Here is a 143,254-nt window from a genome sequence, read left to right as displayed (position 1 = left end):
CCCTGACTGGCTCTTTGGGTGCTGGGTTGAAGACGGCATAGACTCGTTTACAAGCTGGACCACAGTGTATCTAACTGGCTCCTCATTACCTTTTGTTTTTTTTTTTAACACGTTAGGTTAAAAAAAATGTGTTTTTTTAACGTGTTCTGTGGTCATTTTTTGTTAGTCATTTTTGTTGGTCATTGTTCTAGCCAATTTTAGGCTACCAAGCAGAACCACAAGGAGCAGTTCACTGTGTTTTTCTTTGTGCATGGAGTGTGACCTATTTAAAATGAAGGCCGAGCCCAACGTAATATCATAATGCATATATTAAAGACCTATAGGCAGTGGTGACAGCCCAGTTCCCTCTTCTGTACAACAGTCAGGTGCTGGGTACAGACTTTGCACTGCAGCTCCTGACCCTTGGCAGCCAAGCTTGATCCAGCTGAGCCTTCCTAGCAGCTGCCTGCACAGCAGGCGGGCAACCCCTCCTGCCAGCCAGCCCCGCCTGAACTTGTCAACAGCAAATGTAAGGGGGAGGCTCAAATATTACAGTCTGAGGTGACCTGAACAACCATGAGGTGTGCTCTTCCTTCCGCTGCGGACAGGTTATGAGCCTCCCTGGAGCAGAGGTTGCACGCAGTGCAGCTAGGGCGAGAGACCACCTTGACACTTTTCTACTCTTCCAGCAGTCTTGGGACACAGCCTGTCATTTGCAGAGAGCCCCTGCTTCCCTCGAAGACATCCTGCACCTACACTGATCCCCCACACCCAGTTCTGCCTCAACTTCACCTCAGAGGCAGGAGAGGCCCTTTCTCATGGGCCATCTTTCCTCCTGTGACTGTCAGAGACCTCAGAACACAGCCCAGTTTGCTCTCACCCTTCTCTGAAGAGGCCCCGAAGAGCATGCAGGATGGGCCATGTCACAGTGCTTCTGGGAATGCACATGTCAGTTGCAATGTTTTTTTGCCTTGCTAGTCCTAAGCTTCTCCAGGCCGTGGAAGGGGCAAACAGGGACTTTTTAAATTTGGGATTCTCCCTCTCCACTCTGAGTCCATTGCTCCTTGGTCACTCCCTCTTTTGACACAGAGGCTAAACATGATTAGTAAATGAATCGATCATAACTCTGGTTCTACCACTTTGCTTTGGGACAAGACTCCTGTCTTGATGCAGGAGTCCCTGGGCCTTAACTTTCGTGAGCAGCTGCTGAAACAGAAATAGGGAGGGACACATGGGGACGTAGGTGCTAGATTTTTAGGGCTCTTGTCTGTAAAACCTGTTACCTACCAAGAGTTCTTCTCCATAATTATCAGCTGTATTGAGTATGCCTGTTCTTTTCTCCCTTAGCTTATTTCAAAAGAAAAACCAAAATACCAAAACGTTACCAGAATGTCTGCAGGATCTCCAGGAACATGATGGCTCCTGATCTGTGAAACCTCTTTACACCATGAAAAAACTCATTAAAAAAAAAAAAAGTCATCCAGGATTGTGCCTGGTAAGATGCCCCAGTGGGTAAAAGGGCAAGCCCATGACCCGAGTACTGTGCCTGGAATCACGGGGCAGGGAGAGAACGAGCTTCTAAAAGTTGTTCTCTCGCCTACATGCACACATACATGCTCACACTAAATAAAATATTTTTTTAAATTGCCAACACTTGGGAGCCAGCGGCTGGTGGATTTTTGCACCATATACATATGGTGGTTAGCCACATATACATATTGACTTCGATGCAATCCATAGCTGCATAGTGAGACCCTGTCTCAGCAACAAATAATAAATAAGTAAGTAAAACCACTCTATTTTTGCTAACAGACTCCAAAGCCTTCCAACGGCTGGAACAAACACCTGTTCTTTTCTATCAAAAGAGCTTCTAGTATCACTGCAGGTGTGTGTGTGTGTGTGTGTGTGTGTGTGCATGTGTGTGTGTGTGCATGTGTGTGTACGTGTGCATGTGTGTGTGTATGTGAGTGTGTGGCCCCGAGGCAGCATGGCCTGGCTTTGGGAGTCCTAGGTGCTTCCTAACCTCTTCATCCACAGTTCAACCTAAGGGCACATTGTGTGACCAAATGAGGGTCTGAGATGTAAGATGAGGACACACAAAATAAACCCCTGAGCCCTGGGCTGGCGACTAAACCCTTGTGCATTTAGGCTAGAGTTCTACACTCCCAATGCTTGTTACTTCTTTCTGACTAAAGTCAACACTTTCGCTGTAGAGGGGCTACCCTTGGATGTCACAGGAAGCGCTTGTGTCTTTAGCACGGGACTTTATTTTTACAGCCATGACATTTTCATAAAAACGCCAGAGAGTGAAAGAAATATCCAAGCAACGAGAGGAAGAAGCGAAGCTTAAGAACTTCCTACTAGGAGATGAAGTAGAAGTCTCCTGACCTAACAGGCTCCCAGCCCCACAGGACGTCTCGAGAGACTAAGATGGCTGCCAAGAGCCCAGCAACTCACAAGCTGGCTTCTCCCTGTGAAGATGGGCAGTCTTCTCTGGGAAGACCCAGGGTTGCCCCCAGCTCTTTTCCATGAGGGGTCAAAGAGCCAAAAATGCTGCCTGTTCAAGCAACTTACGAAGATGGTGACTGGAAGGCCACCATCTAAGGTCCAGTCCAAGAAGGGTAAAAGAACCACAGGGGAGCCATGGTGGGAGTTCTTGGTTCTTCGGCACACTTTGTGAGTGACTCTGGGTTCTGGGGTTTTCTCCGGGAGACTCCAGGTGAACAGTCGCGTGGTCCCCATGCATGACTTCCACGGAGGTATTTGCAGCAGTTCAAGGCAGGTGACTTGAGCAAGGCAGTGGAGTCTCCACCGTTGAATGAATCCCTCTCTCACTTGTCTAGATCTGCTTTTTTACTGAACACTGTCATTGTCCTTTTGCGGCAGGATATCAGTGCTGTGGGCGATGATCACTTGTGAAACCTGGGAAGACACAGCAAGTTGTGAGACTCTTATTCTCAGGCTAGTGACACGACATGTCTTGTAACAGAAACAATGGCAGATGGAGGAGGAAGCAGGTCTGCCTGGGGCTGAAAGCTTTATATTAGGAGGCTTTTAGGGCCCATTTCTGTCATTAAAAAGGCTAAAAGGCAAAAAAACAAAATAAACAAACATAAAAACCCGAAAAACATAAACAACACAAGGAAAACCAAACTACAGCAAAATAACACACAAATATAATTCCCTAATTTGCTTTGGGTTTGCTTTTTTCTTTTTGAGACAGGGTTTCTCTGTAGCTTCAGAAACTGTCCTGGAACTTGATCTATAGACCAGGCTGGCCTCGAACTCAGAGATCTGCCTGCCTCTGCCTCCTCAATGCTGAGATTAAAGGTGTGTGCCACCACCGTCCAACACACAAATATAATTTAAAACCTCTCTAGCTTTGGGGCCAGTAGGGTGGCTCAGTGGGTTAAAGTGCTTGCTCCCAAGTCTGATGACTTGAGTTCAATATCCAGGACCAGCTGTTCTGACCTGCCGTAATGGACATGTACACACACGGTAAAGAAATGTTTAGAAAGACTGGTGGAAGCCCCTAGCTTTGAGTGACATTGCTCTTTGAAGCACTTTCTAAGATGATCTGATGACAGTGCACACAGGGCCACTGCTGGGAGGACGTTCTGGGACAGCACTAGGTGGGACTGCCTGCCTCAAGTTGCAGCTTGTTAGCTAATAGTTGCTCTGTGAGGCCCAAGGACTGCTGTGTTCAGACCTGGACCATAACGGCTGGACTAGAAGGGGTTTTAAAGATTTGAAAACCACAAACCAACTTTACAGGATCAGGAGTCTAAGATGAGCTCAGGGCCAGCCTTTGAGATCCTCTCTCAACACACACACACACTGTGCACACTCTCTGCCTCACTAGTCCATAGAACTCCTAGTTGCCAAATCTCAGGGTTCCATCTCCAGCTTTTTCAAGAATGGTATTGTCAGGTCACTGGGGAGCAGGTGGAAATGGAAGGACACGTGGGGACAAATCTTCGGGAGTGACAGAATTAGAATGACTCTCTACAGAAGTCCCAAAGGGGAGACTTCTGCACAGAACTCTCCGGAGGTCTAGTTTTAGAAACCCTCAAGTTATGACTCTTGTCTGGTAGGTGAAGGCGGTTTCTGATCCCAGCCCAAAAAGCATAACTTGCTCATCATCTAAACTACAATCGTAAATAGTCCATAAAAAACAGCAGTCAGGGCTGAAGAGAGGCTCAGTGGGCAAGATGCTTGCCGCCAATTCAGATGTAGGCCTGTCCCTCCCTTGAGCACAAGGCTCTATTGCCTCCTTCATTTGGAGGCATGGTCTTTTCTCAAACATGTGTGTCCCTTCGAACATTTGATTTTTGACAAAAAAGCAAAAAATATCAAATGGAAAAAATAAAGCATATTTATCAAGTGGTGCGGACATAACTGGATATCAACATGTAGAAGAATGAAAATAGACCCATATCTATCACCATGCACAAAACTCAAGTCCAAATGGATCAAAGACCTCAACATAAAGCCAGCCACACTGAACCTCATAGAAGAGCAAGTGGTAAGTACACTTGAGCGCATTGGCACAGGGAAACACTTCCTAAATATAACCCCAGCAGCACAGACACTGAGAGAAACAATTAGTAAATGGGACCTCCTGAAACTGAAAAACTTCTGTAAAGCAAAGGACATGGTCAACAAGACAAAACGACAGCCTACAGAATGGGAAAAGATCTTCACTAACCCCACATCAGACAGAGGTCTGATCTCCAAAATATACAAAGAACTCAAGAAATTGATCATTAAAAGAACAAATAATCCAATAAAAAAAATGGAGTACAGACCTAAACAGAGAACTCTCAACAGAGGAATCTAAAAATGGCTAAAAGACACCTAAAGAAATGCTCAACATCAGAGAAATGCAAATCAAAACAACTCTGAGATTCCATCTTACACCTCTAAGAATGGCCAAGATCAAAAACACTGATGACAACCTATGCTGGAGAGGTTGTGGGGAAAAGGGAACACTTTTGCATTGGTGGTGGGAATGCAAGCTGGTACAACCCCTTTGGATGTCAGTGTGGCAATTTCTCAGAAAATTAGGAAACAACCTTCCTCAAGACCCAGTAATACCACTTTTGGGTATATATCCAAAGGATGCCCAATCGTGCCACAAGGACATGTCCTCAGCTATGTTCATAGCAGCATGGTTTGTCATATCCAGAACCTGGAAACAACTTAAATGCCCCTTGACCGAAGAATGGATAAGGAAAATGTGGTACATTTACACAATGAAGTACTACACAGCAGGATAAAAAAGACATCTTGAATTTTGCAGGCAAATGGATGGAGCTAGAAAACATTATTTTGAGTGAGGTAACCCAGACACAGAAAGACAATTATCACATGTACTCACTCATAAGTGGTTTTTAAACATGAAGCAAAGAAAACCAGCCCACAAATCACAATCCCAGAGAACCTAGACAACAATGAGGACACTAAGAGATACATACATGGATCTAATCTACATGGGAAGTAGAAAAAGACAAATCTCCTGAGTAAGTTGGGATCATGGGGACCTTGGGGGAGGGTTGAAGAAAAGGGCAGAGGCTGGGAGGGGGACAGAGAGAAATGTAGAGCTCAATAAAAATCAATTAAAAAACATAACAAAATGTGTGTGTGTTCTGAGGAGCAAATTGATATGTATGTCAGACAGATGTGAAACAGCTTCTCTGTTGAAGATAAACATCAGATCCAAGGCTGGGCCGGGCTGTTGGCAGAGCACTTCCCCGTGTGCACCAAGCCCCGAGTTTCATCTTCAGTGCTCATATACCAGGAGGTGGAGGCAGGAGGATCAAAACTACAACAAATCAAATACTGTCCCAAAACAACAAATCAAAGGCAAGAACACTGTCTGAGTCTGAGGATGAGATCCTAGACCTGCAGTTGAGGATAAACCACAGCCTCTGTCTTATACAAACCTCGGGCTCTTGCTAAGAGTTGATAGATATAGTGGACCTTTTTTTTTTTCATGTATTTTAGATGTAGCTGGCTAATTATTTCTGATGTAGGGTTTGTAGCCCAGGCTGGCTGGTACCATATAGCAGGGAATGGCTTTGAATTTTTATTTATTTATTTACTTATTTATTTTTGTTTTTTGAGACAGAGTTTCTCTGTATAACTGCTCTAGCTGGCCTGGAACTCATAAAGTCACAGATATTGCCCTGCCTCTGCATCCCAATTGCTGGGATCAAAGGCGTGCACCATCATGCCTGGTGACTTTGTGTTTTCTAGTGCTGGGGTGATGGGAGTAAACCACTCTACTTGGTTTCCAAGTAAGTGCCGGGGATCGAACCCAGGGCTTTGGGCGTGCTAGGCAAGCTCTCTGCCCAGTTATCCACACTCTCAGGCCCCCGTGACGTTTTGGAGATCAGCACTTACTGTTTCATGAAGCGAATTCTGGCTTTCCTGCGAAGGCCTGGAGGAGCAGAGCAGAGAAAAACCAGTCAGCATTGGTTGGTCAATAGCTAGGGTCAGTCTACAGAGTCCGAGAGGAAGATAGCAGGGTTAGCCAACACCACATCTAGGGTACTAGGGTGGGCCCCAAATTCTTCACGTTTCACACTTCTGTTGTTGTTTGCTTTTATAGGTTAAAAATATTTGAAATTATTCATTCATTCATCCATTCATCCCACATTTTTAACAGCCTTGACACATGCTCCCAGATCCTATTCCTACTACTATATCCATCTTACGTGTGTGGAAACTGAGGCACAGAGCTTGTGAATTGTCAAACAACTTGCCTAAAAGCTGTGTAGTTAGTGCCAGAGTTTTAATGGAATTCTTCTGCTCCAGTTTGTACCTTAAATAAGCTTTCCTGGAGACTGGAGGGGGCGGGGCTAGCACAGTGGTGGGACACAAGGCCTTGGGATTGAATCTCAATAGCACAAAATAAATGTCATTGCCTTTTGCACCAGGCCAGGCACCAGACCTCAGAGGGCATCCAAAGCAGCGCATGTGTGCTCCTGATGGGATGCAGGCAGGAAAGAGAAGTGTATTGTTGTTTACTTCACAGAACGTTTTTATTTGTTTTTGAAACAGGTTCCTAAGTAGCCCAGGTTGGCCTCAAACCTCAGATTCACTGTGCAGCCAGGCTGGCCTTAAACTCCTAATCCTTCTTCCTTTACCTCCCAAGAACTGGGATTGCAGGCCCGTGTGCTTGGTTCAACCCGACCACTGGGGTTCTTAACGGGGTACACAGGTTTGTGGGTGAGGATAATAGTCTGCCAAAGTGTCCACGCCCTTGGCTGCAGTTCTCTGGGGAGTGGACCCACAACTGTCAGAAATTCACAGAATGCTGCGACCTTGGAAGAGTTGAGAGCCTTTGATGTGGCTGGTGTCTCTGATGTTCTTGTCCCTTCATAGATGCCCAGGGAGGAAAAGGGATGTACTCAAGGTGGCAGGGGTGAATAGAGGGACCACAGTTGGTCTGGCCTCTCCTCTGCTTTCCTGTCCTTTCTATGAGTCCAGTGCCTGCAGAGCCCGGGGGGACAGAGGAGCCGAGGGCACAGGGGGCAACAGCCACGTGAGTCTCCCTGCAGTGCCACCGAGCAGGGGTGTGGACACCACACAAAGGCCACAGATAAGGTCTTTGGGGCACTGGGCTTTCATGTCTACCGACCATAAGCACCCATCTATGCAGCCCAGGGACCCTGAGGACATTACAGATTGCATCCCTGGTAGGTGACAAAGTTCTATGTTTGGGTGTGCTGTTGAGACCCATTGATGACAACATGAAAGTCTTTTGAGGAAGGAGTATTTCAGTGGGCTTGAGCCTAGGGTTTATCTGACTGCAGACACAGGTTGAGGCTCACGTTGGCCTCCTGGGTCTGTGGGGCGGTGTCTCATGGGAGAGAGTATCCAATAAGCCCCGGGTCCAAGTTGCTGCCCTCCCCCAAAGTCCCTCAAAGACAGGAAGAACCATTTGCAGAGCCATGCGGTTTTTGGGGGGCAAATTTGTCCTTTACTCTGCTGCCCTAGTGAAGGAAGTACGCCTAGGTACACTTCAGGGAGGGAAATGGGGGCTTCACAAGATCCTGGAAACGTCAACTCACAGTGAAAGTGGACAGCCACACTCAGGGATACCAGCAGAACCAGGATGGAGGCCACCAGCAGGCTGAGGGTAACGAGGCCACACGTCATGCCTGGAAAAGACACACATGACACATGTTACGTATTCAGTACGGATTGCGACATAGGCAGGGGCAGGCCCTCCTCCCGGAGGGTGCCACTGGTTGACTTGTTGTTTGCTTTTGACATGGGTCTCACTAGGCAGCCCTCATTTGGTAGCCCTGGCTGACCTGGAACTCACAGAGATCGGTCGAACTTCCCTACCAGAAGGTAACCCCACTGATTGTATTTTTAGCATACCTCCTACTGGTCGACTTTGAAATTCACTTTAAATAACATGGAGGTAATTTTATATAGAAAATGTCTTGTTACATCCATACTTTTAAAGTGTCAGTAAAACTGGGAGTTGTTTATGTTCAAAGGAAGTAGATACATCTCATGCCTAGTAATAAAATTTCACTATTCATTAGAACAACCCTTTATTTGGATTTCATGATATACAGCTATATTTTCATTGTTCTTTACACCTGGTTGGAGTTCTCAGAGAACAACATTAATAATTTCATAATCTTCCCCTTCACATCTAAACTCACAGGCACGCACAGTTTCCATTGTTTGCTCATATACATACGAGTATGTGTTGTGTGCACATGGGTGTGAGCACAGAGGGCCAAGGAGGATGGTAGGTGTCCTGCCCGACCACCTCCTACCTCGTTCCCTTGAGAGAGACAGCATCTTTCACTGAGCCTGGTGCTAGACCAGAGGCCAGCAAGCCCCAGGGGTCTCCTGTCTCCACCCCCCCAGGGCTGGGGTACAGGTGTCTGTCGCTGTGCCCAGCTTCTCATGTGGGCACTCATGGTTTAAACTCAGGGCCTCATGCTTTCACTGCCAGCACTCTGCCCTGAGAAATCATCTCCCTGACCGCTGTCTTTGTGTTTTGATTTTAAATGCAAAGATTCCCGTACCCCAGACTGGTCTCTACTTCACTGTGGTCAAGGATGGTCTTGAACTTCTGATTCTCCTGTCTCCATCTCTCAAGTACTGGAATTACACTTGTGGGCCGCTATGGCCACTTCTGCCGGGCTAGGGATTGAACCCAGGGCCTGTGTATGCTGGGCAAGCATTGAGCTACATCCCCGGCCCCCCAGTTTCTCCTTTTTAGCACAGTGGGTTGTACTGTATTCATTTTTCCCCCTGCAAATGCATCTCTCCCGATTCTTTAATCACACTGGCATGTTCTTTTCCCCAGCAGAGACACAGGAGGTCCTGGGGACAGCCGCCAGCGGGAACTTAGCTGTCTCCCGTTCTTTACTTTTAGAAACGGCCCCGTAGAGAACGTTCTGGCACGTTTCTGTACGCAGGTGCCTTCCTGAGGCAGAAGCTGAAAATGAGGACTACAGAACCACAGACTTTGTCCATTCTGGTTGCATTAGACTGCCAGGTGCCTCTGCTTCCACTCCTGCCCAATGGCACCTCACTGGCCCTTGTTAATGGTGTTCTAGCTTTCATCAGTCTAGAGTTTACTTCAGTCCTAATTCTGAGTGGGCTCTGGCCTGTTTGCTTGCATTAGCCACTTACATGATCGTTCTTCTGTGATTTGGATATCTATTCATTTGTCTAGTTTTTGCATGCTATTGAAGCTGGGTGGTGGTGGCGCAGCCTTTAATCCCAGCACTCGGGAGGCAGAGGCACGCGGATCTTTGAGTTCGAGGTCAACCTGGTCTACAAGAGCTAGTTCCAGGACAGGTCCCAAAGCTACCGAGAAACCCTGTCTCAAAAAAAAAAAAAAAAAAAAAAAAAAAAGTTCTAGAACCGTCTTCAATAGTCTCAGATCAGCCCCGTAGTTGATCTCCTTAAAGGGCGGAGGTGCAGAGTCAAGCCCCAGGTTTGGGTTCTTGGTTGAGAAGTCCAGAAAACCCTCTGCAGGCGACCGAGGAAGAGAATTTCAGCCAGGTGCATACCATGCACTATGCGCCAGGGACAGCGCTAACAGAAAGCTTCAGTTTTAGAGGGCGGAAGGCAAGGAGTGGTTTCACCGCTCCCTCTCACTCTGTAGTTTTGAGAAAGCTGGGCTGGGCTGGGCAGGGCTGGGCACCTAGCTCAGCTGGCAGAGTGCGGATGAGACTCTTGCACAGCATGGCGAATTGAATTGACCAAGGCTCACCCAGTGGGTGAGGTCCAAGTGAGCCTATTGTCACAGGTAGTGGTTAGTTTTAGAGCAGCGGAGGAGAGGCGGTGACAAAGGAGGCTCCTGCGGAGAGACCACCCTGAAGTGGAAGCCAGAGAAGCATCATGCTGTTTGGGTTGGAGGAGCATGGCTATTTATTCCAGCTAATTGCTGCCTCTCTATATATAAAGGCCTCTTTCTCCTTTCTTACTTCCTCTCTCCTTCCTTTTCTCCCTCTTGCTCTTCTTTTTGGACCTTCTCTCTTCCCGTTTATGTGTGTATATATCGATGCATGTATGTGTGGGTTTTTTCATTCAGGATCTTATTCTGTAGATCAGCCTGGCTTAGAACTTACTACGTAGTCCAGGCTAGCCTCAGACTTACACTGATCCTCTTGCCTCATCCTCTGGAGTGCTGATATCACATGTAAGAACCACCATGCCTGGTTTATTTATTTTTTGAGACAATATCTCATTATGTTGCTCAGACTACTCTCAAATTTATGAATTCAATAATCCCCCTGCCTCAGCCTTCTGAAAAAACGAGGCCAACAAGGCTGTATTCTGTGGGGTTTATATTTTTGTTTGAGACAGGGTTTCAAATAACCCAGACTGGTCTCATACTTGCATTGTAGCTGAGGATGATCTCAAACTCTTGGTTGATTGCTGGCCCCACCCTCCCAGATGCTGGGATTGTAGGCATAAGGCACAAACCCCTAGGAGACCTCAGGAGGCAGCCCCCTCCCTGTCTCCCTGACCCTACGGGGGACGCTTCCTCTGGGGCTTTTCTGCCAGCTGCACCCAGTAGTCCTGGTGATGTGGTTTGTACTCTGGGTAGTGGCAGATGGAACTGTTTGTCACCAGCAGCTTTTGGGGGGTGGAAGTCAGTATTTTTCCAGAGCACATTTGAGCTTATGGCTTCAAAGGTACACGTGTGCCTGCTCCAGATGAGAAGTCTGGCGTTCACTTGCTAGCTTGTCAGACCCCTCCCCCGCCCCCCTTGTGCTAGCTCCTCTGCTAGACATTGAGAGTGAACCGCTGGTGCTTGACCTGGAAGCTTTGTTTGCTGACAGCTTGATTGTGATATGATTTGCAAACCAGAAACTCCACCTGTTTATAGAATGTTGAGCATGGTGTACATGTCTGTACTCCCAGAACCTGTGTGAGCCTAAGGCAGAAGAACTGGGAAACTGAGGACAGCCTGGGTTAATGTTAGTTCCAGGCAGCCAGGGTCTACATGGAAAAGCCAAGCCTCAGAGAAAACTTAGAGCATACGCAATGGTTTTTAGTATCTTCCTAGAGAGGTGTCTAACTTTGGGACACTTTGAGAGTCCCAGAAAAACAAAACTCTGTACTGTGAAGATTTTCTCATTGCTCCCCAATGCACTACCTTCAGGTAGCCTTTTATCTATTTCTGTCTCTGTGACCTTCATCCCCATGGACGGTTCACATCTATGAAGCTACACAAATTATGGTCTTCATTGCTGTCAAGATAGGGTTCTCTATGTAGCCCTAACTGGCCTGGAACTTGCTTGGTAGACCAGGCTGGCCTTGAACTCAGAGATATCCATCTGCTTCTGCCCCTGGGTACTGGGATTATGGGGCACCCCACCTGGTTAAAATGTGTTGTGGGGTTTGTTTTTGGTTTTCATAACTAACCTTTCACTGTGTGTTGTCAAGATTCACCCAAACATAAGCATGTATCAGTATATTATTTGGGGGGAAGGTGTTGCGACAAGGTCTTACATAGCCCAGGTTAGCCACAAATATGGTATGCAGTTGAAGATAGCTTTAAACTCCTGATCCTTTGCTTCTACCTTCTGAGTGCTGCGATTACAGATGTGCACCACCACATCTGGACTCACTCTTTCCTGCTTTCTTCCTTTCTTCTTCATCAGGGCTTCTCCTAATAGCTCAGGTTGACCTTGAACTTGTGATCTTGCCTCAGCCTCCTGAATGTTAGGACTACAGGCATGAACTGCCATACCTAGACAGTACTTAATTATTTTTTTAAACTACATTTATTAATTGACTGGGTATATGGTGTGCACATTTGAGTGCCGTGGTGTGCACGTGTGAAAGTTAAAGGAGAACTCGCAGGAGTAAGTTTTCTCTTTCTACCATGTGGGTCTCCTGCACTGAACAGTCAGGCTCGGCAGCAAGAGCTGCTGCTTTCGGAGCCATCTTGTGAGCCCAAGTACTTCATTCTCTATGTGTCCGTGTATTGTCTGGATTTTGTTCTCTCTCTCTCTCTCTCTCTCTCTCTCTCTCTCTCTCTTTCTCTCTTTCTTTTTGGAGCTGAGGACTGAACCCAGGGCCTTGCACTTGCTAGGCAAGTGTTCTACCACTGAGCTAAATCCCCAGCCCCCTGTATCCTGTTTTGTTTGCCTGTGCATAGTTGAGGAACATCAGGGTGTGTCTGCTTCTCTGGCTATAATGAATTGTGCGGCTGTGAGCATTTGTGTGCGGTGTTTGGGTGACTGTATTTTCCTTAACGTCTTATTCTGGGATGCTTTGTGAGTGTGGCCTCACTAGACTGTGACTTGCTGGCATATTCATCGTCCCTTTTGTTGACACCAGCTTAGAGCTAGAGAAATAGACAGCAGAATGAAGACTCGGCAAGAGTTTGTAACAGAGAAGGGAAGGGGTGAAGGAAAAAGGGGGGAGTGAAAGTGGGGAGCTGCCATTTTTTCTGTGGGTGCAACGATGGAAAACTTACCCTTCTGGGGCTTTAATGGGGGGACTGAGCACGGTTTCCTCTTGACAGTCGTCTTGGTGGGCTGGGCAGTTGTAGGAAGGACATCAACTACAGAAAGAAGCAAGACCCATATGTCAGCCACGTAAGCAGCAATTCTCACAGGCAGATTGTGTGCCTTCCTTCCAGGGCTGCCACAGGGCATCAGGTCCCAGAGCGCAAGAATTCAGATCTGGTTTCTCAGTTCTCAGATGAATGTAGAGCCTATACATGGGCGTAGCTTGGTGTCCTGGAGAGAGGCTGTGGAGCCACCAGACATGAGCCATAATCAACAACTATGCCATAATCAACAACTGTGCAGCCTGGGCTGTCGTCTGTTCCTCAGCTTCCTATCTGCTGTAAAGAAGATGACTACTGCCAGGCAGTGGCGGTGAACGCCTTGAATCCCAAAACTCGGGAGGCAGAGGCAGGCGCATCTCAGTGAGTTCGAGGCCAGCGTGGTCTACAGTGTGAGTTCAAGGACAGCCAGAGTGACACAAAGAAATCTTGAAAAACAAAAACACACAAACAAACAAAACCCCCAAACAAAACAAAACAAAACAAAACATAAAGATGGTGGTTTCTATTTTGTTGTGAGATTCAAGAGAGCAGAGTACCTAGCAAAGCAGGCAGGCAGAAGGCGTGACTATGCTTGGCAGATCTTGGGCTGAGGTCCTTGGTCCAGGCAGGCATAGCAGCACACATCTTTAATCCCAACACTTGAGAGACAGAGGCAGGTGGATCTCTGTGAGTTCTAGGAGGCTCATCTGGTCTACATGACAGCTGGGGCTATGTAGAAAGACCCTACTGCAAACAAGACAAAGCAAAGAAGACCTCTTGGTCCTTTGCATGACCAAGCTCTCAGCCTCCTTGCCAGGCCCTAAGCCGATGGAAAGAAGAAGGTTGTTCCGACATGAGCACCACAGCTAGGAGAGGTGGGTCAGTGAAAGGCTGGGACTCCAGGCCCTTCTCCTTGTCTTGGATGGCCCCTCCTCATCTCACACCGAGGGACTGGGAGAGGGATAGGAGAGGACAGTCGGACTGACACTTTGAGCAGGGAGACCATGAGGTTCTGAGACGGCCCTTCCTCATCTCACACTGAGGGGTTGGGAGAGGGAGGGCGAGGGCAGTGGGGCTGAAACATTGAGACGGGAGACCATGAGGTTATGAGGTGCGGTGCGCCGGACCACCCACCCTTAAATTTTGCTAACCAAGGAAACGAATCTCCTGTACCCTACATCCAGCGAAGTAGTAGAGGGACTAGGAAAAACCGAAAGATCATTTCCCATACCACCTCTGACAAAGCATTAACCGCATTAGGTCACTACAAGGCTTTTGGCCATTGGCACCAGGGAGCTGTTGTAAAGTGACAGCCAATAGCAGTGACAAGGTCCAAGGGTCTGGACCTGCCAGGTGTTGAGTCCTTTTGTGCTCCTGACCCCTAAACTGAGTCCATTTGCCTCACCTCACACTCAAAGAAGCAAGAGTCTCTTGGCTGTTCTGTGTCGAGCCTAGCGGGAAGCTAGCTGGAGCTGCTCCAGGCTCTTGACTGGCACAGCAACCTGGGTCTGCTGGGGGCGATCGGGACAGGATGAGATTTCTCTGTTTTAATTTCATCTTGCTCTAAGTCAGGTTTCCTTCATTCCTCCTGATCTGTGAGTTCAACTCTTTCTCTCCCTCTGTCTCTCCCTCTCTTTTTTTTGGTGGGGGGGAACAGGTCCTTGGAACCCATAGTGTACTTGAGGACCTGAATGAAGCCTGTTTTCCCCAACACTCTCTAAACCACCCAAGCTTCTCCTCTAAAACTCTTGGACCCTCCAGTCTGGCAGGTAAGTTCAGGCTCTGGGTGCCCTTGTCACCAGGAAGACACTGCTGATCCTGGGCAGCTGGGCAGCACACAGGACTCAGAAACATGGCAACCAGGCTAGGTAAAGAAGAAAAATTACCTGCTTTTACTTCATGTCCACCTTCCTCTGACGCTGAAGCACTGGGAAGGCATGGGGATCATAGAAACAAAAGCAAAAAAACAAGCGCAACCTGACCTTACTCCTCCCGGAACCGCGACCATATAAGACCAGAGAGTAGCGAGGCTATGGAGACCTCGCCCTATTTTTGTTTTCCTTGTTGCTTTTCATTATAACTCTGGCCTTATCCCAACCATCTCTATACCCCCTAGCCCGAGTGACCCTACTTCTGGGGCTAGCTGGGGTGCTCTTGTGACTTTCAGCCCTCAGGCGAGTGGGAAGCAAGACAGTGAGAAGCCCGGCCCTGGTTGAGCTGGAGAAAGAACCACAGCCAACCTCTGGCCTGACAGAATCTACAATGATCACTTTCCACCCCAAGGGGTGAATCCTTACTGTCTAGGGTGGCTAGTCTGAACAGAAATGTGCTACACAGAAAATAGGCACCAAATGCCCTGTATGAAAAGTAGGTTACCTGCCAAAATGCTAATACTGTTTCGGTAATCTGGGCTCAATAAAATGTGAAATTCATTTCACTTATTTCTTATTACTTAAATTCCTCTCAGAAAACAAAATCATGTCTATGATTTGCAAGGTACTTCTGCATATGATCGTTTAATTAACAAAAGCACAGCTTCCGAGAACTAGAGGTGGGCCAGCAGCTGCCTTGTACAGATTAGGAAATTGAGGCTGTGGGTGGGGGGAGGCGTGCAATGGATTGGTAGCCTGGCTAGGCCTGGGGTGCAGTTTCTTTATCTCCCTGAAGCCCCAAGAGTGGAATTGAGCCATAGAACCCCACAAAGAATGCTCAGGGCAAGTGCTCTCTCTCTCTCTCTCTCTCTCTCTCTCTCTCTCTCTCTCTCTCTCTCTCTCTGTGTGTGTGTGTGTGTGTGTGTGTGTGTGTGTGTGTGTGCCCAGGCACTGACAGTCTGTATCTACACTCAGGGTTCCTGAGATTGTGTAAGGGCAGAGGCACCACTGTGTCTCCATCGGAATCACAAGCACCCACTTTTGACTGACCTGTCTGTTTTCACCTCATCTGCTTCCCATCCAAAGTGCAAATGGAATATAAATGGAATATACCATTTGCTGGGTGGATGGCAGCATTAAGGGACACGGCTACATGCAATCAAAGGTTGCTTGGCCTGGGTACCTCTCTGTGTATTTCCTATTAGTCTTAGAGGTGGCATGATTATTCATGACTTCAGAGTGAGGGTGTGTGTGTGTGTGTGTGTGTGTGTGTGTGTGTGTGCGTGAGTACACATGCTTGCAGGCTCCTTCATAGCATTGAAAGCATTCTTACCCACTCTCAGCTCTGTCCCTTTCCCAAAGATCAGCTGGGGGCTCCCGATCATCATGCAGAAGTAGGTGCCACTGTCCTCCAGCTTCAGTCTCGTGAGGTTGAGGTTGGACCGGCTTAGATGTGAAAACACAATCATGTGCTCCTTCTTCACCCCTTCACCATACACAGCAACTCCTTTGGAAGGATTCCAGGAGACCAGGAACTCAAAGCGCTTGTCCTTGGATCCCCGGCGCTGTCTCAACCAGTAGATGAGTGAGGTCTTAGAGAGGGTATTAGCTTCGCAGGATATTTCTAACGTTTGACTGGTTAGAAGTGTTTTGGAGTCAGGAGTCTGAACGAGGGCAGAGCTGCTCCAGAGAGCTATAGGAAACCAGAAGAAGTAAACCAGGCTGGTTATACACATCAGTCTCAGCTCTCTGTAGGCTGCAGCAGGAGAATCAGAACTTCAAGTTTGGCTACAGTGAGTTCAAGGCTAACCTGGGCTACATGAAAACTTGCTTTTAAAAAAAGAGTAGGGCTCGGGAGATAGCTCAGCAGCTAAAGGTGTTTACCATCAAACCTGATCTCTTGAGTTCAACCCCTAGAAAGGAGAAGGAACAGAAAACACTAGCACACATTTCTGTGCGCAGTGGTGGGGCCTCGGAATCATGGTGAGTTTGTACTGGAGGCCACGACAGAAGAGTGCCTGGAGAAAGAGCCGGGTGTTAACACCAGTCAGTGTGTTCAAATTCACAGGCATTGCCTGCACGGGAGGTTCACTGTGCTCGCCTTTGCAGAGGCCCTGGCTGATGAGCTATTGCCACCTGTGGCTCTGGGCGTAAATCATTTTAAGCTAGTCTCAGACTGGCTCCAGGATGTTTATCCCCCTTCCCCACATGAGCAAACACTGGCATGAAGTTAACTTGTTTGGAGTCTCACTGAATTCAAATTCAGAGAGCCAATGTTGAAAGCCAAGGCCAGTTGCCCGCCTCACCTGGCAGTGGCTCTGCAGAAATAAGTCTTTGGTAGCTCTAGGCAGTCAAAAGGACATGGGGCAAGCTGAGAGAGGACTTTGGAGTCACAGGCCCAGTGAAAGACTAGTTTGGACAACGTGAGATTCTGGACCTAGTTAAAGGCGCTGCCGACCCTGGTAGGTCCCGCAGGGGACCTGTCACTGACTTCTTGCCCCTCAGGGAAGGGCAGTCATTACAGAGACCAGATTGACAGTCCATTTGTCTCAGATGAAAAAACTGGGCAGGCAGAAGGAGTTGCAGGCATGGCTGTGCAGACAGCTTTGCCCATTAGCAGTCATGGGACCTCAGAGGTCACCAAGTCCGGGTCTCCTGTGAAGAAGATCAGCTAGGCCTGCTGCGGTTGTCCTGCTTGCTCTGAGGATTGGAAAGAAAAGAAAAAAAGGCAGGCATGATGGTGTACACTTGAGAAGTTGGGTCAGGAGGCTTGCTTTGTGTGAGAGGTCAGCCTGAGGTCACTACCTAGAGAATTTCAGGGGGAAGAAAAGGAGAGAAATCATACGTGAATGGCGACACACTTACACAGGTCGTCATACTTGGACCATGGCGGTGCCTGTGTGAAGCAGACAGGTGAATTCTGCCAGCAGGTTTGTGGTCTCGGGAGATGTTCTAGACATCCAGTGAAGTCTCAAGGAGTCTCCCACTAAGTTCTTTCACATCCAAGATCATGTGAGTTCCAACAAACCCGCATTGAAACAGAAAGCCTTTTTCTTTGGCTTGGAGCCGAGGGCCATGGCCAAGATATAATACAGAGGACAGGACTGACAGAGCAGAGACTGGAGGGTGTGTGAGCCGGGAAGAATCAGCTGCTTGAGTTAATGGCGCCATCACGGTCTCTAATTGTGGCTCAGGCCTTCCGGCCCCATCACAGCCTTCCCTAGGATTGATGTGATGAACTAAACCCAGAGTCCACCCCGGACCACTCTGAGCTTCCCCTGTGGCTCAGGTACCACTACATCTCCCTTTCCCTGATGGGGCTACGGTTTTTGTGCCCTCGCAGCCATTTGTATTGTTTTGGTCACTGGCCAAAGTGAGGACATTGGTCTGTATGACGGTGCATCAGGCATAGCCTGTGCTGTCTGATTTAATCCTTCGGGGGGGCGAACAGAGCTTGAGGGAAAGAAAGGCACACTCAGGGTCACACAGCCTGCGTGCAGTGGACTCATTCCCAAACCCAGGCCATAGGCCTTGCGCGAATGAACTCAGAGCCCCTGAACTGAGGAAACCTGCACACAAAATGGGGCCACAAATATACAGACAGCAGGAGCCCTTCCAAAGAGCCCAGAGGACATGCACGGCCAGGCTTGAAGTCACACACGGTCTCATTTTATCAGTTTGGTAGCCCAGGATTCCATTTTCTGAGGGACCTGGCATTTCTAGAAAGATCAGCAGTAGCTTTAGAGGCTTGGATTGCCTCCTTTTCATTTGTGACGTAGTTGAGCTAACCAGGTCAGAGGCAGGGGCTGGCATGCCCCATCTCCGTCAACTGTGTAATCAGTTTTGGACTTTAAGTGGTGCCAGACCAGCAAAGATTTGAGGAGTCTCCCTCTAAAAAGCCCGCTGACTGGGTCCGATCACAATGACAGACTTTAGTAAAGCGGCATGTCTGTGCCAGCCCCAATATCCATGCTGCTTCTTGGGGAAGCCGTGCTACACAGGACCCTGACTCCTGAGGACACTGGAGAGTAGGTGGCCATAGTGAGCACCCTGCCAGAGCCAGCTACAGCGATGTCTGTCCAGTTCACTAGAAGCACTTCCCCGAAAGTACTAAGAGTGTGTCTACAGACCCTGGGCCAGACGGAGCCTCTGGGAGCTGCATGGGCACTTCGCTGTGAGCGCCCTGAACAACTGCGTTTCCTCGTCAGTTCTGCATTTCTCACTCTTTATTTCTTCTTCCTTTCCCCTCTCCCCTTCTAGTTCAGGCTGTGGGACAGAGCTGGCGTCTGCCCTAGTTCCTCAGGCGTCTCTGGGAAATGAGCTCCTGAGAGGATTCTCCCCATGGTCAGGGCCTGTGCCTCCCCGCCTGCCCTGTTCCGTCAGCCAGGCTCCTGGCTGTTCCTCCTGTTGCTAAGACTGCCAGCTCTAAGTGCCCTGCTCCAGAGTAGGCTTGTGCTACCCCGCTCTGGGTCTTACCTGCCAGCTTCACACTGAAGACCAGCCAGAGCCGTGCCTGCATCTTGGTGCTCGTGGGGATGCCTGCTCCCTCAGGGCTCCATCAGGGTGGGTTAGGAGCCAGAGTAGGCCGGTGAGGCACCCTGAGTGTAAGGAAGATGGGGTGCTGATGCAGTAAGAGGGCGGGGCCACCAGGGAGGGGCAGAGGCATGGTGTGTGTGTGTGTGTGTGTGTGTGTGTGTGTGTGTGTGTGTGTGCGCGCGTGCGCGCGCACACACGCGTGCTCGACAGCCTTCGTCTTCATCCTTGACAGCATCAAAGGCTTTGACTTTTCAAAGAGGCTGCCAGGACTCTGCTTTCTGGTCAGGAAGTGACAGCTCTCAGTCAGGCCAAGCAGTTACACCTGTGTAATACCTCTTTCCCTGGGAAGGGCTTAAGACAGAACCCAGATACCCGGTGACAGCTGGGAGTGCTGAATCAGAGGTCAGCATTCTCCAGGACTCCCGGCTCTGTGAAGCTGGGCTAGCCTAACTCAGACACTCTTTCGTTTTTTTTTCCTTCTGAGCAGGCTGGAAGAGGGGTACATCTTGGTTTGAGGACAGTTCATTGTGGTTGGGAAGATGTGGTGGCCAGGGACAGAGGCTTTACATCTGTGTGACTCAGGAAGGAGAGCTGCAGAGAATCTTCTAGTGCCAGAGTTCAGCTGGCCCTGGAGTGAAGGAGACACCCTGTGAGGGGCCAAGGAAAGCTAACTGATACAGAGAAATGAGAGCTGGGGTGCTGTTGAGGGGCCCAGCCCTTGCCTGAAAGTAAGACAAAGGCAGACCCCAACCTTCAAAGCCCTAAGGATTGGGGCACGCAGTGTCTGTGTGTCTCCCCAGTCCTGCCCTGCCTTATAGTGTTGTATGCCTCAGGGCTTCTTTACCAGTTTTGAGATCAAAGCCCCATAAAGAATCTGGGGAGAATTCTTATTAGGGAGACCTGGTTTGGCCTGCGGAGGTTGGCAGAGGTGAGTTGAGGAGGGCTGTGGGGGGGGGGGGAGAGGGGGAAAATGGATCTTCGATGATCTGTCTGCCGGGGAGAAGGAGGATGAAGCCTTGCGAAGATCCTGCAGAAGGCCGTGAGTGGCAGCAAGCACCAGCCAGGCAGGCCATGCACACTGGGAGCTAAAGGGTCAAAAGAGGGAATGGGGCACCACTGGCGGCTAAAGCTGGCAGCGGGGTAAAACCACGGTCCCCGTAAGGTCCAAAGCCGCTATTCTTTCCACCCCACTCCTTCGGGTCCCTGTTGACAGGTCTCGAAGAACTGAGGCGAGGAAGAGGGAAGTGGTCACGACCTGAGCGCAGCTCTCTGACAGCCCGCTGGTCTCCGCCATAATGTCCTATTGTCATTGTTCCCCAGAGACTCTACTTAGCCCCGGATGTGCACAGGGTGGATAGTCCCAGGAAAACCACACAGCAGCAGTTTTTAAAATCCACGTAAAAGTCACTGATCCCAAAGTGAACCCTGTGAAGGTTGATCTGCGTGCCAGTTGATCCGTGAGTGGTCTGTTCGCTCCCGGTTGCTCCTTGTGGTCCGTTTGCTCCCCGTTGCTCCTGTGGTCGGTTCGCTCCCTGTTGCTCCTTGTGGTCCGTTTGCTCCCTGTTGCTCCGTGTTCCAGGGTCTGGCAGCACTCATCTTTTGAGACTCTGAATTCTCCTGTTCATCACAGCGGAACTGGACAGCCTCTGTCTCTAGGGAACTGCCTCTTTGGTTTTTGGAGAAGGGGTTCGGGCCCAGGAATGACTTTGAACTCTTGACTCCAGCTTTCTCCTCTCCTTTCTCCTTCTTAAACTCTTTCTGATTGTGACCCCTTTCTGACCCCCAAATTCTTCCATGTCCCCAGGTATACAAAGCAACCACTTACTGATAACTAACCATAAGAGAATTTGTTTATTCTACTTTTTAAAAAAAATTCTATTTTTGTGTGTTGGTGTGGGTGTGTGTTTGCCCTCAGAAGCTAGAAGAGGGCATGAACCACATGACACAGGAGCTCAGAGCCTAACCCAGGTCCTTTGGAAGAGCATCGAGTACTCTTAACCACTGAACTGTCTCTCCAGCTCCCAATAAAATTGTTTGAAATAAGCAGGGCAGTGGTGGCGCATGCCTTTAATCCCAGCACTCTGGAGGCAGAGACAGGTGGATCTCTGAGTGTTTGAGGCCTGGTCTACAGAGTTCCAGGACAGGCTCCAAAGCTACGCAGAGAAACCCTGTCTCACAAAAGCAAAAAAAAAAAAAAAAAGTTTTAAGTAATTTCTTTGCTCTACAAATGATACGATATTACCATTTATTAATGTTGAAAGCAAATTTTCATACTACAGAGATGGACGCGTTTGTTTACTTTTACATGAAGAATTCAATCTGGCCTAAATGTTCGGTACACAGGACATAGACCATCAGAATTGAATGACATTTTGATTTTATAATTGTCAATTCAGAGAAAGCTGCTTTATATAAACAGAGCACAGAATGGCAGAAGTATGTTTGGGGACATTTCGGAAATTGTTTTCTTAATCCCAAACACAAATCCACTTAATGATTTAAAACATTTTTTGAAAGATGCATTTATTTTATTTTATGTGTGTGGAGTGTTTTGTCTGCATGTGTATCATGTCCATGCCTCGTACCTGTGGCAGTTAAAGGAGTGTTGGATCTCCCTGGCACTGGAGTTACAGAAGGTGACTGCCACATAGGTGCCGGGAACTGACTGGGTCCTCTGTCAGAGCAGCAAGTGCTCTCCTACACAGACTCATCTCCAGCATCTTGGTTTTGTTTTGTTTCTATTACTGTTGTTTTAAATAAAACCCAAGTCAGCAACTCAAACATCAATTAAAAAAAAGTCAAACATTCTAGCTGGAGGGTGGTGGTACATACCTTTAATCCCAGCACCTGGAAAGCAGAGGCAGGCAGATCTCTGAGTTTAAGGCCATCTTGGTCACAGAATTGCAGGACAACCAGGACTGTTGTTGCACAGAGAAACACTACCTCAAAAAAAACAAAACCAAAAAAACCCCCAAACAAACAAAAACAAACAAAATCCCCAAACACAAAACAAACAAACACTCTAACGCAATACAATAAAAAAATACACTAACTCAATATTTAAGTGATGATGATGGGAAAATATGAAAAGTTCTGTGAGTAAGCCATGGCATTTCCATAAGAGCATCACGAACACAGTGCCCAGCACGGAGCTGTCTCAATCAGACCTCGGATGCCAATGTTCTGTGGCATGATGGCACATACAGGGCTAAGTGCCCGCTTCGTGTGTTCAGAACCAAGGTGGCAGAGCCATGAGATGCACCGGGGTGAGGGCTGGACTCATCATACATTCGGTTTTGAATTAATTTTTGATTAGTGCACGTTCAGAAAACCTTTATCACAGTCAAATTTTGTGCAACCCCTATATTAAATCTCGTGATCACTTCTGGGGTTGTGACCCACAATTCAAAAAGCTGGGGAAGTGCCCAAGTGCTGGTTGGCATGCCAGGAAATTCATCTCCACCCATTGCAAGCATGCATTTGAATCCCCATTCTTCATCCATACACACACACACACACACACACACACACACACACACACGACTGAAACAGTTGGGTCCTTTGGTCAATCTCGGAACTGTCTATCTGTTATTCATAGTGGTGACATCAGTCCACAAGAGTACCAGTGATGGGGCCGGGCGGTGGTGGTGCACACATTTAATCCCTGTACTCGGGAGGCAGAGGAAGGAGGATCTCTGTGAGTTCGAGGCCAGCCTGGTCTACAGAGCTAGTTCCAGGACTGGCTCCAAAGCTACAGAGAAACCCTGTCTTAAAAAACCTAAATAAATTAATTAATTAATAATAAAATAAAACAAAATAAAAAAAAGAGTACCAGTGATGGAAAGAGCTCCAATTTCCATCCACCCCTGCCAGGACCTGTTATTTGTGGTTCTGGCTTTGTAAATAGTCTAGCATTTGGAAGGGGTCTCTCAAGGGGACTTTGGTGTACATTCTTACTGACTAAAGACGGCAAGCCTCTTCTCATGGCTAACTGGCCATTTGTATGTCTGTTTAAACACTTGGGATTTAGAAAACACATTCTACCTCTTTTGGAGGAGCATCTGTGCTCTGCACCTGGCTTCCTTGGTCCTCCTCACTCACTACCACCCACACAGATTGTCTCCCCTCGGTCAGTGACTGTCCCTGTGAGCTCATCGTCTTTCCGCTCTTTCCTGGATACACAGCTGTGCCCGTTAGCTTTAATCCTTCACGGGACACAGCCTAGAACCACCTCTAGATCAGGCTGGCCTGTGGGCATGTCTGTGGGGGACTGTCATGACTGGTAATGGACGGAGGAAGGCCCCGGCCACTGTGGGCAGCATGGTTCTCCAGGTTGGGCCCTGAAGTCTATAAAAGTGAAGAAAGCCAGCAAGCAAAGGTGCATTTCTTCTCTTTGCTCTTGACTGTGGGTGTTATGCGACTAGCTGCTCCGAGCTGCTGCCTCAATGTCACCCCAGTGATGGACCTAACCTGGAACTTGACAACTTTATCAACCCTTTTCTCCCTCAGGTTGCTTTTGCTCAAGGTGTTTTACCACAGCAATGTAAGTGAAACCAGAACACCAAGCTTGACCAGGCAGCAGCTTTCTCAGGGAGTGATTAAGAGCAACTGTTTCATCGGGGTGGTCTTAAAACCACAGAGAGGAACTCCTGAGCACATTAGTTGGAAACTCACTCTTGTGATAAATTAACCTCTAAATACTGGTGGTTTAACCCAGTACAAAGCCACTGAGTCATTTGGTGTCAGGCTAGGATGTATGTGCTCCATTTGCCCTGCATGGGCCCATGATCTTTCTTTCTTGGGAATCCCCGTATTCAGTTCATGGCTCCAGGAATCGCCGAGCCAATGTAAAGCCAATAATGACTTTGTGGTGAGCCCTGGACAGCGAGACCACATCACATGGACCCTACCAAGCCACAAGCATGCTGAGGAATGGAGTCCAGCTGGTAACCTGAGACGGAAGGGAAATGACGTTAGAAAGCACATGGCCAGCATCCACCATGCTCCATACGGCAGAGGGGTCCGGATAGTTTTGACCTCTGCTACTTACTTGTCCTCGGACCTCAATAATGTTGATAACACCAGGCAAAGCATCCTGGGAGTTTTTTAAAATATATATATAATGATTCACATGCTGCTTGAACAACAAGGAACTAACTCAGTGGCTACAATTCGAAGGGTGTGTGCTCAGCATGTGTGGAGGTCAGAGGAAAACTTTCCCGAGTTTTCTCTTTCTTTCATGTGGACCCTGAGGATCGAACCCGTAACCTCAGGCCTGGAGGTAGGCACCTTTATCTGCTGAGCCGTCTCACCAGCCTATGGACACACTATGTTGCCCACACTGGCCTTTAATTCATGGGCTCAAGTGGTCATTCCCCCCTTCGTTCCGTCTTTCTGGGTAGCAGCACGTACTTGGCAGGGCCACTTGCTTCTGGGAGCCGTTTGGAAGGACAGTGAAGGTCCTTTGACAGTCGCATTGACAGGATGTGCTGGGGCTAAGAGAAGCCAGGTGCTCGGTGCGGACCTTTCCTGGGACTTTGAAGCACACAACTGGAGCGTCTGTTGTCGTTTATAACCTCTTGAGCTGAGGTTTGGATTGCATCTCAAGTACATCTTTTTATAAAAGCCACCATATACCCTTGTTCTCCCAAGTTAGTGGGCTTGGCTACCGTTCATCATAGGCTCTGATTCACCTTCAGTCAGCACCTGCTCGGCACAAGTCAGTGTGAGTGTCCAGGGACCTCACTCCATGGCAATTGTGTCAGAGATGCCTGTGCGGGGTACTCGTCAGGATGTTGATATTGTCACTGTTGATGTTTAGAGGTAGGGTCTTGCAGGATACACCTGGATGGCCTCCTACTGGAGAAACTCTTCCTGCCCAGACCCTGCTGGGTTTGTCTGGGAACTGCATGAGTGGATATTCAGGGCTTCTCATTTGTCAATTTTGTTTCAAGACAGTAAACACAATCAATTGTTAAAAAGTAACAATAACGAAATAAAACATTTTATTTATTACTGTTGTTGTTGTTGTTGTAGACAGGGTCTTTCTACATAGCCCTGGCTATCCTGGAACTTATTATGTAGAGTGAAGAGTCCAAGAATAAGAAAATAAAAATGTAGATTCCAAAAATAAGACTGTAAAAATAAAGATAGATAAAGTTATAAGTCTAGGAGAATGAGAACAGACTGTCAGCAGCTTTCTCAGCAGATCAAGGATCACTCATTCACAATGAGCTGTTTTCTCAAATGCTTGGGAAGCTTAGGTTATTTCATTTTACTAACTGTTTTATTTACAAGGCCAGAGCTTCTCCCTGCAAATTGAGAGTAGTGTCCTGGCTGTTATGGTTTTGGTCCCTGTAAGAGACAAGCCACGCCCACTCCCTCCCCCATCCGCTGAGGCAGGCTGATCTTCAGCTTCCGGCCTGACCTCGCTCTCTTTTTCATCTTCCTCTCTCCCCACTTCTCTGCTTCCCCCGTTCTCTGTCTCTTTCTCCTCTTCTCTCTCTCTCTCTCTCTCTCTCCCCCCCCTTCACCCTTCCTCCTCCATAACCCCTGAATAAATATTCAACCTCACCCTGCATGTCGTGTCTATCCATGTTTCTGTCTTCTGCCCTCCCGCCATGTGTCTCCCTACCTGGGACCATCCATTGCTCAGGGACCAGCAGCCGTCTCTGCCTGGGGCCCACTGCCTGCTGCCACATGGCCCGCCACCACTGCTCTGAGACCAGCAGCCGTCTCTGCCTGGGACTGGCTGCTCCCAGAGCCTGCTGCCTGCCACCACATGGCCCGCCACCACCATTTGGGACCTACAGCATTTCTGCTGCCTACTGCCGTGGGGATCTTGCAGCATTTTTTAAAAAAGAATATTACTGGCCATCCTTGATAAATGACAGATGTGAACTGAGTTAACCTTTAGGAGACAGAGATACTGATCTCTGGGTTAGGCACTGTCTCTGTTATGGAAAACTGGCGCCACCAGAGGGGAGGCATGGGTCTCCAGTATACACCTGGAGGAACCAGGAGACAGTGGACAAATACAATGGTTTAATTGATGAGCTCTGATAATGGAGGCTGTAAAGTATGGCAGTCAGTATCTGAGTTTTACTCTGAGATAGTGTGAAAAGTTTTCCACTATCTTCTAAGTTCTCAGCCTAAGAACCAGTTAATCCTAATTTATTAACCTTCTAGCATTACTAGCAGTCCCTTTCTGACTAATTGCTAAAGACATCTGTTTTCTTGCAATTAGTGACTTTTGCTGTCATCTCCTCTAAAACATATTCCATGTTGGCTGCCTAGTTACCCATTGACATTAAAACTCACTCCCCTCTCTAGGGTCTCCACTGACTAACCCAAGGGTCAGCGCAAGCTTGTAAAAATTCCTTTGTTCAGAGCTAATGCTTGGTGCCCCTACTATAAAAAGTGGGTTCAAAAACCGGCCTTTGGCCACAGCCTAACAAACACCATCTCTGGCTGTGGTCTCAGCTAGCTGATAAGCTTCTGTGTCCCACGGTGTTTTTTTTTTATTTTTTATTTTTAAGTTTGCTTCTGGTTTTCCTAGGATCTTGTTTCTGAAATAAAGTTTGCTTCTGGTTTATTAGACTTGGTGGTGTTCTCATCTTTGTGCGACCCCCCCTGGACCCAACATAGAGCAGGCTGGCCTTGAATTCACAGAGATCTGCTTCCCCCTGCCTCTATCTTCCGTGCTGGGATCAAAGGTGTGTGACACCGTGCCCAACAAACCGTTTTAATCCATGGTAGATCAAACCTGTAAGTCTGGCACTTGGAAGAGATGGAAGCAAGAGGTCAGGAGTTCAAGGCCATCTCTGTAACACCCCGGAACACACTGAGTCAGAGGCCAAAACCTAACAAACGAAACAAAGCCAGGGTGGTTCGGTAAAGGGAGCTGTCTGATGAGGCTGGGTCTGCTCCAGATAGCGTGACTGGCTTCAGCTGCGGAAGGAATGACTGCTGGGTGAACACTGAGGGAAGATGTTATCAGCGCTGAGGATGCTGTTCAGGGGTGCAGCATGAACTTGTGCAAGGTGCTGGGTTCAAGCCCCACAGCAAATCGAACTGGTGTTAAATTACCACATGTTGCAAATATCCAGCCGATCTTAACTCAGCCCGTCAGAGAACACTCTGGACTATGTGTGTGCTGGGGGGGGGGGGGGGGGGGGGATTATTGGGTTGGTGTTTATATTCCACCTAGAAATCTCACACTTAAGTCTAAACCAAATGAAAGAAAACAATCTAGATAGCTTTTTCTAGTCCCTAGGAAAATGTAGTAAGCCCCACACCAAGAGGAAACGAAAGAAGCCAGTAAATGTCTCCAGGAAAAGGGTTAATGATGCTGCCATTAGCATAAGGGAAACGAAACTCAGTGTGGGACGAAGGCCTGAGACAGGAGGAGGAAAGTTCCAGTTGAGCCAGGACTACCCAAAGAGTTAACACAGCGAGAGCCTGTGGCTGGAGAGATAGGCAGTCCTCGGAGAGAATTCACCACCCTGTTTGGTTCCCAGCACCCACAACGGGCGGCTCAGGGCTGCCTGTAGCTCCAACTCCATGCCATGTGAAGCCCTTTGGCCTCCGTGGGCATCTGCTTGTGGTGCTTGCTGGAAGGTAGAGGGCCAGATCTCTGAGCTCCTGCCCAGCTGTACACAAAAATCAGCCCTCAATTTAATCTTCTTAGTGTATTTATTTCAAAAAATGTTAGAAACATCTAAAATATTTTTAACTGAAAAAAAAAAAAGAATGCTCAAGAGATCAGACTTCTCAAGGGGAGAGTATAGAGGAGAAAGAACTGAAGGGAAGCAGAGATGCAGGGACAAGAGGGAGGGTAGGGGTGTAGGGACAGGAAGGAGGGCATGGTGCAGGAACAAGAGGGAGGGTAGGGGTGCAGGGACAGGAGGAAGGGTAGGGGTTCAGGAACTAGAAGGAGGGCAAGAGTGCAGGGACAAGAGGGAGGATAGGGGTGTAGGGACAGGAAGGAGGGCATGGTGCAGGGACAAGAGGGAGGGTAGGGGTCCAGGGACAGGAGGAAGGGTAGGGGTTCAGGGGAACGTAGGAGTACAGGAATAGAAGGGGGCAGGGGTGCAGAGACAGGAGGGAGGACAGGCATGCAGGGATAGAAGGGAAGGCAGGGGTGCAGGGATAGGACAGAGCAGGGGTGCAGGAATGGTAGGGAGGGCAGGGGTGCAGGGACAGGAGGGAGGACAGGGATGCAGGAACGAGAGCTCCTAAATACAACCGAAAGGTTATTTTCTGAACTTCCTCTGGTCTGACTGGTTTCTGTGCCTCTAGCAATTCCGAGGCTGTCTTCTGGGAACCAGTGGCCTCTGCTAAAGCCTTGGGCTCAGGACTTCATGAAGCTATTCTTCAGTTCTCTTCCTCATTCACTTGACCTTCCCTGGATTGGGTCACTGTCTGAGGTAGACTGGAACCACTATTATTAACTTTTTTTTTAAATTTGAGGTTTTTCATTTGTTTTGTTTTTTGAGACAAGATGCCCCATAACCCAGGCTGGCCTGGAACTCCTTACCATCCTGCCCTCACCCCTTGAATTCTGCAGTACCCTTCACCCCTCAGTGTGTCTCAGCTGGCAACTTCATCAAATGTGCACAAGGTTCCTTTACATCATGTTAGCTTCTTAAGGTTTTGGTTGCTTTTACTTGTGGGTGTGCATGTTCGGGTCAAAGCAGAGCTTGCGAGAGTCAGTTCTCTCTTTTCATCACGTGGGTCTTAGGAATCAAATTCATCTTACTGGACTCAGCATCATGTTAACTTCTGAAATGAAAACGGCTACTATCCCAGAAAAACAACTTTCCTGATTATTCTATGTTGTGTAAATTGAGCACAGGTTTGCTGACCTCCTGTATGCAGGGGGACGATATTATTTGATTTACTGTTTACTATTTAGGTCTAGATTCTCTGACTTTGATTTTCAGGTTAAATAGCTGCAAAGGAGTATGGACAATAGAACTTATACCTGTGACCCCAGAATTTGAGAGATGGAGGCAAGAGGACCAAAGGTTCAAGGCTAACCATCTCTCTGATCTCATTCAGCAACCGTCTTTGTGTCTAAATCAGCACGCACATTCAGCACAAATCTGTCCCCTAGATACTTCGCCCAGTAGCTCTCTAAACCAGCCTGATCTCTTCTGCAGGCACACAGGAACAGAAGGAAGGAGGTGTGACAGTGTGTGCAGGTGGTGGTGTCCTGAAGGCTACCTAAAGGATCAGGTCGTGCTCAGCGCCTCAGCTGGTGGAGGATGTATCTATCTGTAGTACATCATCCCTGTTTATCTCCCTCTCTGCACCAGTGTCTTCTCCATCCCCAGCTTCATCATCTCTGTCTATCGTAACACTCCATACGCATGTGCATATGGGGTTCTGTTATTTTACATAGCTCAAAATGCTCTCTGAGAGGTTGGTCTAAAATCAGCTCTGGTTCTGAAAGACTTTGTGTAGCTGTATGTCTTCAGCTCTATCTTGCAGTCTGTCTTAGTTCTTGGCTCTAACCTAGCAAGCAGAGAAAAGGCCAGGCACCATCCACCACCCACCCCCTTGTGTGAGCAGCTGTACCATGCCCTGGGCTTGTTAGCAAGACAGAAATCTACACCTGCTCTGGACACCGACTCACTGTGTAACCCTGCTTCAGACTCCACGGCAGCAGATGTGGTTACAGGGCACACGTTCTGCTGTTCCAGACCATACGTTCCAGGCAGTGGTGTGGATTCGTGAGCTAGGCAGACAGAATTTCTACCCATAGGGAGTATACAGTCTTCGTGAGATAGACAAATATTGAAGAGACACGGAAAATTGGGCCATTTGTACAAAATTTAAATAATGTTTGGTGGGGGCCTGAGAGATGGCTGCCTTTAAAGCACCTGCCTCACAAGTGTGAGGACCAGAGTTCAGATCCTCAGGACATGTGTAATGCCCAGTGGGTGTGGCTGCCCACCTTTGGTGCCAGATTAGACCTGGGACATGGGATCCCCAGAACAAGCTGGCTAACAAAACTAGCCACATCAGTGAGCCCTGGGTTTGATTGGGAGACCATGACTCAGTGAATAATGTGGACAATGAATAATGTCAAGATGATTCGTGACATCAATCTCAGGCTTCCACATACACATGCCCAAACACACATGTGTGCCAGCAGATATGAATATACACACATACAAATACAGGTACACACATACATGCACATACACCACACACATGAAAATTGAAAAAAAATTAATTAAGATTCTTTTTCCCTTTGAGACAATCTCATTCATCCTAGGTAGGCCTTGAACTCACCATACAACTGAGGATGACTTTGAACTCCTGATCCTCCTGTCTGCTCCTCCCAAGTGCCAGGATTACAGATGTGTACAACTATGCCAGGCATTCACTTAAAGACATTAGCTAGTTTATTTTCTATTCTAGAACGGAGCAACACTTCAGTTCATAAAACAGAATTAGTATTCCTAGGGTCTGAGCTGATGAGGCTGATTTTCTAGACAGAGAAGGACCACGGCAATCAAGAAACAAAACTAGGCCGGGCGGTGGTGGCACACACCTTTAATCCCAGCACTCGGGAGGCAGAGACAGGTGGATCTCTGGGAGTTTGAGGCCTGCCTGATATACAAAGCGATTTCCAAGACAGGTGCCAAAGCTACACAGAGAAATCCTGTCTCTAAAAACAAAACAATCTCTGTGAGTTCGAGACCAGCCTGGTCTACAGAGCTAGTTCCAGGACAGGCTCCAAAGCCACAGAGAAACCCTGTCTCGAAAAACCAAAATAAATAAATAAATAAATACAAAACAACCAACCAACCAAATAACAACAACAAAACCCCACCAAAAACAAAACGAAACTGAGTCTGGACCAGGCCATTTCAAAGGGCTCTTGCCTTCTAAGGTGGGACAGAACAATGGAAAAATGACTGGTTAATATTTGGTCATTTCAGGGTGTTTTGTTTGCTCCTTTGATTGGCTGGGGTTTTTTTTGTTTGTTTTTTAGGTGTTCTTTGTTTGTTTTATTTTGTAATGTTTAAAGGCTGCAAGCGTGAAGAAATATGGCAGAGGAAACAGCATCACCATGAGTTGAAGTTAGCCCACTGGGGGAATCTGGAAGTTACCTCTCATTTCTTTGACTATTAGAAGGTCACATAAATGGCTTAGGATTGGTTTGATGACATGGAACTTTAGCATGGTGACTTCCCTTTGATGTTTTGTTTGTGCACATGCATGTGCGTATGTATTTGTTCCTCTACATGTACACAGGTACACAGAGGGGCCAAAAGTCAACACTGGGTGTTTTCCTCAAACAATTTCCACTTCACCTTTTGAGACAGGTCTCTCACTGAGCCTGCAGTTTTCAGATTTGTCTAGACTGGCTGGTCAATAAGCCCCATGGATTCTCCTGCCCCCTCTTCCTCAGTGCTGGCCTTACAGGCAGGAGTTATTATGTAGTGTCTGGAACTGAACTTGGGTCCTCAGGCTGGTATAGTAAGTACTTTACTGGCTGAACATGTTCTCTTTTTGACTTTTAATCTGTTGTATGACACAGTACAAAAGCCTAGTTTAGATCAATGACCTCCTATGATTTTTTATCTAACAAATTAATGAGCCGATCAGGGGATGGACTCATTTTATTCAAGGCCACAGTATGTGCACACGTGTGTTCACGCACAGACATTTATGATTGTGTTCGTCACTGTATTACATATGAAGCTATGTGAGCTTGGATGCACACATTTGCCTGGCTCACTGTGATATGGCTTATTGATACCCTGACCAATACCCGTGAGTCAGCATTCTGTTACATAAGTTGATTGATACCCTGACCAATACCCGTGAGTCAACATTCTGTTACATAAGTTGATTGATACCCTGACCAATACCCGTGAGTCAGCATTCTGTTACATAAATTGATTGATACCCTGACCAATACCCGTGAGTCAGCATTCTGTTACATAAGTTGAAAGCAGACTGTTGGTCTATACTCAGCTTGAGTCTTAAAGAGAATCATGCTGAAGCTCCAAGCCAAGTTGACCCAGGAGAGAAAAGAACCCAATTCCCAAACCAGGAAGCTGTAGTTGTCATGGTAGCCTTTCTGTCTTGGCTTTTCTCAGCCCTTTTCTGCTGTTCAGCTGTGTTTCAGCCTTCCATCTGAACCTTCTTACTCCTGCCTGGAAGACACTCCAGAGAGGGGCACCTGGTGTCTGGCCTCTCTGTTTGGCAACTTTATACCTGTTATATACAGAAATTTAGACATGTCTGTAAATCTGGGAACCGAACCTGAATTAGAACCAGGATGAAAAAAAAAAAATAGAACCAGGATGAAAACTCTATCTAGTGGAATCTGGTAGAAATCCTGCAGCCTGAGCCACCTATGATGTAGAAAAGCCAGAGTGGGACCTAGGGCATGTGTCTCCCCAAAGCAACACAAGTATGTGTCTACCCAAAGAATACAGGCATGTCTCCCCAAAGCAACACAAGTATGTGTCTACCCAAAGAATACAGGTGTGTCTACCCAAAGAATACAGGCGTGTCTACCCAAAGAATACAGGTGTGTCTACCCAAAGAATACAGGTGTGTCTACCCAAAGAATACAGGCGTGTCTACCCAAAGAATACAGGCGTGTCTACCCAAAGAATACAGGCGTGTCTACCCAAAGAATACAGGCGTGTCTACCCAAAGAATACAGGCGTGTCTACCCAAAGAATACAGGCGTGTCTACCCAAAGAATACAGGCGTGTCTACCCAAAGAATACAGGCGTGTCTACCCAAAGAATACAGGCGTGTCTACCCAAAGAATACAGGCGTGTCTACCCAAAGAATACAGGCGTGTCTCCCCAAAGAATACAGGTGTGTCTACCCAAAGAATACAGGCGTGTCTACCCAAAGAATACAGGCGTGTCTACCCAAAGAATACAGGTGTGTCTACCCAAAGAATACAGGCGTGTCTCCCCAAAGCAACACAAGCATGTGTCTCCCCAAAGAATACAGGTGTGTCTACCCAAAGAATACAGGTGTGTCTACCCAAAGAATACAGGCGTGTCTACCCAAAGAATACAGGCATGTCTACCCAAAGAATACAGGTGTGTCTACCCAAAGAATACAGGCGTGTCTACCCAAAGAATACAGGCTTGTCTACCCAAGGCATGCAGGCATGAGCAGCCACAGGAACCAGCCCCCACTTCATCTTGAATTACTTTTCTCCACCCCCCTTACTTTCTGCCTTTTTACCTTGGCCACAATTGTGGATAAAGACAAAATTTTTAGTCCTGGCTCTTTTGATCCCTAGGAGGATAAAGATGAGCTCATTCTAGAAGTTTCCTTGTCAGCTACCTTGAGGCTCATAGGGTCTCAGCTCTCAGTCTGGTGAACCCTGCCAACTCTACACTCTGTGCTCTGTTCCTGTATTGGAGCCTGCTCAGCATGTCCCCCAGATGCAGGCGTGGTGCATGTGGATGCTCTGTGGGACATCCTGATACTGACTATGTGGAAACCTTCTGGTTAAGTTGGGCAGCTCAGCTCATTCGAGGCACAGCTAAACATGGCTACCTCACATCAAGTGCTTCCCGATTAGCCAAGGCTAACCTGGACTTTTCCGGAAACCTAAACACCTCAACCTTCATATCCAGTTGCAGATTAATCACTCCAACAAGTTTCCAGATTTCCCCTCAATTACTTTCTACTCTGTACTCCAAGCTCTAGCATTTTAGCTTTGGTTTGAGAGGCAGAGGGCAGGCCTGGTGTGGTAGGTGCTGTTTGTGGGCCTCTGGCCACCCACCATCATTTTGGCTTTCACAGAGCTGCATTCTAAGAGGACATTTGACTCCTGTCATACTTTTATTGTTGTGACCAACACCTGGGAAGGGGGCTGTTAATTTTTTTTGTTACAACATTTATTTGGTTTGGTGAGGCTTGCGTGCCACATTTGGAGGTCAAAGGACAACACACAGGAGTTAGTTCTCTTCTTCCATTTTGTGGCCTCAGGAATTGAGCTCAAATAGTCAGATTTGGTGGCAAGCACCTTACCTGCTAAGCCATCTCACTAACCCAGGAGGAATTCTCTGGGGTTGAGAAGTCTCCGTCCATCATGGTGGAGTGAACAGCTCACATCATGGGAGGCCAGAAGCAGTGTGGAGCAGTTGATAGGAAGGGACCAGAGCAGGATGGAGCCTCAAGGGCGCATCCTCCATGGCCTAAATCCACCAATGTATAGACAGATTGGTTAGGCCAGAGGCCTGGTGAGACAAGCCTCTCCAGGAGCTACCGACAGGCACTCAGAGCCTGCTGTACTGATGAAGTACCACTCAATGCCGCCAAGCTGACAACAAAGATTGGCTGTAACTCTTTGAAAAGAAAAACTTAAATAATAAAAATATAAGCAAATTCATCTCAGAAAGAAATGCAACATTTTCCAAGCGGTGGTGGCTCCGCCTTTAATCCCAGCACTTGGGAGGCAGAGGCAGGCGGATCTCTGGGAGTTTGAGGCCAGCCTGGTCTACAAGAGCTAGTTCCAGGACAGGAACCAAAAAGCTACAGAGAAACCCTGTCTCGAAAAATCCAAAAAAAAAAAAAAAAATTCTGTCTCTACTTCCTGTATACCATAGGAGATCTGGGATTATAAACATATTCCTGACTTCATGTGGGATCTGGGGATTTGAACTCAGGTCCTCTTGCACAGTGAGAGTTTTGCCTACCAAATCACCTTCCCAGCATTTCTTGTCTAAATTAACAGGTGAAATCCTTACTCTGATATTTGGTTTATGATTTTGTAATTGGTAGAAATGGTTTGTCTAGTAGAATTTTATCAGTCAGGGCCAAATCAAAGCCACAATGGTACTTTAAGCAGAGAAAATTAAATATAAAAAAGTAACTAATAAAAAAGGTTAATTATCAAATGAGTACAAGAGGACTCTAGATCAAGCGTTGATGGGCCTTCTATAAAGGGCAGCCATATTTTGGGCTTTGTGGGCAAGAGTCACAGCCAAGACTATCACACATTACAACACAAAACAAACATCTGCCACGTTTTTATTGATGAAACCCAAGATAAAATGAGTGCATGCTTTTAAAACTGCATTATGCTTATCTATGGTGTGTTGAGGGCATAGGGAGTGGGTGCATGTCACACGTGGAGGTCAGAGAACAGCTTAGGGGAGATGGTTCTCTATCCTTCTGTCATGTGGGACCAAAGGATTGAACTCAGGTCGTCAGGCTTGACAACGAGGGCTTTCACCCACTGAGCCATTGGCCAGGCCCACAAATATGTGCTTTGAAATACATTTCAATTAATTAAGGCATCTCTACTTTGTATAGTTGAGATTCAAATGCGAGAACCACTGTCAGCTCAAGATGGCCAAGCAGGTGGCCGGCTGTGACCTGCAGGTGGTTGTTGGCCTGCCTGGGGCTTCATGGTTGGCTCTGAGGAGGTACAACTGGGGGAGGAAGGGGGGCTGAGGGTTCTGTGACTACTGAGATTTAGACTCTGCAGCTAGAACTGGTATCTACAGGTAGGATACATCCTCCACACCTCCCCATTTTTGTTTGTTTGTTTTTGAGAGACAGGGTTTCTCTGTAGCTTTGGAGCCTGTCCTGGAACTCTCTCTGTAGACCAGGCTGACCTTGAACTCACAGAGATCCACCTGCCTCTGCCTCCCCTGAGGGCTGGGATTAAAGGGCGTGCACCACCACAGTCCGGCCATTTTTGTTTCTTAAATATATTTAACTTTATTTTATGTACCTTGGCATCAGATCCCCTGAAACTGGACTTATGGACTGGATTACAGTGAGCCGCCTTGTGGGTGCTCGGAATTGAACCTGGGTCCTTTGGAAGAGTAGTCAGTGTTCTTAACTGCGAGCCATCTCTCCAGCCTCTCTCCCCGTTTTTTGTTACCAAGAAAAGGAGAAGCCAGGGAACAGGGAGGAACGGCCCCCATTTCCTGTTTCTATTCTACAACGACCTTCTAGTGCCATCTATTGGAGGAGACTACAAAGCCAAGTAGTAAAAGCAGGCTAGTTTGCAAGGTCCTGTTTTCAGAGGTGATAATTTGATAACGGGTAGGCATGCTAACAAAGTGGTAAAAGTGGTTTTCCCACTGTTTGTTGCCTTTACAAATATCTCCCGGAAAAGTCTCATAAGAAACAAACTTCCAAATAAAAATGAATGAATGAATGAATAAAGTGTGTTGCCGGAGCTGGCACTCTCCTTTTACAGCGTGGGTCCCAGGGATCAAACTCAGGTAAGCCAGGCTTGGGGGCAAGCACCTTTACCTAGCCCTCTCACTAGCCCAATGAAGGTTGGTCTACTCCTCACTGTCCACTCAATTCTTGTCTCCTGAGCCCACTCCTACCAGATACTCCAAGTCTTTCTGTGTTTATTTAATGCTTATTTTCAAGATCCTACTTTTTATAGATTTTATAGCAAAAGCTTCTGCTTTACACAAACTCTAAATGTTTTGGCAAATATATTAATTAATCTTTTTTAATAGTATCTGGCTTTCCGGGCAGTGGTGGCACACGCTGCCTTTTATCCCAGCACTCAGAGGCAGAGACAGACGGATCTCTGTGAGGCCTGCCTGATCTACAGAGAGAGTTCCAGGCCAGGCTCCAAAGCGACAGAGAAACCCCGTCTCATGCGAGAGCGTCTGCTGGTTAAAACACAGAACATCTCCAGCCTCCGTACCTAGAGCTGCCTTGATCGGCTGGCTTCTACAGCCCTGGCCTGTCGGCAAGCCCCAAAGGCCTTGGGCACTAAAGGGCGGTCACTGCTGGCACCAGCAGAGTGCCCCCAGGCAGATTCACAATTTTGACACCAGTACAGCAAATGGACCATGGCAGAAGACTGGCATCTATTGCTTTAAGGTCATTTATTCCATCCTCACTATCAGAACCAAGTCACTGACTCTTGGGACCCCAAATGCCTAAACATCATTAGCAACCACCCAAGATCGCTTCATCCCACAAATCCCTCTCCTCTGGTTCCTTCTTTCGATGAGACTGGCGCCTGCCTCTGGTGGGGTCTCTTCCATCATGGCGGGTCCCCTTTCTGTGCTTGGACTTCTCAGTACCTGTTAATTCTGATGAGAACTTCCTTCTCCTGGGGCCCTCCTCGTCTTTGCATGAAGTCCTCTCTCTGTGGTGTTTCCTCTTGGGCGACTCTTGCTCAGCACTGGCGGCTCCTCCCCGCTCCTGGTGCTGTGGCATTTCCTTTCTGTCTTGATTCTGGCTCTTCTGATGATAGCTTAGAGATTCCAGTCTTCGTCTGCAGTGAGGTGCCATGCTTTCCACGATCCACCTTTCATAGGAAGTAGAAGATCTGGGATGCTCTCCGAATGAGGGCATTGGAGCGCCAGAGTCGACACGGTCTCTTTCTTGGTAAACAGAGTTCTCTGCCATATTTCTGAAGTTGACTCTTGGATGTAACCCCCTGGCTTTCTGCTTTCTAATGAAATCTTCAAGCTCTTGTTGAAAAGAGTCATTGGTGTGAGGCTCTTCCATTACACTGGCCATGAACAGATTTCTCTAGAATGAAATGGGAGGACCTTCTGTTAGTGCATCGCTTTGCTTACGACATTTTCTCTGTTCTAAGGGAGAGTGTTACGTTACACATCACACAGTAAACAGCAAGTAGTCACCGATGTTGGACAGGAGCACTTTTGACATACTGGGGATGGGACAGTACAAGGGAGGAGGAAAAGGATTGCTCTTGTCGTTTTGTTTTAAAAAACTGTACCGATGTGTGAGTATGGATTTGTACACAGCACCCACAAGGCCAACAGTGTCAGATGCCCCTGGGGAGACAGGTGCTTGTGGCCACCTTACGTAGGTGCTGGGAATCAAACTCTGGTCCTCTCCTCTTAACTGCTGAACCATTTCTCAAGTCTGCTTTTTATCTTTTTCAACATGGTGGCTTGATCCTACTAAGGAGCCTTAGCTGGCCTAGAACTCACTCTGTAGAATAGGCTGGAACTTGTGTTCCTTCTGTCTCTGCTGCCTGAGAGCTGGGATTACAAACATCTGTCATAGCTGGTGGGAAATGAGTCTTAAATCACTGCAAATGTTAGGTTCTAAATAAAGGTAGAACATAGTAGTGTATAGCACGTGTATGTGTGTTCCCACTTGAGTGTGCATTCATTGTGTGCAGCTGTACGTGTGTGAGCCTGCTAGAGGCTAAGCTCGGGTATTATTCCTCAGAAGCTTTGTTCTTTGATGGGATCTCTCGTTGGGAGCTAGGGGTCTCTCGTTGGGAACCAGGGGTCTCTCGTTGGGAGCCAGGGGTCTCTCATTGGGAGCCAGGGGTCTCTCGTTGGGAGCCAGGGGTCTCTCATTGGGAGCCAGGGGTCTCTCGTTGGGAGCCAGGGCTTGCCCTTTAGGATAGGATGCCTGGTAGTGATCCCTTGGATCTTCTGTCTCGGCCTCAGCACGGGGGTCACACATGTACCACAAGTTTTCACGAGGGTGCTGGAGATCGAACTCAGCACTTGTGTTTGCCCTGCAAGCACTCTTTGGACTGAGCTGGCACCAGAGCTCAAGAGTAACACATACTAGTGGGTAGAGGGTTCACCAATGGAATGGTTGTGACAGGTCTGAAAATCAGAGTTTGGGCTACAGAGATAAGGTTGGCAGCTTACCGCCCTCTGTATAACTCTAGCTCCAGGGAATCCTATGCCCTTTTTTGGTCTCTGCAGGCACTGCATGCAGATTGTACATAGATAGGCACTCAAGCACACACATATACACAAAATAAAAATGAATATTTTTTAAAAAATCAGGTAATTTTAGACCTTTTTTTTTTTGATTTTTGAGATAGGGTTTCTCTATAGCTTTGGAGCCTGTCCTGGCACTCACTCTGTAGACCAGGCTGGCTTCAGACTCACAGAGATCCGCCTGCCTCTGCCTCCTGAGTGCTGGGATTAAAGGCGGGTCTCCACCATCAGGCCTAGATCTTTTCTTTATACCATAAATACTATTCCATGTATAAGATTAAGACTTTGTGTGTGTGTGTTGTTATTGAGACAGGGTTTCTCTGTGACTTTGGACCTTGTCCTGGAACTCATTCTGTAGACCAGGCTGGCCTCAAACTTGTAGAGATCCGCTTATCTCTGCCTCCCAAGTGCTGGGATTAAAGGCATGCAACACCACCTCCCAGCGAGATGAAGACATTTAAAGAAAAAAACACAAAGAGACTATCATGCAACTAAACTAAACTGGAATTATGCCAGGCATGATTTTTCAGGGTTCCAGCACTTGAGAGGCAGAGGCAAGTGATCTTCATGAACTTGAGGCCAACCTGGTCTATGCAGTAAACTCCATGCCAGTCAATGCTACATAATGAGACCATGTTTAAAAACAACAACAACAACAAAAACCTAGGAGAATGAGGACCAGCAGCAGCCAATGGGCCACTGGTGGCCTATTCAGAAACCTTGACTTCATTTTACTCTATGGTTTTCTTTCCATTTAACTAAAGTAATTTAATTCTAACAAAAAGCCTGTTGTATAGGTGGTACCTATCATACAATCTAATCTGCTATTCTACCCTTCTGGGCTAATTGTTGCTCTATCATAAATAAAATTATAAATGCAATTCACTAACTGTGAGGTCAGATTTGCCATGTTGGCTTGAGATTTAATATCCCCCCAAAAAATATATATAGTCATGTGCTACATAACATTTTAGCCAAGGACAGAATTTATATATACAGCGGAGGTCCCTAAGATTGTATTGCTGGGCCGGTGAGATTGTTCAGTAGGTAAAGGCACTTACTGACAAGCCTGATGACCGCAGTTCAATACTTGGGACCTACAAACTGTCCTCTGACCTTCACATGCCCTGTGGCATCTGTGCAAGCACACACCACACACACACACACACACACACACACACACACACACACACCACACACACACACACACACTAAAGATATACTACATTTTTTTAATGAAAATCTCCTTAAGGCAAAACAAAACAAAGACTGCGTGCGGCATAGTGACCACACAGCTGTCGTACTTGGCAGGCAGGCACTCCTGTCACTTAGCATTTCTTAATATGGCCGGGCCGTGGTGGCGCACATCTTTAATCCCAGCCCTCTGTGAGTTCGAGGCCAGCCTGGTCTACAAGAGCTAGTGCCAGGAAAGGCTCCAAAGCTGTCTTGAAAAACCAAAAAACAAACAAACAAACAAAAAGCCCCCACATTTCTTGATATGTCATCTGTGTTGATAAGCAAAGCGCAGCTATGTTAATATCCAGTTTCTATTTCTATTTCATAGTGGGTGTATATAATTAAGAGAGCTGCCTGGCATGCTGGAACAGGTTTGAAACGTGATTTTATTTTAACCAAGTCTCTAAATTCAGGTTCTTTGTGGTTTTAGGTCTGGCTAATGAAGCAACAGTGTTCTGGATACACAGTCTGCCGTGGATATAGGGTTCGAACATGGAGGCAGGCTCTGGGGCCAAGGCTCCCATTCTTATGCCTTCCAGCCTAATTCTAAAGCAGATGTGGAAGCTGAAGTTCCCACCAGGGACTTAGGTCTTTCTCCTTTTCCACTGCCTTTCCGTATCCCCCCACCCTTTTTGCAAGAAAAGGGTCTCAGGTAGCCCAGGACTGGCCTGGAACACTCTGTTCTCAAAGATGGCCTTGAACTTCTGATCCTCCAGCCTTTGTCTCTCAAATCCTGAAGGAAGGTACAGGCCACCACCCTCTCTGGCTTGTGTGGTGCTGGAGGGCAGGCAAGGGCTTCATGTTCATTACCCCTGAGCTACACCCCCAGTCTTGGCTTCTAAATTTTGTGTGTGGAGGGAGTTAAATTGAGTTCAGATTTGGTTGAAGTAAAATGATTTTCACTGGCCTCAGGCTGTTTCTTCAATGTGGAAAGAAAAAGAGCAAACTTCTGACAGAGATACCCATGGTAGTAATGGGAAGGTGTTAGCACCCTGGTGCTCTGTAAGGTGCCAGGGAGAAAGCCAGTGTCCACCCATGGGGGAGGCTCTCAGGAGCACGGTGTGGCTTGGTTTCACTTCCTGATCCTAGGCGAGCCTCTACGAGCAGGCCACACATCCAGATGTGACTTAGGAACCACTCTGCCCTGTACTCCTGTGCCAACCTGCTTGATTGCCATTTTCAGCACTTCAGCTCCTCTGCTTGAGTGCCCTGTGGTGTGAGCTGGCAGTTTACTGTGTGTCCCTTCTGCTGCAGTTCCTCTGAGCCAGGCTTGACCTTGAGCACACCCAAGCTTCCAGTTTTGCTGATGCTAAGATAATAGATGACCTTTGAGCCCACCCCAAAATGCAGAACAAGGGCTGGGGGTGTAGTGTGGAGAACTCGGGGTGGCCATATTTAATCTCCAGCACTCCCTCTTTAGGCAGAGCTGTTCTGGTAAAAAGGCCTGGGTTGTCTTCTAGGGACAAGAGGAGAAGAGGAAGTCAGGGGTGGTGACACTGGGCGGAACGACTGCTCACTTCTTTCCCTGCCAATGACCTTCTTTAAATAGGGCTTAGACCTTGGCAGAAAACAAGGGCACCCAAGTTCACCAAGTCTACCTACTCAGCTTCCATGGGGTTTACCTACTGCCCTCCATTTTGCAATTCAATGCCCCCCCCAATTTTATTGCATTCATTTTTATTTTGTGTGGGCATGTGCATAAATGGGGGGCATACATATTCTGTGGCACATGAGTAGTCAGAGGACAACTTTGGGGAGTCGGTTCTTTCCTTCGCCATGTAGGACCAAGCTCAGGTCATCAGCCTTGGCAGTGAGAGCTTTACTCACTGGTCCATATCACCCCCTTTAAAACTGGGCTTGGACTAGATCACTGTACTTCCTCTGGGATTGTGGTTCATGTGACCACACCCATCTAGTGCCTCAGTCTTCCTTCTACTTTGGCCCACCTAGGAGCCAATTTCCAAGAAGCAACAACAGAATTGATTTAAGATTCATTGGATCGTGTCATTGCCAGCTGAAAACCCCACGTTTCTCTTTGGTCACCCACTCTGAGCCTCGTCTTCCCCACAGTATTTATTCTTTTCACCCTGTTTAGGATCCAGGCTTCCTCTCTGGCCATGAAACATGAACTGGGGTTGTCAGGAATTCCTATCCCCTAGTCAAGATGAGCTGGAGTTTTGTTTTGGTTTTTTGTTTTTGGGGGGTTTGTTTTGTTTTGAGGCAGGGTTTCTCTATGTAGCCCTGGCTGGCCTGGAACTAGCTCTTATAGACCAGGCTGGCCTTGAATTCACAAAGATCCATCTGCCTTTGCCTCCCAAGGGCTGAGGTTAAAGGCACACCACCACCACCCGGCTATGCTTCTCGTAATGTATCCAAGAGAATACTGCTATATGTACATCAGAAAGAAAAAAAGTGGGGGGCAAGCCAGGTGGTGGTACATGTCGTCAATCCCAGAGACAAGCAGATCTCTGTGAGTTTGAGGCCAGCCTGGTCTACCAAGTGAGTTCCAGGACGTGCTCCAAAGCTACAGAGAAACCCTGTCTCGAGAAAATAAAAACAAAAAAATGACAAGCCGGGTGGTGGTGGTGTTGCATGGCTTTAATCCCAGCACTCGGGAGGCAGAGAGACAGGCAGATCTGTGGGTTTGAGGCCAGCCTGATCTATAGAGGGAGATCCAGGACCCTGTCTTGAAAAGCTCAGAGGGGGAGAGGGGGAGAGAGAGAGAGAGAGAGAGAGAGAGAGAGAGAGAGAGAGAAATGTCAAGGAAAAAAAGCCTAAGAAATATTTAGTTGAGAAAAGGGTGGGAAAGGAAGAAAACTGCCACGCTGAGGCCAGATGCTTCCTTCAGTTCTGAGTTCTCCCTGGATGCAGAAGGCTCTAGGCCGTGCTCACCACACGGGAATCTCCTTAGCTGGAGGAGCCCTTCCTGCCTGTGCTGCTCCTCACCAGCGCCCACCTGTCCTCACTGATGGCCTCTGCTGCTCTTGGCTTCTTCTCTACCTCGAGGAAGTCCCATCAATTATGGCTTTCCTTTTCCCTTGTTTCATCTATCCAAAGAAGGCTTTGAACTCTCGGAGGCCTTTTCTGACCCTACCCCCAGAGCACTGGAATTAGAGGCACGTACCACCACACCCAGCTTTATGCTGGGCTAGGGCTCTGTGCACGCTAGACAAACACTTGGTCAATTGTGCTATACCCCAGCCCACGGCTCCACTTTTAGTACCAAAATGCTCCTTCCAGAATCACACTGCGATATCACTTCTGGACTGGGGACACTCCCTCACTTGGGCTCACCGCTCCGGCTCACCGAGTCTGTTTCCAAACTCAGAATAATCCCTTTAGTTTCCTCTCATTTGCTCAAAGGTTTCCCTCCTTCAAGGGGAAGGTCAATTGTCTACTGGTCGCCCACAGACCGTGCATCCTCAAGACAATTTTTCTCTTGCTCTGGCCTTCCAAACACAGTCTCTGCCAGAAGGGTACATACAGGCACACTGGTCTCCAAGCCTTTGTGCTCCATGTCCCTAAGCAAGCACACCGAAAGATTAATTATCACCTAGGCCTTGGTTGGAATGCAACCTCAGCTTTGATGACCTCCACGACGTCCCTCTGCTATCCCCTGCGTTATCATTCCCTAAGCTTCCCCGCGTGCCATGCAAGCTCAGTGGACGATTGCGAATCGGGTATGGTGGCGCGTGCCTGTAAGACCAGCACCAGGGAGGCTGAAGCAGGATTTTGAGTGTAGAGCTAGCTGGGCTACCGAGTCTTAGTTCAGCCTTGGCTGTCGTCGCAAATAGCTGATTCCAGTGCTTCCCTTCTCCTGGGTTCCCTGCTGCTGCCGGTCCCTTCTCTCACCCAGTACACACAAAGCAGCAAGAGCTAACACTTTCTCACACCAGGTTCCTTCTAACTTCCCCCACTGCACGCAAGGTCCTCACGAGCAGAGATTCTCTGTTCACCACTGTTTCCTCACCACGCCCAGCTCTGCCTGGCGTCAGCTAGGTGCTTCACGAAGAAACCAGTGAAGAAAGGCCCTGACCTCTCCTTACGTTTTGAGGTTCACTAGGAACCCCAGATCCAAGCAGCCCACCCTTCCAGTCCCAGCGTTCCCTTGTGTACCTGAGTTGTGGTCCTTACTAGTGCTCCAAAATGCCACCAAACTTCAGAGTGAAAGAGAAACACGTTTGGGTCAGTTCCTATGTGGAACGATCACCTTGAATAGTTACTGAGAAAGACTGCCACACACAATTCCTGACCTTCTCAAGCTCACGAGCCTTAGGGGTCCTTAATGCAGAAGACCTGTGGATACCACAAAGCCCCAGGGTCTACCTGACTAGAATCTGCAGAAAAGGCCTCACACGGAAGGCGAGTTACAGGGAGCGCCGGAAGGAATCCCAGGCTCCCAGCGACTGTGCTAATCTCTCTTCTGGGCAGGATGCCTGGGAGCCAAAAGTAGGAGGTCACGCCCCTTCCTATCTGGGTTCTGGTGCTTTTGCCTTCTCAACCTCTAATTCTAGGTCACAGAAATAAATCCAATCTTACACCTTAAAGGAACTGAGTAAAGACCTCAGTTGAGTTCACTGCCTGCAAATAACGACAAAAACCAGAATGTAGCCTCGTCAGCCTAGTCAATCCTGTCTGGAGTTTATCTTGAAAAAGCAAATAAGATGTTCCATTTTGCTGGGTGGTGGTGGCTCACGCCTTTAATCCCAGCACTCAGGAGGGAGAAGAAGGCAGATTTCTGTGAGTTCCAGGCCAGCCTGGTCTACAAGAGTTAGTTCCAGGACAGGCTCCAAAGTGACAGAGACACCTTGTCTTGGTGGGGGAGGGGAAAGCTATACAATTTTTTAGTATACTCCACCCCACCCCCACCAAGAACTTCCCCTCCTCCTCCTTCTTCTCCTTTTTGAGACAATCTCACTCTACAAAGGATGACTTTGAACTCCTTCTGGAGCTTTCTGGCTCCACTTCTTGGGTGTTAGGATTGTTGGCCTGAGTCAGCATGAGGGTTTATGTGCACTAAGGGTTGAACCCAGCGCTTCTAGTATGCTAGCTAGGCAAACACTCTTACCAACCAATCCTAAATGCTGTACTTTGAAAAATATTGTCAAATTCACCAACTAATCTTTCAGGGTTAATTTTCCCCCTATTCATCTTTTGAATTATAATTACTGACAATTATAGACTCAAGTGGCTTTCATGGTGACATTGTCATTTTTATGTATGTATCTGATTCAGTCTTATCTGTGGATGCCGTACTGAGGATGGCTGTGCTGAGACCTGAGACACTCTCATCTCAGAGCAAGGCTGTGCTCAGGGCAAAGTCACCACTGTCTCCAGCCAGGATCATGACCTCGTCAACAGAGCTAATCCTAACAAACCCTTGGGACAAAATGCAGACGCCAGTGTAGGGTGGGTGGGCGGTCATGCTTGGCATTTCTGACACAGGGTAAGACAGTTATTGCCTCGGGGCAAGATGACTGCTAGCCACAGTGAATCCCAACTGCGACTATTCCAGTACACTGCTAGCCAGCTCAGAGTTCCCTTCCCAGTCTAGCAAAAAGCAGCTCTCTCGCCCGCTGTGGCCACACCACAGTGTAGCTTTGGAGTACTCTACTTTGGAGTTCCTCTGTCTTTTGTTATGGTTTTTTTGTTTGTTTGTTTGTTTTTGTTTTTGTTTTGTTTTGTTTTTTTGGAGACGGGGTTTCTCTGTGGCTACGGCGCCAATCCAGGAACTAGCTCTTGTAGACCAGGCTGTCCTTGAACTCACCACCCCGCTGAGTTCCTTCCTCTTCCGTGAAGTCACTCCTAGCCCAGGTGTCCGGTTCCTTGTTGCTGTCCTGCATGGCAGTGCCCCCTTTAAAATTCTTCCATGTGTGCTCTCCACCCATCCCTTTCCTTTCTGTGATAGTCCTATGTGGATTTCTTTCAGGTTATCCTGTTTTTGTTTCTTTTTTTAAAAAATGCTGGCCAGGTCGGGCGGTGGTGGCGCACGCCTTTAATCCCAGCTCTTGGGAGGCAGAGGCAGGCGGATCTCTGTGAGTTCGAGACCAGCCTGGTCTACAAGAGCTAGTTCCAGGACAGGCTCCAGAACCACAGAGAAACCCTGCCTTGAAAAACAAAAACAAAAACAAAAACAAAAAAATGCTGGCCAGAAGGTGGTGGCACACACCTTTAATCCCAACACTAGGGAAGAAGAGGCAGGCAGGTCTCTGAGTTTGAGGCCAGCCTAGTCTACAGATGAGTTCAAGGAGAGTCAGGGTCACACAGAGAAACCTTATCTTAAGAACAACACCCCCCCCAAAAAAAACTGCATTCAGGTAATAAACAAGTTACAAAAGAGAATATAAACGTAGTTGTTTTTCTATTTCTAATTCTGCTGTGATTTTGTTGTTGTTGTTTTTGTTTTTGTTGTGAAACTGGGTAGTGGTGGCACGTGCCTTTAATCCCAGCACTTGGGAGGCAGAGGCAGGTGGATCTCTGTGAGTTCGAGACCAGCTTAGCCTACAAGAGCTAGTTCCAGGACAATTAGGGTTGTTACACAGAGAAATCCTGTCTCTAAAAATCAAAAAATTAAAAACATTAAAAAAAAAAAAGGTCTACTCCAATTGCAAAGAAGTTTATTGAGTTGTATAGTGTTTGTATCTGGTTAATTTTGGTGTGTGATTTTTTTTCAACTGCTTTTATAATAAAGTTTCAGAAATTAAAAATAAAATTGAAAGTGTATCCTCTTTGTTTGTGTGAGAATGACACGCTCTCAGACTCCAGTGCATTCCTATCCCTACCCCCACCCACAGCCATTCTGAACAAAGTTAGATGGAATCTCATTGTCACTTTGATTTGTGTTTCCCTGATGGCTAAAGATATTGAATATTTTTATTACATATTATTGTCTGTTTGGATTCCTGTTGAAAGATACTTCTCAAATAATTTGCCTATTGGTTAAACTGTTTATTATTTTTTGCTAACAAACAATCTTATTAATATGAGAACAGTTTTACTTTGTAGTCCAGGATAGCCCTCAGATACATAATCTTACTGTCTTAGCCTTATAAGTACTGGGACTATAGGCATGTGCCATTGTTGTTATGGTTTAAATAAAATGCTGCAAGTCCCGGAGTGACTTCAGGCAGTGGGCAGCGGGTCCAGAGAGCAGCCAGTTCCCAGGCAGGGACTGAGCAGTTCCCCAAGTGGCTGCAGTGGGCCAGGAGAGGCAGCAAGTCCCAGGCATGGAGCCACGTGGTGGATGAGAGACCTCAATGAGGCAACCAGTCCCATGAGAAGAGACAGATGGATGGGCGTGCCATGAGATCATGCCACAGGTCTTCAAAGGTGGCTGGTCCTGGGTAGGGAACCATGCAGCAGGGAGAGACAGAGACATGGATAGGCATGCCAGGCAGAGTGAGGTTGGATATTTATTTAGTGGGTTGTGGAGGGGAAAAGAGGAGAAGAACACACACACACATACACACATACACACACACACACACACACACATAGAGAGAGAGAGAGAGAGAGAGAGAGGCAGAGAGAGAAAGATATATATATATATATATATATATATATATATATATATAGAGAGAGAGAGAGAGAGAGAGAGAGAGAGAGAAACAGAGAGGGGAAAGAGGAGAAGTGGGGAGAAGGGAGAGACAGAAGCTGCCTCTTCAAGAGATGGTAACTGAAGGGACTAAGGCTGGAGGCTGGAGGCTGAAGATCAGCTTGCCTCTACAGACAGGGTAGGGAGTGGCAAGGCTTGTCTCTTAAAGGGACAGGACAGACCATTACAACCATGATTTCTTTTAATATTCTGGCCATTTGATTAATCATCTACAGGGAATAAATAGCTGGCAAAGATTTTCTTATTCTGGAGGTTTTGTCTTTATGGATGGCTTCCTTCTTTATACAGACTCTTTAAATTTTCATATAGTCTTCTGCCAGTTCTAACTTTTTTTTTTTTTTTTTTTGGTTTTTCGAGACAGGGTTTCTCTGTGGTTTTGGAGCCTGTCCTGGAATTAGCTCTTGTAGACCAGGCTGGTCTCGAACTCATAGAGATCCGCCTGCCTCTGCCTCCCGAGTGCTGAGATTAAAGGCGTGCGCCACCATCGCCCGGCTCAGTTCTAACTTTTATTTCCTAAACTAGTGAAGTCCTATTTGGAAATCCTTTCCTCCACTTGAAGCATTCCCCCTCTTTTCCTCTAACACATTCAAAGTCTCAGGTCTTAGATTAAGGACTGGATCTAGTTTGAGTTTTTTCAACAGAATGCAAAAAAAAAAATGTAATTTCTACCTTTTTATACAGATATGCATTTTTAACCAGCACCCTGTGGTAAGGAGGCTGTGTTTTCTTCAATATGTGGTTTTGGCAACTTTATAATGTTGGACCCTGAAGTCCAACTACCAGGAGGAGTCGCCCCAAGAGACCACCCTCACACCACAGTTGAAGTAAAAGCATGAGGATTTTAATTCTGTCACGACAAGGTCTTTCAGCATTCAAGAAGCCAAAAGACCCCGAATAGCTGGTACAGGCTACATTTAAAGCAAAAAGTCATAGAAACAAGGGAGGGGGGAACTCAGGGGTTGTTTTCCAACTATTGGGATTGGCTTATTTAAAGGGATATTAACAATAATTAGTCCAAGCCAGGGCTGGAGGGCGGTTGCCAGATCAGGCAAGGTAAGAGGAAACATTTGAGGGTTACTTTGACCCCCTCCCAGAAACTGAGTCAAAACATCAGGAATTGAGTCAACATCTTAAGGATTATCTTGCCCCAATTTCAATAACTGAGTTCTATCTGGAGAACATCCACAAAAAACTCAGGGAGATGGAAAGCTCCCAACATTTCAGTACGTGTGTGGGTAATTGTTAGATTCCTGGTTCCCAGGGGAGGGGGGAAATCCTCAGAGGGCTGAGAAGCCTCAGAGTTATTTTAGAGTTTTACAATAAGAATCAGATGGCTGTAGATGCATAGGTGTATTTCCGGACACTCTAGCTGTTCTATTGGGCTCTGCTTCCATCTCTGTGGCAAGAGTATGCTATTTTTGTTACCATGGCTCTAGATAAAATGAGGTACTGTGATGTCTCAGCATTGCTTTTTTTTTTTTAAACAAAGTTTGTCTACATAGTCCTGGCTGTCCTGGAATTTACTCCGTAGACCAGAATGGCCTTGAACTTGTATAGAGGTCTGCCTATCTCTACCTCTCAAGTGACTCATGTTACCAGGCCTGATAGCATTGTATTTTTGTCTCAGACTCCTTTGGCCATCAGGGTCTTTTGTGTGCATGTGTAATTTTTAGGATTGTCTTTTCTAGGTCTGTGAAGAATGCCGTTGACTTTAGTAGGGACTGCATTCAAGTGTAGACCTTTCAGCAGAATGATCATTCCACAAAACTAATTCCCTCAATTTATGAACACACGAGACCTTTCCACTGTCTAGTTTCTTAATTACAAATGTTTTAGTTATGTGTATGTGTCTGTGCATGTGAGAATGCATGTCTGAGGAGGGCAGAGGCATTGGGCCCCCTTATGCACTTATGGGAGATTATGAGTTGCCCTGGATGGGAGCTGGGAACTGAACTCAGGTCCTCTTCAGTGCAGTATGGACACATCTTAACTGCTAAGTCAACTCTTTAGTTTCTTTTAATTTCTTTCTTCAATGTTTTATCATTGTATTAAAATTAATTCTTACATTTGTATGTGTGCATGTGTCTAGTCTAGTGTACATGTGAAGGTCAGAGGGCAACTTGTAGAAGTCTGTCTTCTTCTTCATTATGGGTCCAGAGGATCAAACTCGGGTTGCTAGGCATAGTATCAAGTGCTTTTACTTACTAGGCCATACTACCAGGCCTATTTTATAATTTGTATAGTAAAGGTCTTTTACTTCCTTGAAATTTATTACTACTTTTTAAATTTTTTTTGAGACAGCGTTTCTCTGTAGCTTTGGAGCCTGTCCTGGAACCAGGCTGGCCTTAAACTCAGAGATCCATCTGTCTCTGCCCCCCAAGTGCTGAAATTAAAGGTATGTGCTAGGAATGCCTGGCTAAAATTTATTCCTATTTTTAAAGAATATGTGGAATAGAATTATTTTCCTGCCTTCTTTCTTAGTGTGCTCATTATTGATGTATTAAAAAGCAGGATTTATTTTTGAATAGTTTCACTTTTAAAAAAATAATTTAATTTTATGCGCATTGGTGTTTTGATGTTTTGTTTACATGTACGTCTGTGTGAGAACATAGGGTCCCTAGAACTGAAATAACAGACAGCTGTGAGCTACCATGTGGGTGCTGGGAAATGAACCCGAGTACTCTGGAAGAGCAGCCAGTGCTCTTAACCACTGGGCCATCTCTCCAGCCCCATTTCTCTTTGAGATGACATGTTCTTGTGCATTCTAGGTTTGACTTGAATGCACAATCCTCTTGCCTTAGCTTTTCCCAAGTACTAAGATTGTGCATACACCACCACACCTAACAACTATTTGTTACTCTTTTTTGAGATATCTCATGTAGCCCAGGCTGGCCTATGTACTATGTACCCAAAGTTGGCATTGGTCTCCTGATCCTTCTGCCTTTATTCCCCAGGTGATCGAATTGCATTTACTACCATACCTACCTAACCCCTTGGTCTTCATGATTCTCGCACTCTGTCTCACCCTAGAACCATGCTCTAGGAAATAGACAGAGAAACTCCAGAATTCTGATTCTTCTGTTTACTACCTCCCAAGTTCCAGGGTTAGCACTATTATGCCCAAACAATCACGGAATTTTTTTTATTACTGATTCTATTTATGTGCTGTATTATGCTTATTAATTTGTGTATTGAACATCCTTGCACTTCTAAAACAAAACCAACTTGATCATGATGTGTCTTTGAAATATATTGTTGAATTTTATTTGCAATCATTTATGTTTTTGTATTTATGTTTATCAGCAATACTGCTCTATAGCTTTTTTTTTTTTTTTTTTTTTGAGATAGGGTTTCTCTGTAGCTTTGGAGCCTGTCCTGGAACTAGCTCTTGTAGACAAGGCTGATCTCAAACTCACAGAGATCTGCCTGCCTCTACTTCCCGAGTGCTGGGATTGAAAGTGTGTGCCACAAAAAAAAAAAAAAAAAAAAAAAAAAAAAAGAAAGTGTGTGCCACCACCCCCAGCTTCTATAGCTTTTTTTCTTTTTTTCAGTCAGGGTCTCTCTACATAGCCATGAGTGTTCCAGAACTCACTGCATAGACCAGACTGGTCTTGAGATCACAGAGATCTACTGGACTCTACCTACTGAGTACTGGGATCAAAGACAAGCACCACCATACCTATAGTGTTCTTTTCGTGTGTATCATTTATTATATTTTGGTAGGTATAATATTGTACAGATATAATTTTGTCTTCCAACAACAAAAGCATAAAACCAGGTGGATCCAGTTAAATTTTACCAGGCCTTAGAAGAGTCACTATGAATGCTTCTCCAACTATTCTGTGAAAGAGAGGGAAGAAAGTCCCCACAAATTAATTCCACAAAACCAATACTAAACCTACCAAAACCTGATAAAGACACACGATCAGCTGGGCATGGTGAAGCATGCTTGTAATTCTAGCACTTGGCAAGTGGAGGCAGGTGAGAAAATGTTTAAGCTCTTTAGTGATGTAGACAACTTGAAGTATCTGAGACCCGTTATTATCTTCTATGTTCTATTTTTTTAAAAATTCTATATCATCTATCTCCATCTTCTGTCTATCATCTGTCTGTCTAGCTATATCTAAGTACCTACCATGTATAGAGTCAGAAAAGATATAAGGGCAACCTGTGAAGATTCTGATAGGTGTATGTGTCCATGCCATTTGTGCTATCATTACTGTGTCTATACTAAGGATATGTCTGGTGTGGGCTTTCACATTATGCTTGTTTGGGGCTGGGTCAGCTGCAGGCTTTTGTCTTATCATTATTTTGTGAGTGAATGTTTTGCCTGTGCACCACATGTATTCCTGGTACCTGCAGAGTTACAGGCTGTTGTGAGTTACCATGTGGGTGCTGGAAATTGAACTCAGGTCCTCTTTAAGAATAAGTACTTTTAACTGCTGAGGCATCTCTCCAGCCTGTCTTCCATACTCTTTAAGTTGAAGGATTCACCAAAGTGGGACCCGGATGTAGCAGTCTATAATAACCTTCCCTGTATTTCTCTTCAGGTGAAACGAGGTAATTTTTGTCCCCAGAAGGGCTATATTTACTTCTGGAAACTTTAAGTCTATATTCTTGGAGGCAGTGTGAAAGCAGGAGCTGTCTAACTGTCCAGATTAAGGTCTGTTGGTATGTGTAGCAAGCAGGGCACACTCATTCCAGTTGGTTTTTTTTTTTTTTTTTGGTTTTTCGAGACAGGGTTTCTCTGTGGCTTTTTTGGAGCCTGTCCTGGAACTAGCTCTGTAGACCAGGCTGGTCTCGAACTCACAGAGATCCGCCTGCCTCTGCCTCCCGAGTGCTGGGATTAACGGCGTGCGCCACCATCGCCCGGCTTCCAGTTGTTATGGTAAATGGCTGCAGGCCCCCAAGTGGGGGCAGTGGGCAGTGGGCCATGAAACCATAGCAGGTTAGGAAGGCAGCTGGTCCCAGGCAAGTAGCCATGTGGCAGGTGAGATACAGACCTATTAGGCATGCCATGCAGAGAAAGTGGGTTATGAAGGGGAAAGGAGAGAACAGAGAAGAGGGGGGCGGGGAGGAGCAAGGGGAGAAGGGAGAGAGGCAGAAGCTGCCTCTTTGGGAGAGACAGAAAGGAAGGGGCTCAGGCTGGAAGTAGAAGGAAGTGCCTTAGTGGGAGGGTGAGGGGGTGGGCCAGACTTGTCTCTTAAAGGGACAGGACAGACCATTACACCAGTGGCCCTCAGTTTGTGGATCTAGATGTGGCATTACACAAACTGGTGATGTATCCCTGGAATGCCTCAGAGTGCAAGAAGTAATCAAACCAACTTCTTTAATAGAGGGGATTAATGGGAGCCAAGCCTGCTATGAGATCTTTCTGTACACTATGAAGATGTATCTCCCTGGGCAGTGGTGGCACACGCCTTTAATCCCAGCAGAGGCAGGCGGAACTTTGAGAGTTCAAGACCAGCCTGGTCTGCAAGAGTTAGTTCCAGGACAGGCTCCAAAGCTACAGAGAAATCTTATCTCAAAAAACAACAACAAAACAAGATGTGTCTCTGCACCTTCTAATTGGTTTAATAAAGAGCTGAGCAGCCAGTAGCTAAGCAGGAGAGGATAGGCAAGGCTTCTGAAAAGAGATAGAAACTCTGGGAAGAGAGGCAGAATTTGCCAGCGAAACAGGGAAATCAGATGTACACTATGGAAGAGAGGTAATGTGTCCCATGGCAGAACATAGATGAATATAAATGGGTTAATTGAAGTTATAAGAGCTATTTGGGAACAGGTCTAAGCTAAGGCCAAACTCTCATAATTAATAAGTCTGTGTCATTATTTGGGAGATAACAGCCCAAAAATGTCTGACTATACAAGCCCTTTGCCAACTCTGGGTCTTAGGCTATCAGACCTAGCCCATGTGAAACCAATGACCAGTCTTGATTCCAGGCACAGGAACATTGATGACCTTGTCCCTTGCTCACCTCTTCCCTGAACAACCTGAATTCCCCATTTATCTATAGTTGGCCCTCGGGGACCTTCTCCCACCAGTGGAGGCCCAAAGAAGCCAAAGGTCAGAGAGTTTTGGGGATTTGTTTCTAGTTCATTTAAGATTATTGTGTTTCTAACTCAAACAAAGGTCCTACCTAGTAGTAAATCAGAGAGTTCTGCTCTCTCAAAGCAATTGTCAACAGGTGTGGCTAGTTGTCAGACCTTGTACTCCTGAAATAGGGAAGTAGTTGGTTTCTACCTAAAACAAAAGTCTAAAGATCCCACTAAGTTCCAGTTCCCTTTATGGAAATAACTTGGGATTCCACCCAGGGAGTGGTTTGCAGAGTGTCTAGGGCGTGAGTGTGATGAATGCAGCCTGTGACTTTCAATTTGTTTATTAATGCAGTCTTCTGTTTTACTCCTACCTCTTAGGGTCAGGGGTATATTAAGTTGTTGGAAAATTAAACACAAATTTTCAGTACTCACTGAAAAATTCCCTCCCGATACTATCCTATATGCTTCTGTATTTTATTATTTTCATTAGCGTCTTTGTATTCTTTACTGTATTTCTAAATTCCCATGCCTCTACTCTGAAGGTGTTTTTGTTGAGGCTGCCCCCCCCCCCCCCCCCCCGAACATCCACCATCACTGTAACAATGTATTCTCAGGGATTTTGAATTGTGATTGCTCACTATTTTCTGATCCTGAGCAAAAAGTCAGCCTGGATGGAGTACTTCTGATGGGCACTTCTCAAGACAGTAACTAACACTCTGAAGTTTTGCTGGGTGATGTAATGGATTTCTTCTCCAAAGCTGGCTTGTCTAGAGGACAGTTTCAGGCTAATCCTCCTGATAGATTTAAAAGCTTCTAAGAATCATTTTTCCTTCTGCAGTTAGGACTGTGGCTTGATGTTACTATGAGTGGCTGGCATTCTCTGGCTTACTTCACACTTATGACCTTCGGTTTTCCTTCTTCCCTGACTTGGGGAATAGGGACAACTAAAGTGTAAATTGTTTTGTACTTTGCATTTCTCTGTGGTATTTAGGCTTCTTCTCTTTTGATTCTCAGACCTCTTCCTGTCCTCTTCATTGCTGAATCTTCTCACTTGTAGAGCTGCATGAAGGACATTACTATCTTGGCCTTTGAATTAGTGTTTCTTTTTTCTTTCTTTTTTAACATTATACTTAAGACATCTTAACTTTTGACCAGGGTTTCTCCACCTCTGTTATTTTGGTTCAAAGCTTCTTTGTAGGGGAAGCTGTCCTAAGCATGTAGGATATTTGACAGCAGTGTCAATGAAGGCTTAGCTTCAATCAGTTTTACATACTTTAATGTGTTTCAATAGTAAATGGGGTTGGAGAAAAAGGGACATTTTAGGACAAAAGGCTTCTGCCCAAATTTTCCTTTAAATTGTGCTGGCCAGAGTGGCTTCCTCAATATGACAAATACCACATATTTATAGTCTTCTCTTGCTCACTATCTATGATTTAATTTAAATGTTTTAAAGGAGCTGTACTTTATATTTAGGGACGATTAATGTTCAGTTGTATGATGCTAATTGTTGAACTTGAGTCATTTCGAAGAAATCACAGAACCTTTGTGTCTTAGTATTTGTACAGCACTGCCAGGAATGGAACAACATATTCTTTTTGATAAATTCCTCTCACTAGTTTCAATTATTTGGAAAAATTATTGTAAGCCACAGATTTTTATTATAAAATGAGTAAGCCTGATACAGTAGGTTAAGGAATTTTTACAACTTTTTAGTGTGGCCTACCTCCAAAATCTTTCCTCTTTATTATAGTGTGATTACTGCTTTTCCCCTTTCAAAAGAAATCACTAGAACAGAGCACTGACACAAAACAATATTCAGAAGTTAAAATACTTTATTATAAACATTTTCAGAATATAAACTAATTTTATGTGAAGACTCTGAAATTTTTAAAACTATATGTAAGATTATTATAATGTATTTCACTTTCCAACCCAGGAAATACACTGCAAGTTAGATCTAAAAAAGGATATCTAAATTGCTTCATAGAGAAAGTGAGCATAAAAATATGTGACTCAAAACTAAAACAAACCCAACCAAGAAACAGATTCCACAGTCTGTTAATCCTTCAATTTTAAAGAAATGATCTCCCAAGGAAAAATAATTCCACTATAGCAATTTGGTGAATAAAGCACAGTCACTCTCTTATAGGAAAATTCTATCATATGTAAGAAAAATTAATAGAGCTTTTAGAAAATAGAAAAGTAATCTCCATGTTGGAAAACAAGCATAGTAAATTCTTCATGTTCACTCCATTAGAAGTTGAGACCTGTCCACACACGAAAGTGACATGAACATGAATGCATATAACCAAGCTCTTCAGGTGTTCTTTCAGTTGAGCCTCAGGAGAAGTGACTAAGGAGCTTCAAAATCCAAGGATAGACTGGTCCCAGAGCATCTCCTCCTCTGTCCTTTCTTCACCTTGTTCCTTTTTCTCCTTTCTACGCTTACGGTCCTCTTTCTTAGAGGATACATCTCGGCTTTTTCTTTCTTTTCGATTCTTAAGTTTTTCTGTACTGTCCTGCACAGCTTCTGTTTCTGACTTTGTTTTCTTTCTTTGGATGCTCCTTTGTTTGTTTAAATCCATTTCCTCTGAACTCCTTTTCCTCTGATGTTTGGGCCATTCTTCCTCCTTTTCTCTGCTCTCCTCTAGATGTCTTTTCCTCTTCTGGTGCATTTGTCTATGACTGGCTTGAGGGTCAATGGTACTGTGTCCTGAGTAAAGGCGCTTGTGAACTACAGACTCTGCGTTATATGAACCACAATTGTATTCTTGATGACTAAGGTTCAAGGGGACTGGTTTTTCTGAGAAGCCGTCCCTGGTGAATTGACAGTAGCTCAGAGAGTCTAATCCCAGATTTCCATGAGCTGGTAACCACTGGGGTAAGCGATCTTCTGTCTGGGAACTACTGCATGATCTTGGATAGGCATGGTTGGTTCCAGATGGGAGTCTTTGATCAAACATCCTATACCTGGGCCTGGAATCAAACTCTTCTCTGTACTCACAGCTTTCCAAATAGTCCCCTCTCATCCTTCTGAAACACGTCTTTGGCTCTAAGCCTCTGGCTTTCTGTACTTTAATATAATCTTCAAGTTCATCTTGAAAGGAGTCATATGACTTATTTGAATGCTTCATTAGGTTGACAAGGGATTCTCTGTAGAAAAGATGGGAGAAAAAAACTAGATTATTTTGTTTTGAAAAATTCATTGTTCTTAGAAAGGTTAAAATAACAAAAGACCAAATTAAAACCTACTTCAACAAGTGCTAAATGTTTTGAAAATATCTATCAAAGAGTAGTATCATGATGGTCAGATATCTCACAAACCACTCACAAATAACTTCATTATTCTTTTACACTGGGAGAAAAAGTATAGAAAAGAGCTGACACATGGGATGTTTTCATTCAACTAAAAATGTAACGCTACAGGGATGTGTGAATCACATGTCTGTGGCAGTGGCCTGATCTAATTGTTAGATAATTTCTAAAGCTGTGATGACTTTGTTTCCTGTATTATTGTTTTCTAAGTAACAGAACACCAATGAAGAAACTTAATCTTTAGAATCCTGCTTACTTAAATAAACATATATACTTACCTGACTACAGTACTCTAAGGCTTACTAATGAACATTTGTGATTTAGGAATGGTGGAAATGATAAATTCAGCTACAAGATAAGAACTACTCTTAGGGATAGGATATGAGGGAGGTGGAACAGAATAGAGTTCTATGGCATCGGTATAGCACTTGGATTCCCCTCTATTACTTCTGACTGGTACAAAGGCATTCTAGAATGCCTTCTGGTTTGTTCTCTCCAAGAAGAGGTTAAGTATGAGGTGGAAACAGAGGAGGAACTGGAGATGGTTACAATAAGGACAAAACTCATGAGAAACATTTCAGAAGAAACTCACACATACCAGAATTTTTGATTTTTTTTTCTTGCTAGGAGGAAATAGCAACTGTTCTTGATTCTCTATTTTCCCTATAAAATTAGGAGGCAGCAAGTAAAACCCCGGGTACAATTGAATATTCCTTTCCTTTAAAAAGTACAGTCCAACAATGCACTCCAGAGTCACAACCAACCAGTGATTATTCTAAAAATGGAAAAATGGCCTAACTGAAACCTATTTTGGTGAATTAGAAAAATTAGGTGCCATTTTAGTTTGAGAAGCATAAAAACTCTGACTAGGATAGTAACAAACATGATGAGACAAGGATATAATATTTTGATACTTCAGAAGAGCATATATACAGTCAAAAAACACAGGAAAAGATGCTACAGATCATTAGATATAAAATAAACGTCAATTAAAACCACAGTGAGAAGGCTGGGTGGTGGTGGCCTTTAATCCCAGCACTTGGGAGGCAGAGTCAGGCAGATCTCTGGAGTTCAAGACCAGCCTGGTCTACAAGAGCTAGTTCCAGGACAGGCTCCAAAACCACAGAGAAACCCTGTCTCGAAAAAAAAAAAAACAAAAAAACAAAACAACAACAACAACAAAAAAAATACAGTGAGGGGGCTGGAGAGATGGCTCAGTGGTTAAGAGCATTGCCTGCTCTTCCAAAGGTCCTGAGTTCAATTCCCGGCAACCACATGGTGGCTCACAACCATCTGTGGAGAGGTCTGGTGCCCTCTTCTGGCCTGCAGACATGCATACAGACAGAATATTGTATACATAATAAATAAATAAATATTAAAAAAATAAAATCTAAAAAAAAAAACAGTGAGGGATCGCTACACATTCACTGGAATGATTGAAAGACTGACAGTGTTTGGTGAGGAGGCAGAACAACTGCAATTATGACCTCTCTGGCAGGAATGGTAAAGGGTACAATCATTCAGGAAACAGTTTGGCAGATTCTTCTTTTTTTCTTTCTGGTTTTTCAATACAGGGTTTCACTGTGTAGCCCTATCTGTCCTGGAACTAGCTCTTGTAGACCAGGCTAGCCTCCAACTCAGAGATCTGTCTGCCTCTGCCACCCGAGTGCTGGGATTAAAGGTGTGCACCACCAGCTTTTTTTTTTTAATTCATCAGCTTCTTAACCAAGTAAGTTACATATACACTTATGCAATGACCTAGTAGTATACCATTCAGAGACATTTACCCCAAAGAGAAGGATGTCTATATAAGACTTAAACATGAGTATTCATAGTAATTTTATTTTTAATGGCCCCAGAAAGGAAAAACAGAAACAAAAAACCAAAACCACCCAAATGTAAACAAACCAGTAACTAAAGGGGTAACTTGGTTAACTACCTAATGGAATAAACATTATCAGTGATAAAAAAGAGTAGAAACAGTCCCAGCATCCATCCACTGACAACTGGACAAAGTGAATGAACCTTGGAGAGTCAATATGCCAAGTAAAACAAGCTAGTCCCTAAAGATCTCAGATGACATACATGTGAGTGAAACCTTACCATTATCAGGTTGAGAACTTAATGGTGAAATGTGATCATATTCAGTCATTAACTGTGTCAGTTTTTCAGCATGAATGTCCCACAAAATGAAGTTTACAACTGTTGTTTACAACAACCAGGAAGCTAAATCATGGAGCAGAGTTTACATCTATTTTTGTCTAATACTCAACTCTCATTCATCTGAAACCAAGCACAATTTTGTCACAAAGATTAAACATTCATACCCACGCAACCACCATATATCAATCTCCAAAGTTCATCTTTACTGTTTTGCTGTCAATCTGAAACTATTTTTACATTTATTTATTGTGTGTGCATGTGTGTGTGTACATGTATAGAGGTCAAAGAACAATGTGCATGAATCAATCACTGTTTTGCTGTCAATCTGAAACTACTTATACAGTTATTGTGTGTGTATGTGCGCACGCATGTGTGTACATATATAGAAGTCAAAGGACAACCTGCATGAATCAATCACTTCTCCCTACCATGTTGGTTCTGGGGATCAAACTCAGATTGTCAGGCTCCAGAGGCAATGGACCATCTTGCCAATCACAAAAAAACTTATTTTTGTTTGTTTCATTTTTGAGACAGGTTCTCTCTTTCTACATAGCCGTTAGTCCTGAAACTCACTCTGTAGACCAGGCTGGCTTCAAATTCACAAAGATTACCCTGTCTCTGCCTCCTAAGTGCTGGGATTAAATGCCTGGTGAACATTTCTTTTTTAAACCCTAAAAAATACATTTTGATAAAGAATGCATCGTACCTGATATTATCCTTCTTGGCCTCCATTTTGGTTTCTCCAGAATTACTTAGCCCTGCAGGAACTCCTCTTTCCAGTATATTTAATCCCCTAGAGACCTCTTCGTGCTGACCCAGTGTCTACCTAGTTCTTTTCTATCACCTACCCATTTCAGCATTCCTTCTAATCCATTCCTTTATGACACCCACCAGCTTGCAGAACCACTCTCTACTACGGACCCCACAATGGCCACACAAAGCTGGGATGTCAGATCAGTGCATTGCTCTAATTATTACTCTCATCAGAGAAGCTTCTTCTTGCAGTAGATGAGAATCAACACAGAGATATGTGTGGACAATGTGTGGAGAATGACAGATTTTGAAGAACTCAGTCCTAAACAGGATGTCTTCATTAAACTCCTATCTTTAAGGTTCAGGGATCAATGTGGAACAGAATACAAAAAGAATTTAAGAGTCAGAGGTGATGGATGACTCCAAGAAAACTCCTTGGAGACAACAGCAGGATAATGCACATATGAATTCAGATTGTGGCAGCATATACAAGATCTACATAGGTTCAAGTCAGATGGGAGTCTCAGCACTGAAAAGAGAAAAGTGGACACAAAGTTCAAGCCGTGTAAAGATGGAATATACACAGAGAGTCTGGATTATGTATATTATTGTGCTTTCTTTAAAAATTTTGACTGCGCCGGGCGGTGGTGGCGCACGCCTTTAATCCCAGCACTTGGGAGGCAGAGGCAGGCGGATCTCTGTGAGTTCGAGACCAGCCTGGTCTACAAGAGCTAGTTCCAGGACAGGCTCCAAAACCACAGAGAAACCCTGTCTCGAAAAACAAAACAAAACAAAACAAAACAAAAAAAAAACAAATAAAAATTTTGACTGTGAAGGGGCTAAGTACAGAGAGACATTTCATTGTATGGGCTGCCAAGGTAAACCAACATATATGTATTAAAGGTATCTCAACTTCAAAATTTGGGTCTAAGGATTTGTTGCTTTGTAAAAGAGATTCTTTTGTTTCCACAGAAGGTGAGAACCTGTGGATTCCTTCCAGACTAATGTGGTTTGATTCCTTTCCAGAGCCCTTGAAAGGCTGCCATGAACAACCCCCAAAATTACTTTGTCCAACAAAAGCAAAAGCAGTTTGAAAAGAACTATGCCCAAATTCCCAAATATTGTTTATAAATGTTTGCTTACATTTAAAGGGGGGTATGCTATAGAGAAGAATACTTTGCACTGGTATAGATCTTGGTTTACTGATGCAAATTTAGGTCAGTTTTGTTATATGTATATATCTGCTCTGATTAAGTATTGTGTTTGTGTAGTTCATTTAAAAATGTAAGCAGCCGGGCAGTGGTGGCGCACGCCTTTAATCCCAGCACTCGGGAGGCAGAGGCAGGCGGATCTCTGTGAGTTCGAGACCAGCCTGGTCTACAGAGCTAGTTCCAGGACAGGCTCCAAAGCCACAGAGAAACCCTGTCTCGAAAAACCAAAAAAAAAAAAAATGTAAGCATAATTAAGAAATACAGGTTAATAGATAGTCATCTATAATAGTCAAGCTTGTAGTCATGTTAGGTTTTCTAGATATATATTTTAGTCAGATAATCTTCAATACTTTCAAAGATCTACAGAACATGTCATTTAAATAACTTAGGACTTTTCATGACAATGAGACACATCTGTTCCTGGCATCACCAATCTACTTCAAGAGGATAATGGGCATCAAAGAGGCTCCTTATGGAGTTGGTTAGTCATTTGGGCAAGAAACTGCTCTTGCCTGAACTGTCTGACTGAACTTGCAGGACACACAGAAAAATGACTGACTGCTGAACATGCCTAAAGAAGGTGAGACAGTCCTTTGGGGTTCCTGCTTCATGAAAACGTCTGCCAACTATCTTGCAGGACAAAGAAGAAAGTGACTGACAAATTGTCAATACAGGTGGAACTGTCTTTGAAATCTCCTGTTTCATGGGAAAGTTTGCTGGATACTATGGGCCTGTAGGCTGAAGATGGTTGCTGCAATGTTACAGAAGAACTTTGAGTGAGCATCCAGGCAGAGAGATGTCTCTGTCAATTCTAGAATTTTGGAAGTTGCTTAAAATGCACTTTTTGTTAACTTAGGCAATATTATATCCTTCTATGGTCTTTGATGGAGTTGAAAATAGTTATAGTTTTTCTTAGTTATGATAAAAGATAAAGTAGATATAAATATTGTAACTATAATTATTGCTTGATACCTGTCTTGTTATATGTAATTTTACTATTTTAAAGTTAAAACCTTCCTTTTTATTTAAACAGAAAGGGGAAATGATGTGGGAAGTCCTTCTTTCTATGTGTTGCTTTTATTGGTTAATGAATAAATGTGTTTCGGCCAGTGGCTTAGCAGAATAGGGCAAGGCAGGAGTTCCAAGCAGACAGAGAAGGAGAGAGTAGGTGGAGTCAGGGAGAAGCCATGTAGCAGCCAGCCTGCAGGAGACAGAGGCACCAAAACCTTGCTGGTAAGCCACAGTCACGTGGTCATACACAGATTAATAGAAATGAGTTAATTTAAGATATGAGTAAGCCAGAAATATGCTTAAGCTATTGGCCAAACATTATTGCAAACAATACAGATTTCCATGTGATTATTTTGGGAGTCTGAGCAGCCAGGAAACAAACAAACAGCCTCCCTCAATAGTTCCACCCCAAAAAGCTATTTTTTATTTTACTTTTTAAAATTTATTTATTATGTATACAGTGTTCTGCCTGCATGCATACCTGCACCCCAGAAGAGGGCACCAGATCTCATTATAGATGGTTGTAAGCTACCATGTAGTTGCTGGGAATTGAACTCAGGACCTCTGGAAGAACAGTTAGTGCTCTTAACCACTGAGCCATCTCTCCAGCCCCCTAAAAAGCTATTTAAATTAATACCTGCTTGGAAAGGGAAAATTAGTTTTCTCCATTGGAGTGTTACTAGGTATAGCAACCACACTCCAGGGCAGTTTCCAGGTCCAGGAGTACTTACTTGGCCAGCACAAAAAAGTTTTTTTTTTTTTTTTGGTCTTACTTGCTTCTCTCTTTTGGTCTTACTTGCTTCTCCCTTCCTTTCCTTCTGTGTGTGTGAGGGAGAGACAGAAGGAGGAAGACAGGAAGGGAGAGGAAGGGAGAGGGAGAGAGGGAGGGAGAGAGGGAGGAGGAAAGAGAGAGGGAGGAAGAGAGGGAGAGAGAGAGAGAGAGAGAGAGAGAGAGAGAGAGAGAGAACATGAAGTTGACAGGAAGGTAGGGAAGAGGTTAGGGGAAGGGAAAAACATGGTCAAATATAGTGTACTAAACATTTTAAATGCATTACCACAATGGTGAGATGGCTCAGTACTTGCCACCAAGCCTAAGGATCCAAGTTTGGTAACTCATTTGGTAGGAGAGAACTGACTGATTCCTGTTGAGTTCAATTCTCTCTAGCCTCCACATATTCACACCCCCCCCCACTATGATATTGGCTCAGTTTGTATGTTTGTCATAGAACTACAAAGACCCAAGAGTTCAAACCCAAAGAACGGATACAAAGGCAAGTACATTAGCATGTGCCCATAATTTATGAATCCAAAATTTTATTACTATATTGAGAGTTTTAACTCACTCAGAATGTCTAGCATTAAGAAAACAACAAAAATTCTATCAAGGACTTTGAGGGGTATGCATTGCTGGTAGAAATATAAACTTGACCAGACATTATGGAAATGCATATGAAGGATCTTCAAAAACCAAAACAAAATTAGAACTACTGTATAACCCAGCTTTCCCACTTCTGGGTCTACACCTCTACGACTCAAGTCAACAGCACTATTAGCAATGATTAGGTTACAGAATCAAGTTACCCATCAACAGATAGACAGGTAAAGAAAATGTGATATATATTGCACAACAGAATGTTACACAGCCATAAAGAATGAAATGCTGTTTGCTAGAAAACAGATGCAAACTAGATATCATCATATTAAGTGAAATAAGCTAGGTTCCTGAGCAAATATAGTTTCTCTTATTCATAGATCCTAGAGAGTACATTTAAAGGCACACATACACATACTTTTTAAGAATATACATTTTTCTGTCTATTATTAGGCAAAATACAGCCATATGAATAATTAATAACTTCAGGTTAAAAAAAAAGCTTAAGTGCTGTATGAGGCTACAAGACTAGCCCTCCTGCTGCTGGAATGATGCCATGGTTGGATTTTAGTCATCACAGAACATGAAGAAGTAAGCCGGTGACTCTATGAAGATGTTCTAACAGCCTTGCACTGTCTACCTCCAAACTCTTGTAAGAGAGGATCTAACAGGAAATAATCTCTCAATGAGTTTAAAACTGTCCACATAGTAATAACTAAAATGTTGTTACAGAAAAAACGAAGAAATTATTATTTATGAGTATAATCATAAATGATTTTTCTTGAACTTATATTTATCTACATTGAGTATTAACTTACAATCTTATAAAAGCTAATTTAGAAATTTTAACAAGGCACAAAGAATTAACAAAATTAAAAGAATTAAAAACATTTTCAACACAATTTGAATGTTAACAATAACACTTTGATTACCTGATATTTTTCTAGAGAATTATAATAAACACAGTTGGATGTCTGCTTTTACTTAATTCTCACAAATATGGCAAACAGGGCATTTTGCAGGCTTAAGAAACAGAGTCAAAGTGACTCACCCAACAATTAATGGCAAAATGAGACCTGAATCCAAGTCCCCTCAACCCAAAGCCAAGAAATAACTATAATCTTTAATAACATTATTCTCAACCACATACTGAACTAGGAAGTAGTTTCAGACAAGACTACCAATGGATAAAACCAGATGAGGTGGTTGGCAAGATGGTTCAGTAAAGGGCAGTATGGCCAAGCCCAGTCAGTCACCTATTATCTGTTCCCTGGGAACAAGAAAGATGAAAACTAACTTCAAGTTGTCCCTGACCTCCCCTCAATGCTGTGGCAGGTATTCACCCACAAACGAAATAATGTATGTGGGAACCACTTAGATGAGGTCTTTAAAAACAGCACAACTGATTTTTGTTTCATTAAAATAATGGACCTAGTACTCTTGCATCCAAAATACCAAGTTAGAGAGACCAAATGTATCCAGGTCTCTGAATGTTAAGAAGCCAGCGTAGAAAAGACTATTGTTCACAGATAGTAGTGTTTAATGGAAACTCCTCCCAAGGACACCATTATACAGACAAGATACAGAATGAAGCCACACCATATAAAGGAGAACACTGGACAGGGACTCAGACTTCATGGACAGAAATGGTTCTCAACCTTCCTAATGCTTCGATCTTATAATACAGTTCCTCATGGTGACCCCCAACATAAAATTATTTTCGTTGCTACTTCTTAACCATAACTTAGCTACTGCTGTGAATCATTTGTAAATTTATCTGATGTTTTATCTGGTGTTTTCTGATGGTCCTAGGTGACCCCTGTGGAAGGGTCGCTTGAACCCCCAAAGGGATCTTGACCCACAGATTGAGAACCACTGATGTACAAGCATAGCCCACCTATGACTAGCTGAGTCACAACTCACTGGGTCAGTATCTTCATCTATGACTGAGAGGCAAGCCCTACTAAACAGTTCACAGCTCTCACTTCCTGTGATCTGAAGCCTTTAAAAGGCTGTCAAAGGTTAAGACTACTGTCTCTCAACTTTACTGTAGTGGAAACCACTGATGAGGTGGATACAGAAGAGGTGTGTGTGGGGGGGGGAAGCTTCTGTTAGGAAGACCTGAGTTATCCAAATATGTCAGCACATTACTTCTTTTCCGGGTCAGTGTCTTCATCCATTGAAAGAACAGTAACATCTACCATGGAGGGTTCGTAAAAGGATTAAGTAAGATGATGCAGATGAGGTTTATCTGCTGCTTTTAAAAGCTTCCAAAAGATTGTCTCTTTATTTCTAACCTATCTCAAATGGAAAATCTTTGCTTGTTCAAATAACAGCACCACTCCACAGATGTCTTTTTTAAAAACCTGTCTGCATTCATTCCTGGTATCTACGGAGAAAATAATGGAAGGCAAAAACACTGGAGGAAGCTGTGTTTTCAATCTTCAGTTAGCAATATCATTTCATAAATCATTTCAAATTTTAATCTCTCAACTGCTTACAAGGTTATAGTAAAGCTTTTTGCTCATGTCAGTTTTAACAGGAAAACATTAAGCAAGCCTAATTTTTAATATGGTAATTTTCTTTCAAACCTTAAAAAATTACATTTGTTTATTGTGTGTGTCTGCATGTGTTGGGTGTACAGGCCAGAGCAGATGTATGAAAGACAGGGTATAACTAATTAGAGTTGGTTCTTTCTCCTTCCACCAGACTTAAGAGGTGAAAAATCTTTATCTACTGAGCCATCTCTCAGAACTCATGGCCTCAAATTTGCAATCCTCCTTGCTTCAGCTGTAATTACAGTGTGTGCATCACACCTGGATGTAACATTCTCCTGTGGTTCAGGAAATATCACTCTAAATGCCAAGTCCCTGGAAACCAATGACTAGGCCCCAATGGAAGCATTCTGGGGCACAATATTGAAATATGGACTAAGATTGAACCTGGGCACTTTTTGGTAGCAAATAATCTCAAGAAATGAAGTCAGTTTTATGAGTCACTGATTCTAATCTAGGTAAGCCCTCCATATACCTGTGTTCCAAATTTTTTTGATTCAATTATTGGTTAAAAAAAAAAAACAACATGTTTATAGAGAGGGAGGCTTATTTTCCTTGTCGTCATTCCCTAAACAATACAGTCTAACAACTATTTACATAATATTTACACTGCAGTGGGTCACTGAGAGTTCCAAGTAATCTAGAGATGCCTCAAGTATAAAGGAGAATGTATAAAGGCTATATACAACTACACTAATTCAGATTTGAACATTTTTATATTTTGTTACAAGAGGTGGGGGTTGTGGAATCAATTCCCTGCAGATAATTAAATATGATGGTATACCACTAATGTTCTATGACAATAACAGGGAGGAACTACAAACCATCTTCACCTGTGGCAGGCAACCCCTACAGTTGGTATAAATGTGATCATATAAATTTCATCAAACCCCAAGACCATACAAACTCCTCAAAGCTAGTTATGTTGCATACTAACTTTTAGGACTTGTGCTAACTATTCCTTCTTCATAATAAATCTTGCCTCACTTTATTTACATTGTCTACAGTTCAATCTAAAGCACCTAACAGTTGAAATTTAGTTTACAGACGCTTACTAGTTTATGAGCAGGACTTTGCGATAGTTTGACAATACATCCCCCAAAGCCCATGATGGAAACTTTATCCCCAGTACAGTGTTAGATGAAACCTAATGAGAAGTATTTAGGTCATGGGGTTATCACCTTAAGATTGGATTAAAGCCAGTTTTAAGACCTGAAGGTGCAAGTTTGATTTTTCCCCACACATATACTCCAGCTTTCCTCCATGAACGTGGCTTTCACCAGAGGCTGTTTGGTATATTAAAATAGAAATCACCATCCTCTAAAACTGAGAAATCTTTTTAAATAAAATAGTGTGGTATTCGGTTATATCGACATAAGACAGACTGAAGACAAATGCCAATTACTTAGCACCAAAATTGTACTTTATATGCAAGCATTTATTTTTGGTGTTTGAGACATAGTCTCATCATTTAGACCTTGAGAACATGTAACTATTCAGGACAGGCTAGCCTTAAACTTGAGAACTTCCTATCTTTGCCTCCTGAATATTAGGATTATGGGTTATATGCTAAAATGCCTGCTTTTTATGTAGCTACTTAAATTGGGAAAGTGGTGTTATGAAGAAATGTCTATGGTGTATTAAAAGAAAAATGTGTAACTTCCGGTTTTTTGTTGCTCTTCTTTTTGTTTTTTGAAACAGCATTTCTCTCTGTAGCTTTAGAGCCTGTCCTGGAACTCACTCTGTAGTTCACTCTGGTCTCGAACTCAGAGATCCACCTGCTTCTGCCTCCCAAGTGCGTCCTGCTACCTGCATCTCAGAAAAGCCCTATTTGCTTTTTTTGCTGGGAGGAAACTCATCTTTAAAATAGCCTTTTAAGATGCCCTGGGCCAAAGATTACTAATAGTAAATATGGCCCATATCTAGGAGACATAGCACCCTGAAGAACGCCATAAAACCTATATAATTTCCTAGGGTACATGGATATATTCTCAATTTACCATGTGAAATGACCCAGTGAATCTCACTTAGAAACTACCCATTATTTTGAGCCAGAGATAGAAGTTTGAAACATCTTTCACTTCCCAGACCTTACTTTATTTCATTTGGGTTTCTAGATGAACTTATCATTGAATAATTACACATTCTTAGTTCTGTGTAATACTGCTGACTCACGGCAGTCTGATTTGGTTCAGTCTTAAATGTTATATTTTATTGAAAATAACTGGGAAAGCATACCTTGAAGGGGTTTGTTACATGTATCTGTACTATAGTTTTAACTTTTGCAAAAATGAAAAACTCTCTATTTATGCTGGTTATCAAACTAAGTCTGACTTCGGCACCAGTATGTAGATTTAAAAGGTTAGCTTTAAAATGTGTGCTCAAAGAACTGTTAAGTCAGAAACATTTTAGAAAGAACTTCAATATACTGACTTGCAATTATAGTTGTTTAAAATTATGGAGTTTAGCTACATTTGATTGTAAAGTCAGTAAGGTAAAAAGGTTAAATAATGTAGTTTCCACAACTTCTCTTGACTCCAAATTAGTGCACACAAACTGACCATAATGATACTGACTCTTCTTGGGACAGGATCTCACTGTGTTCAGGTCAGCCCCAAACTCCTGAACTCGTGAGTCTATTCGTCAACTTGCTGCTAAAAAGTTTTACTAGTCCTATTTTGAAAGTAAGCATGGAACTGTAATGACTGGAAGTAGAATTCTTTTGTCATTTCTGGAGCGCCTTCCTACCATGGCCTTAAACACAGACACATACAGTATTCCAAGCATCACCTTACTTTTTTGTCTTCCAGCAAAAGTGGAAATTTGAAGTTTGTTTTAATAACTATTCAAATATTTTCTTCTAAAACAGGGTCTCACAGTGCAGTCCAGGCCAGCCTTGGACTCCTGAGTCTCCAGCCTCAGTCTTTGAACACTGGAATTACAGGCATGCCCAGTTCAACTTTTTTAGGGGGTGGGAGGTGGAGAGGACAATCTATATAGACTACACGGGCTCAAAACTCAAGAAATCTGTTTGAACACCCGTCTCTCAACTGTTGGGATTAAAAGTGTGAAACACCATACCTGGCTTTAGCCTACCTTTTATAACTATCAAAGATAAAATATATTGAGTCCTAAACCAGGAAGGGTGGTACATTCCTATAATCTCAACACTAGCAAGGTGAGAGGATTGGGAAGGAGTTCCGAAGGCAGTTACCCTAACAGTAACTAGGCAACTTTTTAAACTATTGTATCTTTGTTTTCTCAAATCTTACTGATTTTGATCTTAACTCAGAGATTTTTTTTGAATGTCATCAAATGGCCATTAAGAGTCCTAACTTCCATGTTCTATGACTACTGTCCCAGCGCACAGCCACACCATGGAATACAATTAAGACTGCTAAAAACGAGTCCAAAACTGTGAATCACAGGCCTTTAGAGTTTGGTTAGTGTAGGGTTCCTCAGCCTTAACAATACTGATGTTCTAGTAGAATAATGGTTGTATATGTGGGGGCTGTCTCGTGTATTTTAGAATGTTTGTGGCATCCCTGTTCTATACCAAATAGATTACCTATAGCATTTGCTTACCATGTTCTTCTGTCCAGTGGCAACAAGCAACAATGTCTCCAGACATTGCCAAATGAATGACTGATGGGGAGCTTGGGACAGATATATTATTGGTTGAGAACCACTGGGCTAGTCCAATTAAAGTACCCCACTCAGATGACCTAACCCAAAACCATAAAGTACAGGACTTTTTCAGGGTCATATACTTGCAGAGAAACTAGCAATAAAACTTATTCTTGGTGAAGACTCCTATCTCACTAAGTCTCTCTCTTTTTTTAAAACTACCTATAAATAGTACAGAGGTTACTGATAAACAGATTATCACTTAGTCTTTTGCACATATGAGAATCATTGAAAAGTAAAAGGAAAGAAGATGTGGAAACCAGTGGGAAAGTTGTTTTTCCATGAATAGTTGATTCTAAATCATCCTATGATCTGACCTTAGAGCTAAAAAGAACTAGTGTTGACACCAATATGCCCAGACATATTGGTGACAGGCAGGCCATTTTAAAGGCAAAATAAATAATTTGGGGCCAAGTGGTGGTGGTGCACGTCTTTAATCCCAGCACTCAGGAGGCAGAGGTAGACAGACCTCTGAGAGTTCAAGGCCAGCCTGGTGTACAAAATGAATCCCAGGACAGTCAGAGCTATGCACCAAGAAACACTGTCTCAAAAAACAAAAACAAAGAAAAAAATCTCAGGATAGTCTAGACTGAGTGAAGATACTTACTTTATTCTAACAAATTTCCAGTAACATTGGTCCTGAATGTAAATGTTTATAAAAATGTTTCAATGATACTACTACTTTACTTCTGTGTCATTTTCCCAGAGTGAATTGTGTTTAAAAAAGGGGGGGGGGCATAAAATACTGATAACAGCCAAACAATGGTGTTGCATGCCTTTAATCCCAGCACTTGGGAAGGACAGACAGGTGGAGCTCTGTGAGTTTGAGGCCAGCCTGGTCTACTAAGAGCTAGTTCCAGGACAAGCACCAAAGCTACAGAGAAACCTTGTCTCAAAAAAAAAAAAAAAAAGTTACTTTAGTGTTATGTTTAGAGACGTTCTAGAAAATAGTATCTAAATTACCCTGCAATATTCTGGCTTCTGTTGTCTTTCATGTTGAAGACAAGGAACGATAGAAGGCAACACAGCAAGTACTAAAAATGTTGTTTCTGGGTGTTTTACCAAAATCTTATGCATTGGGGGACCAAGTGCCACGATATAAAACTATTTCCAAAACTGCTTTAATAGTTCTTTCACAAGCGCAGGCTGTCTGGGATAGCCAACAGATTTCTGTATTTTGGTAAATGTGTTGGTGAGACTATCAAAACTCTCCAGACCTCTATCCATATAAAGCGACTTGACCACGATTTCTCACGGCCCCTAGTAGCTTACAAAGCTCTGGCTGTCAAGTTCCCTGTTTATTTTAGCCCTCACCTAATGACAGGTGTCTGGACTCTGTGTTTGTGGTGCTCAGGGCCTCAGGTATGTTAGACAGGAGTTCTACCTTCTACCCATAGTAGAGATTACTCATTTAAAGTTATTTACTTTAAAATGCTTACAATTCGACCTCCCTACCCTTTCCTTCCCTGAGGTAGCATCTCACTATGTAGCTTCGGCTGGCCAGGAACACTTAGGTTGCTCAGAATGGCCTTTGCCTCTTCCAGTGCCAGGGATTAAAGGCGTGAAGCACCACACCCAAAGGCTCTTTCCTGTCATTTTAAGCTTATTTCCCACAACTCAGCTATGTCTGTTTCAAAGACTACAAAACTCACTTCTCTGAGGTATAATTAGGAGGGCAGAGGCACCTTCCCAGTGTCTGTGGGAGGATAGGCGCCCGACTTCCCTAAGTCCCAGATGGCAGCAGTGACTAAGCCTTTGCAATCAGTCTGCCTACTTCAGCTCGGCCTTCTCTCCTTACCCAGTTTCTTTTTAAAAGGCCCAAGTCAGCCCTGAGCAGCTGAGAACACAGCTCGGCTCCGCCACTGGGCATAGGTCAGGAGCCAAGCACTGGTTCTCGCCACCCTCACGCTGGTCCGCACACACTAAGGCTCCAACCGCGTCAGGGTACGTTGGTGCGTCTTTTTAAAGTCGTCTTCCAGGGTCTCGGAAGCCTAGAAAAGTTTCAGGGTGATCCCCTCCACCTCACCTCGCCACTTCCTGGAGCAAACGTTCAGCCAGGAAGCTCCCACGCTCCCTTCCGGAGGCCCCTACTTCCCTACCACCTGTCCCTAAGTGGCCTGCCGTGAAGTGTCCTCTCCGCAGCCACCGACCCGAGGCTGCCCTCGGGGGCGGGGGTCGCCTGAAGACGGGGCGTCCTCACGGACCCCCACTGCCCTCGGCCGGGCCGCCTCTATCCCCGGCCCCCTCGGACCTCGGCTTGCTCGCCAGGCGGCGGCGTCGCTCGGCCTTGGCGCGGCGGGTGCCGAGGGGTCCCGAGGAGAGAGGCGCTCCGAGGGCCGCCGGGCCGCGCCCGGGTCGTCGGCCATGTCGCAGGCGGGGCCCCCGCTCGGCCCTCACCGGGCCGCGGGAGTGGAGGGCTGAAGCTCGGGCCGCCCCCGCCGCCGGGCGGGAACTCACCTTCTCTGAGGCAGGGGCGAGCGTCTACAACTACTGTCCCCCTCCCCGCCAACAACGCCGGCCGGGGGTCAGAGGCTGCGGTGGAGGTGGCGGAGAGGCAGAAACGCCGCTGCCGCCGCCGCCGCCTCCGCCGCAGAGCAGGCGGGGTGGGGGGGAGGAGGCGGAGACCTAACTTCCTGAGGGGAAGTCGCCGCCACCACCCGCGGCTGACTGGACGACGCCGGCGCCATGGCGGCGGGGCGCGAGGACGCGCGTGCGCAGCAGGGGGCCCCGCGCCCGGGCCACTTCTCAGCCCCGCCCTCCATGTCCGCCCCGCCCCTTCCCGCCATTTCGGACTAACCGGCTCTCGGTGTCCTTCCTTCTTGCCAAAGTGTGTCAGGAAGCGTGTTGGTCATCGGCAACGTATCTACAAAACGCACACAATCCCTGCTCGTGATACATTGCCAGCATAGCCCGTAAATTCCTTCTTCCCCTCTCAGGTTATGCTTGTATGTACACAGTACTCTTCAACGCACGCCCGGCATGACCATCTGATTATATCCAGTCTCCCGCCCCTAGATCACTCCGTTTGTATGCTCTTTCCTAAATATCACACACATAACATACACGCTCCCATCACATACAGACATCTCACACAAACACCGCTAAAGTATGTTCAGTTTTTTTGTTTTGTTTTTTTTTGTTTTTTACATTTCAATTATTTTGTTTGGTATGGGGTGAGGTTGGCGCTCTTTTATGCCGTGTGAACCCCAGTGGTCGAACTCAGATCCTGGGGCTTGGCAACAATCTTCTTTACACAAAGAACTATGTGTGTGTTTGGCTGGTCCCAAACCAGTGACTGAAAAAAGCCTAAAAGTCACCTAAAAGCCTCAGGTGGACTGAGCAGCTCAGAGTTGACTCAGGAAGTTTCCTGATAAGGCAATCCACAGAAACCACTTCCTGACTGCAGGGGAGCTGACCTACAGTGGAATCTTCCATCCCCAAAGCTCCCGCTTTCAGCGCTACCAAATGCTACACTTGCTCTTAGTCTCCCCGAGAGCCTGCAGCCCTCCTTGTAGATTAAAGAGCAGTCTGTTCCTGAAGATGCCTCTCTTCCCCTCATTCCCAGTCGCCAGGTCAATCCCCCTATCTCTCTCAAGGACTGGAATTACAAGGGTGAGTCAAAGCTCCCCTGGGATTGTTTTTTTTTTTTTTTTTAAGACTGTGTTTCACTTACAGATTGGCCTGGAAAACAGGATCCTTCTGCCTCAGACTCCCAAGTGCTGGAACTAGAAGCACCTTTACCCACTGAGCCATCTCGAAGGCCCTGATTCCTGTTAGTACTACACTATGGTGTAACTCAACATGCTGCACTTGCTTTCTTTCCCGATAAACTCCGATAGAAGGATCACCTATCCTACACAGAGGCGAGCCATCTATTACTGAATCCATGCTACTTTAATAACACCGTGACGAGAGACAACATGAGGTTTCAATTGTGCTGTAATTAGACAGAATATAATGGGCTCTTTATGTGAGTGCTTGATGTGCACATGAACTTTTCTCTCTTCCTCCACCCTTTAAGATATTTATTTTTATTTTTGAAATATTCTTTATATATAAAAACCTGCAAATAAATAGAAACATTATGTTCTCAAAGATTTGTTTTTAAGCATGTGTCTGTGTGTGTGGGGGGGGGTATGTTTGTGCACATGTGTGGATATCCACAGAGGTCAGAGGCATCAGATCTTTTGGAGTCACACTGGTAAAAGTGGTCCCATGTGGATGTTGGGCACCTACCAGCAAAAGCAGTACAAAGCTCTCACCTCCTGAGCCATCCTTCGAGCCCCTCCCTTGTATTTTCAGTGCCCTTCTCCCTTAGATTTAGCGCCCTGTTTATTCAGTCTTCGCACTTTCTTTTTGTGTCTCTCACATCCCTTAAGAAATGAAGAAATGAAAGAATGAGCCGCGAGCTCCTCCTGGCCTGTGTAGCATTGCCCAGCATTCTGAGCTTTCTACACTCGACTCCGTAGGGGCTGACAAACCTTTTTTGAGGAAGGTCAGCAGTAAGCACTGCTGGTCATGTGTTTTGCATGGGGTGTAGCCTGCCATTGTACTGTGAATACAACTATAGAAGACAGGCAAACAAGGGAGTATGTTTGTTTTCTGATAGTTTATACTTACAGTAACTGAAATTTAAATTTGTCTAGTTTTTTTTTTGCCACAAAGTTCATTTGATCCCCCCCCCCCCCCATCCCACCATTAAAGACAGTAAAACTGCTTTTAGCCCACAGTAGTGAAGAGCCCCAGAGACTTCTGTTCGAAATGAACTTTGGCACCAAGTAGAAAGGAAGTTGAAGGGTTGTCCTTTTCACAAAAGAGTAGAAGCAACATAAATGCCTGCAGCTCCCTTGCTTTGCCACCAGATGGGAATCTTTGGGAATGCCTAGCTGAACCTGTGGGGGTTTGGCATAGGGGACATAGTTTTTCCAGGGTGAGGTAGCACCCTGTATTCATTCAGATACACTAAAAACGTATCACAAACTATACTGGTAATTTTTTCCCCTTTATTTCTGACTTTCATACCTAACCATCCATAGTCCCTAATTTTTGTTTGTTTGTTTGTTTTTATTTTCGGGACAGGTTTTCTTTGTAGCTTTGGAGCCTTCCTGGAACTTGCCACGTAGACCAGACTGACCTTGAACCCACAGAGATCCACCTGTCTCTGCCTTCCGAGTGCTGTCTTTTTTTTTTTTTTTTTTTTTTGGTTTTTCGAGACAGGGTTTCTCTGTGGTTTTGGAGCCTGTCCTGGAACTAGCTCTTGTAGACCAGGCTGGTCTTGAACTCACAGAGATCCGCCTGCCTCTGCCTCCCAAGTGCTGGGATTAAAGGCGTGCGCCACCACCGCCCGGCCCCGAGTGCTGTCTTCTTGGTGACTAAAGGAACATGATATTTCTTTCGCTCAGCACCCCACTAAGAGATGCTTACTGCATCATAAAGTCATGTTCTAGGCGTCAATTCCCCATGCCAGATTTGTGTGCCCAGAATCAACCTGCATTTTTAGCTTTCACTAACATAGCGGGTACAGTTGGAGGGGCAAAGTCCTGGCCAGCCTGGAATTATCTATGAGAAATGGTTAATTATATTTACTGTAACAAGAGACAAACGTAATATTTTATGGTAGATTCCTATTGATGAAGTAACAAATTGCTACAAACTTAGTGACTTAGATATAATTGTCTTACAGTTCTGGTGAGCAGAGGCAGAAATGGGATCCCCTTGTCAGTAGGGCTGAGCTCCTTCTGGAAACTGCAAATGGGGAATCTCTTTCTCTGCCTAGTCCAGTTTCCACATGTCTCCTGGATTTCTTGGCTCCTGACTCACCCACCCATCTCTGAAAGTACCACAAAAGCACTTGGCAGTGTCTCTCTGACTCTGATCCTCTTTCCTTCATGGTTATCTTCTCTGCCCTTGCTTTCTGCATATGAGGATCGGTCACTGTGATTACGTTGGTCCCACCAGGATAATCTCCCTAAAAGATCCTAACTTAGTCACATTAGAAAAGTTCCTCCTGGCTTGTGTCACAGCCATTTGCTGATGCTCCAGCTGAATAGCACAGATCAGTTTATAAAGAATGCACTTTTTGACCCATGATTCTGGAGGCTGGGGAAGTCCATGATCAGGCATCTGTGTGTGGAGAAGTCCTCTTGATGGTAGGACCGTCTGCAGAGGACCAAGGTGGAGCAGGGCTTTGCACTGTGGGACAGACCTTTGCCACTCATGTCTTTCCTCTCATGAAGCCACAGCACTGACAGATGAAGGTCTCCCTTCTGGCCTCATTTAGCTTTAATTACTTTCCACAGGATGTTCAACTACTACAACTGGACTGCGTGTACATCCTCTGTATACCCCATGAGTCTCTTTCAACATGAATTTTGGAGGACTCTGGATAACATTTGTAAGGTGGGATGCATAGTTCTGGGGATTTGAACTTGGACATCTTCTAAAGGCCATCTGTCTCCCTACCCCATAGCTGTACTGTGATAAGATGAATGGCCACAGACAAAGCTAAAACTCAGGACCCAACGTTTTTGTCTTTCATCTCAGTTTCGGGTCAGGTCGATTTCTTATTTGACCATGGCTGAGGCTGAACATGTCCCAGTGCAGCATCTAGAGTAGGTTTGAGTCCTTGCCAGAATGAATGTTGTCCTCAGAACAGTTTCTACGAAGGCTGTGGTTTATAGAACAATGCTGATCCTGGGCACTTATTGGAAGCTACTGGGCTGAAAACTCCTTCATATTTTCATTTTCATCTTCTTAGCATCAGGGGTGCTTAGTTTTTTTTTTTTTAAAATTGTCTTTCTTATTCCTTTTCTTCCCCTAATAAGGGGAGTATAAGAATACTTTGAGAGAGGGTCATACTATTTAAGCCCATGACCTCAAACTCACAATCCACCTGCCCTAACCTCTACAGTAGCTGGTGTGCTGGTCTGAATGAGGATGGCTCCCCATAGGCTCATGTTTGAACGCTTGGTTCCCAGTTGGTGGACTGTTTGGGAAGGATTGGGAGGCATGACCTTGTTGGCGGAGGTGTGTCATTGGGTGTTTCTAATGCCCACACCAGGTCCAGTCTCTCTCCCTCTGCCTCTATCTTGCAGACAAAATATAAACTCTCAGCTACTGCTCCAGAGCCCATGCCTGCCTGCCTTCCCCATACAATGCTTTCTGCCATGAGGGTCATGGACTAATGAATGGTCTGGAACTGTGAGCAAGCTTTCAAGTTAAATTCTTTCTTTTTAGTGTTTCTTTACAGCAATTGAACAGTGACTAAGACAGCTGGGAATTACAGTGGGTATCCGCCACATCCCACCCAGATGTCTACCTTATCAGGTACTCCTTACCAAAAAAAAAAAAAAAAGTCCTTGAGTAGTTTTTGCTTTTCAGGATATATCTGAAATCACTGAGATTCTCTAGCTCCCACATTCCAAGAATCAGGACAAGCATGTAGAACAGGGGGGTTGGTTGTGTTCCCAAGGCTCAAAGGAGTTTTCAGACATGCAACTTGGCTGGAGGTACAACGGATCTTCTGGTACATCCTGCTAACTGGGGGAGGATGTGACAGAATACATAAAATAAAGCACAGCAGCCATCACTGGATGAGTGCTTTATGAAATGCCAAGAGCTGTGCTGTCCTTGCGCATGTCACCTCTGTTGATGCTGACCACAACCCAGTGAGGCAGAAATCACCACCCTTGTTTGATAGGTTCCATTTTCAGGTGGTGGTGGTGGGCAGACTCAGACTCATGAGATACTGTATTTGTTAAGATCTAGGGCAGAGGGTCCTCCATAAACCAGTGCATCTTGGTTCGTTTGTATTGCTGTAATAGGATGCCAGAGACTGTGTAATTTACAATGAACAAAAACTTATTGACTCATGATTTTGGAGGCTGATGATAGAACTTCTGGCTGCATCACAGAATGGCAGAATGTCTCCTGTGGATGGAAGATGTGGTAAGAGAGGCCAAACTCATCCTTTTTGGCAGGAATCCATTCCCTTGATAACAGGATCAATCCATTTACGAGAGCGGAACTCTAAAGAACTAATCATTCTTGAAGGTGCTGCCTCTCCAGACTGCAGCGCTGATTATTGTTAGGACTCAAACTCAGGACAAGTCTCCCTCAATACCTGTGGCTCATCCCAGTGCTCCTCACTCCTCTCTCCCCCTGGGGGGGGGGGGGGCTTCTGCTTCCCCTCCCCCAGCCTGAGCCCTATATAACTCAGCCATTCTGGCTACCCGTCTCTTGACCTCTTGGCCAAGGCCACTTTTTGGTTGGGAGCTCCTCTCTTGCTCTCCCTCCCCTTCTCTCCCTTCACAGTCTAGTTTAGTCTGCCGGCCATGTTCAGCCTGGACTCTTCCCCTTGCCTGCTTTCTCCCTTATATCTACAATAAAAATCTTCATACTTTAAGTGTATTCCTCCTCTTTTTATTTCTTTTTTTTTCATTTAGTTGTGTTTTCTGACACTTGAACTTTGAGGGTCAGACTCACACCATAGCAATCTAGAATCTACACATACTCAGAAGCTAAATGTACTACATAGAGGCCAACCCACAGTGCAGAATCTGCACAGGCCTTTCCCTCAGACTCAGTGAGATCTGCCTGCTGGCCAAAGAGAGTAGTGTTCCAAGCCAACAGGGTTTTAGTTCTGGTATGCATAGGCCAAAGGCCCATTTTGGTTTCTGCTATTTATTTCTTGCCATGGAGAGAGACTGGGTGGGGGTGGGGCAAGGGGCCTATCTCCCTTGAGAAAGTCTGGGCCTGACAGCTGAAGGGTCCCAGAGCAGCCAGTATTATTCTGCCTTTCTCTCTGGCTACTCCAGTTGTCTGCATTTGATTGACAGAGGCATCTGGAGGCTAAAAATATCCTACTGACCGAGTGCTCTTGATTTTAACTCAAGTTGAACATGACTGCAGTCCAGAGCACAGCACACGTGGGGGTTATCCTCAAACCGGTCTTCAAAACCCATCAGGCTTCACTTCAGGACCTTTGGTCATTTCAGGACCTTTGGTCATTTTCTGTCTTGGTGTCTTTTCTGGGTGGTGAATGAGACCTTTGTTGTCACTCTGTTCGTTTGCCTTTTCCCTCCAGAAATAGTGGTGGAGGGGGAGGTGAGGGCCTCACTCCAGAGAGGAGTAGGGAAGGGGAGGTGGCCTGTCCATTTATAGTCCTGCTCTTAGGGACGGCGAAGGTGTTAAATAGCAGCAAGGACAAGAGGCTTGGCTCACTGTGAGCTACCCACCTCGCGGCCCTGACAGACTCTGAGATGACAATAGGCAGCATGGAGAATGTGGAGATCTTCACTTCAGAGGGCAAAGGCAGAGGTCTGAAGGCCACGAAGGAGTTCTGGGCTGCAGATGTCATCTTTGCTGAGCGTGCTTATTCTGCAGTGGTTTTCGACAGGTAAGGCATGCGGGGAGAGGCCTTCTCACTGCTGGTTTGACAGATGCAATCTCTCAGCTTCTGGCTCTCAAAATCATCAGAGGAAGGACTAAAGTTCAAGGGGTCTTAATTTGTAATTAAAATTTTATTACATTTATTTATGGGTGTGTGTGTGTGTCTGTGTGGGCAGAACACACACATGCCCCAATGTGGAACATATATTTAACACAGTGCAAGCGGGAAGGCCAGAGGATAATTTCCAGTGTTGGTTTTCTCCTACCATGTAGGCTCCAGGGACTGAGCTCAGGTGGTCAGGTTTGTTTGCAAGCACCTTTGCAAACTGAGCCATCTTGCTGACCCTTCAAGCTGCACTTCTTATAGCTCTCGGTTGGCATTTCTTTCCTGCAAGGAGTCCTTGTCTCTAACTCTCTATGACAAAGCTGAGCAGGGCCCTCTAGGCACGTTATCCTAACCACAGAGAATGTGGCTGAGAGGCTGTGCTGGGGTTGGATGGGTGCGGATGATGCAGTGGGAAACATTTTCTGACAAAAAACTCTTTAGTTTCTTTGATATACAAAAGAGGCTAAGGGTCTGTATAAACCTGTTAGAATATAAAATATCCTAACATAAAAGTAGTTATATGTTAGAATATGTTTTATATTATAAATAATATAAAATAGTTTGCTGAAACTAGGAAATTAGTTCTAACTATAAATAAAAATCCATTTACTTACAAATATTAGAGTCTGGGGGCTGGAGAGATGGCTCAGAGGTTAAGAGCACTGCCTGCTCTTCCAAAGGTCCTGAGTTCAATTCCCGGCAACCACATGGTGGCTCACAACCATCTGGAATGAGGTCTGGTACCCTCTTCTGGCCTGCGGTCATACACACAGACAGAATATTGTATACATAATAAATAAATAAATATTTTAAAAAAAAACAAAAAACAAATATTAGAGTCTTGCCCAGTGTCTACCTCAGGGGTAGCTTGTGCTTTACTTTAAATCAACTTTTTCCAGAACATTCTTACGTTATTTCATACATTTATTTATACTGAACAAATTGGATAGTCACAGTTTCATTGTATTTTTTTGAGGGGGAAGGGATTGGTTTTATAAAAATGATACCATGCTTCAAGGTCAGATTGGAGCTTTTTTTCTTTAAGCAATGTTTCTGGGTCTATCCTTGTGAGGATAGTAAGTCTACAAATACCTCATTTGTTTTTATTACTTTAAAAATTATATGTGTGGCCGGGCGTGATGGCGCACGCCTTTAATCCCAGCACTCGGAGGCAGAGGCAGGCGGATCTCTGTGAGTTCGAGGCCAGCCTGGTCTACAAGAGCTAGTTTTTCTCAGGTACACAGTGTGATTCTTCTCTAGGCCACCAGCGTCCACAGGTACACAGTGTAGTTCTTCTCTAAGGCATGTGACTAGAAGGGACTTGCTGTTTTCATCTTTAAAAGGGTCTGTTAAAGTTATATTCCCATTGCCCTACAACCCTGTCTACACAGAACTATCGAAGTTTTAAAATAGTACTTAATCCTTACTTACAAACAAGCAAGCAACTCCCCTACATCGTGATTACATTAGGATGACAGCATTTTCTGAGCCGCAGTTGGAGTGACTTGTCTGGCATTTGTGTGGCTTGAATAAAGACAGCTTCGATAAGCTGGGTGGGGGAGTATCTAGGGTGTCAGCTGTTGTGGGGTGGGTCCTGCTTCTCAGAAATAACTTGGTTAGCATTTTCATTCTCTTTCTTCTGAGTATGCCTTCTGAGACCTTCAGGAAAATGGCTGTGAACCAGGGCATGTGGCTCACTGCCTTCCAAGGAGTGATCAGGAGCCCAAGTGACAGGAATAGCAATTCGGAGAAGTCTGTCTTTGTGTGTGTGTACGAGCATGCGTGTGTGTGCTGAGTACAGGTATGAAGTTAGCTAGATTTAGAGTTAAAATATAAAAATACAGCAACACCCGGATAGCAGATGCTGTTCTTGGGTCAGTCACCACCATTGTGTACCTCAAAGTCCCCAGAGCCAATCTGCCAGACTCTGGAGTTAAGTGGGATGTTCTAGTAATTTTTTAAAATAGATTTTATTTATTTTTGATGTAATACAGTGTTCTGCCTACATGTATGCCTGCAGGGCAGAAGAGGCACCAGATCTCACTACAGATGGTTGTGAGCCATCATATGTTTGCTGGGAACTGAACTCAGAACCCCTGGAAGAGTAGCCAGGGCTCTTAACCTCTGAGCCATCTCTCCTGTCTCTAGTAATTTTTTTCCTCTTTTTTTTTTTTTTTTTTTTTTCTGAGACAGAGTCTCACTATGTAGTTCTGGCTGGCCTGGAACTCACAGAACTCCACCTACTCTGCCTCTACCTACTGATCTCTGCATTAAAGGTGCCTGGCTCTCAGTAGAGAATTTTTATTAACTTGTCTGACGCCTCCTTCTGGCTCATTTAATTCATTTTACTACGCAGTGGAGCTTTTACTAGAGGACTTATTTTTTCCATCTAATAACTTCTGTGTTTACCTTGGAATCTGTGTGCTGGTCATGTGTGTGAGCATGCCATGCTGTGACTGGTGTCTGGAGGTCAGTAGACAACTTCAGGTGATGATTCTCACCTTCCAACTAGTTGGAGGCAGATTTTTTTTTGGGGGGGGGGAGGAGGAGGAGGGATTTTGAGACAGGGTTTCTCTGTGTTGCTTTGGAGCCTTATCTGGGACTAGCTCTTGTAGACCAAGCTGGGCTCGAACTTACAGAGATCTGCCTGCCTCAGCCTCCCAAGTTCTGGGATTAAAGGCGTACCACGTCTGGCAAGACAAGGCAGAGTCTTTTGTTTTCTCTGTCAGTGGCAGATTGAATGACCTAGGAGCTTCAGGAGATTCTCCTGTCTTCATCTTCTAGGAGAGATGGGATTACAGATGTGTGCTATGGCATCTAACTTTATATGGGACAAGGGATTCGAACTCAGGTCCTCATGCTCTGTGAGAGCAAGTATTTTGCCTGCATTGCCTTCTCCCCTGCTCTTGTTGTGTTCTTTTTTACAGGGATACCCAAGCTTTAAACTTCTTTCTTGCTTGTTTAATTTTTATTTCTTGTGTATCTAGATATGTATGTTGTAGTATGCATGCATCTGTGTGTATGTGAAGACCAGCGGCAGCTGTTGGGTGTCTTGCTACTTAATTTTCTTATGTGCATTGGTGTTTTGCTGCATGTCTGTCTGTCTGTGTGAAGATGTCAGATCCTGGAGTTACAGATACCTGTGAGCTGTCATCTTGGTGCTGGGAATTGAACTCAGGACCTCTGGAAGAACAGCCAGTGCTCTTAACCACTAAGCCATGTCTCTAGCCCCTTTGTACGCTATTTTTAAGAAAGGATTTCTCTCCCAGCACTCGGGGGGCAGAAGCAGGCGGATCTCTGTGAGTTCGAGACCAGCCTGATCTACAGGAGCTAGTTCCAGGACAGGCTCCAAAACCACAGAGAAACCCTGTCTCAAAAAAAGAAAGGATTTCTCATTGAACACTTAGCTCACCAACTGAACTAGGCTGATTTCTCGGAACTCCCAGTGATTCTCCTGTCTCTGCCTCCCCATTGCTGGGATTAAGGTGACTATGGGCACTTCTTTTCTGGACTAAGGTCTTCATTCTTCTGTATAAGCACTTCACTGATGGATCCATCTCCCCAGCCCCTTGTTTGTTTTAATTTAGTCCCTATTGCCTTTCTTAATTTTTCGTGTTCAGAAAAATTAAATTAATTCGGTGTCAAGCTGAATGAGAAGATGGATAGTTTTATTCTCAGCAGTGACTTGGGGTTTGGCAAGGAGAGGAGATACATATCTCTTTCTCTTTGTCTGTCACCTCTACCACCGTCATGACTGTCATCATCGCTACAGCCACCACTGCTTTCACCACCATCATCGTCATCACCATCGTTATCACCACCATCACCGTCATCGCCATCACCACGGTATCACTACAGGCATCATCATCACCGTGATGGGGAAGAGCTCATCATAAACCATTTCCTGGCTGTGTTTGTCAAACTTGAGTAGATTTTATAATTTGCTTTGTTTGTTTAAGAGCCATGGCTCAGGCTGGCATGAGACTCACCCTATGCTGAGGCTGGCCTTGAATTCTCAGTCCTCTTGACTCTGCTTCTCAGGGGCTAGGGTTGTCGACATATGCCACCACACTTGGCTTATAATTTGCTTTTAAAATTGTAACTGATTTTCCCTTTCCTTCTTAAAAATATAGTTTATGAAAATATTTAACCCCACTAAAAGAGGTCAGGCACCAAAGTATTTTTTGGAGATGCCTAGATTCTCTTAAACCTTTGACATTGAATTTTCATTGCTTTTATGTGGAAGAGTCCTGGAAGTACTGTCTAGAGATGAAAAAGGGCTATTCTTCAGGGCCTTCCCTATCTGCTAAGGAAGACTTGGTGAGGATGCTGTATACAGAATCAAGCCGCAGAAGGGGACTGAATCACGTGACCCAGAAGAACTTACTGTTTGAAATTCTGTATGTTGCAGTGGGTTAAGGGGCAGAGGAGAGAGGTGCTAAGCTAATAAAATTGAGCTTATTATGATTGTCATTTTAATTTAATATCAAATACAAGAAAGGCACAGTGATGCTGACTATGGGAAGTGCTAAGAACCCCAAAATTTCAATTCTTCCTCCCTTTTTTGAGATAAGGTTTCCCTGTTTAGCCCATGCTATCTTCTTGCCTCAGCTTCCTAAGCGCTGCACACCTGTGTGTGTGTGTGTTTGTGTGTATGTGTGTATTTGTGTGCACGCCCACGCGTGATGTGCACATAAGTCAGTTGCCCAGGAGGACAGATGAGGGCTTCAGATTTCCCAGGAGTGAAGTTACAGATGGCTGTAAGTCACCTGACATAATGTTGGGAACCGAACTCTGGTCTTCTGCAAGAACAATAAATACCTTTAACTCAGTCCTCTCAACCCCCCCCCCCACGACAACAATAATAAATAATAATGATAATGTTCCAGAAGTCTTGAATTTGGAGTTAATTTAGCCTCTGGGTTCTCCATAGATCCTAAGCTAGGGAAGCATCTATAAGGAAGATCAAAGTTTGTGTGGATGTGGATGTGTGATTTTTATTTCCAAGGAGAAAGTCAATAGCATTTGTTGCTCTCAAATGGTCTTCAGTATAGTAGAGACCCACTAAGTTCATCTATTCCCTTCTGACAGAATAGGGAACTGAGACTAAAGGGATATTAACCTTTCCCAGGTCACAGTCACAGGGCAAGCTTGAGTGTCTCCATTGTGTCTTATCCAAGTCATCACTCCTCACTGCTGCCCCCAAATCAGCGTGTTGTAAGCATTGCCTACTTAATTCTCTTTTGTTCTTAGAAGTGCAATTAGTATTATTATTTAGTGTTAGTAAAAGAAAGTGCAGGTCTAGAGATGTAGCTCAGAATCTTACCTAATGTGTAGAAAAACAATATCTGCTATTAACTTCAGAAAAATCAAAAGTTGATTTTGGAGCCAGAGAACTGTTAGGTCCACAGACCAGGTAAGAAACGGGAATATGGTGGCTGGTGGCAGGACAGCTTGCGGGTCAAGCACTAGCAATGCACCCTGAGAAACTGAGTTCAGATTTCTAAAACCAGATGTGGCAGTGTCCTGTAATCTAAACCCTTCTACATCGATATGGTAGAGTCAAGAGTTCTCAGAAGAAGCTCATGGGCCTGAGGTTGTCCTCTGATCTCCATGGATCTGTGTGGCACTTGTGTACCCACATTCACATACAAACACACACACACACACACACACACACACACACACACGTGCGTGGAGAGAGAGAGAGAGAGAGAGAGAGAGAGAGAGAGAGAGATTTATGAAAACAGGAATATACACGCAATTAAAAGGGGAAAGGTCTTTGCAGTAGTAAATAAATACATTATAATCTCTTGTTGCTGTAACAAATTACCATAACCCTATGACCTTAAGACAACATAGGTTCTCTATCCGTTCTGGGGTTAGGAGTCTAAAATGGGATGATGATTCTGTTTGTTCTCTTTTCCAGCTTTTAGAGGTCATGCCTAGATAGGAAGAAGGCTCACAGTTTTCCTTCTGCATCTTCTTTTATTTTTTATGTGAAAGAGTTATTTTGTCTGCATGTATGCCTATGCACTATGTGCATGCCTGGTGCCCATGGAGGCCAGAAGAGAGTGCTATATCCCCAAAACTGGAGTTATAGGCAATTGTCAATTGTCAAGTTGGTGCTGGCAAGTGAACCCCGGTCCTCTCTCTGCAAGAACAGCAAGTGCTCTTAATTCATTGCTGGAGAGAGATGAGCCCCCTCCCTGCAATCTGAAAGCCCTTCATCTTAACTACATATGCAAGGTTCCTTCGACACATTACCAGTTTCTGGGAATTAGGACCTCGACATTTTCAGAGACCCTTTCCAGCCCTCTATAACCATATCCTATTATATAACTTTTCTAGATTAATTCAGTTCATCGCAAAAATATATTTAGAAGCAAGGACAGTTACTGGATTTTTCTTTTAGATTCTTTTCCTTTTTTTCTGTGCTGAAGGATGAACTCAGTGTCTGTACACACTGGGCGAATAGTATACCACTGAACTCTACCCCAGCCCCCAGCCCATTTTCTGTTTTTTACCAGATAGTGTTTCTCTATATAGTCCTGGCTGTACTGAAACTTGCTCTGTAGACCAGGCTGGCCTCGAACTCTCAGAGATCTGCCTGCCTCTGCCTCCCAAGTGCTGGGATTAAAGGTGTGCGCCAGCACAACTTGGCGTCCCTTCTGAATGATCTGATTAAGAACTGGCAGTACCCAGGGTTGTGCATGTTTCTGTGTGTTAAGTAAAATGAAAAGGGGGAACATGAGAGAAAATGGAATACTTCTAAAGAGACTGTGTTAATCAGGTTGTTTTTGAAAATCAAATCAGTTATGAGCTTTTCTAGGCCCAGTGGGGACATCTGGGCTTTTTGTCGGTGTATTTTATGTGAGTCCATGGAAGAGACAGGATTAGGCCTGCTGTATGCAGTAGCACACATGTGGCTTCTAATCTGATAGCAGCTGCTGGGTGAGTGGTGGAGGACAAGCGATGTTATAAAAGGAAATAATTTAAGAACAGGATTAGAGAAGTTCTTGAGTCATTAGTTCAGAAAATGAGATAAGTGCTTGCTACATTATTAAAATATCTCTCTTCAATGTAAACTTGAGAGTAACTATAATCGATTTAGAATGTGCCTTTTATTTGGTCAGTTTTGGGTATAGAGACAAGATCTGTTGACATACCATACAAACCTTTGTGAGTTATATTGCTAAATTTTACTAAATAATTACCTAACAAAGAAATTTGCAAATAATTGAGATTTTATCTTATTACTGGCTTTTGGAGAACTCAGGTTGACCTTGAATTCTGTGTTGGAGAAGGTGCCCTTGAGCCACTGATTTTCCTGCCTCTACCTCCAAATTCTGGGATAAAGGATGTATGCCACCATGTCTGGCCCTCGTTTTAATATTTTGAGACAGGGTTTCACTGAGGGTGGATTTGAACTTAGAATGAGTGTGATGCTGGAGAACAGAGTGTATCCAGGTGTGACCACGGGAGTGTGTGTCCCATCCTGTGAGCGCTGTCGTGGAGCAAACATTGAGAACTGGGTTTGTGTGTCTCTCAGCGTGTGGACACACGTGGCAGTCAGAGGATAGCTTTTGGGAGTCGTATTCTCTCCCCCTGTGGGTTCTGAAGACAGGACAGTGGGTCAGGTTTGTACTGAGCCATCACACAAGTCTTCTCAATCTTAGTTTTTAAGACCCAGCCTCTCACTGGACCTGGAGCTCCCCATTTCAGATAGACTGTCTGGCCAGTGAACCTGGAATTCCTCACGCCCCAGCTCCTCAGTGCTGAAGCTGTGGACATACACTGCCATGCATGTCTGTAGCTTGTCTATTTTATGTGGTACTGCTGATCTGAACTCAGGTTTTCTTTTTGTCTTTTTTTAAAAAAAATATTTCAAATTACAATGTGTGCGTGTAATAGAAGTGCTATGTGGGTGTGGAGGTCAGAAAATAACTCTCTGGAGATGTTTTCTCCCTTACTATGTAGGTTCCAGGAACTGAATTCATTGGACTTGGTTACAAGTTCCTTTACTTGCTGAGACATCTGGCCAGCCTGCCTTTGACCTTTCTTTAACCCACTTGTATCCCATACACACACACATATGCATGCATACACATACTGGAGCAGAATGCATCTCTCTCTCTCTCTCTCTCTCTCTCTCTCTCTCTCTCTCTCACACACACACACACACACACACATGCACCAAACATGGAGGAGAGCAGTAGTGTGCTCCTCTACACAGCAGTGCATAGTCTATGAGCTAGAGACTAAAAAAACAGCAGTGTTTTTCTTTCAGATATGGCCTGGAAATGGGAAAAAGATCAAATTAAAATATTATTAAAATCATAGAGATTTCTGTTTTGAAAACCACACAGAAAGCATTATGATATACATGCTACCAGACCATAATTTTATGGCTGAGCACTGTTCTTTCGTTTTGTTTTTGTGAGCCCCTATGTAGGCTCTGGGAACCAAACCTGGGTCCTCTGTAGCAAGTGCTTGTAACTGCTGAGCTGTCCCTACTGCCCCATTTTCAGCCATTTCTTGTGAAAAAAGTGTCAATCAACCTCCTTACCGTCTTCCTGGAGTGTTTTAGGGTCCTGACCTTGGACATGCTTGTTCCTGGGTTAGGTTCTAGAAGACAGTCAGGTCTTCAGGTCTACAAGTTTTGTAGTATATGTCACGTGACTATCCTTGAGGCCCAGGGGTCTCCTAGTAGGTTTGAGGTGATTATGCCTCAGATTAGATGCTTCCTGGATTGTTTTATGGGTGGAGTTCCAGTTCCAGGTTCTGTGAGAAACTATCTCAAAAAGTAAGGTGGAGAACAGTAGAGGAAGACACTGGATGTTGAACTCTGTCTTTTCATACAACACACACACACACACACACACACACACACACACACACCACTGCTGGCCATGCATGGTAACACCTGCCTATAATTCCAGTATTTGGGTTGTTAAGGCAGGAGGATCACACATCAAGACCAACCTGTGCTTCATAAGGAGATGGTCTCACCAAACAAGCATACAGTTCAAGACTAACAAGGCCAGACAAAGCTAGGACAAGGAAGCTGTACTGCCTAATCTGTGCCTAGGAATGTAACAGTCACTGCAAACCTGGTCCAGAAACGCCTCAAGGATTGACATGGTCCACTGGAAGACCGCATTGGGCAGCCACATCCCCTACTCTGATTACACTGCTCCTTTCTTCAGATGCCTGCAGTGACTCCCTTTGCCTACAGGATGCGGATGCAGGACTGAGGAGGCCTCCCCCTGCCTCTGCAGTTTGGTCATCTCCCAACATCATTTCCCAGAGCAGGGCATTCTATGAGCTCACCGTCCGACAGGTGTCTGCTTACCACCTGTCCTCAAGCCTTTGGCTGCCATCAGTGCCTCTTATTGGTCACCTTCACAGAGTTAGAAAAATGTGTCTTTACTGTCCAGTGGACTGAGTTTTTGGATGCCTTGCCTCCCCCACCTTGGTGGGAATAAAGTCTCCCTCCCTTGATTCTCATTGTCTTCATCCGTGTTTATGCACCAGCTCATCCTGGGGTCTACTGGGAAGAAAAGCCTATGTGTTGTTTATCTTAAGGACCCCTGTGATGATTTGAATGAGTTGTCCCCCATATTATTGGACATTTAAACACTTGGTCCCGGTTGGGGGTGCTTAGGAAGCAGGGCCTTGCTGGAGGACGGATGCCACTAAAGGCAAGTTTGGAGAGCTTGAGGACTTGCTCGTTTGGTGTTCACTTGCGGCTGCTGCTCTAGTCACCATGCCTACCTGCTGCCACGCTTCCCATTGTGGTGGTGATAGGCTCGAATGGACTTTCTCAATGCTAGACAAATTCTACCAATTGAGCTGCATCCCCAGCACCCAGGGGATACAGTTTCGAGCAGTTTGGAGACACAAAGACATTGTCTGAGTCCTATTGGCTCTATGGTATTTTTGCAGGCCGGTTCATTCACCATGCAGATAAGATGCCTTGTCTCTGCCTTTATCTGTTATGGCTGGTTATCCCCATACAAGGAGCTGCACATAGCTGCCATTCTCGTCCTCTTGACTCTGACAGATAACAGACTCCAGGACAGGGATGCAGAGTGAGGAGTGACTGGGGACATTCCTCCAGAGCAGAGTACTCAGGGCGAAGAGGTGCATGCCCTGTATTCTGGGAGCAGTGGCCGGCTGGGAGCAGAGACTTACAAGACCAGTGTCTCTATGAAGACAGTGATCACTAGCACTCTAAAGAGCGTATTAGAAAGAGTAGCAGGGCTGGCGAGGAGGCTCAGCTGGTTAAGAGCGCTAGCTGCTTTCCCATAGGTTCTGGGTTCAATTCCTGGCACCTGCACAGTACACAGAAGTTTGTAACTCCAGTTCTGGGGTGGGAGTCTGACACCCTTTTCTGACCCTCGTGAGCACCACACACATACCTGGTACACAGACACACATGTAGGCAAAACATCCATACATATAAGTATACAAAAGTTAGGAAGAATGGCTAGGAACACGACTTTGAAAATTGTGAAGTTTGGTGAAAATAGGAGTTACTGCCTCCTGTGAACAGGAACGTTCGAGGTGGTCCTGACTGAAGGTCACCTGGCTGGGGTAAGAACTTTTCTCCTGGAATCCAAAGGGAATCTGGGGATCTGGTATCTTTTGGACACTCTCCATCACTGGGGAGCAGGGAAGTGGTGTTGTATTTCTCTCAGGGCTGTGTTTTTGTTCCGAAATAGAGGTTCCCCCTTCCTAGCTGTCTTCCTTTCTCATGGCTGCCTGAGAATGTGAGGGCTCTGAAGGACAGAGAGCATGAGTTGCCTGAGCCAAGCTTGTCATGGGGCATGGGATGCGCAGGGCAGGATGATGTCTGTGGGTGTGGAGCTAGAGTTTCAGTGATTGTAAATTGCCTGATGAGGGTGTGGGGAACTGACCCAGGGTTTCTGGAAGAGCAGCAGGGGCTTTTAACTGCTGAACTGCCTCTCCAGTCCCTGGAACTTCTTTACAATTTTCTTTTTGACTAAATTTTTTTGTGGTTGAGTTTGGGATTTTTGTTTGTTTTGAGTCAAGGTCTCGCATTTCCCAGGTCGGCCTTAACTGGCTATCTTCAAATTTAAGAATGACCTTGAAATTTTGATGTTCCTGAATTTAGCTCCTGAGTGCTGAGATTTCGGGTCTACGCCACCATCCCCTGAATCTTCGTCACTTTCTATTCCTGTTATGAGACACTGTGACCAACGCAACTCAGAACACAGAGGTTATTTCAGGCTGACAGTTTCAGAGGATTAGAACCCATGACCATTGCGGCAGGGAGCAGGGCAACAGGCAGCTTGGCATGGTGGGGAGCAGTAACTGAGAGCTCACATCTTCAGATAGCCTGGAGGCAGAGAGAGCTACCTGGTAATGACACTGGCTTTAGAAACCTCAAAGCCCACCTCCCGGGACACACCTCTTCCAACAAGGCCACACCTCCTAATCTTTCCCAAGCTTTTCCAATGGCTACTAAATATTCAAATATATGAGTGTATGGGGGTCATTCTTATTCAAACCACCATATCTCGTGTATGCAGTGTTGAAGCTCAGACCCAGGAAAAAGTCACTCATATAGCATCTGATCAATTCCAGCACACACATTTACATATGTGTTTGCTTTCTGAAACAGTCTCTTGTGTCCCCAGATGGTCTTGACTCCTTTTCTGGGAACACAGACATGCACCACCATGTCCAGCTTTTGTGAGCTTCCTACAAGCTAGGCAAGCACTGTGGCAACTCAACTATCATCCATTTGATTTTTGGGACAAAGTGTCATTCTGTAGCTCATAATGACCTGAAGTTCACTATGTATTTCAAGATGTCCTCAAATTCACTTTAATATTCCTGCCTCACTCTCCCAGGTGCTGGGATTACAAGGCATTACCATACTAGTTTGCTTAATTGCAAAAGCTATTTTTTATTTTTGTGTATGTGTATCTTTACCTGTATGTGTGTATGTGCACACTTGGTGACCATATAGGTCAGAGAGGACTCTAGATTCTCTGGAACTGGAGCTACAGATGTTTGCAAATCCTCATGTGGATGCTGGGAACTAAACCTGGGTCCTCTTAGAGAGCCACAAGTGCTCTTAACTGATGGCCATCTTTCCAGCACCAGTTTGGCTAATTTTAAATTTTGGTTTCTGATTTTGTGTTTTTGTGATTATTATTATTATTGTGTGAGTTTCTGTTTTGTTTGCTAAGGAGGGGGAGAAAGAAAGGGCGTGAAGTTGGGTGGGCAGAGAGATGGTGAGAAGGTGGAAGAAGAAAAAGCATGATCCAAATATATGAATTTTTTTTTTCAGTAAAAGAAAGCAATAGTTGCCAGTATAAAAACTATCAAGATATAGTTGTCACTATTCCCATATCCCCATAAGGAAGCACAGGCTCAGAAAAGATGGGGACTTGTTCAGGGTGACACAGCTAGTAGATACTGAAGTCAGGAGCAGAATCTAGCTTAAACCAGCTCCAGATCTGACTTTTCACATCCCCACCAGCAACAGGAAGGATGGGAACTAGAGGACTACGACTCCTTCCTCCCTTCCTTCCTTCCTTCTTTCCTTCCTTCCTTCCTTCCTTCCTTCTTTTTTTAAAAAATATTTATTTATTATGTATACAATGTTCTGTCTGTGTGTATGCCTGAAGGCCAGAAGAGGACACCAGACCTCATTACAGATGGTTGTGAGCCACCATGTGGTTGCTGGGAATTGAACTCAGGACCTTTGGAAGAACAGGTAATGCTCTTAACTGCTGAGCCATCTCTCCAGCCCCTCTTCCTTCCTTCTTGTCTGCCTGTCTGTCAGTCCGTCTTAATGTCCCCTTCCTGTCTACTTATACTTAGCATTTCCCAGCATGCCTTAACCAGAAGGAACAGGATTCAGGTTTCTCTCACCTCTACATTCTCGCAAAGGGTCTTCAGGAATAAGAAAGGCAAAATCCAAAGATCCACCCAGATCTGGAGGTAGAACCAGAATTTTAACATGATCTTAAGTATGAGTGTGTGTGTACATGAAAGTTGGGAAGTACCATTCACATCTTCCTGTGTCGCAGTCCCAGGGTCACAGCTGAGCCTGGGTGGCAGCTCTGATAAGAAAAATTTTGGGCCAAAGAGGCCCCAAATTAGAAGGCAATGCTTCCTGTTTCATTTTCTGTTTTTTAGATTTTATTTTAGTTTTTTTATCTCTCTCCTCTCTCTCTCTCTGTCTCTTAACTTTGAAAACCTATCCAGGAGGCTAATAGAGCTTATTTGTGTAACTAATTGTGTTACCACTAAGCATAACTATGAACATTAAAGAATTTTATCATTTATAAGGGAGTTGACCATTAATTTGCATTTCTTAATTATCTTTAACAGTTTAGTTTGGCAACTTTTATAAGACTGGGATTTTACATCTTGTCCCTGTCAGGTTTAACCTTAAAATAACAATTTTAAGCAGGGCTGTGGTGACACACACCTTTAATCCCAGAACTTTGGAAGCAGGAGCAGGCACATCTCTGTGAGTTCAAGGTCAGCCTGGTCTACAAGAGCTAGTTTCAGGAAAGGCTCCAAGGCTCCAAAACTACAGAGAGAAACCTGTCTCGAAAAACCAAAAAAACAAAAAAACAAAAAAAAAAAACAAAACCCAAAACCAAAAACAAAAAAAAAACCCAGAAAAACAACAACAACAAAATCCACACAATTTAGAAGTGAAGCTCTTTTAATATCAAAATAAAACTTTTAGTCATACTGTGAAACTGAGTAGACCTTAGGAATTTATAAATCTTATCAAATATACCTTGTTTATCAAACAAATGTTGCTTATTTAGAAAGTTGGTGTTGAACAGTTATCAAAGATGGTGTCTATTTCTAAGTCTGCTTCTGTTAATCTGAATAGAGTTTTATAACCTTAACATTTTATCACATACAGAGTGTATGTAAACCAGAGTTTAATCACACATATAGTATGCTGTAGCAAATGTAACTTTAATTTTTACTGTAGAACTCTAAGACAACTCTGAGGCATCTCTAAGACCCCCCCCCCCCCCAGGAACCAGGAATCTAACAATTACCCACACACATACTGGAATATTGGGGACTTTCTATCTCCCTGTGCCCTTGTGGGTGTTCTCCAAATAGAGCTCCATTCCTGGAATCAGGGCAAGATAACCCCACAAATATTGACTCAGTTCCTCAGCCTTGGTCAGGATATTGACTCAGTTCCTCAGCCTTGGTCAGGATATTGACTCAGTTCCTTGGATACAGTTAGGATGAAAAACATTCCCCAGACTCTCCCCTTGTTTCTGTGGCTTTTTGCTTTAAAATTAGCCTGTATCAGCTATTCAGGGTCCTTGACTTGAATGCCGAGTGATCCTGTCACTATAGAATTAAAATCTTCCTGCTTTTACATCAACTGTGGTGTGAGAGTATTTTCTCTGGGGCAACTCCTCCTCGGTAATTGTACTCTAGGGTCCAACATTATCACTGTACAAACATCCATACTAAGCCAAAATATTTTTGGAGACTTTTTGTTATTTCCTTAGTCTAAAAAAGAGATACAGTGCTAAATCCTTCTCAGTAGGATTGAGAAGTTCTATAATTGTTGCCTTATGCCAGGTGGTCATCTTAAATGGTGAAATCACAAGGTATGTACTTTTTAACCTTAGTAAAGATGGTTGCCAGTCATGTGACTGCTTATATCTTGATGAGGTCATACACCAAGATGGAGGAGAGCATGTTTTACTAAGTAGGTCTATTTCTCAAGTAAGAGTTGAGTCCAAATTACATATACAATATATTCTAAACTAGAGTTGACTCACATGTATAGTATGTTGTAACGAATTAAGATTTCTATGTGTAGGTTTTAACTAACAAGCCTTTTGCTGTTTTAGCCAAATTTTGTTATAGATTTTACAGATTCTTTAAACCATACCCAGTGTACTGGGAAAAATACTGTTTACACAATAGTCTTAAAAGATTTCTTGAGAGCAAATCACAAAGAAATCATAGAGATAAAAGATTTAAGAGTGGAAAGTTGTAGAACCTTAGAGATAAGAGACTTTGGGGAGCATTTGCTTGTGCAGTGGCAGAAGTTGTAATCTGCAAGAATTTGGAAGCCATTTTCAGTAAAACAGTGGGGCTCTCCCCTCACCCCCCGCCCCACCTATGCCTGAGGCAGATAGGAGGGCTGGTCCTGAGGTCAGAAGGGCTGGAGAGCTGCCTCTACCTGCCACCAGCTACAACATTCAGGAGAGCAGGCCCTGTACCTCTGAGCAGCACAGTAGAGCTGGCCCTGAAGATGTTGGGAAGATCTGAGTCCAAAGTCAGGAAAGCAGGACAACTGGCCCCACCCCTTTCTCACTGCCGCAAACACCAAGGCAATGCAGGAGAGCTCACCCTGGTGGTGAGGAAAAGGAGAGCAGGAAGGCTGCAACTACCCAGGCCCAGAAACAGGGTTATGTGTTGGCCCACCCAGTGTCTACCTCATCTGTAATCTGCTGGAGCATGAAGGGACCAGTCCTACAGACTCAAAGCTGCAGGATTCCACAACACAGGGCAACAGCAGGATAACTAAGAGGAGTTCCAGTGAGGATCCAGCACCTATAGTGTAGCAGAAACACTTGCAAGAAAAGATACATAGACAAAGGGGTAAACAGCATGACTCACTATGTCACACTGCAGCTTCCACAATGAAATCCCCCCCTCTTCTTTCTCTTAAATTTTATCTGGGGGTGGAGGTGCTGCAAGGACAGAGGGCAGATACACAGGGACAGGAAATGAATGGGATCCAGATGCATGATGTGAAAGACACAAAGAGCAAATAAAAAGTAAAAAAAAAAAATTATTTAAATATTTTTTCAAAAAAAGAAAGGGAGGGGGCTGGAGAGATGGCTCAGCAGTTAAGAGCATTGCCTGCTCCTGAGTTCAATTCCCAGCAACCACATGGTGGCTCACAACCATCTGTAATGGGGTCTAGTGCCCTCTTCTGGCCTGCAGGCATACACATAGACAGAATATTGTATACATAATAAATAAATAAATACATTTTTTTAAAATAAAAAAGAAAGGGAGGGTCAAGCAGATAAGCAACAGAGAACAGTACAGTCATAAGGAACAAAGAGGAACAAGCCAGAACTCCACCCAAGGGATAGAAAAGCTCCAGGACAGGTAGCTCCTAAAGGGAGGCAAGGAACTTGCGATGTACAGGCCCAGGAGGGCACAAAGAGAGATAGAGCAGCCGGCTCCATGGGGAATGGAACAAGGAAAGGATAGAAGAGCCAGGAGCATGTAGAGAAGCTGTGGGAATTTAATAGGCAGCTCCTAAGGAGAAGTGAGGAAGTTCCAGTAAGGAGCTGAGAGGAACCATGACAGAGCAGAAGGCATAAGTGTTGTAGTCACAAGAGTTTCAATCTGGGGCATCCCCAAGTGGACTGAGAGATTTGTCAGAGAGCAATGTCCAAAATCACTGAGGAGAGGCATCCCTTTCCATGTGATTGGGGCCCAGTAGGGTGAGAAGAAACTTCCTGGCATCCCGGTGTGACTTTCATAGTGAAAACCAGAACAAAACAAAGAGCTCCACGGTGACACCCAGAAGAAAAGGAAAGACAGTGGTTAGAGCAGGGAGAGAAGGAAACAGCTGGAGAGGTGGGAATGTCTTAGTGAGCAGGATGCACACGTGGGGCAGCCCTGAAGGGCATAGGAGGGAGATGCCCGTGTGATGGGGCCCTGAAGGGCATAGGAGGGAGATGCCCTTGTGATGGGGCCCTGGAGGGTGTAGGAGGGAGATGCCCGTGTGATGGGGCCCTGGAGGGTGTAGGAGGGAGATGCCCGTGTGGGCGGCCCAAAAGAGCATAGTATGGAGAGAGGACACTTAATGAATTGGGGAGGAGGGAGGGTTGGTTAATTAAGTTGAAGAAGAGGACTCTAGAATCAAATTTGGTGAGTTGCAAATGATTTGTACATACCTTAAGAGAATCAGATAGGCAGCTTGGTTCAGAGCAGCTGAGTTCCTTGGGGAGGGAACTCATTTAAGCCATTCCCATGGTTTTGGCACCAGGTGAATAAAAAAATAAATAAAAAGGAGAGGCTGGAGAGATGGCTCAGTGGTTAAGAGCACTAGCTGCTCTTCCAAAGGTCTTGGGTTCAATTTCCAGCACCCACATGGCAGCTCACAACAATTTGTAACTTCAGTTCCAGGGGTTCTGACACTGTCACACAGACATGCATGCAAGCAAAACACCAATAAGCATAAAAATAAGTAAATTAAAAAAATTAAGTTTATTATGGCTGGGCTGTGGTGTGGCATGCCTTTAATCCCAGCTCTCAGGAGGCAGAGGTAGACTGATCTCTATAAGTTTGCGGCCAGCCTGGTCTACAGAACTAGTTCCAGGACAGCTGGGGCTGTTACTCAGAGACACCATGTCTCAAAAAACAAAACAAAAAGCAAAAAACAAAACAAAAAAACTAAAGGAAAGAAAAGAAAAAGAAATAAAATATATTATGGATAAAAGTCGAGTGTGAACAGAAAGCAGAGTCAGGAATATCTGGGAGAGTCCAGAGTGGTCATGACCCTGAGCCATGTGGGGAGATGGGGAGCGAGGGGGGAAATCAAACGTAGCAACCTGAAGGCCAAAGGTACAAAAAAGGGGCAGGTAACCAAAATGTCTGGATTATATAGGAAAGAGCTTCTGGGTGAAGGGCAGCTCAATCCTTGGACGGGAGAGCTCAGGGCAGAGAGTGAGGTATGCCAGCCATACCCTGTAAAAGGTAGGAGCTGAGGGATGCTGGTGAACCTGGAAGCCAGGTCCGCTCTGATATGTTCAGTGTTCACCTCAAACATTTGTTCCCGGTTTGACACTTAACAGTGTCCTAGTTTCATTTCTGTTGCTATGATAAAATACCTTGACAAAAATGACATGGAGGAAGAAGGGTTTATATGTCTTAGAAATTACAGATGCAGTCCATCGTTTCAGGAAAATCAAGGCAGGAGCTCAATCACGTCACAGTCAGGAGCAGAGATACAGTAAACATGTGCTAATTGGCCTTCCTCGAACCCGCTCTCTTCTATACTGTTCAGAACCCACCCATGCCCTAAGGAATGGTTACAGCTCCCCACATCAATTAATTATCAAGGTATCAAGACATCCCCATAGGCCAACCAGAGCTGGTCAGTTCCTCACTGAGACACTCACAGGGGAACCTGTGCTGTGTGAGGTTGACAGTTAAAACTGACCAGCACCATAAGGAAGTATGCTTTAGCTGGTAGGGATATTGATTCACGGCTTAGCGAGCGATTGTAAATGTCTCTCTGTTTCTCAGCTGTGGGCGAAGATTTTACTGTAAGAACCTCAGGGATCTCTCCACAGCTTTCTCCTGGTCAAAGTCACTCTGTCGACTTTGGGGCCATGCATGGAATAGTGCATGGAACCTATTTCTAGGGATATAATATAGGAGCTTGCTCCTATAATGATTGTGCTCGCTCTGTTCAAAGTATATTAAGTCACTTCGTAGGCACCTAGAGGCCAGGCCAGTTAAAGCACATTCCTTCCTTCTGAGTCAGCCTGGGGAACCTTGTCCCAGTAAGCCATAGGTCATGTGGACGACAGAAGGGCAGGGCAGGACATCTGGTTCATTCTTGGTACAGGCCAAGTCCAGATGTAAAAAGCACTTTGTAGTTAAACTAGGAGGATCAGAAATTCAAGGTCTCCTATGCAGTGAACTGGAGGTTAGCCTGGGCTGTCTGAGACACTGTCAAGAAACCAAACACGAGGTGGAGAGATGGCTCAGCAGTTAGGAGTGTCTACTGCATTAGCAGTTCAGTTTCTAGCACCCACAACAGGTGACCTCTCTTCTTTTAAAATGGATTATTTGGGGGCATGTTAAAATTACATTTGTGTGTGTGTGTGTACATACACACGTGTGTTAGCATGTCACGAAGTGCTTGTGGAGGCCAGAGGACAGCTTGCAGGGGTTCTTTCCTTTTACTCTGTGGGTTCTGAAGATTGAACTCATGCTGTCAGGCTTGGAAGCAAACCTTTTTCCACTGAGGCATGTCGGCAGCTCTATTAGGGCTTCTTCTTCTTCTTCTTCTTCTTCTTCTTCTTCTTCTTCATCATCATCATCATCATCATCATCATCATCATCATCATTATTATTATTACTACTACTGTGCTAGGATTGAACCCAGGACTTGTCTACACTTAGTACACTGCCCCTAAGCTCCAAGCCCAGCCCCAATGCATACGGAAGAGTAGCTCCACTCTGGTGTCTTGATGAGCGCTCCTTCCCAAAGGCCCCACCTCGAAACACATAGTCTAATTGTTTCCCCTGTCTTAGTACTTCTCAATGGCAATTACAGCTCACACATTTAGACTGTACCCAGACCACAGCAGGGCGCATGGAAAGGGCACATTACTGGCAGATGGGAGACCTGGGTTCCAGTTCTGACTCAGAATATGGTCTTTATCATTTTAATTTTAGACTCCCACTTTTCAAATGAAGTTCTTGTTCTAAATGCCTCCTCTGGATGAAATCAGTTCTTGAGCAGACAATTTTAACTTTGAACCGGTGTAAATCTGTTTTTCTCCTTTTTGTTGTCCGGGCTGGCGTCACACTCCCCCACCTCTGCAGATGTGCCCCCAGCCAGACCGGATCTCTCCTCTTTATGACTTACCTAGTATGTGGCAATGTGTTATTTGCAAAAAAGTATGGTCAAAGGCATCCCCTCTTTATTTTTTTTATCTTCTTAATTATGTGAAGGTGTGTATGGGCATGTGAAGGTGGATGGCCTCCGAGGCCAGAGGCATCAGATTCCCTGGAGCTGGCATTACAGTTGGTAATAAGCCACCGGCGTAAATGCTGGGACCACGCTTGGCTCCTATGCAAGAGCAATATTGGATCGTGACCTCCGAGCCATCCAGCCAGCCCCCGTACTTCTTGACGTCATTTTTCCCTTACTTGCAGCCTCATTAACGTCGTGTGCCACACCTGCTTCAAGAGGCAGGAGAAGCTCCACCGCTGCGGGCAGTGCAAGTTCGCCCATTACTGTGACCGCACGTGCCAGAAGGACGCTTGGCTGAACCACAAGAACGAGTGTTCCGCCATCAAGAGATACGGGAAGGTGCCCAATGAGAACATCAGGTCAGAGCTGGTCCCCATGACAGGGGTTGGGATTTCCAAATGTCAGGCTGGGACCGCAGAGGTGACTGCATTCTCAGCTCTCAGGACTGAGTGCAAATGTCTCAGGTCCTTCGTTTCTCTCCTTTAGGTCTGAGAGGGATACTGGGCATCTATAACAGGGATTCCAAATTGTAGTGCCCAAAGTGGCCTACAGGCCCCTGCATAGCTCCTCAATATTTAATTAAAAAATGATCTGCCAAACTTTGAAATTCGGAAAATTACACTCTGTGGAAAATTAGGGTTTCTGATTTCTCTGGAAAACAATATTAAAAATGAAGCTCTGACAAGACGCACTGCCGCTCAACAGCATGCGTCTCTTTTACCAGGCGATTTTCTAAGTCAGTGACCTGGCCGTACGATGGTCCTTCCACCATCTCAGGAACCTGCGTTCACAATGCCAACTTCCACACGGGACCATTGCTAGGAACCTCGGCCTAGCTTGAGAGTTCTGGCTGAGAGTCCTCAAGGGCTGGCGGCTCTTCTGGAAGGTGTTGGCGCTGGGATCTGGGCAGGTGTGTAGGAAGCCAGAGGGACCTCAGGGCAAAGGGGGTGTGGATACTGGTAATTAAAAGCATTTGCAGGGTGCACAAGGTATGGTAATCAAGAATGGAGTCATCAACCAGGCAGTCATGGTGCACGCCTTTAATCCCAGCACTTGGGAACAGAGGCAGGCGGATCTCTGTGAGTTTGAGGCCAGCCTGGGCTATAGAGCCTAGTCCAGGACAGGCTCCAAAGGTACACAGAGAAACCCTGTCTCAAAAAACAAACAAACAAACAAAAACAAAACAAAACAAAACAAAAAACCAACCAACCAACCAAACAAACAAACAAAAACACAAAGAAAGAATAGAGTCATCTCCTGGGAACTTTTAGGAATCTACAGGATGAAACCCGCAAGGCCTCGCCCCCTCCTTGATCTCTCTACAGGAGTCATATTCTTCAGGGCCCTAAATGACATCGTCTCCCCATCCCTTTCCTCTGCACAGCTCCCGGTGATCACATCAGTTACCGGCTTGAACTTGGTCACCCATTGTTCTCTTCCAGGGACCATATCCCTGGGATTTAGGAGCTACTGATCTTCCCCACACCTTATCCCGAACCTTATTTTCCTCCATGCTGCCCTCAGATCTGTAGAGATTTGATTCCCAGGTACCTGGAGAACCTAGAAGGAGACGTTTCTAAGAATAATTCTGACCCAAACAGAAAGAAATAGGGCCCACACTGTGCCAAGCAAGAAGAGAAGTCTCTTTTTGCAGGAGCACGTTAGCCTTCTCTCCCCAGTCACCCTTGTTTTCTGCCTAGCACTTAGCACTGATTGATTTTTTTTTTTTTTTTTTTTTTTGGTTTTTTGAGACAGGGTTTCTCTGTGGCTTTTTTGGAGCCTGTCCTGGAACTAGCTCTTGTAGACCAGGCTGGTCTCGAACTCACAGAGATCCGCCTGCCTCTGCCTCCCGAGTGCTGGGATTAAAAGCGTGCGCCACCACCGCCCGGCCTTAGCACTGATTGAAAAACGCTCTTATTTACCGACATCTCACATGATGTAAGAGCATCTTGATGGAAGTGTGTCCCTGACTCTGTGCCCGGCGTGCACTCGACACTGGTGCTTGCTGAATGAGTGAGTAAATGACCGAACGGATGATGAGTGTTCTCGGTCTCCCTAACGCTGTCCCCCCTATTTTCCCAGGCTGGCAGCCCGCATCATGTGGCGGGTGGAGAGAGAGGGCACTGGGCTCACAGAGGGCTGCCTGGTGTCAGTGGATGACTTGCAGAACCATGTGGAGCACTTTGGGGAAGAGGAGCAGAAAGAGCTTCGGGTGGATGTGGACACGTTCTTGCAGTACTGGCCCCCGCAGAGCCAGCAGTTCAGCATGCAGTATATCTCGCACATCTTCGGCGTGGTACGGCCTTGCGTCCTCTCCGCCTCCCCTGCTCTGTCCCCAGTGTCTGTCTCCTCCCTCTTTCCCTTCATCCCCTTTGGGAGCATAGAGTTGCTCAAATGGAAGGAAGCCCCAGCTGCCCGGAACAGTGGCTTCTGTTTCCATGACTATAGCTGCTAGACCAGGCAGTCAGAGACATGAAGTCTGTCCTCTTGCACCCCAGGTATAGCAGAAATACCTACTAGCCCTTCTGATTCTGAACTCAGAAGCAGACTTCTAAATGATCCCATTAAAATAAACCTAGAATCTTCTAGTATGATTTCTTATACTAGAGAGGCCATGTTGACACCAAGTATTATACAACTAAGACGCTTCCAGAAGCAGACCAGCTAGATTCAGGAGCAAAGGCCGAATGTCTGGAAGGGAAAGAAACTTAAAATGATGCTATTTTAATCCACCATATTTCTCCCTCTCTCTCTCTCTCTCTCCTTCTGTGTGTGTGTGTGTCTATCCAAGGTGGTGTCTTACCACATAGCCCAAGTTGGCCTTGAATTCCAAAGCCTCCTGTATCCTCCTCTGGAGTGCTGGGATACAGGTGTGTGTCACCTCTCGTAGCCCAGAGTATTTGTTCTTTTTGCCTGGGACTCACACCCACCCCACAGAGCATGGGGAGGTAAACCAGGATGGATATTTAAAAGGATTCCTGCGACCTAGACATGGAATCAAGGAGCCAATGTTCCTATATGTGGCTTTATTAGGTTAGAACTACTGGAAGGTTCAAAGTCGTAGTGCTTTGGTAAATGTGGGATTCCCCTCATGGCTCTTATTTTGGGGAATCATTTGAAATCATACAGGAAACAGGAAAAGGCTTGCAGACTCTAGGCATCTTTAGGACAACAACGGGCTCTCTCTGAAAATATTGACCAATTTTATTATTCATCAATTTCATAGATACATATAATATATTCTGATTACTCTCGTCCCACCTCTATTACTTCCCTCCTATCTGGGTTGCCCTCCCCTCCCCCCATCCCTGCCTGTACTTTTCCCAGATCCATGACTTTTGGGTCATTTAGTTTAAGCAGTGAGTTCTCTATTTTCAAAGCCTTTCAGCGGCTTGGGTGCTATTCTGTACTGAATGCATGTCTGTTGACTGACTATTCTGTACTGGATGCGTGTCTGTTGACTATTCTGTACTGAATGCATGTCTGTTGACTATTCTGTACTGAATGTATGTCTGTTGACTATTCTGTACTGAATGCATGTCTGTTGACTATTCTGTACTGAATGCATGTCTGTTGACTATTCTGTACTGAATGCATGTCTGTTGACTATTCTGTACTGGATGCGTGTCTGTTGATTATTCTGTACTGGATGCGTGTCTGTTGACTGAGTTTTCTGTACTGGATGCATGTCTGTTGACTGACTCTTCTGTACTGGATGCGTGTCTGTTGACTAACTATTCTGTACTGTATACTTGTCTGTTGACTGACTATTCTATATTGGATGCATGTCTGTTGACTGACTCTTCTCCTGTTCCCTGGGTAGATCAACTGCAATGGTTTCACTCTCAGTGACCAGAGAGGCCTACAGGCAGTGGGCGTGGGCATCTTCCCCAACCTGGGCCTGGTGAACCATGACTGCTGGCCCAACTGCACTGTCATCTTCAACAATGGCAAGTGAGTGTCCCCTTTATCTGGGTTTGCGCCTTGGGGATGGGACACAGTTTTCCCCTTGACTTCAACCAAAGTCAAACTTTTGAACTTGAGCCACCATGGATATCCAATGTCCAGTAGCTCAGGGTCTCAGTCTAGGCTATGAGGAGAAGAAGGCAGTGAGATGGGTGTCGAAGGATTCTACCTGGTCAATTCTGAATCTTTGAAGCTGCCTAGAGGTGTTAGATAAATCATTAGCTACTGTTCTAAAACTTGAACCGTGGATCATTTGCCTAGAGCCAAACCATCAATGAAGGATCCTATGCTAGCTAAGGTCTCACAAGAACTTAGAAAACACACTCAAATAGTTTGCTCAAACAGAGCTTAATGAAAGGACAGTTTACTGGTGTGGGGGCAGGGTTTAGGAAGGATCAGCCAAGGACTGGCAAGGGGTTTACTGCTGAGCACTTAAAACCATTCCTAAACTTAGCAGGCTGACAGAGAAAGCTCTTGCTGCAGCAAGTGAACATCTGAGCCATGATACGGTTCCTTTGGCTGAGCTGTGCCATACAACGGTGCCTGAACAGAAGCTGGCCACTGCTGGGGTTATGAGATAACTCCAACCGTGTTCTCCTCCTCTTTGCCAACTCCACCCAGAAGCCAAAGAGCAAAGGAACTTGGGTGATGCAGTCCAGCCCTTTGACCCCTGGAAGGCACAGATCAAAGACACGTGGGCAGACACTTGGGTCTTGGGAGTGGGGCACAAAAGGAGGGATCAATAAATAACCAAAGCCTGATTGTGCATGACTCAGGCCGGGGAGATCTGGAAGATGAAGCCTGAGCAGTATGCATTGCCTGTATTCATAAAGATGGTGTCTTATAGCAGAGCCAACTCTGAGCCATGAATTGGCAGGTTTCTCCCCGAAACTTCCTTGAAGCCAGGGACAGTGATTTCTAGGTCTCAGCTGAGAATCACGTTCAAGTGGCAACATGGCCAGGAGTGTGGTTTCTTATTTTCTTCCTGTTTCTGACCATAGTGTCTAAAGCCATTGAGAAAGATGACAAAGATTAGGAAAGCTTATTTCGGACTCTGAGAATAATGTTTTCTAGAGTGTTATGTTTTTCTGTCACCTAAACTCATGGAGTTTTTCTTAGAGGGTGTATTGCTCAGGTTTAGCCTGGTTAGCAGAGTGAATCATACTTAGCCATGCACAACTTCAAGATGGCCCTTCTGTAAGTGCCAGTTACCCAAGGCCCCTCTTGTCACTTGTAAAGATCTAGGAACCTAGGACCCCTACTTCAGGGCATCTCTGGTGTCTACTGTAGCTTCTTTGCATCTACTAATTGTGAGTGACCATGTGTTCCCTGGGTTTGTTGACTTTTGTGCAAGAAAGATCATTATAGTCATTGCCTGTCTGTCTACCATACTGGAAATAACCTCAGATGTGGTATTAGAGGGGCCAGTTTCAACCCCAACAGTATGTAAGTTCTATACATACAATTCAGAGCTCTTCCCAAGAGAGTCATCCAAAAAAGCCACGATCATCCATCATGCTTGTCAGTGGGACAGTAATAGCATCCCTATATTTTCAAGCAGTCTATTCTCAAGCGTGCTATCTCGTGACTGCTTCATTACTGGATTCTAAGTGGAACACGGAGGACATGAAAGGAAGTCAGTTGTTCAGCAGTGAATCCCTCTGTAACCCCCTGTAACCCTGTTCCGGTATGCTTTACACTGTACCAGGCAGCATCCTACCAGGGGAGGGATGAAGTTGATTATGATTGTCAATACGCTGATTGCATCAGCCCAGAATACTGGGCGCTCTTCTGACTGTCATGGAGCAGCCGATGGTATTGATTTCCTGTGGGTGTCTGTTTTGTCTTTCAGTCATGAGGCAGTGAAATCCATGTTTCACACGCAGATGAGGTGGGTCAGTCTTCTCCTACACCCCTGTTTCTCTGACCCATCTCCCTCACTTGCCTGGCTTCCTGGGACTAGCCCTTCCCGACTCCTTGGCTGTTGTCATGATGTGTCACGCCCTACACTGCAGTGTCTTGGCTTCACTGAATGGCAATTTTCCATGCACTTGAATTCACTCTGTCCTCCTCACCCACCTACCACTGGCCTTGCCTTTGTTTTATTTTGTTTGCTTTCTCCCCCACTCCCAGCCTTTCACTCCTGACTTCATTTTTACTCGAAGTTGGAACCTTTCTAGTTCATCATTTTATCCTCAAACTCTATTTTCTCCTTAAACTCTGCTTACCATGAAATAAGAATGGCTATTACTAACCGATCAATGAACTGTGCAATTGTCTGTAGACTCAGCTTTTCATCCAAGTCAATAGCACCCAGAACTGTGATATTTTGGTAACTATGTATTCATAGTATTCTTTTTATTGATCAAAACTATGAATATGTGGGCTAGGTAACATTTTACTTTGAACTTTTTGGGGAAAAAAAGGAAACAAGAGATAGCTTATTCTGGAATGATTTTAAGTGACCATTTAGGTTACTCTAAATTCCATGTTCCAACATGGTAGAAGTTTCATGAAGAGTTTGTTTTCTCTTTATATAGTTTCACAGAACAAAGAAAGTCACAGACCAAGGCAAGTTTAAAATACATTGGTAGGTACAGCAGAGAGGCAGGCATGGTAAGATGGGGAAAGTCTTTCTATACGTCCAAGATGCTATCTAGTGACATTCTTGGCTTTTGGGTTCATAGAAGCTAATAGTCTTCTCAGCTAATTGTTACAGGGAGAGTGGGGCCTCTTGTTCATCCTGCCCAGCTAGCTTATCCCCCAAAATAATCACACAGAAACTGTATTCATTTAAACACTGCCTGGCCCATCAGTTCTAACCTCTTATTGGCTCATTCTTACATCTTGATTTAACCCATTTCTGTTAATCTGTATATTGACACGTGGCAGTGGCCTACCGGGAAAGATTCGGCATGTCTGTCTCTGGCAGCTCCATGGTGGCTCTCTCTGTCTGCCCTTTTCCCAGCATTCAGTTCTGTCTACTCTGCCTACCTAAGTTCTATCCTATCAGGTCAAGCAGTTTCTTTATTGATTAACCAATGAAAGCAATACATAAACAGAAGGTCCTCCTACACCAGCTAATAAATTCTAGAAAGTTTCTATCTATAAGTTATAGGATGTTAGTTCTGACACAGAGGTGGGCAAGGCATGGCTGCTCTGGAGGGCTAGAACTAGCCTGGATGAGGTAATTAGCCTCTGGACCAGCAACATCCCAACCGCTCCACAATCCTGAAACTCTAAGCAGCCGATGACTCCTGCAGGCACAGCTGCATTTCAGGAGTCTTCATCACAGTTGCCCTCTGGACAAGCACCACATTTCGTACATTTGGGGGCCACATATTACTTATTAAATATTATAAGGTCCCTTGTACCTAGGAAGGCTCATTTCTAGGATCTGATGTAGATGGGGCTGAGTAGAGGTGGGACAGAAGTCGTCAGGAGAGAGGAATAGCTGACAAAGATCATTAAGAAAGCACATCCTGGATCACATCAAAGCAATGCCCAATGTGATCTGGATCTGAATTTCTTTTTTGCACTTTGTGTGTTTGACATAACATTTGCATGTGACAAAGGGTGACAATATCTAAAATTAAGTAATCAAGAACACAGTCTGGTCAAATGGGGTAAAAGTAACATATGAAACAAACATTTCTAAAATAACCACAATTTACATATTTAAATGAGATTGACAATATAGTTCCCTCTGCAGTTACAGTTATTTGTACCCCATGAACTGTCTTACTTATATTTAAATGGTTTGAAATGGGACTTTAGAATGATTATCTCCTCTTTTATTAGTAAAAAGTAAATATTGTTTAATTAATTTTTATCTTGGCTAATTGTAGTGTAGGACATTTTCAATATTAAGCAAATCACTAAACATCAGTACTGAAGGTGCAAACCATCGTGGGTGTTGTTACTAGAGACTGATGTCATTTGTCTAATCTGGGTTAGAAGAGTCAACTCAAATCTTCAGACATCTCTAGCTAGAATAAACGGGGCAAAAGTTTAATTTAAAAACTAGATGCTTTGTTTTGTCCAATTTATACTTAACAATGAGAATATATATTTATGTATTTATAAAAAAACAATGAAAACTTGAATTTCTAAACATTGATTTTGAATAAGGTAGGATTTAGAGTAAGCAAATAGTCATGGAAAAGCATGATCAAATGAAAGAACACAATGTTTAGTAACATTTTATCATTTAGAAATATATCAGGTAGAATAATAAATGCCATGAACAATTTTTTTTTGAGACAGGGTGTCTCTGTAGCTTTGGAGCCTGTCCTGAAACTAGTTCTTGTAGACCAGGCTGGCCTTGAACTCACAGAGACCCTCCTACCTCTGCCTCCTGAGTGCTTGGATTAAAGGCATGTGCCACCACCACCTGAATGCCACAAATAATTTTTAACAACTAATTACAAAAATATGTAAGAAACGTAAAAAGTGAGAGGAATGTTTAGTGCCTTGGCATTCATGCTTGTCAACGGGATTGGTGACGAACACTACACAGCGCTTCTCAGATGATATGGGAAAGCGTCTTGACTCCTGGACATAGTCCTGGTCTTTTAATCAGAATGGAGCCTTTGATGCGATGTCTTTTATCTTTCAGCTGATAGACTCATCTGGGTTTTTGTTTTTTGGAAGATTTTGTAACTAATTTTGATTTTTAATTATTAAAGTTAAATTTTTAAAATTTATTCTTTCATATATTACAAAAGTTATTTTTTACAATATTATGCATTATTTGTTTATCTACTAGATCAAATTTGATTGACCTGGATCCACATGCCATTTCTCAGTGGCAGGGTCCTGATGGGGAGGACCAGATGATGATAAGATAAGGAAGATAGAAAAGCTCGGGTCAAGTGATCTTGCATAAGCTATGTCTTATGCCAAGCAAGTTTATTAAGAAGTGTAGAATTTTATAAACAAATTGTGGGAGAAAATTAGGACAGAGTCAGCAGCAAGCCATCATACAGTGGGGCAAAGTCAGCAGGAAGCTGATCAAGCAGTGTTGCGCTAGGGAGTGCAGGGTATCTCCAGGGCATCATGGACCCAGCACACGGTGGCCTTGGGACTGATAGCTCCAGTCTCTCCAGAGAGAAAAGCCAACTTCCCAGGAATAGGAACTCTAACTTCTTTGAGGCTTTGGCCCAGGCCCGGACTGTACCCTGCTAAGTCTGCCCTTGGCAAGGACACAGACTAGATTCCTTCTGTCCTTTCTCCAGGGCCTCTGAGAAAGATTTGAACTGCCCGGCTCTCACAATTTTATGAACAGATTTAAACATTTGTCCATCAGTACAAGTTTCATCATCACTATGTGAGTTAGGACTACTTAAATGGCTTAGCTCTCTGCATAGACGCATAGATTTAAGCACATATGTCTTTTACGTCTATACAGAGCAATGACTGGCTATTCAAAAACAAAGGTTTTTGTCGAGTGGGAAAGCAAATTAAATCACAGATTTTAAATATCTTTGTAGTAAAAAGGATATTAAGAACAAATCAGTCCTTGAGAGAATATCATAGACAATCAAGCATTAATTTTATCTCAGGGAATTGAATAAATCTCAAAACTTGTATAAGCTTCACACTGTTTCTAGCTAAGTCACAACTATATTTTAAAACAACCTTCTCCAGCATGCTTTAATCTTAACATTACTATTATTACAGAACCTAGGAAACAGTCTTTGTGAGGGAATTTTAAATGAACGCTCAGAAGGCTGCATGTAAAACACAGAAAACATGAAATCTTAGATATCTAAAAGTTACAAACACAGAGAAAGTACATTGACTGTTTTCTTAACCAAATTTAAATTAATAAAAATCAAGTTCTTATAAATGCAGCTTGAAATGTTTTTTGTTAGAACAAGTATTTACTTTTCATTAGCGTTTATGGGCACTGGAAGGATATGGCATCTAGACCAGGGGAAAGCTTGGCATTTATAACTTCATTATTATTTTTTAAACTAAAAAACAGAGATGAGTAATTTATTAAACAAGTCATTATGATGTAATACACTAAGGCCATCTGTAAACTCTTGGAGGTCTGAATAAATCATAAAGTAGCATTTTTTAAAAGGTTTGTTTATTTATTATGTATACAGTGTTCTGAATGCATGCATGACTGCCAGAAGAGGGCGCCAGATCTCACTACAGAGTGTGAGCCACCATGTGGTTGCTGGGAATTGAACTCAGGACCTCTGGAAGAGCAGTCAGTGAGTGCTCTTAACCTTTGAGCCATCTCTCCTGCCCTAAAGTAGGTTTTTAAATAAAAAAAATTTAAGGATTTTTTTTTCCTTTCATAGACCTCGCTAAAATAAGGATCTTGAAAAATCTACTTGTTTATGAATTTGCTTTTAAAGAGTCGGTGATGGTCAAAAATATGGTTGTATTCATATATACATGTAAATACAGACACACATATAAAAATATCTAAAAGCATAGACATAAGTTGTCCTCTTAATCTTTGGAATGAAGAGTTTAATATCTCAAGGGAAGTCAATTGTTTACTAGGAAAAAAAAGCATATTCTAAATTAATTTATATATTTGAGCAGTAGGAACCATGAAGCAGAACCTGAATTGGGATTAGGATCAAAGAGATAATGTCTTGGACAGATTAGTATGGTTTTATTTGTTTGATTACGTAGTCTAAAACGCAGATTTAAAGTTTTTATTTATTTATTATTTTTATGTATATGGATGTTTTGCGTGTGTGTGTGTCTATGCGCCATGTGCAGACAGTGCCCACGGAGTACAGGTGAGGGCAGCAGATCCTAGGACTGGGGTTATAGAGAGTCTTGACCAGCCACGTGAGTGTGGGGTGTTGAACCCAGGTCCTCTGGAAAAGCAACCAGTACTCTTTCACTGCTGAGTCATCTCTCCTGCCCAGATTTAAATTTTTTTTTTAAATTTAAAAATTCATGCTAATTGTCCCAAAGAAAGATTTAGGGCCGTTTGTCATCTTTGTTTCTTTTACCTATGTGGTCATTTTGATTAAATACACATTTTGTCTTTTATCATTATTCTGTTTCTTAAGATTTAGTTTGACTATGAGCCAAAATGAACCTCAGCCAAGTTAACAACGTTAGTTTATCTGCGCATGTACTTATAAGCCAGCGTGGCAGTAAGTACATTATGTAAAAATAAGGCAGTCATAGCCGTGTAGAGACAAATAGTCTATATAAGTAACCATACACAAGATATAGTTTAATAAACCAAGATTTTCAGCAATACTGCTTGTTGGGATTATATTTTCTATAACTCTCATTATGAAAAGGAAGCAGCATAGAGATCTTTAGTAAACATATGCTTAGTAATTTATATATAGTCCAACTGTAATAAAAAATTACATTTAACAATTCTTTAAAAATATTTTGAAGAAATCATATGAACTTTATGTTACAAATTATATGAGTGGGATAAAAATGTATGTATATTTTAGGTATATAGATTTGGAATCTATTTTGGAAGGAAATCCTTATAAAAAATCTATGTACATATCAGTAAAGGTTTAGGAAACATTTAATATCCCTAAAAATATCATTTTAATAGATTGTAAGATGTTTAGAGTATTCATATTTATAAATAGTATATATTTATGAGGCCTTAATATATGATCATAATATTTCAATTTAATAGATACTTGAGCTTTAATTGGTCATGCCAAAAAAATTTTAGCATATAACAATAATGAATTCAAAAAGAGATGTGAAGTGTCCACAATCTGTTAAAAATTTTTTGACACAAATATCACATGAGGACAACAAAAATATACAAAAATAATTATCATAGATAGATTCACGGCACAATTACCTGACAGCAGATGCTCCCAATTTAGAAAAAAAAAGTTTATTTCCTCAACGATGTGAGAAAGACTTAGTAATACAAGAGATCAAGTCATGTAGTCTTAATGTTCTCTCTCCCTCTTTTAAAAATCTGAGGGACTAGTGTTTTTGTTTTGTTTTTATTGTGTCCCAGACTGCTTTCTAGCAGGTGACTTGGAGGTCATAGCTTGTGCCCAGTCAGGTCTGGCCACCCTACCACTAGACGCCAATTAAAAGAAACTGGAAAAGGATTTATTTCATTCAGGTCCCATTGGGAAGTTGGGGAGAGGAGAACAAAGAGATCACACAAATGCCTCGAGTCCATCTTTAAGGTCGTGAAGATCAAAGTTTAACGAGAGGGACAGGAATACACGCATCCAAGTAGTCCTGGAAAAGGTGTGGCTCTGCCCTGGTCATCTGGTTTTTAGTCTCATCCTGTACGTTGTTAGAACTGCATGAAATCTCTTTCAGAGAGACAAGTTCCCTTTGTGGCCTGCTCCCTCCCCAGAGAAACTCCCATCCCTTCAGGTCCACTCTTCAGCAGTCTGACAGTCAGACAGAGATATGAGTGCCTCTGGACCATCCTTCTATCTGCCAGCCCTGCTATGAAGGGAATCAGGCTGTATGAAGGCATTCCCCAGAAATCCATGTGTTACTACACCTGACCCAGGAGCAGAGCAGTGGTGAGTCTAGGAACATTTAGTGGGTTTCTTGTTAGAACAACAGAACCCGTGTTTAACAGACAGGGAGACTCATCAGGATGCTTGACCCCAGGAATGCTGGATGCTAAGGAGACCAGACAGAGCTTCAGTTGATCATCTGACGCCCCGGGAGTTCCCTTCAGTTATAGGGACCCTGACCAAGGGTAAACCGAGATTTTTGTCTTTAAGGCTAACAGGAATGTTAGGACTGGTTTGTATAGTAAAGGCACTTATCAGTGAGCATGAAAATTAAGAGGAAAAAGCTGCTCTGGGGGTGGGGGTGGGGAGAAGTATAAGACAGGCAGGAGACAAGAAGGCAAGAAGGGAAAGAGGAGAGCAGACATCTACTCTAGAATAGACCCTTGGTTTTGATAGAAAATCTAAAACAATGTTTAATTTTAGCATCTATTTTAACTCACATGTGGAGTTTTTGAAGACATTCTTTATTATGAATTACCAATGTTATTTTTCGACAAATATTTTGTGTTAGTGAAAGCAGAATGACTGATTTTTTTTTTAAACTTAATTGCCTAGGACTTCGTCAAGCATGCAAAATAAACCACTTTAGAAGTAGTAAATTAGTGTTTGAATGTTTTTGAATGAGAGTGGCCCCCACTAGCCACATATTAGAATGTTTGGGTCCCAGTTCACAGAACTACTTGAAAGAGGTGTGGCCTTGTTTGAGGGGGTGTGGCGTGGGGGTAGGCTTTGAGGCTTCAAAAGCCCATTCCAGGCCCAGTTTTTGTCTCTCTTTGCCTGCAATTTGTGGATCAGATGTGAGTTCTTAGCTACTGCTCCAGCCATCATGCCTGCCTGCCACCATGCACTCTGCTTCTGAAACTCGAAGCAAGCTCCCAACCAAATGTCTACTTTACATGTTGCCTTGGTCATGGACCTCTTCACAGCAATAGAACAGTAACTAAGACACAAATGTGTAGGTTACCTTCAGCACTCCCCATTTTCCAAACAGTGGCAAGTTAGTAATGAAACATACAAAACTACAGTACCTGGCAGTAAACATTTCCTCCAAAAATGGAAATCTTGTTCCCCATAGTTTTACACACACACACACACACACACACACACACACACACACACACGTTGTTTTTCTCCTTAAAATTTGCCTGTCCATGCTAGGTAGATAATATGTGTTTTGGGTCAGTCTTGCTGCTTTTGAAATTGACTTCCTCAGTACTTACCCTGAGACCCTATCCCACTGGGTCTCAGGATACCACATGTTTCCAGAAAAATGAGGGGCTCAAGACTGGGTGGCCAGTCCTTCATTATGTGTCTTCCTGGGTGAGCCAAGACAGTTCTTGGGTCCTTCAACTCAGGAAAGGGCACTCATAGGTTATTGTGCACCCTAGGGCATGACCTTTGATATCACCAGTTTTGGGGGAGGGAACAAGTACCTCATGTCTGTGGCATCTTTATCGGTTAAGTGTTCATAAAATTCCTTAGCTAAATCTTGGTAAAGGTTACAGGAGAAACAGCAAAGAAACTCAGAACTGTAAATTTGAGGAGTGTCGGGAGACAAAGGCCGAAAAATAATAAATCAAAACATTTCAAAGCCAATGAAAACAAGTCTAACAAAACAAAACCCAGAATGCCTTTGAGATTTCAAAAGAGAACAAAATACTGAAAACCAGCAAAAGAGTCAGCATCCAAAATGCTGCAGAGATCCAAATGCAAGCAAGCAAACAGACAAAACCAAAAGCTAAGACTTTCAAAGCAAGCAAACAAACTAGATACTTTAATCAAATACTTAGAAAGCAGACCAAAAACTGGTCTTTCAAAGTAGGATTCTTAGTCTGGTGGTGGTGACACACACCTTTAATCCCAGCACTTTGGAGGCACATGGATCAATGTGAGTTTGAGTCCAGCCTGATCTACAGAGTGAGTGCCAGGATAGGCTCCAAAGCTTCACACAGAAGCCCTGTTTCAAAAAACAAACAAACAAAACAAAGGAAGCAAACAAAAAAACAAAAACAAAGTAGAATCCTTGTTAACCAGCTCAAAGTAAACAAAACGGATAGCTTACCAAATCAAGTGAGGTCCAGAATCCACACCACCCCCACATCCATCTAAGAACTCACGAACAATTGATCTGACGAAGTTGGTAATCCCAGAGCTTTGAGAATAAAGACCACTGACCAAAACCACCATGACCAAATTAATTTTTTTTCATATAATATATCCTTCTTTTTTTTTCTTCATGACCTCTTTTTTTTTAATTGAGAAAAGGAAGAAAAAAAAAAAACAAGTTTCCACCTCCTCCCATCCTCCCATTTCCCTCCCCCTCCTCCCACCCTTCTCCCCCAAGCAATTTGTTAAAACAAGCTTTTATATTTGTGTGCACAGGCTGTCTGCCTCCCCTAAGACAGGATTTGGGAGACCAGTATTGGATGTGAGAAAGACAAGGCTTGTTTATACTCAGGGGATTTCCAAGTGGGAGAAAACATGCAGGGTTACAGGAGCAGAATGTAAACATAATAAGTTGATCCTAACAACCTTTTAAAACCAAGACATGATTGTAAGGCGGTTGTGACAAGGTAATCAGAGTAAGGTAGTCATGACTATAAATAGTTATAACAACCTTTTGAAACAAAGATAGAGTTACAAGATGGTCGTTACAACTGTTTGAAACAAAGGCGTGGAGCTGGAGAGATGGCTCAGAGGTTAAGAGCACTGACTGCTCTTCCAAAGGTCCCGTGTTCAATTCTCAGCAACCACATGGTGACTCACAACCATCTATAATGAGATCTGGTGCCTGCTTCTGGCCTGTAGGCATACATACAGGCAGGACTGTATATATAATAAATAAATAAATAAATATTTGAAACAAAACCATGGTTGCTGTTTCCTGGAACAGGCAGTACAGAACCATTTATAGTTAGGGTGACCAGTGAATCATAGCCCAATCCTTGAGAAACAGATTTAATCAAAAGCAGGGAATGAACCTAGTTTGTTTTTACTATACTATGGCTTTTAAGCCTAAGATGGATGCAGGTTGGTTCATCAGAAGCAATAGCAGATGGTTTGGATTCAATGGATCCATGCCTGTACCAGGCTTTCATTCAGGTGATTCCTCTGGTAAAAAGTGGATCATTCTAGAATCTTATGTTGTGGCACCATAATTATTGATTCAATAAAAACCATAGCTCTCCTCTTAAAAGGAACAAGAAATAGCTTATTCTGGAGCTATTTTGAGTGTCCATGGCCTGGAAACACAAATTTAGGCTATCTCAAATTCCATGTCCCCTGGATCTTTTTTAAAAATGATGATCACATAGGTCTTTTGCTTGGGCTGGGTTTAAAAACCCTTCAAGCAGTCTCTGGATTTAAACAGAATTTTGTATTCCAAAGTTTGAGCTTTGATGTGAGAGGCAGGTGTGGTTGGTTCATCTGTGTCTGTGTGTACTGCTTGTGACTTTGGGCAGCTCTCACTGTGTCCAGGTCTGGTAGTGTGAAGGTCAAAAGCAGGTAATTGAGCACTTGGGTATTAAGGCAGGGGAATCAGGAGTTCCAAGTCATCCTTGGGTACAAAATGAGCTTGAGGCAGCCTGGGCTACATAAGACCTTGTTTCAAAACAAACAAAACAAAAAATAGCAACATAAACAACAACAAAATCAACTCTCAGGATCTCCCTGATTCTAAGCCTCCTTGGCTCTGGCTGTGTTCCTAATGTCTGCAAGAAGCACTTGGATGAGTTGTTGGCTTGCAGTTAGGTTAGCTCCTCTATAAAACTGTAGGGTATTGGAGATGGAAGGGGTTTGCAGCTCAGGGTGAATTAGACTTTCCTGAGGAAGCTGGGTGGAGGAAAGAGCCCGGCTAAGTTTTCAGTTTTTGGCTCCTGCTGTGATTGTTTTAGCCACTCTCCATTTCTCAATTTATGATTCTGAATATAGATAGTTCCTAACATAAGACAGTTTGACTTAACAGCTTTTATGTTTAACAGTGATAACAAACACATAAGGATATAACTATGATGTTTCTCACCTTCAGTATAGCGATAAGCAAACTATGGGAGACGTTCATCCCTTCATCATAAAACACCGTGTGCTAGTTGATTTTCCTAACTATGGCCTGTTGGATGTGTTCTGAGCACAGTTAAGGCAGGCAAAGCTAAGAACATTAGATTATTAAATACATGCTTATAATACTTTCAGCCTATCATGGATTTATTGGGGGCATACCCTGCTATGTATTGAGAAGCATCTGAAGTGTAAAATAGCCTGGGGAATCTATGTATCCCCTCCTTTCCCTCTCTCACCTCTACTCTTTCTTTTATTCTTTTCCAGTCCAAGGGATTGAACCAAAGACCTAGCTGTTAGACAATCAGTTTCCTCCTGAGATATATCCCCAGCCCCATCTCTATTTTTTTTTATCAAAACCATCCATCACTAATCTACCCAAGTCTTGACTTGAATTCTGTCATTCCGGCAGGCCTTGAACTTCCTGCCTCTGTCTTTGGAGTAGCTGAGACTATAGGCATATTGTCATATTCAAGTGGCATAAAGTTAATTCATTTTTGGAAACTTTCTTTTTCCTCCCTTCCTGTGCCTTCCTCCTCCTTTTCTCCCTTCTTCTTCTTGTCTTCCTTCTTTTTCTCCTCTTCCTTTTCTTCCCTGTCCCCAACACCTCTCCTTTTTTTTCTTTCTTGATACAGGGTCTTGCTGCATAATCCAGGCTGGCCCCAGCTTCCTGGGTAGCCCAGGATGGCCTCAAACTCATGCTCTTCCCGAGGGCTGGGATGGCATCCTGCACCGCCATGCCCACTGTGCCTTTGACCTTCTTCACTCCACACTGTTTCTAGTCTGAGATACCCGAGGTCTTGCCTGGGAATCAGTTTCTGAAAGTCCAGACCAATCTACCCCTGAACCACACTGGATCATGTTACGCCGCTATGGTGGCCAGCTCTGTAAAAGGGTCTAGTGGGGAACACATAGTCCCTCAGACATGTCATGCCCAAAACACAGAATAAGAAGACTGGGGATATATTACTCAGCAGAAGAAGGTTTCTAGTTTGCCGTCCTGTTTTACTAGGGCACCAGTCATCCGCTCTCCTCTCTGGCCCAAGAGTGACTGAATTACCACATCTTAGGATATTAGTGGAGCCCTAAAAACAAGGCCCTTGCCCATGTGTCACAGACCCAGGAGGCAGCTGTCAGTCTGAAAGACCCAGGAGGTAGCTGGGTCTGAAGTGCACAGAGGGTTCCTGAATTCTAGTCTTGGCTTTATCCCCCTAGCACTCTGGGATCTTGAGGGGAAAAACTTACATTTCTCATATCAGCACTCTTTTTTTTTTGTGATGAGAGGCCTCTACGGCTTGGAAACACCAGGATTTTCAGCAGAGCCATGAGGGTCACGTGGTCTCCCATCACTTTAGTTACAGCTCTTAGGGAACGATGCGGGAAAGTGTTCCTGGAATGCTAGAGCTCGGGCTGCCTGGCACCACGAGGAATTAACATTTAAACTGTGGTCTGTCCACACAACCAATGGTCTGCCAAGGCAGCAGACTGCATCTTCAGCCGTGACCTCTGCCAGGAGAGTATAGTGTGGGTGGGAGACGCACAGGCAGGCAGTCCCTCTGGAGGAGCTCAGTCTGCCCTCAGGGCAGCAGTCAGTCAAGTCTCTGACAGCATCTGGGCCTCTCTGCTTATCATTCCCTGCACTCTGACCTCATCTGGTGGATGTTTGGGCCAAGGCACTTTATGACATACTGGGTCTAGTTAGTGTGCCAGTGTTGATCGCGTTACTGCTAAGTGGGCATCTTGGCTGCGTGTATAGATAGCGGTTACCTCGGAACAAAAGAACTAGTGTTATCAGTAATATATGCATGCAGACTCCTTTCAACAACATGGAGTTTAACTGTCTCTTATAGGACAGAGTATGAATAGTGCCCCTACCCTTTCTTCCTGCCCCTTTCAAAGGGAACAAAGGAGCGAGAGGAGAGCGGCATTCAGGTTTTCCAAGGCTCCATTCCGTTGTTTTCATACACATTCATTCTCTCTGTCTCTCTCTCCCCCTGACTTTAGTGCTGGGAGCCAACTCAGGGTTCATGCGTGCTTAGCGAGCACTCTTCTTCTGAGCTACACTCCCACCCAGCCACCTACATTATCACATGTCCTCCATTTATGGGGAAGGCTTTGGGAACCTTAAGTAGTCACCACAGATATCTGGGCCTGCCTGTCCCTGCCCCTCAGCAGTTACTTCTCTGTTTATCTTCTCAGAAGACATGGAAGGGGGTGCCTCTGAATCTCTCTGGGGTGCTGGGATCTTGCTTTTCTCATGGTGCCTGGCACTCTTTCTGGGAGGTGGTGACCAAGAATTCCTGCCCAGCAGTGAGACTTCAGGAACACAGTCGAGACCCGAGCTTACAAGCCTTGCCACTGCTACTTCTCCTCCTCCATCTTCTCCTCCTCCTTCTCCACCATCTCCACCACCACCATCTTTTCCTCCTCCTCCTCTTCTTACAGTCTGACTTCGTGGTCCAAAGTGCGTGACTGAGAGGCACTGTGCTGACTTAGCTGGATGGATGTCAGTTGTTCAGGGCTCTTTTAACTTCAGCACCTTCTGTGTTATTACACAATAAGATGGGTAGTTTTCTGAGTAACTGAGTAACAACAAATACTGTTGTTATTTGAGGCCAACCTGGTCTACAGAGTGAATCCCAGGATAGCCAGGGCAGATGCACAGAGAAAACCTGTATCAAAAAGAAAAAAAAAATACTGTTGCTAACAACCAGCTAGCACCACCTTCCAGCACACACAAAAGTGAACCAAGCCAAGTGGTGGAGGCCCATGCCTTTAATCCCAGCACTCAGGAGGCAGAGGCAGCCAGTCCTGTCTACGAGAGCTAGTTCCAGGATAGGCTTCAAAGCTATAGAGATACCTGTCTCAAAAAACAAAATAAAACAAAATAACAATAAAAAAAAGTGAACCAGGCTAACAGCCCCAGGCTTTTTATACTCAGATTCCTTTGGTGGTCTCCAGTGAGCATAAATTCCCTGTATAATGTAGGCCTAAACCATGGAACAGGAGCATAAAGTACAAGGTGCCGAGGTGGTGGCAGCTCAGCATGTCCTCTTACAGAGGATGTAGTATCCAAACTAAGAAAGAGATGTTTAGATCTCCGCATGTTTTCTCTTTTCAATTATTCCCATCCTGTTACCGCTTAGTAGCTGAGTGTATGAAACTGTGGGCATAGACTCTGTGTAGGGCTTTGAGAGCAAGCCTAGTCCTTTATGGGTTTTCTATGTGAACCAATTCCAGAAAAGTTGACTGAGTGGAGCAGATGTGATCGAATGAGTCCGATGACCTGGTTATGAGCTTTCGGGAGGGAATGGGTGTTCTCTCAGAGCCTTACTGGAAGCTGCTGTCTTTGTTGCTGGGATCCTGGAAGCCCTGGGAAATGCTCATCAGCATCCCTTTCATCCTGTTCCAGAATTGAGCTCCGGGCCCTGGGAAAGATCTCCGAAGGTGAGGAGCTCACCGTGTCCTACATCGACTTCCTCCACCTCAGCGAGGAGCGCAGACAGCAGCTGAAGAAGCAGTACTACTTTGACTGCTCCTGTGAGCACTGCCAGAAAGGGCTGAAGGACGACCTCTTCCAGGCAGTGAAGGAAGACCCCAAGGTACACACAGCTGTGCTTCAGAGTCCGAGGTCACCTTCCCAGGAGCTGGGCAAGGGTGGGGGTTATGGCCTTGAGGAGGTGACAGAGGATGGAGCACAGGGCAGGGCAGGCAGGTCCCAGCAGACATGGGGAACTTTTTAAGAAGTCAGTCTTCTCTGGGAAAGGAGAGCAAAGACCTTATTATTATTTTGAACATTTTTTATTATGAACATTGGACAAGAAGACTTGTATAAAAGGGCTGGCACATAGGCAGTCAGCAGGAATCAGCTCCCCACCCTGCCCTTGTGCAGGTTAAGCAATGTGGGAGACCTCAGAGACCAAAGTTCAATAGGCAAAGGGATTTATTTGAATATGGTTTTCCCAGTTCTGTAGAGATGGGTGCTATGGAACTGGGGCAGACTTGCCAAGTGGATGCCAGGAACTCAGCTGAGCTGGGAGAGAGCTGAGCTGCCAGGGGACAGAGTGTCCAGTGAAATGAGAGAGAAATATTTAGACACTTACAAACAGTATAAGCAAGAAAGAGAAACCAGAGAGGGCGCCAGTGACTGCCCATCCATGTCCTCCCTTGGAGCACACAGGGTAGAATGTGGGTCAGCACAGGCGTGGGGATACCGTTCTCACTGCTGAGAAAACTGTCAGAAGGCTCAGGCAGTTTTCTACATCTGATTGGATGAACAAGTGGGGAAAGCTCAGGGCATAAAATGACTGGCTACCAGGTCAGAGTGGGGAAAAGTGTCTTCATGGCTTCTTCCCTTCCCCAGTGAGGGGGTCTCTATAGAAGGACGCAAGGGGTTACTTGGATGCTTCTGTATAACTGGCACTCCACTAGTGTCTGTGGGATACACATACACGGACTTCTAAACTCCCCCTCTGAGTGCTGTGTGGAAGAGGAAATGTGTTTCTGGTCAGAGCAGAGGTATTGGGTGAATTCCTGGGTGCTGGTCATATGATCTATCTCATGGCTCCATTACTAGTGGTATATGTGTTCATTAATGTTCCTAAAACACCCCCACCCCACCCTGAGCACTTGCCACCCCAGCGTAGCTCTCCCTTTCGTCCCTGGGCTGTTTACACAATTTTCTGGCCAACAACTTACTTGTATTTTTTTTTTAGTATATCATATAGACATTTCACCAAAAAGTTCTACTTCTAAGAACCTACCCAGAAGAGATGCTTACACATTTGCTATAAGATACATGGATATGGATAGACTGTGGTGGTACTTTTAGTAACAATAAACTACTGGAAAAAAACCCTCAAATCAATACACATTGGGAAACATAAGAATAGAAGAAATGGCCTAAACCATTCAAATGCATGAAGAGTTAAGGGGTCCAAAGATGCCGTGTACACATCTCAGATTGCTAGAGTTGCTATTCCGCTGCCCCAAACTGGGCAGTGTAAACCTCAGTGTGACCTGACCAGTCTTACAGATATGAAAGCCAGAGGCCCACAATCTAGGCACTGACAGGGTATGAGGGAAAGATCTATTCTAGATGTTTCTCCTGTTCTTGTAGAAAGTTATCTCTCCCAGGGACTCTTTACATCTTCTCTTTTGCTTGTTGGTCATCTTTTTATAAGGTTACCAGTTGTGTGGGGTTAGGGATTCGCCCTACTTCATTCAGCATGACCTCATCTTAGGCAAACGAATCTGCAAAGCTGCTGCTTCCAAATAAGGCTGCATTCTGAGATCTTGGGGCTTATGACTTCAGTGTATGAATTTTGAGAGGGTGGCATTCAATTCATAACATCATGTCTATTTACCTTGCTACAAAAATTAAAGGGACATGCATGCACATTTTGACAGACAAGCCATGTTAGTACCCATGCAGAAAGAAACAGAAGAAAGCTGTGACCCTATAATGAAGGTCCATTAAGCCTAGGGGTAGTGAAGGAGATAAAGTAGCTGCAGCCAAGGATGACAAGTTTTTTGTTTGTTTTTTATGGAAACAATCTCTTTTTCATAGAACCAAAGGTATTGTACTGTGGGGCTTGCACACTGCTAGTATTCGTGCACAATGCTCTGCACTATAGAGAGACTATGTGGTTGTCTTGAAGCAAAGAATTTTAGACAACAAGATCCCAGTGCAAAATTCTAGAGGAAACACAAGTGGAGTCAATGTCAAGTTCTCTTGTGTCCAAAAGCCCAGCAGGGAGCCAGACTTCCAAGGACTGAAATAGCAAGATTCTGAACCTTAGTCACCAAAGTGTGAAGAGGGAGCTGGAGAGATGGTTAAGTGGGTAAGAGAGCTTGATGCTCTTCCAGAAGACCTGAATTTCATTCTTAGCACCCCTGTTGGGCAGCTCACAATTGCCTGTGACACCAGTTCCTTGGAATCCAATGCCCTCTTCTGATCTCTAGATCACACACATGCACACACATGGCATACCTCATGTAGACACATGCACACACACTTAATAGAAAAGAAAAAACAGGTATAGCTCAGGTTGCATAAGACTTTAACAATCCAAATTTAAAATATTCTCTCTCTCTCTCTCTCTCTCTCTCTCTCTCTCTCTCTCTCTGTGTGTGTGTGTGTATGTGTGTGTGTGTGTGTGTGTGTGTGTGTGTGTGTAGTTTAAATGGAGTTATGCAATTTTGAGGGATAATGCTTCCCCCAAAAAACTGTAGACTGTCTAACAAAAGCCCCCTTTGAGTTGGTCAGGGATGTCCAGCAGACTCCCAAAACAATATAGGCTACTGCCATTGCCCTCGGTTGTCTCCCAGCACGTGAAGGTTAGGCCCTATTACGGAAGTCATCACAGACTTCAGACACAGGATTTGGAGGGGTTGAGCTGAACCCTCATTCCTGAGGACCAGCTCTCATAGTATCGGAAGGTGCTATGCAGTCTGCGGAGAGGGAGAAACAGCTGGCAGTTCTGTCCACGTGTGAAGCCTACAAACGACAATGACTGGCCCAGCAAGGTATCCTCAACGGTGCATTAGGGCCGACTTTATTTAGGCAGTAAACAGCAGATCGGGCCTAACTGGACTTAAGGCCCGGTCACTAGGAAGGAATTTATGCCTGGCACTGTAAATCTAGCCAACTACCCATGACTGGAGAGGTTGTGGACCTCAGAGGAAAACCTACTTGCCTAAAGTAATATAATTTCCTGATTGCTCTTTGGGCTGATGAGGGAGGGGGACTTGATCAGGGAAGGGGGACTTGATGGGGGGAGGGGGAGGGAAATGGGAGGCAGTTGCGGGGAGGTGGCAGAAATCTTTAATAAATAAATAAATTTAAAAAAGAAAAAATAAAGTAATATAATTTCTAAGTGTACTCTAAATACTGATCCTTCTATTCAGGTAAGTGTAGTTCTCACTCCTTGTCAAAGAAAGTTCTTTTCATGCAGACAGAATCTATGACAGTGGTCCACAACTGGTCAAAAAGCAGAGGATAAGTGACCATGGGGTGACCAACCCCAACCGATACACCTGCAGTGCAGTCCCTACACCCAAGGCTCAAGGAAAATTACAGAAAGGGGAGCAGAAAAGTTGTAAGAGCCAGAGAACCAGGATGCCTGGTGTGAGAGAGTATCTTCTAGATGTGACAGGGGAGCTGGACCCACGAAATCTCAACAATGTGGTTGCCTAAGCAAGACCTGCATAAAGACAATAGTCACTATGCCAGTGTAGACAGGGCAACTCTTGTAAGGCCCTGTCCCCAGAGTCAGTCAGTGGCTGTGGAGAGGGAGAATCAGCTTTCCCCAGGGATGAGCTTCCTGGTAAGTGATTCAAGCCAAGTGGTTCTCCCTAAACACTTGTGAGCAATACTGAGAAAGAGTGGGAAACATGGGAGGGATCAAAGTCGGGCGAAGGGTGGAAATGATATGAATACAGTGCTCGTGTGTGAAATCCTCCACAACCAAAAACCTTTAAATTAAGAAACGAGAAAAAGAAGTCAGAAGAAGCAATTGGAGAAGCTACAGAGGTCTTTATGTACTTATGGAATGAGGCATTCAGAGTGTGGATGGCTCTGATCGTACATTAACGTGAACATTAAAGATGGCAGACACTGTAAGCCAGTTTATTTCGTTTCTCTTTTGGTGGTAGTGGGATGGAACTTTGGTCCTTACGCATGTAAGGCAAGTGCTCTACCATGGAACTGCACTCCTAGCCTTCAGGTGCTCTGAGAGAAAATGGGCTGCCTCATGAGGTGATCTCAGACTGCATGTCCCTCTCTTTGCAGCCCTCCCCAGAAGTGGTGAAGGAGATGGTACAGTTCTCAAAGGATACTCTGGAAAAAATAGACAAGGCTCGCTCTGAGGGTTTGTATCATGAGGTAAGAGCACTTTTAATGGGGGATAGTGATGGGGAAGAGGGTGGAGAGTTAGGGAGGTGTGTAAACAGAAAGACGAGACTCATGAACAGGGTGTGTTTCCTGGAAAGCTGTTTCTATCCTGTGCCTTTCCATCTTAGCACCCATTAAGGAAGTATTTTTAGTGACTGCTCAACCCAATGAGATCTGTCCAAGGAGAGCTAGTGTTGCTGGATCCATGTGTTAGGGGCTAGAGGAGGGCCTGTGATAGAATTGGAAGAATGACAATGGCCTTGGGGGGACACTGAGAGTGGCCTGCTTGCTTTCCCATCACTGAACATACGTCTTACAACCTGTCACAGCCCACTGGGCATTCAGCTTTGTCTCCTAGAGCCCCATAGGCTCTCATCTGGCTCTATACTATAATCACCTAGGTAAACACCTCATGCCTCTCCTCAAACCAGGACAAGTTCTCTAAAATCTCTGCTAGAAGGATCTAGGCATCAACGTCTCGTAGCTTCCGTGGGCTTTCAGTGCGCAGCCAAGTGGTCTGCAGCAATATTGCTGCATTAGTTTTTGGAGACAAGGCCTTGGTATGTAATGTAGGCTAACCTTGAATTCTCTATCCTCTTGAGTATGGGAATCACAGGCATATACCTCCATACCTGAGAAGTTGCTTTGAATTAATCTCAACAGCTTGTTGGAAGTCAGTCCTGTGTCTCACCCTCTAAGCTGGGATCTGAGTAACTAAATTGTTCCAGTATAATAAGAACTTGAGAGTCAGAAGTTGAGATAAAGATCTGATACATCCAAAGACAGCTGGCCCTCCCTCCACGTTTTTTTATGAAGCACCTCTCCTGGAAATCCTCCCTTCTCTCTTTCTGTTCTCTCTAGCAGATCTCCTCAGTCCTTCAAGAACTCTATGGCTAATCTCAGTCAGTGAATTGCTGACTCGGTCCTTTGATTCAAGGTGGCTTTACTAGGACAGTGAGATGGTTGTTCAAACAATTCTCCCACAACAGGGATCTATCTGTCCATTCTGAACTAGAGCAGAGACACCATGAATCAGTGACTTTCCCCCAAGCTCATTTTGCAGCTTGAATGAGCCTGGTGTGGACATCACTAGGCTGTGCTAATACGGTGACTAATTTCACTTTGTGTTGGCTTCATGTCCCTTCTTTTCCTCCTTCTCCTTTACTGAGCCATTCATTGCACATGTATGAACCCTTGCTAGGGTGACCCTGAGTTCTGTCAGGTGAGAAGAAGCCAGGAAAACGAAGTTTTATGTTTGGTAAGGAAAGTGTGGCAAAGGCTTGTGTTAGGAACCAGAGTAAGTAGTGGGGTACCATGGGCTCCATTCCTCTGGCTTCTTCCTTTTTCTCTTCTATCTCCCAAAAACACCACATGCTGATGACTAAGCCTTGAACACATAGGCCTTAGGAGTGGGCACTTACCCAAACCTTATCAATGTATTTACGTTGTATATATCTATACATGTGTATAGGTACATCTGTATACACAAGTTTAGTTTATGTATAGACATGCACACATACATGCATATGTAGTTTCTGCAGCTCTCCTGCGTATTGACTTTGAATGGACAAACTTCCTCCCTTTGCTGTACCATCTTTATGTTCAGCCCTACCCTTTCCCATGCCAATGGCTTAGCCAGGAAGACCATTTTGTTAGCTCAAATCACAAACCTTGCTTTTTTCCCTCTATTTCTCCGGCTTTCAAAGAGTGAGTCTAGCATTCTCTTGATGTTCCGCCTATCGGTTAAACATGAACTCTGGTACAGTGGTGATGCTGAAGCTGTGTCTCCCTCCAGGTTGTGAAGCTGTGCCGGGAGTGTCTGGAGAAACAGGAACCAGTGTTCGCCGACACCAACCTCTATGTGCTTCGTCTGCTAAGCATTGTGTCAGAGGTCCTCTCCTATCTCCAGGCCTTTGAGGAGGCCGCGCACTATGCCAGGAGGATGGTGGATGGCTACACGTAGGTGATGGCCCTGAGTTAGCCTCCCGGAAACCCTCTGTCCCAGGGATGCCAAAGAGATGGCACGCATTTGACTCCTTCTCCCACACCTACAATGACAGGGTCACAGTATACAGAGCCGCAGGCCATAAGCAGAGTCGGGCTTCTCCTCACAAATTAGGCTTTTATCACGGTGTCCCAAGCAGTAATGATTAGACCATCAGAGTTGACACTCAGAGGAAGCCTAATTGTCATCTCTGGTGGGTTCATTTATTTTTACTTTCTTATTTGTCATTTGAACTACATCTTCTGCTTTGGATTTTCCTAAATGAAGCTTGATTTTTAAATGCTCCGAAAGTTTTTATTCTCTTTTTAATAACCTATGTTCAAGCCTTTAACACACGGCACTTAACCAAACCATAGCAATATATTTACATATTTATGCATGTGTGTACATACATATGCGCAAGTATAATATGTGTACAGATACACACACACACACATATATATATATACATATACATGCGTATAGTTTTCACAGTTCTTCTGTGAAGAGAAAGAGGCCATTCTTACTTATAAATTATAATATAAGGGCAGTGGTGGTGCATGCCTTTGATCCCAGCACTTGGTAGGCAGAGACAGGCAAATTTCTGTGAATTTGAGGACAGCCTGGTCTACAGAGTGAGTTCCAGAACAAGCTCCAAAACTACAGAGAAACCCTGTATTGAAAAACAAACAAACAAACAAACAAAAACAGAAAAAGGAAAAGAAAAGAAAAAAAGTCTCTGCATTGGAGAGATGGCTCAATGGTTAAGAGCTCTTGTCCTTCCAGAGGACCTGGATTCAATTCCCAACGCCCACATGGCAGCTCATAACTGTCTGTAACTCCAGTTCCAGAGGCTCCAACTCCCTCACACAGACATGTATGCAGGAAAAACACTAATGCACACATAATAAATTTTTAAAAAATATTTATTTATTTATTATTATGTATACAATATTCTGTCTGCGTGTATTCCTACAGGCCAGAAGACACATAATAAATTTTAAAAGTTGTAATGCGCTGTTTTTTTTTTTGTTTGTTTGTTTTTTTTGAGACAGGGTTTCTCTGTATAGATTTGGAGTCTGTCCTGGGAACTAGCTCTGTAGACCAGGCTGGCCTCGAACTCACAGAGATCCACCTGCCTGTGTCTCCCAAGTGCTGGGATTAAAGGCATGCACCACTACTGCCTGGCTGTCTCTTTATGTTCACATTAGCTTAGGAATTTGTGTTTCTGGCCAGAAGAGTAAATTGTCATAAGAAGACTTTTCTTGCATTTAAAAACGCAGGTAAATGGTCCAGCATGCAGGAAGGAGTCCTGCCAGGAGAAGGAAAATACAGCGCAGCCCCAGGAAGGACACTAAAGTTATATTTCTCACCTTGAACTCCTTTCCAGAGAGCTGGGGGTGCTCCTGATGTACCTAGAGTTCTGGGGGTGCTCCTGATGGTATCTAGCTTCCTATGCTCAGACTCAGTTCAACTGCGACCCTCTTTGTCCATGAAGTCTTGACTTGGTGGTCCAGGACATAGTCCCAACTCTCCTCGCTTCACTGTGTAGAACTAGTCAGCTCTGTGGATTTCACTAACCCACAACAAGACGCTGGTGCCTCACAGCAAGAGCGGGAAGACTACGTGGACTTGACCAGTAGTACTGGCCTTGGTATCATTTCCACTTGCTGTGACACAATACCCCAACGAATCATCTTAGAGGAGGAGGGGTTTATTTTAGCTTTAGTTCCAGTTCAGTCCACCATTGCAGGGAAACTGAGGTCACATTGCACCGACGCTCAAGAGCAGAGAGGAATGAATGAATGGAATGAATGAACGCGTGCGAGCTTGCTCTCAGTTGGTCCTCTCCACTCTTACAAAGTTTAGGGTCTCTTTCTCAGGGAATGGTGCTATCCGCAGGTCTGTTGCCCACAGACATACCCATCACCAACCTAATTTAGAGGATTTGTCAATGAGCCTCTCTTCCCACGTGACGCTAGGTAACAGTTGATAATGATAACTGTCAGAGTCCTTTAGGGTTGTTCTGTGCTATGCAGATGTAAGGAAGGTTGGCAAGACAGGTCATGATTACTTTCTGTGCCTCTGCAGGAAGCTCTATCACCATAACAATGCCCAACTGGGCATGGCTGTGATGCGGGCAGGGCTGACCAACTGGCACGCTGGCAACATTGAAGTGGGGCACGGGATGATCTGCAAAGCCTACGCAATTCTCCTGGTGACACACGGACCCTCCCACCCCATTACCAAGGACTTGGAGGTAAAACCTGGAGGTGGACAGTAACTGTCTTGTTTGAAGGTCTCTTGAAATGGGAGTCCTGGTGCATCTGGACTTTGCTTTATGGAAATCTTTAGGCTGCCAACTAGACCAAAAAGGACCTTAGGATGCTTGACCCTTGAACCCTTGATTACATACGAGGAAACAGAGGCCCAAGCGAGGGGAGGACTCATCTATATTTACCTAGGGGTTTGATGGTAAGATCAGAGATGACTAATTTTATATCTATTATATTAAGCTTATCTAAGGCTTATCTCTGTCAGTCTTCCTTACCATGGTATCCTGAGCTTCTGAACACCTAGCTCTTTCTGAATATTCCCTGAGTGGGTATGCGGGAGAACAAAGACTTTGTTGTGTGTTGTACCGCTGTAATCTTCCCAACACACTGTGGGTAAGTACTTCACTGAGGTCCTACAAGCACAGAGGTCAGAATCCAGGGTTGAGATCCAGGTCCTCAGGCATCAGGGAGAAGAAGTGTTCTCTGCTGAAAGCAACTTTTCAGCTACCATCTCAAGGGTCCAGTTCCCTCTCCCTATGATGCTAGGCATGCTGCTACACCATCAGTCCACAGTGGTGCCCCCACTGAATCTTTCTAACTAGGTCATTTATTCAAAGTTATGTCAGGACCATGTCTTGGGGACATGTCACCCTAGGTGCTGTTATCTCTCCCATAGGCCATGAGGGTACAGACAGAGATGGAGCTTCGCATGTTTCGCCAGAATGAGTTCATGTACCACAAGATGCGAGAGGCTGCCCTGAACAACCAGCCCATGCAGGTCATGGCTGAGCCCAGCAATGAACCAGCCCCGGCTCTGTTCCATAAGAAGCAATGAGGACTTTGTTGGAGAGTGGGGGCAATGTGACTGGGAGCTGGGGAAATTACTACCCTGTGTCCCCCACTGTCATTTTGGTTCAGTTCAACTCAGTTTAGTACTATCTCATCCCAGACCAACTCTTTCTATATGTGTCGGGTGCTAGATTCCACCATCTATTCAATAAAGAAGCCCCAATATAATGGGGCCAGAAGAAAAAATACAAACAAAAAGGGCATGTTATAATAGTGAATGCAATGGCAGACTCTATGGCGAGGAGCCCAGAGGAGGTGAGTGTGTGTGTGTGTGTGTGTGTGTGTGTGTGTGTGTGTGTGTGTGTATGTGCACGCCTGTGTGTTTGTGGGTGTGGTGACATCCGAGTTAACAGTGGCAGGGACCTAGAATCTCAGATGACTGATTGTCTGTCTGTGCAGGTGTTTCTGGGGCTGCTGGTCTCATCTATGGCTGGGAATATTTAGGGTTTGGCAGACTGGGATGGGTGACGTCTTATATCCTCAGGCTGGGGTGGAATTATTAACAAAGGGCCAGGGCTGTGTTTGACCCTTTGAGATTCACTCTGAGACCTGAACCCCATTTGGAATGGTGGCTGGGAAGAGGCAGGGGTCTTGATCAGACCATTTGTGGTCTCAATTCCTAGTCTGAACTTGAAATAACTCTAGGTCACACAGAAGGAATTTGTCCCTCCCTGGTCCCATGCACCAAGCCTGTAGTTCCTTGTGATGTGGGGACTACTTGAAGAGAAGCTGAGGCTTTCCTTGCCATTTGCTAGAAGGAGTGAAAAGGCTTTTCAGTGTGAGGCCGAGGGTGCGCATGCCTGGCAACAGTGGACCCAGCAGAGGAGGCTGCAGGGCTTTCAAGTCTGGGTGGTGTGTATCAGCTTAGGCTTGGTGACTGGCCCCAGTGGGGCCCTGCTCTTTGTAGTGAGTGACTGCTACTTCCTGGGCTGAATTTCTTAATCCTGTCCATGCTCTGGTGGCTTCTGCCCTTCTTAATAGAAGGCAGTTCCCCTGGGCTGAGCTCTCTTCAGAAGTGTCCCCAGCTTGTTCTTATTTGCTGAGAGGCCCATTTTCATCTGAGGAATGAAGGCCCAAGGATGACCTTTGAGTTTCTGGGACCCCAACTTTCTCACCGACATGGTGGGGGATCATGAAGTAAACTCCTTTAGCTGAGGATGTCACCAAAACTTCTACACAATCTTGGGCTACCACTGACCCCAGAATTCCAACATCTTGAAGTCACATGATTCCCACTAAAACACAAATTTATTTGCCTAAAATGTTAGTTTCTCCATCTCCACCCTTTCATCTGCGAGTGATCCCCTGCTTCCCCTTGAACCCTGCTCGGCAGTTGAGGCTTCTAAAATGGCATCTCCTTGCAGAATATTAGTATCCTTGGTTCTTCTTGGAGGATTTGTTCTTCTCTAGAAGCTTCTATAGAAGACTGACAGTTGCTGGGTGTGGTGGTGCACGCCTTTAATCCCAGGCCTCGGGAGGCAGGCAGGTGGATCTTTGTGAGTTCGAGGCCAGCCTGGTCTACAAGAGCTAGTTCCAGGACAGGCTCCAAAGCTACAGAGAAACCCTGTCTTGAAGGAAAAAAAAAGACTTACAGTTATTTCAATCTCTACGGCTCAGGCTTAGGGACAGCACTAATGTTCTCCTTGGGAACCCATAGATACAGTCGGTCGAATCATCACTCTTTCCCCAGCGTGGACCCCCAAATCTTCTTCCTTTCTTTGCCGTTGTTGTGCACCCACCCAGTTTCGCTGCTGTTGCCTCTCATCGTCCTCACATCTGCTTTCTTCAGCATTAGTCTCCGTGTGCACCTCCATCCCTCTCCGAACCCTTCTCTCGCTAGCTGGATGCCCCTGCTCTGGACTCCTTGCCGTCCTGTGTCCTCCAGAGCTTTCTCCAGTATCACTCTTCTCCATCCTGAGGCCTTGCCATTCTTCTACCATGGGGCTTCTTTTCTTTTTTCCCCTCCTCTTACTTTTTTGAGACAGGGTCTCTCTGCTTAGCCCTGCTGTCCTGGAATTTATTACGTAGACAAGGCTGGCCCCAAACTCACAGAGATGTGCCTGCCTCTGCCTTCTGAGTGCTGAGATGAACTACTGGGCATCTTTAATGAAGTCACTAAACGTGTTGAGGACCCATGGATCACCATCTTCACAGCTGCAAGTTCTCTCCAATTGCACGTTTTTTGGTTTTGTTTTTTTTTTTCTGTTTCTCTTCTCTTTCCATTTCTTCTGAAACCCATTGCATACTGGTTTTTACCTTTGCCCCTAGAAAATGTCTCTCTTCCAGTTCCTTACATTATCTAGCCCCTCTGTTAGCAACACACCTTAAACTTGGTTTCTGTGGCTCCATCCTTTTGCAGTCAGCTTCTGATGTGGTTTCTCTGGCTTTCCCTGGTCTTGTTTCTCACTTGCCCCTGATAAGCCCCTGAGCTGATCTTGTCCTTGGTTGATTCTGTTCTTGCTCTGCACACTCTTAGCACAAATATACCTGACACTTTCTGTGATGACTGCATTGAGGTTTCTGGTTCTCAGGTCTGTTATCTGATCTGGCAGCTCGAACTCCAGCCCCTAACATCCTCTTGGGTGTTTGCTCTGCAGGATGAGACTTCCCTAACACCTCCCCTAACACCTGCTTATTCTCAGAACACCACCCAAGAACACCATGTTCTCCATCATGTTGTAGGTTCCGGAGGGCAAGGTCACATCCCTTGGTTCATCTTCCTGTCCCTAGCACAGTTCCTGGAACATGATAGTGTTCATTAAGTGTACATTGAGTAAATAAATGAATGAAATTCTTATCTCCAAGTTAAAGAGTTGCACAGCTGTGTATTTTGAGTATTTTTTTTTATTTATTTATTATGTATACAATATTCTGTCTGTGTGTGCCTGCAGGCCAGAAGAGGGCACCAGACCTCATTACAGATGGTTGTGAGCCACCATGTGGTTGCTGGGAATTGAACTCAGGACCTTTGGAAGTGCAGGCAATGCTCTTAACCTCTGAGCCATCTCTCCAGCCCGAGTATTTTTATTATAACAGTCAGAAAGGCCCATTAAACCTTCTGTGTTTGTAGGCCATGGATTCTTTCCTTCTGGCAGTCTTAGAAATTTCATGAAATTTCCTGTGACGATGGAGAGGACTTATATCTGTGATGTCCAGGTTAGTAGTCACTAACAGATTGTGACAACTGAGCACTGGAGTAATAGTAAGGATATAAAATTTAGTTTTATTTCAGATGAATTAATTTATATTTGCTTGTTTATTTTGTTTTTTGATTTACAAGACAGGGTTTTTCTGTGTAATGGTCCTCACTGTCCTGGAACACACTTTGTAGACCAGGCTGGCCTTGAACTCACAGAGATCCACTATCTCTGCCTCCCAAGTGCTGGGGTTAAAGACGTGTGTCACCACAGCCAGGCCAATTAATTTATGTAGAATTAGGGAAGATGGCCAGTGGCTACTTCATTAATCTGTAATTTCAGAGAAATACCTTAGTGTTGTTTTAAGAGCATGGATGCTGATAAAAACTACTTAAGTTTGCCTTCTTCACAGCTCTCCTGATATCAGACTACTTACTCCACCCCTGCCTCAGTTTCCTAATTTCTCTCTCTGCCTAGATTGGCAGTGAAGACTGGATATTTAACCTATAAAGCCGTTAGGATAGCACCAGGCCCATCGGCCGTGTCTAAAGAAAACTCCATAGTGTTATACTGATTGAAACTACATTTCTGCCAGGGTTTCCATTTTCCCAATTAGCAAGGCAAGGGGTTGGTCATGGTGCGGTGAAATCGGCTTTGTCAGCAGTGGGAGTCAACTGTGTGCGTGTCTCCCAGCACCACGCTTACCGATACCACACTGACAGATAACTTGAAGTTGGCCATGACAGGAATGTTAAGCCCATGCTTGTTGTCTTAAGCTTAGAATACCTGTGTTAACTATAAGACAAGGTTGACAGAATGGATCCTTAGAATGTGAAAGGGGTCTCTGCTTAAGCAGGAGTGGAGACTCACTCTCAAACCTCTACCCCCTCAGAGCCACACGGAACATGTCTGAGAGTTCTACGGGCTACTCTTACCAGAGTGAAGCCACCTGCACCGACCTAGGTGAGCCCATGCACTAACCAGACATAGCCACGGCTTGGTGACTCTCTAGGGTCTGCCTCTCTAAAGATCTGAGATAGAAAACTGGTGCGACCTTCACCATGGTGTAGAAATAAGGGCGGCGGGGCTGCGTCCCCAGCACCCCGGCTGCCTGGCTAGCTTATGTCCGAAATAACAACACACAAACTGTATTCATTTAATCACTGCTTGGCCCATTTCTATCTAGCCTCTTCTAGGCTAATTCTCACATATTAATTTAGCCCATTTCTAATCATCTGTGTAGCGCCCCTAGGTGCGCTTACCGGGAAGATTCTAGCCTATGTCCATCCTGGGTTGGAGCTTCATCGCGTGCGTCTGCCTGGGAGCTGGGAGCACGGCGTCTCTCTGAGGCGTCTGCTCCTGAGAGGAGAGCTGTGGAGTCTCTGAGCTCACTTCCTCTTCCTCCCAGCATTCTGTTCTGTTTACTCCACCCACCTATGTTCTAAGCTATGAGGCCAAGCAGTTTATTAACCAATGAAATCAACAGATTGATATATGACACTCCCACATCATTTCCCTTTTTCTGTTTAAACAAAAAAGGAGGCTTTAACTTTAACATAGCAAAATATATTATATCTTATTACTATATATTATATATATTACTACAAATGGCGCCCGACGTGATGGACTAAACCCACTTAAAAAACCTGAGAAGGCTTAAAAATAAGGGAGAGAGAGTTTAACACAGATTTTTGCTGTTTGTTGGTGGCGTGCTGTAGAGAGATTTCCTGATTTGGCAACAGCAGCAGAAAAAACGCTGTGTCATTTTAAAGCGCAGCTTCTTGGGGCTGTGCTGCCAGTGTGAACTCTGGCTTTAAAGCATTTGTGGCACTCTGCTTGTTAGAGGCAAGCAAGCGCTCTCATCTAAGAGAGGCTTCCTGACTCAGCTTTAGCTGCAAAGCTTGCAGCTCTTTTAAGAGGTCCTGCCACGAAACACTTAAGCAGTGCTGACGAAAAGCTGAATGCATGCTTTTCAGTTTTGAGCCATAGCAGGAAAAAAGCTGCGCCGTTTAAAAATGCCAGCTTTCTGGGCTGTCCTGCCAGGGCAAACTCTGACTCTTTTACGCAGGCGGTTCGTGCGGTTTGCAAGCACAGGCTGCTGAAGCTTGCTTGCTGGCAGGGACCTTGAAATGCCATAGAGTTGTGGCAGTAAACATGGCTACAGCCAGTACCTCAGCCATGAGGCTGGAAAGCTAAGAAATGGGCTGGATCCAGCCGGCAAAGCCACGCCTTTAATCCTACTGATATTGCTTGGTAAATTAAAGACTCATGTGGTCAGAAAAAGAGAGATATACAGTAAAGAGAGATTCAAAGACAAAGAAAATTTTTAAATGGACAGTGTGTTAAAAATATATGCAGACTAAAATTTGAAATTCTTAAAGTAAAAAACAAAAAAAAAAAAAGGAAGAGAGTTGTTGTGTGTGGTAGTACACACCTTTAATCCCAACACTTGAAAGGCAGAGGAAGATTGACCTCTGTGACTTCAAGGTGTGGTAGCACACGCCTTTAATCCCAGCGCCTTGAAGGCAGAGACAAACAGTTCTCTGTGAGTTCAAGGTGTCATAGTGTACACCTTTAATCCCAATGCCTGGGAGGCAGAGACAGGCGGATCTCTGAGAGTTCAAGGACAGCCTGGTCTACAGAGTTATTCCAGGTCAAAGATACAGAGAACCTGTCTCAAAAAGCAAAGAGTTAAAAGTAAAAATAAACAAAATAGAGGTTAAAACAAAGCTGCACAAAGATGGAAAATACACAGAGAATTTTGATACTGTATGCTATTATGCTCTCTTTAAATTATTTGAATGCTGAGGAAGGAGCAGCAGCTGCTAAAAGATATTTATTTATAAATGCTGCTGAACTAATCCAATATAGATATTTTGATGCCTTGACTTTGAAATTTGGATCTAAGGACATGATGCTTTAGAAAGGAGTTTCTTATTTTGTTTTCACAGAGGATGAGACCCTGTTCATTTCTTCTATTCCAATTTGGTATGATGGACCATGTCCTCCTGAAGGGTTGCTGTGAACATCTTCAGAAAATTGCTTTGCTCAACTGCCAACTGAGATGAAACTAGCACACAGGTTATACCATGAAAGACCTAATTAACAACGCCCCCATTCAGCAGGAAGCAGTTTGGAGAGAAATAACTGCACCCATATTCCCAAAAAATGTTTATAAATGTTCTTTTACATTTAAAGGGGGATATGATATAGGTATGAATAATTTACATTAGTATAGATTTTGCTTTATTGATAGAGATTTACGGTCAATTTTGTTATATGTATATGTAATTCTGATATTGATTAAGGTATTGTGATTGTGTAGTTCATTATTAAAATGTAATGTATAATTAGGAAATATAGGTTGTTGATGGATAATCATAAATAATAGTCAAGTTTGTAGTCATGTTAGTTAATATTTTCTAGACGTGCGTAGATATATTTTAGATAGGCATTCTTCATATTTTTCAAAGATTATAGAATATGGCATTTTAAATGTTTTAATAACTGAGGACTTTTCATGACAATGAAACACTCTGCTCCTGGCAGCACCAATCTACTTCAAGAGGAAGATGGGCATCGAAGAGGCTCGTTATGGAGTTTGATAGCCATTTGGGCAAGAAACTGCTCTTGCCTGGACTATTGCATAAACTAGACACAGAGAACCCACAGAGAGAGGACCACTGAACTTGCCTAAGGTGAGATGATCTTTCGGGGTTCCTGATTCATCAAAGAGTCTGTGAGACATTCTGCAGGACACAACAGATAGTGACTGAACTGACTTTGAATTTTCCTGCTTTATGGAAATGTCTGCTGGATACCATGGGCCTGAAGGCTGAACATGGATGCCCCAACGGTACAGAGGAACTTTGGGTGACTGTCCAGGCAGCAAGATGTCTCTGTCATTTCTAGACTTTTAAAAGTTGCTTTTTTCTTGTTTGCTTAGGTAGTATTGTATCTTTCTGGAGTCTTTGATGGAGTTAAGAATAGTTAGTTATAGTTATAGTTTTCCTTAGTTATGATAAAGATTATTGTAACTTTTACTTGATAACTGTTTTGTTATATGTAATTTTGCTATGTTAAAGTTAAAGCCTTTTTTTTTGTTGTTTAAACCGAAGAAGAGGAAATGATGGAGGAAGGTCATTGGTTAAATAAAAAGAAACTGCTTGGCCCTCATTGGTTAGAAGATAGGTGGGAGGAGTAAACAGAACAGAACACTGGGAGGAAGAGGAAGTGAGCTCAGACTCCACAGCTCTCCTCTCGGGAGCAGACGCCTCAGAGAGACGCCATGCTCCCAGCTCCCAGGCAGACGCACGCGATGAAGCTCCAACCCAGGATGGACATAGGCTAGAATCTTCCCGGTAGGACCGGTGCCCACAGATTATTAGAGATGGGTTGATCGGGATATCAGAATTAGCCAGTAAGGGCTAGAGCTAAAGGGCCACGCAGTGTTTAAATGAATACAGTTTGTGTGTTGTTATTTTGGGCATAAGCTAGCCTGGCAGCCGGGGTGCTGGGGACGCAGCCCTGCCGCCCTTATTACTACACCATGGCCAGATGATTTTCCTACGAGTATTTCATGTCACTTGCTTACAGTGTGTGAACCCCTCAGTAAGCACCTGCTGCCCCTGGGCCAAGTCCAAACTCCTCTCCAGAGTGAAAAGGTTCTCGCAGAGACTCAGTTCTGTCTGTGTCTTCTCACGTATGCTCCCATTCATCATAGCCAGTTACAAAATCGATAGCTCTGGCTGCTCTTGACCCTCCTGTGATTCTCTTCTGATGCAGAACAATAGAAGACTGTGGATGCTCAGCATGGATATAAAGAGTGGTCCAGGGCCAGTGAGATGGTTCAGTGGGTAAATGTGCTTGCCAATAAAACGGACAGCCTGAGTTCAACTCTCAGCTCCCACAGAGTGGGAGGAGAAAACAGACTCCTGTGAGTTGTCCTGGCCCCCACAAGTGCACAATGGTACCTACACACCCCCTTCCCCAAGTAAATAAATGAAATGTAAAAATAAATAAACGAGAAAGTACCCAGAAGCTTGAGCATAGACTGTGTTAGAGTCTCTCCTCCTTTACCCTGCCAATCACTTTCTTTACCCTAATAGAGTCAATTATGAAGAAAAATTCAAAAGAGAGAGAAACAAAAACAGAAAGAAAACAGGATGAAAAGGAAGCAGGTATTTGGTGGACCTACTTAGTGTACATTAGCTGTGAACGTGGTCTCACAGGATAAGCGCCCCCTGTTGGTGAAATGTCCACAGGCTAGGCAAAGGCAGAGGCGTTAGTAAGTGTGTGCACACTGTGTGTGAGTGTGTTGGGGTGGGGTGAAGAGAGGAGGAGCCAAGGTGAAAACGGCAGATCTCATCAGCAGCTGTCTGTTCAGGCACCGAGTTCTCTGGGCACCCGTGCAGAATCTGAGTTCAGCGTCTCCCATGGCAAAATATACAATTCCTCCCCAACACAGAGCTAATTCCAGTGCAGGACTGTGTCAGGAGTCGTTTTGAGGGATGTTTTCTGATCCCTAGAGACTTTGCTGAAAAACCTTCAAAATACATTTTCTGGCTTCAAAGCCAAAGAACTTAGTTACCCGCTGGCAGACAATACAAGCCTCTTTTCCCTGCGTGGACACTCAGCTCGGTTTCTTTAGTCATGACAGTTTCTGTCAGTTCTCTGAATATCATGCTGTTCTAGTTCTACTCTGATGCTGTGCTGTGTGTCTCTCTTTTCTTCCTATTTTTTTTCTTTCTTTCGTTTTGTTTTTTGAGACAGGGTTTCTCACTGTATCCCTAGATGTCCTGGAACTCACTTTGTAGACCAGGCTAGCCTTGAACTCATAGAGATCCTCCTGGTTTTGCCTCTTAAGTGCTGGGATTAAAGGCAAGCATCTGACTTCTTTCTATTTCTTAGATGTTTTGTTTGGAGGGAGGGACTCATCTAGCTCAGGCTGGCCTCAGACTCCATTTGTAGTTGAGGGTGGCACTGGACACCATAAGCCTCCGGCCTTCACCTCCCAAATGCTGGAATTACAATCATATATTGTCATGCCTGACTGTTACATCTACTTACAACATGTATATTCATCTACTTAGCTCTGCAGTCTAGAATTTATTTCTGTGACTGGCATATTGGTGTGTGCTATTAGATTTTTTTTTCCACTGTAGCTGCTAGCTCTTTGCCAAGGCTTCTAGAGGCTGGGATACTTCTAGTACTGAAAGACTATGCAGGTGGTAATGGCAGAAGTGGGCAGCAATTTGGTGTCTGAGAACTGGATTATTTTGCCATCGCTCCCCAAATTGGGTGGTCAGACCTCACAGTTCTGGAGGCTGGAGGTCTGAGATCTAGTGTTGGCCTTGCCAAGATCCCTCTGGGGGAGCAGGGAAAGTGTTGGCGGTGCCAAGTTCTCTCTGGGGGAGCAGGGAAGGCATCTGGTGCAAGGCTCTGCTGGCTTCTGAGAACTCCTTGATGTGTGTCGACACAAGGCCAGTCTTCACACAGATGCTTCCCGGGTATGTCTCAATAAGGACGTTGGCCATATTGAATTAGGAACCCATCATCTTTTCCCTATGGTCTTTGATAGTTGTAATAACATGTTTCTAAATAAGGTCACATTCTGAGCAACTGGGCATTAAGATTTCAGTGTGTGGATTTCTGCTGGTTGCTGTTCAACTCATACCAAGCCCCTAGTAGTCTGGGATAAGTAGTATTCAGGGGGTTGTTTCCATTTTCTGCGTCCTGCTTCTGCCTATGTTGTGAAGGAATTCCACCTGTACTGCTTCTGTACATTAAGCTCTCCAATAAGAGAAAAAGTTGTTCATTTGGTAGCTGAGGGGCCCAAGCTTTTAGAACCTGTCCATTGCTGGGTGGATCACTTGTCGCTGTGTTTATGACAGTGCCTCTCCCTTGCTTGCCTGGTCTTCCTCATCCCTGTCCTTATGAAGAGACACCCTCAGACTCACTGAGTCCTTCTGGCTCCAGCTTCTTGTCCATGTGACTAGCAAAGAGAGGGCATGCTGGTCACTCCACAGATGCAGCCACACTTGGAATTCTTGTCAAGGACACCTGAGTCAGGCTGGTGTTCAGGGTAAACAGTACACCACAGATCTGAGCTGGTAGAGTGACTCACAGATTATAATTACAAAGTTATAGGTGACCAATGTTCACTGAAAATGCCTAGGCTCGGAGTGTAGCTCAGTGATAGAGCTTATGCTCACGCGTGCAAGGCTTTGTGTTTAATTCCCAACACACACACACACACACACACACACACACACACACTAAAAAAAGCATTGCCACAATGAGAAACTCTCAAGAAGAAATACTTTCAAAACAAAGGTAACTTTATTGCATAAATTTTACACTGTAAAAGAATAGGAAACGCAGCCTTGTCTAAATTCTCTTGCTGACTCTCTTGTAGACAATGTCGCCCAGTGTCATGGTCTGAAAGTCAGAAGACAGATTATGAAATATTTTCTTGATGGTAATTGTAAAAGAAACAAATAATAACATTCCCAAATGTGTTCACACATGAGACAACTTTAAAAATTTCCGTTTTCTTTCTGGGCAGAGGAATGGTTGTCAACTTTGTCTAAAACACCATGCTGTATCTTGTCATTTCTCTTAATCACGTGGCGGGCTGCCCTGCCAGCCACTGAACTGTTTCCTGAATCAATGACAGCTATAGGAAAACCATCTGAAGACGCCCAATCTGTTGTCTCAAAATTTCATTGCGATCTCTTACTGCACATTAACAGTGGCTGAAGAGAAGGATATGTACGTGGATACACAGGCAACTAGACTGGGACATAGAAGCGGCCCTATGATTTTCCTCTTACACATGTGAATGAAGCACACGAGAGCACTGGGCGTGTGTTTGTGTGACAGGAAGCTTGCTTAGCATGCTCAGAGTGTCAGCACAGCAGGGAAAACAAAAGCCATCAATTGTAGGGCTGATGCTGAATGGTCCTTCCCTCCTTCTCAGGTCTCTGATTTTGTGTCTAATGTTATCAGCTGGGAAAGGCGCTCCTTAGCTCCAGCAGTCACCCACACCCCCATAGACTGGAGTCCTGGTTTTACACTGTGGGAGACAGGAAGACTAGAGGAGATGCATCTGGTCTCAGTCCAGGGTGATTCCTCTCTGCCCACCTGCTCTGCTGTGAGAATGGGGAGTGAATGTTGCTTCATGATTGACACCCCTAAGAGATGGACCCAGTTCTGGGGGACCTGTCTACCACTTGATCAGCTCTCCTGGTCATAGCCTTGCTTCTCCACTTAGAAAAGTGTTGTTTGAAAGATTCAAGACAACATGTATCCACGACAGGGTATGCAATGGATTCTCTTAAGTGGCAACGTCAAGGTCTCGAGGAGAAAAAGATGGAGAATGAGCGATGTTGTCCAGCTGCCCCTCACCCTTTACGTAACACCGGGAAGGCAAGACCCGCGTGCTACTTACGTTGGTGATTGTGTCGCCGTTGAGTTCAGTCACGGACTTCATGCCTTTGAAGCTTGTCACCATCTTATTGTCACCTTCCATCTTCACCACTGCCTGCGGGGGAGAGAGGAAAGGCCTAGCGAAGGAGCCCGTGGGGTCGTTTCCCTGCATGCTAACAGCTAACGATGAGTCAAACGTCCTGCTCGTCACCAGTTCTCTAGGGCTGAATGGAAATTTATGAATGAAAGAGAATGTCAAATCTGCCTGAGTGGTCCTCCCCTGAAAAATAAAAACTAAAATAAAATGTAAACTCCCATTTCTGAAGCTTCCAGAGGGAGGGGGTAGCAGAACTCCAATCACCAGCCGCTGAGGGGACGCAGTCTGCTTTTTAGATATTTAGTCTTTCCTATTGTGGTGCCGTTTCCAAGCCTTGTATATCAAGGACGGATGTAAGCGGAAGCAGAGCTGTGGCTGGGCACAGTACAGCACTGTAATTACAGCACTCAGCAGGCGGGAGCGGGAAGATACTGAGTTTGAGGCCAGTCTGGGCTACATGCAAGATGCTAGTGGAAAAAAAAAATATGAAGAAAGGAGGGGATGGAGGGAAGCAGGGGAGGGGTGGAGGGAGAAATCTAGTCAGAAACAAAAGACACAATGTCCAAAATCTGCCTCCACAATGGGTCTTTAGAAAACCCAGGACACCCCAACCCTCGCAATGAGTGGGTCAGGAGAACCCCCTCCTCTGCTCTTCACCTTGAAAGAAGAAAGGCAGAAACAAGAGCAACCTGAAGAGGCAGAGACTCCTGCTGAGCCTGAGGCACAAGGCTGCCAGGAAAGGCAGGAGCAGACAGAGCAGACGCACAGTTCACTGGCTACCCTGGGCTGCGCAGGCTTAAGAGGGCGGGGCAGGTGAGAGGACCCGTAGCCCCGGATCTCTGCTATCACCTGTCCACTGCTCCCACAGCCCACAGCCAGCTGGTGCTGCTTCCCTGAACCACCGCCCTGAGGGGGTGAAGCTGCCCTAACTCAGATTTTCAGTGATACCAATTTGCCTCTGTTCCTGAGCTCCCGAGCTCCCGTGAGCCAGGAGCACTGTGCCTAGGAGACCCTGTGACTGAGAATCTCACCTTGTGCCCTATTTCCCCCATGTCCTCCATAGTGAGAGCCCAGACGTCTCGTGATCCCTGAGACAATGAGAAGTCTGTTCTCAGAGCTCTCCGTGTCTCCTGCTGAACTGGGTTCAGTGACACAGTCTATGTTAAGAGAACTTTTGGGAAACAGGAGGTGGGACTACATACCTTGACCTTTTCCCCGCTCATGGTCTCCAGCTCGCACTCCTCCCCCAGGGTGAACTCGTTGTGGACCACTTTGGGGCCGTAGGTGAGGGTGAGTTTGACATGGTTCCCGTTATGCACGATTTCTGATATCCCCTTGATGTCCCTCCCCTTCTGGATGAGGTCTTCAGGCAGACCTGGAAGAGGGCATGTGTGGTTAGAGACAGGAGAAGCAGAGGAGGTCATTGCGTGTTCCTGAGGCCACACATGGTTACTATATGGTAGACCTGTGAGCAGGGAGGCCTCTGGTGTCTGACAGGGAAAGTCAGTGGCCTGCTCCTATTTTCCCAGTTAGTCTTATTAGTTTTTGAGGCAGGGTCTCTTGTAGCCTAGGCTAGCCTTCACTCACTGTATACTTGAGGGTGACCTTGAGCATCTGATCCTCCTGCTTCCACCTCCCTGTGCTGGAATTCCAGTCATGTGTCACCATACCTGGCTTATATGTTCTGGGGATTGAACCCAGGGCTCCATGCGTGCTGGGCAAGCACTCTTCCCACTGATCTGCATTCCCAGCCCTCCAATTCATTTGTGACAAAGACCCCCATTTGGCCTCAGCCCCTTTCCTTTGTGGCTCCATACTCTTTATTCCTTCTTGCTCCCGATTTCCCCCTTCTTCAGTGGCCTTGTTCTTAGAGGGGGAACACTTCATCCTCCGGGATATTTATCTTCCAAATCAAACGGCCCCCACACAAAGTGGGACCTTGCCAGACAATCTTGCTGTGGCCTTTGGAGTCGTGGCTCTTGTGGGTAATGTATAAAAGTCCTTGGCCCTAGAGTAGGGCTTTGCAGATTTCACAGCATATCTGTGCCTTTCCTTGAATGGAGGTTCACAGGAATCAGGAGGTCACAGAGTAGAGCGCCCTCTGTTCAGCTAGGGGGTCCCCGCGCTTGTGAGCTGTGTCTTGTCCACAAAAGCAGCTTTCAGTCCTGGGGTGACCTGAGTGTCTTCCATTCCTTGCTCTTGCTTTTCTCATCTCTTCCCTGTTGGTACCCTCCTTTGTCCCACTTCACCCTCTGCTCACGGGGCTCTCTCTCCCTGGTCCCAGGCTCAGCCTTCACCACCACAGTCTTCCCTCCTGTACCCTGGGAGACATAGAAATAGGGTCTCTGGGACCCAACGCCTTCTTCTCACTCCAACTCAAATATTTCCTATAGGTGACCCTTGTCATAGCTACTTCCCTTTCTTGGCTTCAGTTTCCTCAACAGTGATCAACTAAGTTTTATGGTAAGTATTAAATATGGCCGTTGCGATGCCTGGTATGAAGTCATACATCTTAAGGGACAGTTCATTGCATTTATCCTCAAATAACTGATCAGTATTGTAGCCTTGTCTCCAAACATCGTTCAGGATTATAGCTGATCTCATTCTGTCTCCCTGGTGCATGTACGAGCATAGTGCTTGAGGCATGGTTAGTTTTGAGGCAATGTTTGCTAG

The 143,254-nt window shown here is 44.8% G+C and overlaps 5 protein-coding genes across 5 annotated transcripts in view; 1 reads left to right on the top strand and 4 right to left on the bottom strand.

Annotated features, from left to right (window-relative positions):
* Positions 1-2,243: 2,243 nt before the first annotated feature.
* Positions 2,244-19,423, bottom strand: Cd8b (CD8b molecule). The gene is made up of 6 exons (XM_041642850.1): positions 19,381-19,423; positions 16,238-16,597; positions 12,959-13,045; positions 8,058-8,147; positions 6,385-6,421; positions 2,244-2,901 (listed from the first exon to the last, which is right to left on the bottom strand). Exons 1-6 carry the CDS (start codon positions 19,421-19,423, stop codon positions 2,889-2,891), a joined length of 630 nt encoding a protein of 209 aa, XP_041498784.1. The 3' UTR covers positions 2,244-2,888.
* Positions 19,424-37,360: 17,937 nt separating this feature from the next.
* Positions 37,361-44,680, bottom strand: LOC121466138 (zinc finger matrin-type protein 1-like). The gene is made up of 2 exons (XM_041679699.1): positions 44,502-44,680; positions 37,361-37,965 (listed from the first exon to the last, which is right to left on the bottom strand). The coding sequence occupies exon 2, from the start codon at positions 37,951-37,953 to the stop codon at positions 37,375-37,377; it is 579 nt and encodes a 192-aa protein (XP_041535633.1). The 5' UTR covers positions 37,954-37,965; positions 44,502-44,680; the 3' UTR covers positions 37,361-37,374.
* Positions 44,681-55,850: 11,170 nt separating this feature from the next.
* On the bottom strand, positions 55,851-72,718 carry Krcc1 (lysine rich coiled-coil 1). The gene is made up of 2 exons (XM_041638342.1): positions 72,561-72,718; positions 55,851-57,189 (listed from the first exon to the last, which is right to left on the bottom strand). Exon 2 carries the CDS (start codon positions 57,168-57,170, stop codon positions 56,400-56,402), a length of 771 nt encoding a protein of 256 aa, XP_041494276.1. The 5' UTR covers positions 57,171-57,189; positions 72,561-72,718; the 3' UTR covers positions 55,851-56,399.
* Positions 72,719-79,313: 6,595 nt separating this feature from the next.
* On the top strand, positions 79,314-129,115 carry Smyd1 (SET and MYND domain containing 1). Its single transcript, XM_041640469.1, has 10 exons — positions 79,314-79,500; positions 99,559-99,735; positions 101,459-101,672; positions 103,200-103,330; positions 105,195-105,233; positions 119,327-119,516; positions 123,707-123,799; positions 125,604-125,767; positions 127,884-128,052; positions 128,745-129,115. The coding sequence occupies exons 1-10, from the start codon at positions 79,364-79,366 to the stop codon at positions 128,901-128,903; spliced, it is 1,473 nt and encodes a 490-aa protein (XP_041496403.1). The 5' UTR covers positions 79,314-79,363; the 3' UTR covers positions 128,904-129,115.
* A 10,258-nt stretch (positions 129,116-139,373) lies between these two features.
* Fabp1 (fatty acid binding protein 1) overlaps positions 139,374-143,254 on the bottom strand; it is a 4,319-nt gene continuing 438 nt past the window's right edge. The window contains exons 2-4 of the mRNA XM_041641153.1: positions 141,784-141,956; positions 140,507-140,599; positions 139,374-139,494 (exon numbers count right to left, since the gene is read on the bottom strand). Of these exons, the coding sequence (XP_041497087.1) occupies positions 139,444-139,494; positions 140,507-140,599; positions 141,784-141,956 (317 nt within the window). The 3' untranslated portion in view covers positions 139,374-139,443. The remainder of the gene's footprint in view (positions 139,495-140,506; positions 140,600-141,783; positions 141,957-143,254) is intronic.

This window comes from Microtus oregoni, unplaced genomic scaffold (assembly GCF_018167655.1).
Source record: "Microtus oregoni isolate MIOR12 unplaced genomic scaffold, Mior012 000002F_ref0000024, whole genome shotgun sequence".
Lineage (NCBI taxonomy): Eukaryota > Metazoa > Chordata > Mammalia > Rodentia > Cricetidae > Microtus > Microtus oregoni.
Note: the sequence above shows the minus strand (reverse complement) of the source record. Positions and strands in the feature narration are given on the sequence as shown.

What these genes read in the sequence shown, in the direction of transcription:
- Cd8b (XM_041642850.1), bottom strand. Translation starts at nt 19,423, where the DNA reads ATGCAGGCACGGCTCTGGCTGGTCTTCAGTGTGAAGCTGGCAG. An exon ending in CCCATTAAAGCCCCAGAAGG is followed by an intron (nt 8,148 to 12,958) that starts GTAAGTTTTCCA and finishes TGTCTTTTCCAG; the next exon opens with GCATGACGTGTGGCCTCGTT. An exon ending in TGTGGCTGTCCACTTTCACT is followed by an intron (nt 6,422 to 8,057) that starts GTGAGTTGACGT and finishes CTGCTCCTCCAG; the next exon opens with GCCTTCGCAGGAAAGCCAGA.
- LOC121466138 (XM_041679699.1), bottom strand. Translation starts at nt 37,953, where the DNA reads ATGGCCAGTGTAATGGAAGAGCCTCACACCAATGACTCTTTTCAACAA.
- Krcc1 (XM_041638342.1), bottom strand. Translation starts at nt 57,170, where the DNA reads ATGAAGCATTCAAATAAGTCATATGACTCCTTTCAAGATGAACTTGAA.
- Smyd1 (XM_041640469.1), top strand. Translation starts at nt 79,364, where the DNA reads ATGACAATAGGCAGCATGGAGAATGTGGAGATCTTCACTTCAGAGGGC. An exon ending in TCTGCAGTGGTTTTCGACAG is followed by an intron (nt 79,501 to 99,558) that starts GTAAGGCATGCG and finishes CCTTACTTGCAG; the next exon opens with CCTCATTAACGTCGTGTGCC. An exon ending in CCATTACCAAGGACTTGGAG is followed by an intron (nt 128,053 to 128,744) that starts GTAAAACCTGGA and finishes TCTCTCCCATAG; the next exon opens with GCCATGAGGGTACAGACAGA.